The following is a 111,365-nucleotide window of genomic DNA, read 5'->3' as shown; positions in this document are numbered from 1 at the left end:
GCCATAGACACTAGGGAGCCACGGGAGTTTATTGAGTAGGGGAATGTCCATGTGGTCATATCTGCACCTAAACAGGACTGCTTTGACCGCTCTGATCCCATGACCTGCTGTGGTCACAAAACTTGTAAACGGTTGGCCTGGAACTTGAGTCCAGCTTTCTCTCCCTACTATTGGGACATGGCACATTCACCCCATCCCTTCTGGATCGAGGACTGCAGTGTCATGGTCTGTGTTTGTATCAGAACAGAGGTGTCCTCAGGAAACACCAAATGCTTAGCTCAGAAGGCAGACTCTTGGCCATTAGTAGGATCAGCCTGTGGCTAGTAACAATAATGTCCTTTGTGAGAAGGCACTGGGGCCTTGGGTGGATCTGGCCTCAGTGGGTGTGTATTAACTGGGACTGCTTCCTGAAGCAAATGTAAGCTCCTAACAGCATGAGGGTGGCTGGGCCTGTGCTATTTGGGCTGCATGGTTATCAGGAATGGCATCAGGAGAACAGCTGGGCAATACTGTGGATTTAGATGGGGGTGTAGTTGTTAAAACTGTTTCCAGAAAGAGAACATCCTTCCAAATGAAGGTCTGCCTCCTTGAGGTATTCCTATTGGAATTCAAATAGAGACTGAATAACTTTGATCAAATGAGATAATATATAATATGAAGAGTGGACCTGGGGTCAGGAACTGAGTTCAAATCCAGCCTCAGTCATTTACTAGTGGTATGACCCTGGGAAAATCTGCCTCAGTTTCCTTACCCATAAAATGGAGATGTGAATAATTGAGCCTGTGAAGATCAAATGAGATAATATTTTAAAGTGCTTCACAATGTAGAAATGCTAACTTAATAATATTATTGTCAGGATAGTAAGGGGGGGGGATTCATTCCTTAGAGAGGGGTTTGAATTAAATATCTTCTGAGGTTCCTTCCAAATCTGAGATTCTAGAATTCTACTCCCTGAGTAGGTGGTCCTGGCCACCCACCCTCCTGTTCTCCTCCTCAGTTGTCCCTGGGCAGACAAGTCCAAGCTTCAACCCCCCACACCCTCCTGCCTGCAGTCCTGGCTCCCACATGGTTTGGGTCAAACAGCTGTTGGGATGAATGTTGGCCTTTGTGAGATGTGCTTCTGAGAAATATGAAAGAGGTTTGTGTTGGGCCCACTGAATTTCCGACTGGCCAGTGTGATTGGGAAAGACACCAGGGCTATAAAAATCCAGGGGGATACAGGCCCCCACCGCTGGAAAGCCTCTGTTGCAAGCTGGTGCTTCTCTTACAAAAGGATCCAGTGATGGTGAAATTCAGCCTTGCTCCCTGGCCCCACCAGTCTCTCTGGTAGTATCCACCCCTGAGCTGAACCTAACATCATCCTGGATGCTAAGCAGGCAGCAAATGTCTTGCAAGAAGGTAGAGACGAATGATTTACACCGTCATTTTGCTAGTGTCTTCTCACAGGTCCCCCGACTGACCACTGCCCCTCCCTAGGGCTGCCTGGGTCTTGTGTTGAAAAGAAATTTGAGGAGAACTCGCCAGAGAGCACCTCTCTTGTTACTGTTGAGTACTAAGCCCATCAGATGGGGACCTGAGGCGCTTTGGAACAGACTGGGGGTGAGCCAGGGGCAGGGAGGGCCAGGCTGGGGGAAAAGCCCTTTCTACAACACTCCCCTCATCCCTGAAAAACCAACCAGAATAAAGAAACTGGAAAGACTGGGAAGGGGCCACTCACGAATGCCACTCAGCAGCTTAGGCTACAGCCAAGTCCCCTGCTGAGACCCAGGGGCGAGGGGGAGGCAGCCTGGTCAGAGTGAGAGCCATCCTGGGCATTAAAGAGAGTGGCCCCATTCATTCAGCAAATATTTATTTCATAGCCACAATGTGCCAGGTGCTGAGAAACAAGACTAGCAACACTCCTTTCCCTCAGAAACCCTACATTCTCTTTGGAGAGGGATACCATAGATACTTTGTTGTTGTTTAGTCATTTCAGTTGTTGAGTCTGACTCTTCATAACCCCATTTGGGGTTTTCTTGGCAGAGATACTGGAGTGGTTTGCCACTTCCTTCTCCAGATCATTTTACCAATGAAGAAACTGAGGCAGATGGGGTTAAGTGATTTGCCCAGGGTCACCCAGCTATTAAGTGTCTGAGTTCAGATTCCTGACTCCAGCCAAGCACTGAGCCACCTAGCTGCCCGCCACCTTTACAGATCACTATAATAGAGGTCGAATGTAAGGTCTTTGAGGGCAAAAACTGTCTCTTTTATGTCAGTCAAACATTTTTTAAAGTGCCTACTATGTGCCAGGCACTGTGCTAAGCGCTGAGGCTACAAATACAAATAAAAACAAAGACAGCCCCTGCCCACAGAAAGCTTACAATCTAGTAGGGGAAGACAACACACAAAGGGATGCTGGAAAAGGGGGGAGGGTTACCCATCGAGGGGTCATTATGGAGAATTCCAAAGATGTGGGGTGCTGAGCCCCCTCTTTAAAGAGAGGCCCTGGTGCCCATGGCCCTGCTCTTCCAGTCAAAGGGTATGATCAGAGGGTCCTGATGAGATGTGAGAACCAGACAAATCCAATCTTTTTTTTTTTCAGGGCAATGAAGGTTAAGTGACTTGCCCAGGGTCACACAGTAAGTATCAAGTATCTGAGGCCAAATTTGAACTCAGATCCTTCTGAATCCAGGGCTGATGCTTCATCCACTTTGATGGGTAAATTCAATCTTGCCAAATAATGACATTTCCCAAAGATGAGTTTCCCGGGGAAGTAGGGTGATGGAGAGTTCCAAAGAATTTTTGTCTTTATATCAGCAATGACTAGCGCAGCACTTGGTGGATAGTAGACATTAAGCAGTTCGTGTTGAATTGCAGGGATAGAGGGAGATGGGAAGCTCTCTGGGAAAAACCGAGGGGAGAGAACACTTGTTCTCGTCATGTATATGATCTTTCATTTCCCTGGCCCTGGGTGAGTCTGGTCTACGCTCAGATCCTAACCTGAGTTCAAATCTGGCCTCAGACACTTGACACTTACTAGCTGTGTGACCCTGGGCAAGTCACTTAACCCCCATTGCCCCACAAAACAAAAACAAAAGAAAATGAGGAAGAAGGATGTTTCTGGAACCACCCTAATAGGAGCATGGAGAACTTAGAGAGAACACAGGATTGGGAATCTCTGTGGCTCCCTGTGGGACCCTGGGCCAACCACATCACTTTTCTGGGAATCCATTTGCTCTTCCCTGACATGAGGGGTCTGGATTGGGTGGCCAAGACCCCTTCCAACCTTCGGTCTGTGAGAAATGAGGAGGTAGAGTAGGTTGGCCATCATATCAAGTGGAGAAATGAAGTGAGGAAGTGGGAAGATCTGGAAATCATTTTAATGGGAGTAATAAGGGAGCTGACCCCGAGTTTCTTCCTATTGGTGAGCATTCATGCTACTAAGCTAAAAACCTGTCTCTTCTTCTAGTCTCTTCCCTTTTCTCCTCTCTCCATCTTTTCTCTCCTCTTTTCCTCCCCTCCCCTTCGCTCCTTCCCTTCCCAACCCTTTGTTCCCCTACGCTTTCCAACTTTGGCTCAGAAAATAATAATCAAATCAATACAACCCAAACGTGTTATCTTCCCCGATTAGAATGTAAACCCCTGGAGGGCAGGAACTGTCTTGCTTACTTGCATTTCTATCCGAAGTGCTTTAGTAGAGTTAGCTGGCACTTAGCACTTAATCTTTTCTTCATTCAAGTGGGATGTCTTGGTCATCATTTCTTGGTCCTTTCAACTGGAGAAATGAGGAAGTAGGATGGGCTCATGTAAGCAGATCCTTTTAGACCACTAGAAGAGGTGGGCTGGTTTTGAACTCTGTAAAATGAGCTGGCCGCCCATCTGTCTTTTCCCAGTCACAGCCCTAACAAAACCTTCAGTTCCCATCATTGCTGGGCTCACAGATCAGTTCCCATCCTGGTCCCTCGTCCTAACTCCTTCATCTCTAGTTCATCTGGAAGACAAGAAAGGAAAACAAGCCAGGTTTGCCCAGGGCAAGAATGGCTAGGCAGGCCCCCCTTTCAACGCTTTGAATTTGGAGGCTGGATCTGGGGAGAACTCTCATGCCCAAAAGGCTGTAAGTGGGAAATCCAGAGGAGGGAGATGGGACTGGATGAGAGCAGTATGGAATAGTGTAAAGAGCTGTGGACTTGGGAGTCAGGAACTGGGGTTCAAATGCTGACTTTGCACATCACTTGACTTTTTGGGGGAGGCAGAATGGCACTGAGGTAGCCTCCTAGTGTATGCTAGAGGGGAGTGGGGCAGAGGCAGAGAGGTGATGGCATCTCTGGGACCCCTCTTTGGCTCAAATCCCCCAAGGGAAGTCTGGGCCACTGGAGTCCCATCCTTGAAACCAACCCTTCAAGGCAAAATGGCCCCAGGAAAGGGGAAGGGAGCTGCCTTGTTTATTGTAGCTTCTCTGCTTTTTTCCTGCCTCTGTCTTCCTCCCGGGTCAGAAGGGGCCAGATGGGTGGGATGGTCTTTCAGAGGCTGAAGGACCCCCTGGGATGGTTGGTTCTGAACCCGGAGCTGTCCAGGAAGACAGGAGCCAAGGGTCCTGCCATCCTCCTCATCGAGGGTCATCTAGTGTATTCATTTCCCACCCCATGTAGGAATGCATTGGGCCGCATTCCCTGACAGGTGTCCGGGAAGGGGTGGTGGTGGTTAGCCCAGTTATCCAGTCCCTGCCTGGTCCCTTCAAAGAGGAGGGGATAACCTCCGAGGCTACCAACTTCATTGTCGGACTGCTCTGATGGCCATAGAGATGAGACTGCAGCCCCCTTTCCGGTGTGTCGGACAGGAGTGAGGAAAGAGAGGGTCGCCGCTCTTAAGACATTTCGGCTGGTTTGGGACTCGGGGGTCCCGGATTTTAGTCACTGTGTGACTTGGACCACTAGTCACTTGGGCCAAGCACTTGCCCTTCTCTTGACCCCAGTTTCCCGGTCTGGAAAGGGGGAACCGGGTTTCCAATGGTAGTGGTGGTAGCCAGTGTCTACGGGTCGCCCCCGGTAAAGACCGCCCCCCACTTTGGGGAACGTTCAGGCGGGGCAGGGAGGCGGGTCCAGGGGGCGGAGCCTGCGCCTCCCCTCCTCCTCCTCCCACAGCTGCTCTTCTCCTGGCTGCCCACCCTCCTCCTCTTCCTCCTCCTCCTCCTCCCCCCGCCCCCCGCCCCGGCGGCCTGCGGGGCGCCTCCCCCTCCCTTTCCAGCAGCTCTTCCCTCTGGTGCAGCCCACCCCCCTACCCCCCGCCCCCAGACAGCCGGCGGGGCGCCTCCCCTCCTCCTCCTCCTCCTGCTCCCCCTCCCCGCCGCGGCGGGTGACGTGCGCGCCAGGCAAGCGGACAGGCGGGCGGGCAGGCGGGCAGCAGTCGGGCGAGGGTCCCCCGCGAACCCGGCGGCGGGGGCAGCGGGCAGGCATGGCGCCGGGGCCGGAGCCCATGCCGGGCTACGCGCAGCTGCTGCAGCGGAGCTACCGGAGCCTGCTGGACGCGGCGCGGGGCTGTGCCGACTGTGGCTGGGAGCGGAGCCGCCGGAGCTGGGCCCAGCACGCGCACCTGGCCGCCGCCGAGCTGCTGCTGCTGCTGCTGGCCGGCCTCGCCTGGACCGCGCTGCGCCAAGCCGCCGCCGCCGGCCTCTTTCGGGTCAGTGGTGCCCGCCCGCCGGGCCGGGCCGCGGGGTAGGGCACGGGAGGGGAGGGGGCACAGGCCTGGCCACAGGAAAAGGAGGGGAGGGGGCGCGGGCCGGGCCGCGGGGAGGTCAGAGGATGGGAGGGGGCGCCGGCCGGGCCGGGCCGCGGGGGAGGCAGGGCACGGGAGGGAAGGGGGCGCGAGCCGGCCCGCAGGAAAGGGAGGAGAGGGGGCGCGGGCCGGGCCGTGGGGCAGCAGGGGCGGGGAGGGCACTGCCGTGGGGAGGGGGCGTAGGCCAGGCCCAGGATGGGGGTAAAGCCGGCGGGGGTGGGGGCCGGGAAGGGCCTGCCCCAGAAAGGGGGCTTAGACGCGGGCTGGGAGCTCCGGCCGGGTGGGGAGGGGGCTGCTGGGGCCGAGGGGTGCGGCCCTGGTCGGGCAGAGGAGGGGGCTGCCGTGGCGTGAGGGGCGGGGCCCAGGCCGAGACGGGAGGGGGCTGCCGGGGAGGAGGCTGCTGTGTGCGCAGGTGCAGGCACCCCCGAGGTGGGGGTGGAAGGAGGACGGACGCGGGGGGAGAGGGCGACTCAGGGACGGACCGAGAAGTCCTGAGCTTGTGGCGCCGGGCGTGCTCAGAGAGGAGGGGAGGGTCATGTGACCTGGGTTGGGGGGGACGCCTGGCCAGACTGGGCTGTGCTGCGGCCCAGAATGGGGACCCTGGTCGGGCCTGGGCCGGTCTGTCTGGGAAGCGCCCGAGGGAAGAAGGAGAGGCGTAGGGATGGGGCCAGGCTGGAGAATAGTGTCCAGGCGAGTGGGGGCCCCCTCGCCCTGCATCGCCCTTTAAAGGTGACTGCGGGAGCCCCGGCCGATGGCCGGCAGCCGGCATCGCGTGCTTCGCCGGGGTCAGCCCCAGGACAGAGGCCGCCAGCCCTCCCTTGCTTTCTGTGCAGGTCCCCTTACCCCTGCAACTTGGACCTGTCACCCACCCCTCTGGTGCTGTGAGAGGGAGGGAGGCTGGGCTTCCTTTCCCCTAGGTCTGCAGGAGAAGGGTGTACGGGTCAGGCAGGCGCCTTCCTGGGGCAGACTCCAGGCCCTGAACAGCCCCGCAGCCCCCTTGGTCTTGGCCCTTAGTCTAGAGAGAGATTTGCACCCCTCTACCCTCCCTCCCCGCTACTGTCTAGGGTTTGGCAGGAACCAGCCTGGGAACCAGCAGAGGGGGAGGTGCTAGGGGATCCAGTGACCCTAACAATGAGGCCTTTCTCCACCAGGGAAGAAACTGCCCCTTGTATTCCCAGGACATGGGACATAGTGTCAGCTTGCTAGGAGGACCCCCTGGTAAGGGGTCCTTGTTCTGACTCCATCGGCCCTGGGTCGGACCCCATTCTCCTCTTCTTAGCTTGAGTCTGGCTGCAGCCTTCTGTTTTAGCTCCACACATACCTATGCTCGGGCTGAGAAAACTAGAAATTAGGGCTACCAAGACCACTTTCTCCCCCTTCCTGAATAGGAATCTCCCCTCTGCCACTACTCATCCAGATTCTGCTTGGAAGCCTTCATTGATGGGGAACTCCCTAGGGCAGCCCCCATATATTTGGGGGAAGCTTTGAGTGTTGGGAGTGTTTCTGTTTGCAGCTTATAACTCATCGGTCACCTGTGTGGCTGTGAAGAACAGGTCCATTCCACTCCCTTGATGTTAGTAGTTCATAACCTGAGGACTATAGACTTTAAAAAAAATATTTTGATGATTGCATGTTAATAGAATCAGTTTCCCTTTGTGATCCTATGCCTTTCATCTTTTTGCATTTAAAAACATGATTTACCTCTGCCCTGAGTCTTTTCTTCTCCTGGCTAAATAGCCTTACTTCCTTCACCAATCCAGAGGGCCCCCATCTTTCTGGTTGCCTCTCATCTGGACAGACTTCCGCTTACCGGGGTCCTTCCTGACATGTGCTATTCAGAACTGAACCCAAGCCTCCACATGGGTCCTTTGTCCAGAGCAAGAGATGGAGGATCTGTCCCTGTCCCCTTTCCCCTCCCGCCTCTCCCCCATCCCCTTAAAGACACTGCTTATTAATGAAACCTAAGGTTGAATGAGCATTTTTGGCTGCCGTTCACATCTTTGACTCATCTCAAGATTGTAGGCATCGTGACATCTGGCAGACTCCCCTCAGGCTGGGGGCAGGGGAGGAACTGGCAGCCATAGCCTGGATCATTGAGATCCCAAGATGATGCCTAGTCCTTGCTCTGGTCAACATGGCAGACCCTTCCTTGACTAGCCCTGACCCACAGCAACTGATACAGAAACTCCAGAATTGATTGGAATAATATTTTTTTTTCTCTCCGTTGTCCTCAGGGACCTAGCTCAGAATCTATAAGCCATGTTTCCTTGGGTTAGAAAGGGGCTGCCCCTGGGGCGGCTAGGTGGCGCAGTGGATAAACCACCGGCCCTGGACTCAGGAGTACCTGAGTTCAAATCTGGTCTCAGACACTTGACACTTACTAGCTGTGTGACCCTGGGCAAGTCACTTAACCCCCATTGCCCCGCCAAAAAAAAAAAAAAAAAAAGAAAGGGGCTGCCCTTCCCATGCCACCCTGACTTTCATTCAGAAAGGTCTGGACTCTCAGCCATCTCTAGAAGGGACCATCCATAACCTGGGGCCCTGTTACTGCCCACCTATGATGACAGACCAGTTTTGTTCTCCCATTTTATAGATTCGGAAAGCTGAGGCCTCAGGAGAACTGTGAGGGAATGAGATTTGGGAGCTGTGCCCTACCTAGGACCTGGGCTCTCCCCTGTACCTCCTCACCTATCACCTCTAGATTCTCAGATAGAAGGAGCTTTAAACATTTAGGTGGAACAGTGGGTGGAGTGCCTGGCCTGGGATCCAGAAGACCTGAGTTCAAATTTGGCCCTCAGATACTCTCTAGCTATGTGACTTCGGCCAAGTCACTGTACTTGTTTGCCTCAGTTTCCTCATCCGTCCAATAGGGATAACAACTGCACCTACTTTCCACAGTTGGTGTGAGGACCAAATGAGGTATTTGTGGGTGTTTTTGTTTGTTTCTGGGTTTTTCTTTTGTTTGTTTTTTTGCGGGGCAACGAGGGTTAAGTGACTTGCCCAAGGTCACACAGCTAGTAAGTGTCAAGTGTCTGAAGCCGGATTTGAACTCAGGTACTCCTGAATCCAGGGCTAGTGCTTTATCCACTGTGCCACCCAGCTGCCCCCCCCCCAAAATGAGGTATTTGTAAAGCATTCAGCACAGTGCCTGGCATATAGCAAGTGCTATATAAATGCTAACTGTTAGAGGGGGGAGTAGAGGAGGCTGGGATTGGAATGGGGCATAATCTGATCCAATCTGTATCTGAATGGGAAACCAGTGGTCACCCAGCCTTTGCTTGAAGACCTTTGGGGACTGAGCTCTCTGTAGCAGTTATTCTCCTCTGAGGCAGCTGTGAATGTTTTGAAATTCTTCCTTAGATGCCCAGCCTAGATCTGCCCTTCGGGTAACTACCCTCCTCCCCCACTGACCCTCATTCTGTTCTCTGGGGCCAAGGAGAACAAAGCCAATCCCTCCATATTACAGCCAGGCCAACGCTTGAACTCAGGGACCATGTTTCTCCCCCCAGCCCCCAGACTCCTCTTGCTCCCAGTCAATCATGCCCAGTTTTGTCACCCTCTTTTCTATCCCCCTCCTCAAACTGATGGTCCTCCTCAGAATAGGGTCTAACTGGCCTGTGCTTATTTAGAAAATCGGTGACCCTTCCCTCCAGGGGCAGCCCTGGTTTGTTAACATCCATCCTAAAATGCGGGACCCAGAACAGAAGACCGTGGGACCTTGCACAGCAGAGGGAAGGGTGGCTGGGTCTGAAAGAGGCATGGAATGGTGGTGGGAGGCACAGGAGTTGGACAGGCCCCTCCAGTACCAACCTGGAGTGTATGAGTCGGGGAAGGGAGCTAGACTGACAGCACTTCCCTCCAGGAACCAGCTTGGGAGGGGCTCCCCCAGCCTTGTTGCCAGTGGAAACGAGAGTCCTTCACCTGTCACCGTGGCAACATCTCCCCACTCTAGCACCCCCTTCCACTGGCAAGGAAATGTGGGGGTGGGAGTGGAGGGCTGGGGCAAGGGTTACTTCGGGAGCCCAAAGGAGCTGTGGTCCTGATTGCAGGCTGCCCCGAAGCCTGGGGACACCTCCCTCTGGAAGGCTTGACTTGGATCTGGGCTTAGTACCCATGGGAAGAAATCACAGGCCCGCCCCAGCCCCTGTCCTCACAATCCAGCATTGTCCATTCCTCCTCTCTCGATTACCCATCTCCATCTCCCTCTCACACACTTTTCCTGCCCCTCCCATTCTTCCCTTGGGTCCCCATCCCCTCATTCATCCTCACAATCCCCATCCTCCACTCCTCCCCACCCCCATGTCCTTTCTTCTTCCAATCCCTTCTGCCTCTTCTCTTACCTACATCCAGACAGCTGGGGCCTAAGTTTAGCTGAGAGTGTGGGTTGGAGCAAGGAGGGAGGGAGAGAGGGAGGAGGAGGAAGGCTGGGGATTGTGGGGTAGAGCCTCAGCTCTGTTACGGCCCCAGGGTCAGCTGGTAAGAGCTGGGAGCAGGAATCGGGGTGACCAAGACTTCTTGCTGTCCCAGCTGTCTCCGGGACCGTGGGCACATTGCCCTTCTCTCCCACTCTCTAACTCCCTTAAACTAGTTGGCTAGCCCTGTTGGGGAAGGGGTTAATTAGCAACAGCCTTTCCCCAAGCAGGCCCAGAGGAACCTATGCCAAGGAGCCAGAAGGGAGCCCCACCGTCTGTCTGGGCATTGAGGGCCCGTGTCCAGTGGCTCATAGGCCAAGCAGGCCTCAGGGCCTTTTGAGCTCATAGGGTTCAGAGCTAGGGAGACCCTAGAAATTACCTAGTTTATTTCCCCTATGTTTCCACATGAGGAAAGTCAGACTCAGGCACAGGAAGTGAGACTTGCCTATAGTAATTCAAAAGGCAGGTCTAATTTGCGCAGGTTTTATTATTCCCATTTTATGGATAGGGAAACTGAGGCCTCCAGAGGGGAAGACCCGTGTCCTGGGTTGTATCAGATAACAGAACTAGGATTCTTATTCTTTTTCTTTCTTTCTTTTTTTTTTTTTTAGTGAGGCAATTGGGGTTAAGTGACTTGCCCAGGGTCACACAGCTAGTAAGTGTTAAGTGTCTGAGGCCAGATTTGAACTCAGATACTCCTGACTCCAGGGCCGGTGCTCTATCCACTGTGCCACCTAGCTGCCCGATTCTTATTCTTAAAATGACCTAATCTAGTGTTCTTTCTGTGCTAGCCCTGGCCCTGGGCAATGCTGCTGTCTGAGTCTGTGGGATGCCTTTCAACCTTGCCCTCTTTTCCTCCACAGCCGCTGGCCAGATGGTGCCAACTGCAACCCAGGGATGCTGCCAAGATGCCTGAGAGTGCCTGGAAATTCCTTTTCTACTCCACAGCCTGGGGTTACAGTGCTTACCTGCTCTTTGGCACCAACTACCCCTTCTTCCATGACCCACCTTCTGTCTTCTACGGTAGGGCCAGAGACTGTTTCCTCTTCCCTCTAGGAACCTAAGGTCATCACCCCTCTCAGCCATTCAGTGGCACCACCCGCCCCCACATGTACATCCCCACACCCCCACATTGGCATGTGTGTGTGCACACATACTGAACTGAGTGAGTATATCAAAAGAGAAAGAAGGAAAGATGGTGCTCTCCTTGGGGGGAAGCCCTAATCTGAGGGGATTACCTGCCTGGGGGAGCCCTTGATCTAAGGGGGCAGGGCAGCTTCTGTTCTAGGGGATCCCCCAGGGGCCTGAGGTGGGAAATAGGAAACACAGCAGTAACAAGTGTTCAGAGGATGCAACTTGGAACAGATGTTGCACATGGGGTAGCTGGGGAGTTTGCTGCCTGCAAGAAGGATCCTAAGCAGGGCTGGGGGAAACAGGGAACAGGGAACTTCTGGTCTTGGAGACTATTCGGGTCCCTGCTTGTATGTCTTGGGTAGGAGGGGGAATGGGGACACTTGCAACTTGTAACTAGAAGTCATGAGTTGGGTTCTAGCTTCTGTTCTGACCCTGACTTTCAGCATGACCTTCTGTTCTGTGTCCTGAGGAAACTAAGCAAAATGGGGCGGATCCTGCCTGCTGAGCAGTTTTACTGAGACTTTGGGACTGAAAGGGCTTTGGGGAATGATGTCTGAGGGGTGACTCTTCCTTTACTAGACTGGAAGCCAGGCATGGAGGTGCCCAGGGACATTGCTGTGGCCTATCTGCTGCAGGGCAGCTTCTACGGGCATTCCATCTATGCCACCCTCTACATGGATGCCTGGCGAAAGGACTCCGTGGTGATGCTCTTGCACCATGTTGTCACCCTTATACTGATAGTCTTCTCCTATGCCTTCAGGTCAGTGTCACTCTCTTCCCTGTGCCACCAACCTCTGCCCTCACAGGGGTCTCTGGTGCCCTCACATGTCAGTCTCCTGGCCTCTGGGTTCAGGTTCTAGCTTGGCCGCTGACTGTGTGTGTTACCTTTGACACTTAGTCTCATTGATCCTAAATTTGCCCCTCTGGGAAGTGGGTGAGGTGGTACAATTTGAGCAGATGGCTTTTCAAGGCCTAATTCTGACCTTCTCTGTTCTAGGGGCCTTGATATTTCACATTCCAAGGTCCCTCTCAACCCTGACATTCTGTCCTCTAAGGGCCCTCCCAGCCCTGGTGTTCTGAGTTCTAAGGGCTCTGACATTCCCTGTTCTAAGAGCCCTCCCACCTCTGACCTTTTCTGTTCTGAGGTCCCTCCCAACCCTGATATTCTGTGTTCTAAGGGCCCTCCCAGCTCTGATATCCCTTACCTTCCCCTACCTCACCAGGTACCACAACGTGGGAATCCTTGTTCTCTTCCTCCATGACATCAATGACGTCCAGCTGGAATTCACTAAGCTCAACGTCTACTTCAAGTTCCGAGGGGGCGTCTATCACCGGCTCAATGATCTCATCTCCGACGTGGGTTGTGTCAGCTTCAGCGTCAGCTGGTGAGTGAGGCCCAAGGCTGCTGCTTCCCTGTCCCCTCCCCCCAAAACAGTTCTCCTGCCTGGTCACCCCCCCCCCCAGATGGTGCCAGGACTTGTCTGAGCACTTTCTCAGTCCCGGTGCCCACTTGTTGTTCCGGCTGCCTGGGTTCCCTGACCCTCCCCCTCTGTGCTCTTGCCTTCTCCCCAAGGTTCTGGTTCCGGCTCTATTGGTTTCCCCTCAAAGTGCTGTATGCCACGTGCCACTGCAGCCTGCTCGCTGTCCCCGACATCCCCTTCTACTTCTTCTTCAATGCCCTGCTGCTCGTCCTCTTGCTCATGAATATCTACTGGTTTCTGGTGAGCCCTGGGGGAGGTGGAGTCCAGCTCCAACTGGGGCTGCTTTGCTGGAGCTGGAGCTGGGGCCCAGGGGAGGAGAAGTGGTGGTGGGGGGCAGGGGGGCCATCTTCAGGGGACCAAGGGGAGGCAGAGATGGGGTCAGTGATGACATATATTTATAAGCTAGAGAATCAGTTCATGGATGATCATATATAGAGAATGATACATGAAATTATATATGTAAAACGTAAGTGCTATTACAGAATGTCCATCTAAAATTCTAGCTATTTATAGTGTTGAAATATTAGATATCTACTATATATAATTGATATAGTGTTTTACACAGACTAGGCACTATATAAATGTTAGCTATTCTCATTATCTCATTTGATTCTCTTATTATCTCCATTTTACAAATGAGGAAGTAGAGGCAGGCAGATGTTAAGTGACTTGACCAGGGTCATACCACTAAGAAATGTCCAAGGAAGAATTTGAATTCAGTTCTTCTTCTTCTTTTTTTTTTCAGTGAGGCAATTGGGGTTAAGTGACTTGCCCAGGGTCACATAGCTAGTAAGTGTTAAGTGTCTGAGGCCGGATTTGAACTCAGGTACTCCTGACTCCAGGGCCGGTGCTCTATCCACTGCACCACCTAGCTGCCCCTGAATTCAGTTCTTCTTGACTCCAGACCCAGCACTCTCTACGCTACACCAACTGGCTGCCTGTCTCTTTCTAACAATAATAGCATTGAGAGGTAAAAGGGAGGGGTGGTGAAGGGGGAGAGTGCTGAACTGAAGACCTGAGTTCAAATCCCATCTTTGAAGATAGCTACCACTTAGAAACTTTCTAAGCCTCAGTTTCCTTATCTGTGAAATGGAAATAAAAATAGCACCCATCCCAAAGTAGGAGGATCCAGCAGGTATTCTGTAAACCTTTTAAGCACCTGTGTCAGTCATTATGATTACTCTCCAGTCCAGGGTCACATAGCTAATAATAACAATATCTAACATTTATATAGTGCTCACTATGTGCTAAACATTTTACAATTATTCTCTCATTTGATCTTCACAGTAACCCTGGGAAGGAGGTGCTGTTATCCCCATTTTATAGATGAGGAAACTGAAGCAAACAGAGGTTAAGGGGTTTGCCCAAAGTCACAGCTAGTAAGTGCTGAGGCTGGATTTGAACTCAGGTCTTTCAGACTCCCAAGGTCACATTGCACATTTTCTCTTCTGTGCCTAAGATTCCAAGGACTATTTCCAATTTGATATGAATCCAATAAGCATTTATTAAGCACTGAGGGCTGGGATTACAGACAGAAATGAAGCAAGTTCTGCCCTCAAGGAGTTTCTATTCCTTGTATTGTAAACTATGAAAATCAGTCTTGGTCTGGGCAGCTAGGTGGTGAAGTGGATAAAGCACCGCCCTGGATTCAGGAGGACCTGAGTTCAAATCCGACCTCAGACATTTGACACTCACTAGCTGTGTGACCCTGGGCAAGTCACTTAACCTTCATTGCCCCACCAAAAAAAAAAAAAAAGTCTTGGAGGGGAATGCACCAGCACTCAGGAGGAGGAGGGCTGGGAAAGGCTCTGTATGCAGAAGGTAGACTTTGAACTGAGTCTTCAGGGAGCTAGGGAGTCCAGGAGGCAGAGGTGGTGGGAGAGCATTGCTCGCATGGGAGGCAGCCAGGAAAAATGCCTGGAGGTGGGGGATGGAAGTGGGAGATGGTGTATCTTACGTGGGGAACAGTCAGAAGGCTGGGGTCACTGGATCTCAGAGTAGTGGGGAGTAAAGAAGGCTGGGGGTGTAGAGGGGGAGGTTATACAGGGCTTTAGAAGCCAGAGGACTTACTTTTTGGTCCTGGAGGTAATAGGGAGACTATGCAGTTGATTGAGTAGCCAGTTAGGAGACTTTGGGCAGCTGAGTGGAAGAGGGACAAGAGACAGGCAGACCCCCTCCATCACACAGGCTGGTGCTGTAGACCTGTTGGGAGGTGATGAGGAGCCTGGGTGAGATGGTTTCCTCTGTTGGAGAAGATATTGTAACAATAGGACACATTGGAGTGATGATGCAGAGTGGCGGGTGGTGGATGATGGGTGCAGTGATGACAGAGAAGTTGAGAAGAGGGAAGGGTGTGTGTAGAAAGACACGCTGGCCTTAAGCTGTCCGTTGGACACGCAGTTCAAGACGCCCAATAGGTGGCTGGAGATGGTCTGAGCAGAGGTAGAATGAGAACTAGCAGGGGCCAGAGGGGACTGAGTATCAAGGAGTGACCCACAGCTTCAGAGACTACGGGTGGGGAAAAGACCACTGGGTTTGGCAGCCAAGGTCATCGATAGCTTTGGAGAGAGACCTTTCAGTGTGATGAGGAGGTAGGCAGCCAGACTGAAGATAGATGGAATGATGACTAGTGGAGATGGTTGGGCCAAATGGGAATTTTTTCAAGATAAGGGGATAGGAGGGGATGAGACGTGTTTGCCTCACAACTACTCCATGAGGGAAGAAGGTGAGGATTTTTTTTTTTTTTTGGCGGGGCAATGGGAATTAAGTGACTTGCCCAGGGTCACACAGCTAGTGTCAAGTGTCTGAGGCCGGATTTGAACTCAGGTCCTCCTGAATCCAGGGCCAGTGTTCTATCCATTTCACCACCTAGCTGCCCCCAGGTGAGGATTATTATTCCCATTTTACAGATGATGAAACTGAGGCTCCAAGAAGGGGAAATCACCCTCTGGGACTGGGTTCAGGGTTGCACTGTGAGCCACTCACAGCTCCCAGCTCTTAAATGAACACATCTTCCCTCTGTGTTACCCCTTTCTTGGCCCTGGAAGAGAGCTCCCTGGTCTGCCTGGGGACACCACAGTCCCCCACATTCTAGGAAGCCCCAGGATCTGGCCAAGAGGTGAAGCTGTGGAGGACCTGGGGCTGGATTTGCAGTGTGACCTTGGGTGACTCTCTTCCTCTTCCTGTCTTACCTGCAAGATGAGGGTCTTCGGGAAAACTGATCCTATGGGGTCCTTGGGAGGCTCAAGTGAGACGGTTTGCTTTTCATACATAAAAGATGGACATTTAGGGGCATCTAGATGGCGCAGTGGTAAAGCACCGGCCCTGGATTCAGGAGGACCTGAGTTCAAATCTGACCTCAGACACTTGACACTTACTAGCTGTGTGACCCTGGGCAAGTCACTTAACCCTCATTGCCCTGCAAAAAAACCCCAAAAAACAAAACAAAACAAACAAACAAACAAAAAGATGGACATTTACATACATAGCTATAAAACCACCAGGTACCACCACCATCACCATCATAGTCGTCATCATAGATCAGGGCAGACTCAGGGTGATCAAGGAAGTTTTAGAAACCCCTGGGCTTGAGAACTGGGAGGGACTTTAGGGATCATTTTTTCAACATCCTTGTTTTACAGATAGAGAAACTGAGGCTGTGAGGGGGAAAGAGGTCTTGTTTCAGTCATACAGCTAGTAACTGATATTCCAGATTAGAACTTGGGCCCTACCTCTAAATGTAGCTACTCTTAATTGTAAAGGATGGGCAAGAATGGGGGGGGGGGCGGCCACTCCACGCTTATGCAAAATGTTGACTCCATCTGGGCTTGCAGAGGGATAAAGAAGACTATAGGAGGGGCAGGAATTGTAGAATGACAAGAGTTGGAAGAGATCTCAGAGGGCATCTGCCCAAAGCTGAGCTGTAACAGGAGTCACCTTCTCTACCACAGCCCCAGTCAGGCACCATCTGGCCCTTCTTGAACGCCTCTGCTGACAGGGAACTCACTACCTATCAAGACAGCTCATTTTATTTTTGAACAGACCAAAATTAGTTTCTGTAAATCACCTGTGTCAACCTCAGTTTTCCCATTACTTCTATTTCTACCCCAGGACAAATCCAATCCCTTTTTGGGCCACTAGGTGGCGCAGTGGATTGAGTGTTGGATCAGGAGCCAGGAAGACCCGAGTTAAACTCCTGCCTCAGTTTACTGTGTGATCCTGGGCAAGTCACTTAACTCTGCCTCTGTTTCCTCATCGGTAAGATGAGCTGGAGATAGAAATGGCATATCATTCCAGTATCTTTGCCAATAAAACCCCAAATGAGGTCACAGAGAGTCTGAAACGGCTGAACAGTTGGTGGGTCTTGAGCATCACAGGAGTCATTGACGGCTCTCCAGGGAGAGAGTGACCAATTTTAGGAAGACAATAGTCGGGCTCCCCTTTATTACCTATCACCTATGGGCTGCTTGTGAATGGGATATCAAGAAGGGTCAAGGGACTAGAGGAAGGAAAGAAGCATTTATATAATGCCTACGGTATGCCAGGCTAATATCGTGAATACACATATCATGTAAATATTTAATTATATTTGCTAAGTGCTTTACAAATATTACCTCATTGGTTCTGTGCAACAGGTGAGAAAAATGAGGCAAACAAGTGACTTTCAGGGTCACACAGCTACTAAGTGTCCGTAGTTACATTTGAACTCGGGTTTGTCTGACTCCTGGCCCGGAAGATTTCCCAGACATCTAGCTTGTGTAACCCTGGGCCAGCTCCAAGACTAGAGTTACAGTTTCTTCAGCGGGATTTCCCCACCCCCTGAAATCCCAGATTCCGCCTCCCCACCCCCATGATGAGGGAGGCCCGGGGGATGCAGGAGGGATTCGGGTGTCGGATTCAACTCTGCCCTCTTGTCTGTCTGCCCTCCCCTAGTACATAGTGGTGTTCGCAGCCAAGGTGCTGACGGGCCAGGTCCGGGAGGTGAGCGATGTGCGGGAGTATGACGAGGCCGGCGAGGGCCCCAGGGCCCTGCCCCCTGGGAAAGACGGCAACCCCCCGCTCCCAAAGCCCTGGAAAGAAGAGTGAGTGCTACTGGCCCCCTCGGACTGGGGCAGGGCTGGGGGAGGGCCAGGGCGGGAACAGGGGGAGGGGGAGGCCTGTCTGATCTCTCTCCGCCTTTGTCCCCTCCAGGAAGCCTTTGAGGAATGGGCTGGTGAAAGACAAGCGCTTCTGAGGGGCTGCAGATCCCTGGGGACCCCTCCTCCCTCCAGTTCCCATCTAGTGCCCCCTTCTCCCTATCCGGCCCCTCCCCACTCCAACCCCCGAGAGCCCAGTGTCCCACCCCCTCCTCCCCGTCTTGTCCCCGGGCACTTTGGGGATGTGAACTCTACTTTGGGGACTGGACCAATTGAAGGGGAGGGAAGATTCTCTCCCACCCCCGGGAAGTCATGAGGGGGCATCCGCTGGCGGCTTTGAGGGCAGGAAGGTCCCCTGGAGTGTGTAACTGGGAGCAAAGAGACGGTGCCCCCTTTCCCCGCCCCCCCCTCATCCTTCTGGGCAGGGAAGCGTTAAGGGGCGAGGCGCTCTCACACCTCCCTGCCCAATGGTGGGCCGAGCCCCTCCCGCCTTCGCCCCGGGGGCGCCCCGGGCTATAAGGCCGCCCGGAGCAGGAGCTTGGACAGCGGCAGACCTCCGTCCCCTGGCGTCGAGGAAGATGCGGTCTCTGCAGCTTCTTTCCCCTCTGCCCTGGCTCCTGCTCCTTCCCCTTCTCCTGCCCCTACCCGGCTGGACCCAGCCCCAGCCGGGGCCCCTTTCCCCCCAAGCCAGTGCCCTGCTCCGGACCCTGGGGCTGAGCCCGCCCCCGGGGCCCCCTCCCACCCGCCCCGTCCCCCCAGTCATGTGGCGGCTCTTCCGAAGGGGCCCAGAGAGCCGAGGGTTTGAGAGCGCAGGGCCAGAAAAGCCCCAGGAGCCCCAGCCCCTGCCCTGCCACGTGGAGGAGCTGGGCGTCCCCGGGAACATCGTGCGGCACGTCCTCGATGGCGGTAAATCAGGGGGCATGCGGGCCACGCTTCTACCGCCCCAGGCCCGGGCAGGGAGGGAGGGCAGCTCCACGTTAGGGAGTAGGGAGTTGGGCTTCCTCGAGTCCCTCATCCATTAAGGGGAGGGGGACTCGATCTGTTCTTCCCCCTCGGGCGGGGACGGGACCTGGCTTCACTGCCCCTCCCTAGGCACAGGACAGGAGGGCCCGGCCTCCTTTTCCGCGAGGGAGCCAGGATCCCAAGGACAGCACTGTCTTTGGGTCGGCATCTGCTGCCCTTGGGATCCTGGGTGGCCTCTCTCCCTTCCCAGCAAGGAAGAGAGGGAGGCAGGAAGCAATTCTGCTGGGAAGCGCCGGGCACAGCTTGAATCGAGGCCTTCCTGCCCTGTTTGCACCACAAGGCAACTGCCCCAGAGAGAAATGGAACACAAAGTCGCTTCCCTGTAACCTGAGCCCTTGATACTTTTTCTGACCTTTGGGGCCATTCCAGATAAGAGGCTCCTCCTCAGATCAGTCCAAGGTCACGGGGCTACTAAGTGGAGCCAGAACTTGAACCCATTTCTTGCAACTGTTGTTTATGTGAAGTGGGCCCAGCTTCCTAGGATGGGGGAGGTGGGGGAAGTGAGCTCTGCTGCAGATTGCCAGTCTCACCCAACCCTTTGGCCCCCAGGTGCCTCTGCCCCACCAGAGCCAGCCTTGGGCTCCCTCTGCCTGGAGAAGCCCCTTTTCTTCAACCTTTCGTTCCTAGACCCCAGGGAGCAGCTGACACTAGTCCGCCTGGAATTGAATTTTGGTGCCCCTGGAGACCTTGCCCCTGTCCAGGGTTGGGAGCTGAGCCTGTCCCATGCCCAGGGCCCCAGGCTGTGGGGCCAGTCCTCGCACTGGCACCACCACCGAGAAGTCCTGCTGAGCCGGACGGTGCCCTCGTTGCATGAGCCCCTCTACTTTGACATGCTCTCCTTGGGCTGGATGGGGAATTCCACCTTCCCCCAGAACCTGAGCCTGGTCTTCGAGATGTTGCCTGGTAAAGACAGTGACCTGCCTCGAGGCTTGTGTACCAAACTGGGCCATTCTCTTGAGGCCTCCCTGCTGGTGGTGACCCTTGACCCTCAGCTATGCCAGTCCACCTCCAGGAAGCGCCGGGCAGCCTACCCAGCTCCTATGGACAGCCCCGATCCTCCTTGTGAGGCCCGGCAGCTCTACATCAACTTCCGGGAAGTGGGCTGGCACAATTGGATCATCGCTCCCCGGGGCTTCATGGCCAATTACTGTCAGGGGCACTGCTTCTTCCCCAGTGCCACCAAGATCTCCAGTTTGAACCACGCCGTCATGCAGTCCCTGATGCACTCCGTGGCTCCAGCCACGACGCCCCCACCCTGCTGCGTCCCAGTGAAGCTCTCCCCCATCTCCGTGCTCTTCTATGACAACAGTGACAACGTCGTTCTTCGGCACTATGACGACATGGTGGTTGATGAGTGTGGGTGCCGATGACGGGCACCTGGGCCCCAAGGGCAAGGAAGAACACCTGGAGTGCTCCCTCCCAGCCACCAGGGACCCAGTGTGTTTGGGCCTGCCCCCGTGTGTATCTGACCTTAAAACCTGACTAATAAAAACTGCTGGGTTTGTTTTGGTTTGGTTTAGCCTGAAGGCTTTTTGGAGAAGGGAGCATTCCAACTCAGGAGCCGGGCTGCAGCACCAGGCCTGTGGGTCAGCTCCCTCCCAGGGTCCACGCTCCTCTCACTCCACTGCCTCCCTGGGGGGGGAGAAGGCTGGAGACCAAGGCAGACCCAGGCCAAACCTCTCACACAATCAGGTGAAGGCAAAAGGTTCTCACAATGTGGTTCTTGTTCTCCCCAGTGCCTGGAAGCCCCCTGGGGAAAAGTCTGCAGAGGCCAGATGGGAGGCTGTGGGAAACCTGAGGGTAGAGAAGAATCAACATTTGATTCCTGGACTCCTGAGGGCTGGAAAGGACCTCACAAGTCAGCCAAAGTAGCCCCCTCTACTCCTTGACCCAAAGACACACAGGCAACCTAAATGCTTGCCAAGCAGGGTTCCTAGCACCTGGGCTGGACTGCACGCCAAGGTGGCAGTTTTCCCATCCCAGACTCAACCGACACTTTTACTCGGTTTTCTGAGTTGTGTTTAGCTAGACAACAATAGGCTTTTTTTCCCTTTGAGGGCAGGAGACAAGAATTAAAATCCCAACCTGACCAAGAGACCCCGGACCACTCACTTAGCCTCTCAATTCTCTGATAACTAATACACAGAAGTTTCCGATACTAATGAAGTCACAAGTCCAGTCCCCATCCTATTTCTTAAAGGCAAGAATGATTTTTTTGCAGTTTTATGTGCAGGTCCTAATACCTATTAGGTGCTTAATGATGCTTGTCGGTTGATTCTACTGAGGGCAACAGATTTTCCAGTGTTTGCTAAGGCCTGTAATGAGCTCTTACCATGGGAAAACTTAATTGAATGTTTCTGATCTGCCCCTGGTCTACTTTGGAAAACCCATTTTTTAAAAGAAAAAAATTCTGTGGGTGATGATAATTTAGGGAATCAACAGCATATAAAGGCTGCTACTACTTGTAATCCATCACAAGTCAGTTACCCATTCTTAGAGCACCCCACCAGTCCCGATCCAGTAACATTCAGGAGTTGGGTATGTTCTGCTCCCAGAGATAGGAGAAGAAAACGAACCTTTGTCTGTGCTCCCCCTCCTGGTCAGACATGGTTTCTGATCGCTCTTAGGAGATAAAAGGTTTGGGTATGGTTGGGAGTGGTAAGATGGGAAGAGCAAGTCTGTGAAGCTGGGCCACAACAAAGCCTGCATTTCCTGCCTCCCCTTCCCGTTCATCTCAGGAGGAGTCCACAGGAAGTCGTTTTAAGCCCAATACCAAAAAGGAACCAGATTCTCTGCAGGGAGACAAACACTCCTTTTGAACAGTGGAGGGAAAGGAATCAAGCTTGGAAGCTTCTGCTCAATACTTAATGCTGAAATGGGCCTTAAGAGTACAGCTTGTTTTGCTGAGGCCCAGAGAAGGAAAGGAATTTGTCCAGGGTCACACAGGTCAGCAACAGTGCAGCATCTCCTGAGCCCCTGAATCAGTGCCCTTTCCAGGATGGCAGGGGAAACAAACAGCCCCGGGCACTTAACATGCTCAAAAGCTCAGGGATGTGGGGTGTGTGTGTGTGTGTGTGTGTGTGTGTGTGTGTGTGTGTGTGTGTGTGTGTGTGTGCCCGAGTGTGTGACATGTCCCTCTGACTGGGGCGACTACCTCACCGCCTTGGAGCCCTAAACAGTGGTCCTTGGGCACGAGGAGCTCTTCTACTTCCCTCTACCATGAATTCTAGCTCCAACTATAAATGCGAGAGTATTTTATTAATATTTTATTGATGGCAAACAGCTTAAAACAAACTGACCAAAAATCAAAATGACACCGTGCTGACACCGATGTTCACGGATTTATAAAACTCAGAGTAACTCGCTATAAAGAAAAAAAGAAAAGAAAAAAAAAAGAAGCCACAGAGCAGAGGCAAAAAGCATTCCAACCAGTGAAATGAGGAGGGGGCACATTACCCATGGATTGCATTGCAGAAAGGGTTACAGTTTAAACCTATTTCAAAACTCTAAGCACTCTGCAGCCTACCCAGAAGGAAGAAAACAAATTTAAAAGCCTTTCGGCAATGTTAATAAATAAGAAGTCCATCTCACAGGAAGGAAGGTGGCCCGCGTGTACCTGTTATCTGTACATTTTAGAAGTCTAAGCTCTGGAGGCTTTTTTTTTTAAGGATAGAATGGCCGATTTGCTTTTTAAAGAGTTGTATGGGGTGGGGGTGGGGTGAGGTGGGGTGGTGTACTGGGTGGACAGGGTGGGGGGAGAAGGGTTTTGTGGTGGTGGGTTTTTTTGCCATCTGTGTAAGCTTTGGGACAAAATGAAAACGGTGGTACTTCCTGGTGCCCTGGGTCTCACTCAGGTCACCAGCACTGTTGTCCAGAATGGGGTGGAAATCTAATGATACTTGATCACTGATCTCTGGAAGGACATGGGAGGGGGAATGTCTTGGAAAACTACAGACAAAGGCAAATTTGCTTAAGTGGTTGGCTAGAAAATCCTAAGGACAGAAATGGGAGGGGTTGACTTTCAAATAAAAAAACAAAAACGAACAAAAAAAAAAACTCTACTGAAGTTTATAGCATTTTAGTATACTGGCAGGAGGGGCCAATTTAGAACTTCTCTAAATGATAAGCGAAATAATTTGCCCCCATCTTTCAGGCCAGAAACCCTTCATGCCCCTTGATCATAAAGCTAACTTAATTCTGGAAGATTTTTTAAAAAAAAATTATCTACATTTAGTTAAGTCACACTCTGCCGACCCATGCCAATTAGGAGGTAGACTTCTTCCAAATTTAGAGTTTGACAGAACAGGAGGACAAGAAGTTGCATGTTCCCAGCACCCAGTGTTTCTAAAAAGGCTGCAAAGCCAAGTGCCGGCCCCAGCAGTCCTGTCTGGAGCAGCCCTAGGAGCTGGGTAGAGCTTAGAAAGACTGGCCGGGTCATTTTAAGTGTGCTCTCTGCTATGTCACGTGAGGATGCTGGATTGGTGTTCCCCACCTGGAGGGGTCGGTCTCCAGGGTTTCTTTCTTGGGCCTTGTTTGTGGTCGGTTTGTGTTTTTAAGGACTCTTCCAGCTACCTTTGGAAAGTAGGAAGTCACCAAAGAAGCCACCAGCTACTTAAAAGGCCACCTTCCAACAACTGCCTGTTTGCCCGTAACAGTTCCTTTCCTTTTTCAGCCCACTTCAGTAATGTCTTTGAGTCTTTACTTCAAAACCAATAGAATCCCCAGGAGCCCCTACTTTTCCCCTTCCTCAGTAGGAGTGAACAGGGCAGGCAGCCTAGCGTCTTCTCCTCCAGGGCCAGCGTGGCCTGGAGCCCCATCCCCTTGTTAAGCGCACGGTTCATCTTACAGAAAAGGCTGGTTTTCACAGAGTCGAGTCCAGACAATAGCCTAGAAAAAGCATAGAGAAAAACGTGAAAGCCTCCTCAGGCTGGACCCCATGGGGAATCAGGGCCTGGGCCCAGCTTCCCTCACTGACTGTGATCCCTTTTGTAGGAAGAGGCTCAAGAAGGAAACGTTAAAATTCTCTGAAAGTTCTCTTCGAGGTTGGTGATTCTAATTGAGATTTTAAAACATTTTCTGGTAAGCTTCTTTTATCTCCCAGGTCCACCGCTAAGATTTCAGAGACAAACTTAAAAAAAAAGAAAAGAAAAAAACCAAAAAACAAAACAAAACAAAAAACCCCAACAGTGCTCCTTTGAAAGAATCTCTTAAAAACAAACCAAAAATTTTCTTTTAAACCCTTTCAGAACACAGGCAACATGATGACACTGAGGTTTCAGAGCCAGTGTGAACAACAAACCCTGCATCTCAGAGTGGAGCTCTGGCCATCTGCTGTTGCCAAATGTGGCGGGTTCTGCCAACTGTAAGAAGGAATCTTGTCTCTGCTGCTAAAATGTGAACAGTTTGTTCTGCTAAAACAGTCCCCTTAAAAGAAAAAAAACAAAAAAACTCTGAGATGAGGGTTTGCCATCCCTCCTGCTCTGAACGTGCTGCCCTGTTCACAAACCAGAGTATGGAATGAAGTGAGCCTTGCTGAAGGCCCTTCTCTCTTAGCTGATTGGGCTGGGGGAGCAGGGACTCAGCTGACCATTCATTCGGTCAGGGCGAGCTTCGGGGGGAGCAGTCTGGCGGGCCGGGGGATGCTGAGACAGTCCCGCCTTCCCATCGCGGTGCAGCCAGTGCTCTGCTTCTCTCTCCTCTTCGGCCATTCTCCTCGTCTCAGTGTGCTAGCAGTGGTCTCTCTCTCTCTCTCTCTTGCTCCTTCCTCTCTTGTCTCCCCATTGGTTGGTTTCTCTCTCTCTTCTCTCTCCCCTGTTGCTCTCACACAGTGATGCTTCAGTTTTAGCAGTGGAAAACAGGTATCCATTTTATTTTATTTTTTTATTACCCAGAATAAGATGCTGATGGACTAAGCTCCACATAAGCTTAGCTCTTCTTTCTTGACCTGGGGGAGGGTAGAAAGTAGAAAGAGTCAGGGTCCTGACAACACTCTTAGATCAGATTTATACAACAGTTTCCATCAGATCTGAAAAGCCCATATTTTACTGCTGTCTTGTATCAGGACAGAAGTGACTTCTCTACAATTACAAGTGCACTGGGGGGCAGCTAGGTGGCGCAGTGGATAGAGCACTGGCCCTGGAGTCAGGAGGACCTGAGTTCAAATCTGGCCTCAGACACTTAACACTTACTGGCTGTGTGACCCTGGGCAAGTCATTTAACCCCAACTGCCTCACAAAAAAACAAACAAACAAACAACAACAACAACAACAACAACATCAGCACTGGACTTCTAATCAGCAGATCTTGGCTCAAGTCTTGGTCTTGATGCTATTTGTGAGAAGATGTGTAAATGAATCCGGCCTGGCTCCTGCTAGTACCCAAGGTGGCTGTGAAGGACCAGTGCTTCCTTAATAGAACCTACTATGTAAATGCGAGCTGTTAGTCGCTCCTCTACACTGCCATCCTTACTGTGGCCTCCGCGCCCAGGCACTTCATCCATGTGTCAAGCAGGGAGATCAGCACCTCCTTTTATAGGGGCAGTGAGGATCAGAGCTGGTCTGAGGCACGTGCATGAGGTGCCGCCATTCTATAAAGTGACAGGGCTGAGCTGCATGTGTCCTAGGATGTTACCACTATCTGCCTCACCTCCCTTCTGGAACTACAAACTACATCACTCTACCTGCCCCTGAAACAGAGCAAGGCCTTGCAATTAGTGGCAGGCAGGGCGAGTAGGGCTATTCCAGTTTTACAGATTAAAAAATGGGCTAAGACAAGCAAGCTGTCAAAAAAAATGCTAAGTGCTGGAACCAGGTCTTTCCTCATTCCAAGTGCTTTATCATTTTTTTAACCCCATGCTGTAGATTCTAAGACTAAAATTGTGTAATATGTAGAACACCACCAGTGAGGAGTTAAAGGGATTATTAAGCCAAGAACTAGAGAAATGTTGATATGGCAACTTGGAACCATCCCAGGCTACCTTCCCAACAGCCTCCTAGTGAAGGAGAACATAGGGATTAAAGAGGCAAGGAGAACCCTCACTCAAAATTCAAATCTGGCTTCAATAGTCATTGAGAGAGAAGAGGCCCACCCTCTAATTAGGGGCACAAATAATGCAGCATGATCCATTTTAACCAGCTCTAATTTGGTACTCAAAATGAAAATCTAGGGAGGGAAAATCCTCTTTTTGAAATGTTCCTTCTCTGCAGTTTTCCCTCTCTGTAGGCATTTATACCTCCAAGAAGTGAAGTGACTTTAGGTTTGTTAAAAAGCACTGGCTAGGGGCAGCTAGGTGGCACAGTGGATAAAGCACTGACCCTGGATTCAGGAGGACCTGAGTTCAAATCCAGCCTCAGACACTTAACTAGCTGTGTGACCCTGGGCAAGCCACTTTAACCCTCACTGCCCGGCAAAAAACAAACAAAAAAACCACTGGCTAACAAAAGTACCAAAAGCAGCCTCAGTGAGTAATGTGAGGAAGGCATGAATATGTTGCTCATCTGATTCCTTCTGTGAGGTATGCACCAGATCCTAGTGCAGACTCCAGCATCCTTCTCTTAGAGCCTCCTAAGGGACAGTGTCTCAAGAATAAAGACTTAAGGAGGCAGGAGTTGGAGGCTGAGGCCTGGCTGCAGCTCTCACCCTAACTAGCTTGGCAACTTGGGAAAAGTCACTGTGTTTCAGATCAATCCATGAAATGGGGTTGTTATCCTGTGGCTGTAATATGTTCTCATCTTCCTCTACATATTTTGGTTTTCCACTAGTGGTATCAGCATTTCTGTCTAGAAATTAGATGTTTCTATTTAGTCTACGATTTTTTTTTTTTTTTTTGGTGAGGCTATTGGGGTTAAGTGACTTGCCGAGGGTCACACGGCTGGTAAGTGTCAAGTGTCTGAGGCTGGATTTGAACTCAGGTACTCCTGAATCCAGGGCCGGTGCTTTATCCACTGCGCCATCTAGCTGCCCCTAGTCTACTATTTGTAAAGCAGAGTGAGAAATAAATGTTCTGTGGTTCAGGCCTGACTGGAGTGAGAAGATTCCTGTAAGACAACAGAGCAAGCCCAAAGCCAAAAAGCACACAGCTCCCTCAGCCCCTGCCCTCCAGCACCCAGAAGCAACACCTCCTCCTTCCCACCAGCACCCGCCTTACACTCTAATACTGTGACAACCCTGTCACTCCACCGTGTTGGTATGCCCGTTCTCCTTGGTACGTAGAGTCTTGTGACAGAGCCACATCAATCTGCGATTTAAACTCATCACCAAGGTAACTGTCCTGAGAAAGAAAATTTGTGGTGGGTTTTAAAAATCCAGCACTAAGACCATTCATCCCCTTCACAGAAGACAGGCTCCACCTTCCCATCTTGATTAACCTTTCCTAACAATCCCTCCAATCTCTCCCTCTTGGAGAGCTAAAATGTAAAATTCTCAGGGATGCAACAGATTCTAAAGAACTCAAGGCAAAAGAATCTTCAGGGAAGGTTTGTAAAAACACCCAGAAAAGAAACCCACCTGCAATCTGGTTCCCACTTTTTCTGTCTCTAGTACCTACCACCCTCTCTCCCTCTGATAAAGAGCAAGTTGAGCAAAGTTAAGTTTAAACAGCAAAGTTAAATGGGATTCTCACTTACCTGGGATAATTCTGGTTGGGAGAGCCCTGGCTGGCTCATCTGTGATGGCTGACTCATGGAAATATAGCCCTGAGTCAATGGACCCTGGGAGAAGGGCTGCGATACCACATCTTGACTGGCCTGACTGTTTGGAAGATTTGACTGGCTAGTTCCAGGGATCCCAAAGCGATTTTTTTGGCGTCCCCCACGGCCAGTCTTCCCTTTGGGCGTCCCACGGCCTAAAAAGAAATCGTCCCGTTTGAATTTTAGTCATGAGTACTGTCATTATTTACAAATGACTTATTTGTATTTAGGACTAGGAAGGACCTTTGAGGCCACAGCCAAAATACTCATTTTACAGAGGAGAAAACCAAAAGCCAGAGAAGGGAAGGGACTGCCCGGAATCAAACAAGCTCAAGTGGCCTTTGCCCAAGTCCTGACTCCAAAGTCGAATGCAGGAAATACAAGGTGAATTAAATCAACCTCCATTTCTTCTGCCAGATTGTGGCCAGGGGAGATCTCAAGTAGGGAATACCTGCAGCTGGTCCGTTGGCTTGGCCAAAATAGCCTGGTGGTGGCATCGGGGGCATCACAAGGTTGAAAGGAATAGGAATGTTCATAGCAGTGACGTGACTGGGTCCAGTGCTAATCATCCCAATCTGATCATGAGTCTGGAAATACATGTTCGATGGACGTCCTAGAAAATTAACACCTGTTAGGCTGTTTATCTACAAAAACAAAATACAGGCTGACACAGAGGAGATAATGCTGCCCGATGAAAAGGGCAGTTGTCAAGGCCAAGGTTTCATTCATGGCAACAAGCACTTCACGTTTCAGGAGGATAAATATCAAGAAACTAGGGTTCTTCCAGGGAATGAAACCAAGGTCTAGTCCAACAGAACAAAACAGAGTAGAAGTAGGCTAAAGGAGATGCAAAGTAAAAGTACACAATTATCTTTGAGGCTTCTTTTAAGTAACTCAACCTGTACATGGTAGGAATGCAAGAATCATGAGACTGATTTTAAAAACAAAACATTCCAGTCTCCTTTAAGTGTCACAGGGATGTCAGGGCTGGGAGGGGCTTCATTTTATAGAATGTTACTTGCCAACTACATATTACCTCCCATAAGGCTTTGGTAAAAAAAACATCTCTTGAATTCCTCCCTGGGAATTGCTTTTCAAGACAATTCAACAAGTCACAAGAAAAGGAGCCTTATTACTTTATAACCATACCTAGTTCTTTACTAGATGAAGATTTGTCACCATTAAATATATTTAAACAATAAAACTCTATCCCACCAATGGAAACAATGATTGGGAAGGCAAATTTTAGTTCAATTTCACTGAAGTGTTTCCTAATGTTCGGAGTGATCCAATAATAAACTGCACTTAATGAGGCAGGAACCTTCTCATCACTAGGGGATATTCAGACTAAGGTTGGGATGAACACTTGCTGGAATATTTTAGAATGAGTTCAGGCAGGGGTTTGACTAAATGACCCTAGGAAGTGATAATACAAAGTCTGACCCCCTTCCTGGGGCAAATAAGTTTGAAATATCAGGACCTTGAAAATAAACATATGGCCTCCCAGTTCCCTGAAGGGGACAACATCTATTTAGATCCTTAGTTTGGGGGTATTTTCTTTCTGTAACATTAAAGCACTGACTCATTTCACTTCAGGCCTACTGTGCAATCAACACTATGCTAGCAAAAACACAGAAGTACAAAGACATGGTCCTTGCCTTTCAAGAGTTTACAATTCAGTTGGAGAAAATAAACACAAAAGACTAGTGAACAGCACAAGAAAATGTCTAATAAAAATGGAAACAATAATGGCTGAAGTGATGTATTCCTTTAAGGTGTGCCCACTGTTTTACATCAAAGTGGCTGCCAGCACTAGCATGAGGGAAGTCCAGTAAAGGACCAGCTGATCACTGTTTTCTAGATAAAGAAGATGAGGCTGTGCATACCCTTTGACCCAGCAATGCCACTACTAGGTCTGTATCTCAGAGATCATAAAAAAAAAGGAAAAAAGACCCACATGTACAAAAATATTTCTAGCAGCTCTCTTTCTGGCGGCAAAGAACTGGAAATCGAGGGAATGCCCATCAAATGGGGAATGGCGGAACAAGCTGTGGTATATGAATGTAATGGGATACTACTGTGCTATAAAAAATGATGAGCAGGCAGATTTCAGAAAAACCCAGAAAGACTTAAGTAGACCGATGCTAGTGAAGTGAGCAGAACCAGGAGAACATTGTACACAGTAACAGCAATGTTGTGTGACGAACAACTATGATAGACTTAGCTCTTCTCAGCAATACAATGATCCAAGACAATACCAAAGGACTCATGATGGAAAATGTTCTCCACATCCAGAAAAAGAACTGGGGGAACTGAATGAAGATCGAACCATACTATTTCTACTTTTTGTGCTTTCTTTTTCTTTTTAGAGGTTTTCCCCTTTTGTTCTGATTTTTCTTTTACAACATGACCAATGCAGAAATTGTTTAATGTGATTGCTTTCTGTTTTGGGCAGGGGGGGGAAGGGAGAAAAGTTTGGAACTCAAAATCTTATAAAAAAGAATGTTGAAAACTATCTTTACATGTAACTGGAAAAAATAAAATAAAATACCACTAAAAAATGTGGCTAAAGAGGCTGGGCAACAGAAGGAACAAATGAAACACTGAGATAGTCCCTGTACCTCAGATATGCTGGGAACTCTGGTAAGGAAACAGGACTATAGTGAGCAGAGATGACGAGTTACCACATGGAGCTGTCTAGTCTATGTCTAACCTCAGAGAGAACAAAGGGTACAAGAATTTAGAGACACAAGTAACAGTCAGTGGGCAGAGAAGGGAAAAACCAAAGGAAACTGAGGCGTAACAGGAGGAGGTAGCCAACAGTATCAAATGCAAAAAAGCTAAAAGAGAATGAAAAGGGATAAAAGTCTCCTAGATTAGGCAATAAGGTAATCTGAGACCTCTAAGAGAAGACACGGGAAGTCGATGGGGATGGAAAGCTTGACGAACAGAGAAAAACAGAGGCAGTGGAGAGATTCCATCCTAGAGAAGCTGGCCATGAAAGGAAGGAGAGAAATACAAGGGTAACAGGGAAGGCAGGGCGAAGAGCTTTCTACTCACCTTGACTGCTCCGATCATAGACTGATCCTGGGATAATAGCTTCTCGTGCGTCATACATGGCAGTCGTCATGAACCGGGCTCCCTAGAAATAGAATTGTGGGTTGAAAGGCGAGGAAGAATGCACTGTACATCACATAGTAATATTTATCATTTATATAGAAATTATATGGTTTGCGAAGCACTTTACAAATGATCTATAGGATCCCTACAACAATCTTGGGAGGCTGGTGCTATCATTATTCCCATTTTACAGTTGAGGAAACAAAGGCAGACCAGTAGTTTTACTGACTTACATCACAGAGCAGGTAAAGTCTTCCTGACTCCAATCTAGCACTCTGCTTTGCCACCTACCTGCCTCTAGGTGTTACACGCTTGGGTTGGGCTTATTATGTGTTCTGATTATGCTAGCTAGGTTAGTTAAGTCAATGAAAGTACCAATAATATGAAAAGAAATCTTTCACATATTGTTTTGGAACTTTCTAAGTTCCAGGAGGAGGTGGTAGCAGACTTATATCAAAGATTACCAACTGCCACAAGTGACTTTAGCAGTGTGATAAATGAGAAAAGCCCCCAATTCCACAGAACACTTGGTTTATGACCAAAATAGCGAGTGGTACCTTCTCCTCTTAAAGAAAAACAAAACTGTGAGGCTTAACTGGGCAGAGGAAGAAAGACAGAGCTGTGTGGGGTGGGTACAGGCAAATATTGTAGTTTTCCTTCTGAAACACAAAATAAAATTGGCCATGGGAATTCAAAACTACTTCTATCACTACTCTCCCTGTTTTTTTTTTTTTTTAAAAAATAAACTATTTAGGGGCATCTAGGTGGTGCAGTGGATAGAGCACCAGCCTTGGAGTCAGGAGGACATGAGTTCAAATCCAGCCTCAGACACTTAACACTTACTAGCTGTGTGACCCTGGGCAAGTCACTTAACCCCAACTGTCTCACCAAAAAACCAAACCAACACAAAAATAAGCTATTTAAGTTTTGCCTGTTCAAGAAGGTACTTTAATATTCTTTCGTTTCAGACGGTTCCTAATTTTATACTTCCTAAACGATCAGTGCAGACTGACTTGACACTGAGCACACTAGGACATAGTAGAGAGTGACTTTACAGGCACAGCAAATCCATCCTGCTCATTTTACAGATGAGGAAATTAAAAACTAGGGAAGTGAAGTCACATTTCATCAGTAAGGAGCACAGCCAAGCTTTGAGCCTAAATCCTTTGACTCCCAATCCAGTTCCAATGTCACTGATATTGTTCCCGTGCTTCCTGCTTTGATCCACCCTCATTTTACTCAAATCAAACAGAGAATTTCTTACTGGGTTGATGGTATTGACGAGTTTGCGGGGCTTGCTGAATTGCATAAGGCTCTCCCGAAGGTTGTTTAGGGGTCCTTCTACCAGTACTTTCTGTTCCTTGTAGTAGTTCAATAGATGGTTCCAAAGTGGTTGCTTGGAGAGAGCTTTGGGGTTGCCAACAATAATTACTCCATATCTAAAAAACAGAAAAATCCATCGTTTAGGGCAGAAAATGGGGATATAAAAAGCTTTTTTAAAACCACATGCATTAATTATATCAATACAGAAATACCCATAAAACTGAGGTAGAGTGTACAGATTAAAATCCAAACCAATAGGGGAGTAATCTTATAGAAATTCAGAATTGAAAGGAACCATTTAGTCCAACCCCAATTCAAAAACATCTCCTGTATAACACATCCAAGTGATCATCCTGACTTTGGTTTGAGTCCTTAAATGAAGGCGTGAATGTACCATCTCCATTACACCCACGGGGAGATCTCAGCCAGCTTCTTTGACTTTCATCTCTAAGTCTGAGGAGTGGCTCTCTACCTCCCACCACTCCAGATCATCCCCCGTCCTGCTGTACGAGAGTCTTGGGCATTTCTGGGTCCCCTCTGTCCCCTTGATGGTGCTGCTCTGGAGGCTCTCTAGGTTAGGAAGCTCAGAACCCAGAATATTCCGCACAGGCTCTGGCCAAGACATCACACCACCGAGTTCTAGCAGACTCAGATGATCAGAACTAGAAGGAAGCTCAGCAGACCTAGTCCCACTCTCTACATTTCACTAACAAGACTAGAGAGGTCAAGTGTTTGCTCAAGGTGGCACAAGGAACTCCAATTCAGATTTTCCATCTTTTCCAATATGTCCTGACAGAACTTTCCAACCAAACTAATCCAACACGTACTCCAGTTAAACATCTTATTCTGGTAGCTCATCCCAAGGTCAGAGAAGTGGCTTATTTTTCCAGTGAAGCAGATTGTAACCCCAGAAGCCTAGAGGCATCAACAAATGCAAAGGGAACAGTTCTCATCCACAGCCACAACAAAAAGCATGCTCCTGAGGAGAGCCCAGGTCTGAGCCCAGGTCTGAGCCCAGGTCTGAGCCCATGGGTGTCTTACAAAAATGTGACATGTGCCCAGGTCCACTGTACCATTATTGCTTTATATGGACTCCAGGGAACCACATACCAGCCTCTCAACTGGGACTTTGGGCGTCATTCTCTTAGGGACAAGAGTAGTTCTGAAGAAAGCTTTTACTTGAATAACTGAAAGCAGTAAATGGGTTTGTTACTAGATAGCCAGACAGGCTGCTTGTCTGTGTGAACAGGGTTTTATCTCATGCCAATAAGAAATACTTTTGCGGAAAGAGCTAGTGGAAAACTAAGGAACAGAAAATGACCACATGAAACTAATAATCATGGTATTTCCTAGAAAGCAATGATGCAACTGGGAAGGAGGGCAGCAGGGGAGTGATACTGTGAGGTCTGACTAAATAAATTCAACTAGGGGCCTATACTCTGGGAATTCTTGCCATGAAAAGAAGACAAGAAAGATGTTTTCATAACTGAATACATGGAACTGCTGCCCAGAACTTTTCACTGCAACTATGATTATCCACAAGCAAAGCCCACACTAAATAAAAATGGATGTATATAATTGAAATCTATTATGTACCTTGCTCGGGTAAGAGCTACATTAAGACGCCTGGGATCATTTAAGAATCCAATGCCTTGGTGCTCATTGGCTCTCACACAGGAAAGGATGATGAAGTCCTTTTCTCGCCCCTGGAACGCATCGACACTAGCTATTTCCACTTCCTGAAAAGAGAGAACCAACATAAAATCATCAGCAGGTTGAGCTTTGGCTAAAAGCGTGGCTTTTAATTTCAATAATTAAAAAAATCACTGTAAACATGGAAACATCCTGTTAAGCTGCATCGACTAAAGCTACAAAAAAGTGCTGAATGGATTGAGTGTTGTCTTGTTTATAGGACACTTGTGACATTATCTATACCTAACAAGCCTTTATTAAACGGTGCTGAGGGCAAGGATCGAGTCTCATTCATGGTAATACACATAACATTTCTATGGTACCTTAGGGTTCATAAAACATTCTTCACAACATCTGTGAAGCAGGAAATGAAGCAATGAATTCTATTTTCTACATTTACTTAACCACCTTTAATACACCAATTACAGTGTTCAAAGGACTGTACTAAGCATGGAGACAGTTAAGTAAGACAAGCAGACTCAGCTGAGTCTGCTAGCTGAGTCCCTGGCCTCAAGGACAACCAGAGAACTGGACCTGATGATCCCTAAAGTTCCCCAAATGTTATCTGACTTGAATCCAGGTTACAGGATGTCAAATCCCTCATGCCTTTCAAGACAGCCCAGTTCCTGTCATACCCAGAGCTAGACACATTCAGCAAATAGGAGTGTGCTAACCCTTTCAGCCATTCTGCGTCAGAGCATATATCTTGTGCTCTAAGCCTTCATTTGTTTTTTAAGTGAGGCAACGGGGGCCAAGTGACCTGCCCAGGGTCACACAGCTAGCAAGTATGTGTTAAGTGTCTGAGGCTGGACCTGAACTCAGGTACTCCCGACCCCAGGGCCAGTGCTCCATCCACTGCGCCACCTAGCCGCCCCCTAAGCCTTCATTTGTAATACCTGCTGCTGCCCCGTGCTACTGACTGTGGCCTCTGGTACAAAGTTGGTTTACACTACTCAGGTGTCCTCTGATCTTTCCTCCTGTGACCAAGTTTTCAGACTGTGACCTACTCTGACCTCTTGCCACTTTGCCTAGACTAATGCTTCCCTGGGTACGCACAACCTCAAAGTTCTATCTAGGCTATAGGTCTTCCAGTCTGGCTCACTCTACCCCTGCCACTTGAACCCTTGTCATAATAAACCACATTTTCTTTCTTTTTTTTTTTTTGGTGAGGCAATTGGGGTCAAGTGACTTGCCCAGGGTCACACAGCTAGTAAGTGTTAAGTGTCTGAGGCTGGATTTGAACTCAGGTACTCCTGACTCCAGGGCCGGTGCTCTATCCACTGTGCCACCTAGCTGCCCCATAAACCACATTTTCTTTAGAAGACTAGACTTATAGATCCATAGTTATCATAGGGGTCTAGAGCCATCTGGTCCAACCCCCTTATTTTTACATAAGAAAATGAAGGCCCAGGGAAGCTGGGCAACTTGCTCACTGTTAGGTAAAAAGCATCAGAGGTAGGACAGGACTCCAAAGTAAGTCCATCCTGGCAGTGACTCCTCCCAGTTCACAGAACAAATCCAGCTGCAGACCTGGAAGTGAGCTTTGCCCTGCCTCTGGCACTCCTGGTGCCAATGGCCACCACCATGTGGAACTGGATATACTCTGTTCTTATCTGGACTTTTCTGTAGTGACCAGATTTTTTATTATTTTTTTCTACCCCAAACTTCTAATTTGCCCTCAATTAAATCTACCTGATCCATTCCACAACGTCATCACAACTGGAAAGATTCCAGAGATACAGTATAATACCTTTGAAACCTTTCTTAAACACCTATTATGTATAAACCACTTTGGCTTGCCCTGGACCTGGGTATACAAAGATCAAAACTGAAAACAAGCCCATGGCTCTTAAAAAACTTACAAACTACTGGTAGATACAACATGCTCATAAAAAGCCCAATACAGGGCAGGATGAGATCAGAACATTATGAAAAGGCTACACCTTCAATGGGATACCTGGTAAAGTTTTGTATGCAGGGAGCCGCTAAATTGCATGTATTGTACCAGATAAGATCGTTGACCTTCATAAGGTGTAATAATACCAATTTGATCTGGCTTGGCACCAGCTTTTAGGAGCTTTGTAGTTATCTTTTCTACATTTGCTGCTTCCGTTCTGGAAAAAAAAACACAAAACAACAAAATCCACAATTCTTTATTGGATTTTGCTCATTTTTACTAGATAGGTACTATATACATGTATGTACATATACCTACCTACACACACACCACCAATATATACAATAGTAACCTCTACTAAGCCCCCCCCCCCCCCCCGAAGGGCATGGATGGGATCCTGGATCCTTTAGGGCAATATTCTGGTAGGTCCTACCCAAACTAAAAAGGCTTTAAGAATAGGTCCAGTAACAGTCACCTGAGCACCAATGTAAGTTAACTTCAGAAAGAGAAATGCAATGGGGAACTGGTCTCACTCACTGCCAACGATGAAAAACAGCCTCCTCAAGGCCCGGTTTTGCTACCACAGGAAGATATTTTGGTCACAAACACATAGGAAATATATAACTAAGGAATAAAAGGGCTGTGATAGGCACTGGCAATGAGCGCATTTATGCACTGAAGCACAGATCTATATAGTGTAATAGATAGAAAAGATCACTAGGGATTGTTAAGAGACAAGGAATGAGGTATAGGGAGGTGTCTCACAGGAATTTCATCAGTTATAAATGAGATCTGAGAAACATTTTTAGAGTTATCCCTTCAAAGGTTACTAGATTCCTTAAAGGAAAAGACTTCTAGACTTATTTACCTGTTCAAATAAGAGGTTCCTGAACTGGCAATTTCTTCTTGGCCCTGGGTCACGTAAAAGAACATTGGTTTATCTGGCTGGGGCCACTGGAAATCAAATCCCTTTTTCACACGATCAGCTATAATTTGAAAAGAAAGAGCCACCTGTCATACATTACATTCCAAGTATGGAAGCCTATCATTGCTGAGGTCAGAGCTAAATAGGACGGGTTGCTTATGTACTACAAAATAGCACACTCTCCCCAAACCCTAGTGTCATACACAACTCTATTCAAGCAATCTATAAAGAAATCCTATACGAATACAGGGACTGTATACAAAAATGTAAAACTTGATAACTGCTAAAAGATTGTGGGGCGGGTTTCTCTGGGATAGAAGAAAAGATAGACATGAAATTTTATCTGATTGTAATAGATATCTTTCATTAGCTCCCTAGTCGTCTGGGAAGGTCCTTTACCTGCAGTGACACCATTCTGAAGGGAACCCTCATAGAAGATGTTTGATGGGAAAGCACTGAGGGCAGGGTGCATCCGATACTGGACTTGCAGGCGGATTGGACGGATCCCCAACACCACTAACCGCTCAAACAGCGACTGGGACAAGCCTGCTTTTGCAGCTTTCTTGCACATGACTACAGGACCCAGCTGGCAATGATCTCCTACAAGGATCAACTACACCGTGAAAAGAGAAAATGAACAACTTTTATTCACCTCAAAGAACATGCACAAGAAGAAGGCACACCACAACTGAAAAACAACAGTGCCCCAAAATTCAGCACTTAATCTGAGCACTTGACCAGAAAGTTAAAATCTTTTGGTTCACAAATATTCTGATTTACCTGTTTGGCTCCAAGAACAACTGGTACCATACACTCTGGTTCGGTAGCCTGTGTGCTTTCATCAATTAAGATGGATCGGAATTGCATCTTGGCAAGCCTTGGATCACCTGCTCCCACGCATGTGCAACAGATCACATCTGCATTCTAGATAACAAAATTATAACCATTTAAAAACTCCCATATCTCTATCATCTTGGTTAATAGCCGATCCCTTAGACAGTGACAACAACACACACACACACACACACAATAACATGAGTTCTAGAAATTTGCAAAGTATCACTTTTTATTTGTTAAAAAACAAAGACATGTGCCTTCTGCTTTATCTTCCATTTGTTGTGCCTTCTAACTCAAATTTATCACTATTTTATGTATGAAAATAAGCAATATTCTCTTAGGAACAAAATATATTCATTTCAAAATGAAATGAGAAGGGCAGCTAGGTGGCGCAGTGGATAAAGCACCGACTGTGGATTCAGGAGGACCTGAGTTCAAATCCAGCCTTAGACACTTGACACTTACTAGCTGTGTGACCCTGGGCAAGTCACTTAACCCCCATTGCCCCACCAAAAAAAAAAAAAAAAAGAAAGAAAGAAAGAAATGAGAAATGAATAGTGAAACTGCATTCTCAGATTTTATTTTTGTTTGTTTTTTTAGGCAATGAGGGCTAAATGACTTGTGCAAGGTCACATAGCTAGTGCGTGTCAAGTGTCTGACTTCAAGGTCCTCCTGGTGCTTTATACACTGCACCACCTACCTGCCCCATAGATTTTATTTTTAAAAGAGCTAGGTCACCTATGAGATGTCTAAGTCTCTCATGAAATTCTTTCATTCAACTGCCACAATTTTTAAGAAAGCAGATCATCCCCCACTATTGTTATTATTTTGTATACAGTACATTTCACTCTGTTTCAGTTCATGTAGGTCTTTCCATGTTTTCCTGATAGTATGCTGTTCATCATAACCTTTATATAGTACCTTAAGCTTGACAGAGAATAGCAGAGAAAGAACTGATAGTATCTGAAAACAGATGGAAACACATTAAAAATTGTTTTTTTCATTTCCTCTTTGACAATTCCTTAATCTGAAGTGTTTTTTTTTTAAGTGAGGCAATTGGGGTTAAGTGACTTGCCCAAAGTCACACAGCTAGTAAGTGTTAAGTGTCTGAGGCCGGATTTGAGCTCAGGTCCTCCCGACTCCAGGGCCCGTGCTCTATCCGCTGCGCCACCTAGCTACCCCAGTTTTGGTTTTTTTGACTGTTTTCTCTCACAACTAGCTAATATGGGAATTTTTCCACGACTACTCATGTATAGCTTATTTTGAATTGCTTGAGTTCTTGTGGGAAGGGAGGGGGGAAGGGAAGTTGGAACACAAAGTTTTTAAAAAATTGATGTTAAAATTTTGTTTTTACATATATTTTGGAAAATAAAATTCTATTCAGAATAATAAAAAAAAAGAAAGCGCTATACCTCACTTTCAGCATTTAAGGTACTCTACCCTAAGGATCTTCCTTAAATGGTCTTTCCCTGAACAGAAATGAAAAAAATGTAGTAATTGCACAACTTTGGTCAAGCAGTTTCTAGTGGTTTAGAGACTCAGATTTCAAGTGAACAATGCAAATCTAACACTAGGCAAAAGGCTTCACTTGTACAGTGAGCAGACAAACTCATCCCATGATGTCAAAGTTAGAAGGGACCTCAGATGACAAATAGCTCAAGCAATACCTGCAACACACTCCAAAAGTCATGTAGCTTTTGCCTGGAGCGAGAGTGCGAGAGTGCTCACACTCACAGGCCCCTTCCGAATAGTTCTAATTGTTACAAAGCTTAACTTCTGTTCCTTGTTCCTATTCTTCACACCTGGAAGTGTTTGTAGACAACTAGCTCATCTCTAGTTTTTATCTAAGTATCTCAGCTCTTATTCTTCACCTTACCTTAGAGCCACTCTTTATGGTTCCTTATTTTCTCTTTTCTGTTTAGAGGCCTTTTAATTAGGTTCCTAGGACAGCAGAGTATGTGCTCTCACTGGGTGTGCTTTCTCCTTGGCCAGGAGCCCATCCCTGATATGTGTTAAGCCACGGTCTAGAAATCCAGATTTTATCAAGAACCATATTTTTAGCGAGCTGTTCACTTCCTTAATCTGCCCCTCTTCTGAACCACATGCCTTGACTGGGCAGCAGATCCTTCTAATAGGTCTCACATCCACACCAGAACAGGCTCTTCTGGGGCAGAGGCTGTTTTCTGTATCCTCAATGCAAAGTATGGTCCCTGGCACAGTTGCTAAATTGAACCCGATAAACCACTTACCATGAGCAATTCTCGCTCAGCTGTGCGTTTCAATGCTCGATAACGTTTTTCATCAGCAGATGAAAGTTCGCCTGTTTCATCTTTCAGCTGTTGTAATTTCTGCAGTTCAGGCATACTGTAATGCAAAATGACAAGGACCTGAAGTAACTGTTTTTCCACATCTTTTTTTTTTTTTTTTGTGAGGCAATTGGGGTTAAGTGACTTGCCCAGGGTCAGAGGCCAAATTTGAACTCAAGTCCTCCTGAATCCAGGGCCAGTGCTCTATCCAATGCGCCACCTAGCTGCCCCTCTCCATATCTTTAAGTCCCTCTGATCCTTTATCAGATGAAGTGTTCCAGAGACTTTGGGTGCTCTCAAGAGCTTTGGGTCCCCAACTCTATCCAGTCTGTGCATGATTTCTTACCTATCCATATTCCTGATCTGGTTGTGCAGTGCCAAAAAAGATACAGGAGAATCAATTGCTTCCCGGCTTTTAGCGCAAAGACGAACAACCTTCAGTCCAGTCTGATGAATCTTCTCAGTCAACTGATCCACAGCTATGTTGCTTGGTGCGCAAACCAGCACAGGCCTTAAAAACAGAAAAGTCTCACTATTCAAAGAGGAAGTTTATAACTAGTAATCAACAGACAAGACTGTTCAGTTAAAAACAAACAAACAATAAAACCAACAGAATAATTTATCTTGTAATTTTTTTTTTAGAATGTGGAAATTCAGTACTAATGTACAATTCTAAACCTTTCAATGACTTAGTTAAATGACATGCCCAGTATAATACAGTCTGTGGCAGAGGCAGGATTTGAATCCACATCTGACACCAAAGCCCAGCATACCATTTCCTATTCCACTAAACCTCTATATCACATTATCACCTGGGAGAGGTGGGGAGAGGTGGATACGGGACCCAAGCAAACACTAACCATCAGAAATGTTAACAGAGGCACAGTATACACAAAGGATAATGTTGCCATTTTGGAATACCATTAATAAGTGTGAGATCATCCTAAGCCAATTTTTCAAGGTAGCTAAATGGCACAGTGGATTGAATACTGGACATGAAGTCAGTAAAACCTGAGTTCAAATTCTGCCTAAGATACTAGCTATATAACCTGTAGCAAGTCACTTACTCTGTCTGCCCCCGTTTTCTCATCTGTAAAATGGGCCTTCTCTATCATCAACATTATGTGTTGATCAACTGTGATAGACTAAATTCTTCTCACTAATACAACGGTACAAGAAAGTCCCATGGACTCATGATGGGAAAGGATCTCCAAATCCAGGAAAAAAAAAAAAAGAACTGGAGTATGCATGATGATTGAACCATATTATTTCTTTTGTTTTTGGTGCTGTTTTTTTTTTTTTGAGGATTTTCCTTTTTGCTCTAATTCTTCTCTTATAACATGACCAATGTAGAAGTATGTTTGATTTTATTTTATATATATATATATATATATATATATATATGTGTGTGTGTGTGTGTATGTATGTGTATATATAAAAATAAAGACCTATATCAGATTACCTGCTGTGGGGGGGGGGGGCAGCGGGGGGAGGAGGGAGGGAGAAAAATTTGAAATTGGAAATCTTATAAAAACAAATGTTGAAAACTATTTCTACATGTAACTGGAAAATAATAAAATACTTTTTATTTTTTTAAAATATGGGCCTTCTCAAGGTTGTTTTGATACCTATACAGCGCTTTGCAAATCTAAAAATGCTACATAAATGCTAGCTCTTATTACTTTCATTCATTTTTTTTTTTTTAGTGAGGCAATTGGGGTTAAGTGACTTGCCCAAGGTCACACAGCTAGTAAGTGTTAAGTGTCTGAGGCCAAATTTGAACTCAGGTACTCCTGACTCTAGGGCCAGTGCTCTATCCACTGCGCCATCTAGCTGCCCCCATATTCTTATTATTCTTAATTATTATTATCCCCAAAGCCTAGCACATAGTAGCTTACAGGTGCTTAAATCATGCTTATTGATTACTTTGCCATTCAACTTTATTCTTTTGGGGGGTGGGGCTATGGGGGATTAAATGACTTGCCCAGGGTCAAGTGTCTGAGGCCATATTTGAACTCAGGTACTCCTGAATCCAGGGTGCCACCTAGCTGCCCTCAACTTTATTCTATTAAATTACTATGGTTTCTGTTTGTACAGTCTATCTTAAAATAAACATACCCATTGCCTTGCCTCGCCAAATGGTAGACAATTGTAGCTGATGTTACAGTTTTCCCTGTACCAGGTGGTCCCTGGATGAGGCTCAAAGGTCGTTGCAAAACAGTCTTTACTGCATATACCTACAGGGGAGAAGCGGTTGTTCATTAAACCCAAGCAAAAGATTCTGTAGGTTTTTTAATTCCTGCTGAAACGCAGAGATATCAATAATTTAATGAGTTTGTTGAAAATGGAGACCTGAGAATGATTGAGGTCAGGGAGTCCTTGGGCTGTAAAACGCTTTGGCAGCTGGCATTTAATAATCACGTCCTCTACTTCATGACCCAACAGTTTGTGGTAAATGTAGCCAGATACTGAGGTTTCATCCACAGCAAATGTTTTTAATGCACTCTGCATTCTGAAAAGAAAGACACTCAAGTTAAGATAGAGGAAACTATAATCAGAAACATTTTTACCAGCTTCAAAAATCATTAAGTAGGACACTGAGACCATTAAACACATAGTGAAGGCATTCAGAGATAACGAATTTGCTCTAGTCAAACAACTAGACTTCTGGATGTCAGATTTTGGAAAAGAGACAGAAAACTTGGACTGTAGCCAGAGAAGGGGGACCAGGAAACCCAAGATAACTACCCGATATCATCAGATATCTGGGTTTTGCACTGCTGTTATGTGAAAGGAGGGGAGGTTTAATCCCAGAGTGAAAGAAAAAAATAGAAATTATGAAATTAGAGCAAGGCAGAATTTGTCTCAGTAAGAATATCCTAACAATAAGAAAGGAGTGCAAAACACAGTAAGCTCCCAGTCAGTGGTTTACGTGTCAGACCACGTTATAAATGGAATTCATTCTTTAGGGGCAGGTTAGACCAACTGGTCTTTGAGAGCCCTTCACACTTCTAAGAATATATGGATTAAAGCTTAAAAACAATGACTTTCAATGATCCTACACAGAATACATACCTGTCAAAGGAAGTGGACTTCCATACAAAATCCACTTGGAAGTTGTGAGTAACTTCTACAGGGGCTCCAACACTACTCCTCAATTCAATTGCAATTTCATCACCATAATCTGGACATCTGAGTTAAGTTGTCCTACTATAAAGTCACTGGACTCTACCCAGAAGCACAAGTTCTCAGAACCATGTGAACACTTCAAATGATTTCAGAGGGTTTACTATCCCGACTATCACAGTCCGTCTGAATCTACAACACATAACTTCTTCTTATGTATTTATGAAAGCGCTCTATCTACATGATCTCCTGGGATCCTAAGAAGCCTCTGGGTTAGGTAATGCAGGTATTGCACGACATTTTAAAGATGGGAAAACTGCAGCTCAGAGAAGTTAGAGGGTCATACGTTTGTAAGCCCCAGTGATGAGATTTGAAACCAAGTCTTTTTGGATGATAGCTCCAGTGCTAACTTTCCCTCCTAGGCCTGGTTCTCAACTTGCCTCCCACCAGCACTCTCTACTGGTTCAGGTACATCTAGGTACCTCAATCACCATGCCCCACAACGTTTCAGGCCTTGAGGAAATTACGTTTTGATAGGCAGTATAACTTGTAGGGATAGGACTCATTAAAAGACTGGCCCAGAGGGCAGCTGGGTGGCGGAGTGGATAAAGCACCGGCCCCGGATTCAGGAGGACCTGAGTTCAAATCTGGCCTCTAACACTTGACACTGACTAGCTGTGTGACCCTGGGCAAGTCACTTAATGCTCATTCTCTGCCGCACCCCCCCCCCCCCAAACCCCAAACAAACAAAGCAACTGTCCCAACTATCAGGTTTCCCATCCACCCAATCAAGTACCCTTGTTCTCAGGGCCTTGACCTCTCTCATTGCGATTTCCACCCCCCACTAAATCATTTCTTGCTGACTGCTAAAAGGATCCATTTTTCTTCTATAGATAAATCTAATGCTTCTTTATCAAAGAGGCCACATATCAAAAAAGGTTTTTCTCTTCCCTACTAGAACCTGGCTCTGTCTCATCTTTTCCACCTCTGATCTATAGTCCACTTCCTATAGGGGCACAATTAGTCCCTGCCCACTACGGGTTCGCTCACTTCATTGGTCTAGATCACCTCTCTCGGAGGTCTATGACCTGTAAGTCAAATCTCACCTCCTTTTGCTGACCAAGCCTACTTACTTAGTCACTCCCAGTGCCTTCCCTTAAGTCTGTCATACTCACAGTTTTGGCTACCCAGGTAAGGTAAGCTTCATTTCTGTATTAGTAGCTCCTAGCACAGGATGTGAAGGAAAGAGGAGTGAGTTCTACAGCTACAGAGCCATCTCTGTAGAGTCCAGAGAGCGACCTTTCCTAGTGCTTATCCATTCACACATATCAACAACACAGAGAAAAGCTCTATCCTACATCCTAGGGTGAAAAAATGACACTACTGATGCAGTCAGTATGCAGTCCACAGTAAGGACTCCCCAACACTAGGACAGAGTCAAACCATTGCTTCTGTACCACTGCTATTCATGTTTGAGAGAGCAGATCAGGAGAGAAAACATTTGTGGTGACAGAATAGAAGCATCCCATTCTGATGAAGTGAGATAATCCACAGTAAGCCCTAGACCTCTGGGTAACAGGAACAAATGAGCTTAGAAAGGTCAGTGACTTGCTCGGGATCACACAGTTAGCAGAGCATAGAGGCAGGATGGGAAACCGAGGTCTCTAGGCCTTGTGCTCATCCATTCCATTATACCAACACTGGCTCTAACACCTACATGAAGGAATCATCTTCTATTGCCGTCATGAGATATTTTCTGAAGGGTTAAAAAGGATACTGTCTGGTACTTTAATGACATGGCCGATTCCCTTCCACAGTGGAGCGAGGTCGCCTTTATAGCGAAGGCAGATTTCATCTCCTTGCATAAGACGCATATCTTCAAGGGAAAACAAGGAGGGAGGGGAAGAAATCAAAAGCAATTAATATCTCAACAAGACAGGTTGTTATCCCAGTTAAATTTTAGGTTACAGATGTTGAACTAGACTTTTCTCTACATATTATTTTACAGCTACTTACAGTCACAAAAATTTTAAAAACTCAAAATCACCTCTCAACCAAATTATGACTAAATCCTCATTACCAGAGTCAGTCTTGGGCAATGTGAAGTAAGCGATTCTCTTCTTGTTGAGGCCCAGGTCCCATCTGACTGTGATGTTATCTTGAGTCTAGTTATAAGAAAAACAAGATTCCTTATTCACTTTCAAAACCTGTGAATTGCTACTACAAACTCAGAGGCCCTGAGCTCTCTACCACATTCCACCATTCTGCTGTCATAATTCACCAAATTCGTAATTTCTTAAACAAATATTTGTTGAGCCAGGCACGGCGCTAAGCCCTTTACAATTATTATCTCACTGGATCCTCACAACCACCCTGGGAGGTGGGTGCTGTTAACATCCCCATTTTACAGATGAGGGGATGGAGGTACACAGAGGTAAAATGATTTGCCCAGCATTCTATCCAGTGTGCCACCTACCTGCCTCTAGGTCATTTGAATTAATTTTTAAAAGCCCCAAATGTAAAAAGTGAGGGAACTGGCACCAGACAAGCTGTCAAAGTCTTAAATTTCATAGATATCTAGAGGGAAAAAAACTGTTATAGGTATTATGTGAGAGTACAGTAAAGGGAAGCAAATTATAAGGAAAGGGAGTAAAGAAGCCAATGCAACTTAAGAGGATTTAAGTTCCCCAATTAATTCCTAGAAATACTACCTTATCTTACATGTCAAAAGCACTTTACTTTGAAGTGATTTGATCTTCAACAATCCTATGAGATAGGCAATATAAGTCCTATTATCTCTATTTTGCAGATGGAAAAACTGAGGTTCAGAACTGAGTTTGCCCAAGGTCACACAGCTAGCTAATAAAAAGAACAAAAACTAGCATCTTGGGCACTTGAACTTCAAGTCCAGGGTTCTTTCAGTTGCTCTCTAAAAGCCAATGACAACATGTGTTCTTATTCAATAGGCAAGGCCTTTAATAATTTGATGGCCAATGATGGGACACCTCTGGTCAAACCACCCTTGGGCTTCTTTGCAAGAATGCTTCCCCCAAGAGAAAATCCCTTCTTTTTCAAATGCTGATTCTGTAAAGAGCTGAAGAATATGGTCCCCAAAGCCTTTTCTCACCTGTCAGGCTGGTTCTGACTCAGCCTTGCCTTGAGTAGTGTGACCCTGAAAAGTTCTTGCTACTACTAAAGAGTAAGTTCGTTCAAATTAACTAAATTAAAAACCATAAATTCCAAATTACTTACAATTTATTTAAACATATCTATGTATATGTGTTTAACAAAAGAAATGTACTATTTGCTTCTGTGTTTCGCCTTTTCTAAAGATAAAAACCTGACCTACAACAAACCAAATACCATTAAGTCTATTTCAATAGCAGTCAATATTTCACACAAATTACCTGGGATTCTTTAAGTTTCTTATCATAATCTGCTTCCAGTTTGACAAGTGGGCCAAATATATTCTGATACTGGTAAGCATCCTCATAGCGCAGCAAGACATGCTGTGGTTCTTCATCAACACCTGGCTTTTCCAGATCTTCAAGAGTAGCTGAAGGATTTTCCTGGAAGGATAATTAATTCATCACCACATTTCTGTAGCTGCTCAGGTTTATTACAACATGGCTTCCTCCTAACAGCCCCGTGAAGATGCTTGTCTGTCTATATCATGCCAAGATGTGAAAACTCAGAGGTCCTGGAACTACTTGACCAGAATCATACAGCTAGCTAACAGGTGTTGGAGTCAGGATTCAAACCCATAGCTCTCCACCAGGTTCTGTTCTCTTTCCATCAGACCATATGGCACCTGCAATGCCCCTAGAATCAAACATAGGCATTTAGTGTCTTAGCTGAATGAACCACTGTATTGGCGGTGGAAACAAAATGCTTTCTCATATACACCTCAGCGTCATATCTGCAGATGGCTCCACAGAACAGAAAACTGGCAGGACAGTTTATTTAAAGAGAAGAATATGAAAGTTTCTGAGCCATTATGATGGTGTAAAAGCACTGGGTTTGAATGCGACCACTGATACATGTGGGAACTTAGGCAGGTCATTTTCTGTCCCTGGGCCTTGGTCTTCTCACTTGAATGGGAAGCTGAACTATTTCACAGATATAAGCAACATATCCTCTCTGACCTCTAGACAGCCCTAGAAGGGCTCATAGCACTAGAGGTGGAAGGAGCCTTAGGCCACAGACTGTCAGAGATAGATGACCACCCAGAGATTAGTGATTTTCTTCAGAATCCATTTTTACTTCGGTTACTTTCTCCAATTAGTTTCTCCGGTGTTAATGAAAGATCGATGTCATGAGTTACAAAGTTATCCCAGGCTATCTGGAACATGCTGCCTCCACCTTATAGCAACCATTCTCTCCTGTGACCATTTCCTTTTCTTTATGAATGTCAATAACTGGACTTTCTCCTATGGTTGACAGAAAAGCCATAAGTAGAAGCTATAAAAATGGACCAAGTTATCTTGTTGTGCTTTCATCTGCATCCAAATTAATTCAGCCTTGACAAGTTATCTAATTAGTACTCCAGGAAGCTTGATCTTCTATCAATCAAAAGCAATCAAACACAGACCCCCCTGACCCGAATCATTTCCAAGTAGTAGCTTGAACTCTGAAATCCAGGAGATCTTTGGCTCCAAGACTAACCTTGACAATGGTGAATTACACAGCATGGGCATCTGCCAACTAGGAATTACAAAGAATATAAATTCTTCCCATGAAAAGACACTAGCAACTGTCATGCAGCCTGAACCCTTGCATCATCAGTCAAGCAGCACTCTCCTTGTTACAAGAGAAAACCTTCCCAACTCTAAGGGTAATACATTCCAGGTGTAGAGGGAAATCATAATCAGATATAATCTATTTTTTTTTTTTGCAGGGCAATGAGGATTAAGTGACTTGCCCAGGGTCACATAGCTAGTAAGTGTCAAGTGTGTGGGGCAGGATTTGAACTCAGGTCCTCCTGAATACAGGGCTGGTTCTTTATTCACTGCACCTCCTAGCTGCCCCCATAAAATTGATTTTTAATAAAACCCCCTTCTGAGACTCCCTTGGTTAGAATTTTGAATTAGTATATCAAGTTATAAAATCTTAAATTTATGAGTATAATCGCAAATCAAGACTTCAAGATTTTTGGGGTGGTTTTTTAAGTGAGAGCAGAAATGAATGGCACATTGTCCAAAATAGTAAATTAATTACAGTGAGGGATGAATGCTGATAAAATAACCTTTTAGAGCTTTTTGACTGTGAATTGGAAATTAAAAGATTATGGGGGCAGTTAGGTGGAACAGTGGATAAAGCACTGGCCCTAGGTTCAGGAGGACCTGAGTTCAAATCTGGCCTCAGACACTTGACACCAGCTGTGTGACCCTGGGCATGTCACTTAACCCCCACTGCCTCCTCCGCCCCCAAATCAATTTTAGGCCAATACAGATCCATGACCTATTTCAACTGACTTACTAACAGTTCTGACCCTCAAGGATCTTACAGTTGTAAGGTGGGAAGACCTCACAGGTCTACTCCAACCTTCCTAATACATGAATCTTATGATCCCAATAATAAAATATACCACATAAGAAGTCACCCAGATGCTCTTAACTGAAAGTCCCCAATGATGAGGAAGAAGTCACTACTACTTGAAGCAAAGACTTCTTATTTGGATATGGAGAGAAACCACAAACATGAACAACAAAACGCCCCAAATGAGCACAACTTTTATAATAGGCTCCAGCAATGATCTAGGCCAGGGGTTCTTAATCAGGGTACAAGAACTGTGAGAAATTTAGCCTTTCCTTCTTCAGCATTATGGATGTAGGCAACATTTTGAAAATAGGTCCATTACACACAAAAAGGTTAGGAACTTTGGATTTAGTCCATTATTCCACCTGGAAAAATGATGCTAAGGAATAGTGTGCATGTTCAATGTCATTGCTCTCCATGTCAACTTCAAAAGGCTGGCACATACTTTAAAAAATATTCCCTGCTTTCCTTACTATCCCATGCCAACCCTCTCTTAAATACCATTATGCACAAGTCAACAAACATGATGTGCCTATCCATGCAAGGTGTTACAGACAAAAACAATCATTGTCCTCAAAGGATTCATACTCTCAAGATAAACTGTGCAGGTGGATAAGCACACTAGAAGGGACAAAGCTGGAGACAGCAGCACATAGGCTGTAGATTGTACAATACAGTTTGGTCAGAGCACCAAAAATGTGAAGGGAAATAGTGGAAGAAAATCAGAAAGGTGCTTTGTGAGAGGTTTTGGATGCTCCAAGGAATTTGTACTTTATTCATAAATGTTTCTAAGTAAGAAAGAGATATGAGCAGTACACATATAAAGACAACAACTTGGTCAGCAGCATGAAAAATGGAGAGGAGAATAAAGATAGAGAAAGGAAGTCCAGTTAAAAAAGTATTTATTTCAGACAAAAGGAAAGGCCTGAAATAGGATGATGCCAACAGAAAGATGATAAATTCAAGAGACCTTGAAGGAGGTAAAATCAATAGGATCTGGTGACTAGTTAGATATGGGAGTCAAAATTGACTGTGGCTTTGCATCTTTGCAAATATATATAAAGTTCCATTAAGTGGAACTTATTTCACACAAGTTACTCATTTCATATTTATTGATGATTTTCTCCTTCACCTTTTTAGAATTTTATTCAAAAAACTGGGGGAGCTGGAAAGATGGGAGAATGGAATGAGAGAGAAAGGTCAAGATTTATGCAGTGAAATTGGGTTCACTGCATAGGTACTGACTGCTGCCAAATAAGAGAAATTAGGCAGAAGAGAAAATAACCATAATCCCCCGCCCCCACCATCCTTAGTCTCCTCAGCTGCTAGTGCCTTTGTCCTCTGTACATATCTTGTACCTGCTTAAGTTGTCTTCCCCATTGGAATGTAAGTTCCTTGAGGGCAGGGCCTGTTTTTGCCTTTCTTTATACCCCAAGGCCGTAGCACAATGCTTGGCACAAGTACATGACTAACAAATGGTTCAGGACTACTAGGCTTCCTTGCACTAGGGATACTCCAAAGGAGCTCACCATTACAAGTTGCTATAAATTTGATATTCTATCCCAAGTTTGCGTCACTAAGAAATGTGTTAGAAGTAGAACTGCAAGAAATGGAGAGGTTATCTATCTTAGCCCCTCAGGCCCTGACCATTTACTAAAGCTCTGGGTAAGCCAACTTTGTGTCTGGTTTTCCCAAGTTCAAATGGAACCACTTAGCCTGTGGCTTGATCTTGCAAATAAAGTAAAATGGATGTTAAGAAAAAGTTAGATAGAATCACATCAAACAGAATAACTACAGGTATCCTATTTATAGTCCAACACACCTAAATGCTCAGTAAACAATAGAAAGGCTGAAATCCCTAGTTATTACCAACCTCCAACTGCGAATATTTAACTTCTCTTTTTTGGTCAAGACAATATATTGGAGTGAGACTCAGAGAATCTTAAGAATGAAAGAGGAATCATTGTGCAATATAGGTAGGTACATGAATTTCCTTTATAAACCTGTTAGGGATAAGTCACTCTATGCTGGAAAACCTTCCTTCGAAAGAATGCAACACCCCCTCCTCCCAGAGGTAGGCATTTCTCTTTTCTGGACAGCTCTATGAAGAATTTCTCTTCTTTTCTATTGTGATGAAATTTGCTTGTCTCTAATTTTTATTCCTTAGTCTGAGTTCTTTCTTTTGGGCCCAAGTAGATTTAGTTAGCTCCCTTAATTTCTAAGTACTTATTAAATGCCTATGTGGCAGGGACTGGGGATTCAAAGCCAAAAGTACCCTCATGGCACCTATAATTTAGCCAGGGGACATAACATGTACTCATATAATGTGTACAAGATAAATTCAAGATAATCTGGGGGGATGGCAGTAGCTTTTGGAGAATGGGAGATCAGGAATGGCTTTATGCAGAATGGGGCACCTGAAACACTTTCTTTTCCCCCCCCCTGCATTTCTCATTTTTACTCGACAGAAAAAGTTGCTCTCGCTGTACAGATTGAAAAAAAACAAAATGCCTTTAAGAAACGTGAAGAAAAGTTGGGGGGAGGGGCCCATGGCCAATTTGGGTGGGGGGGCAGCACATGGAACTAACCAACTCATTCCAATCTAACCCTGTCCCCCGGGAGCTTGCCTATAGTCGTCTCCACCCAAGTTCCAAACCATCAGCCCCTGGTAAACTCAGGAGTCTGAGAGGGGTAAGAGGGCAGCTCCCTCCTGTCATCATGAACTCAAGGTTGGGGAACCCCAAAACTGTACCTTTCCCTACTCATACTCTCCCCACCCCAAACCCCCCAAAACACATGAACCAGGAAAAGACTTACAGAGATCAACATAACACTTTCTTCTTGAAGGGATCAAGAGGATCAATTGACGGGGAAAGTCAACACACCAGTACAGAGTTGGGAAAGGGAGAATCATCTTTGAGGAAGAAAGAAGGGACCAGTTTGGTTAAATCTTAGTGTGTTAAAACTTACTAGCTGTGTGACCCTGGGCAAGTCACTTAACCCCAATTGCCTCACTTAAAAAAAAAAATCAGTGTGACAGGATGATTAATTTCCAATGAAGTTAGAAATGTGAATTGAGGCCAGGATGTGAAAAGCTTTAAAAGCTAAATATAGAAGATTCTATTTTGCCCTTAGACTAACAGGGAGACAAAGTAGTAGGGAAGTTCTATGGTCATACCTGCACTTCAGGAATTCACTCTGGCATTACTGTGTGGATGGAGGATGGCCTAGAGGGGGAAGAAACTTCTTCAGGGAGGAGGTCAAATAGGAAAAATCTATGCAAGAGTAATGAAGGCCTGAAGTAAGGTAGTGACTGTTGGGTAAGAGAGATGGTATGGAGGTAGAAATGGCAAGGTTTATTGACTGGAATCAATCATTTCATCAAAAATAATAACGACACAACATATCAAAATTTGTGGGATTCAGCCAAAATAGCACTTCAGGCAAAATTTATCTCTCTAAACACTTATATCAATAAAAGAGCAAATCAATGAATTGAGTATACAACTAAGAAACTAGAAAAGCAACTGAATACATGGGTTAAGAGGAAGAGTGAGGAGTCAAGCCTAGATTACAAACCTAGGAGATGGGAAGGACAGTGGTACTTTGGACAGAAACAGGGAAGTCTGGAAGTGGGGAGTACAGATGGATGGTCAAACAAGTGAATTCTGGTTTGGACAGGTTGAACTTATGATGTCTTTGAAATATGAAATTTCAAAAGTCTAAGAGGCAATTGGTGATACAGAACTGAAGCCTAGAGATGATGTGCAGCTGAAGCTTAGGGGAGAGACTGTAGCTAAGAGTCAATTCAAGAGACCATTATAGAGAGAGAAAAGGGCAGAGTGATACAGCCTTGAAGAACACCCCCAGTTAGGGAGTATGGCGTGGGATATAAGCCAGGGGAAAGGAGAGTCAGGAGTTGACTTGAGGAGATGTAGTAGGGTATAGTGAAGGGCTTTTAGGCTGGTTTGTTTCTTCAAGGATCTGTGTATGCACATGGGCATGTGTGTGCTTGTACACACATGTACACAAGTGTATACACACACACACACACACACATATATATGGAGAGAGAGAAGAGATGATTGAGGTTATAATGTGCTAAAGACAGAGAAGAATTGATTGGATGAAGGAAGGTTAAGGCTATCTGTGGAGACAGAAGTTGTTCTCTTCAAGAAGAGCTATCTTACTGCCGGAGATAGGAGGAAGAGAGTCAGGGCTCATCCACTGAATATTGAAATGAAGAGATGAGCAGAGGAGCTCATGTTGAATGGCCTTAATTTTCTCAGTGTAGAGGTAAGACCTTCAGGTAAGGTAAAGGGGAAGGGGGAAAAGTGGGAGATTTGAATTTGCAACTGATATTGTCCCATTTAAGCTGTTTGACTGGCACAAGATTGCTACAAAATTAAAGTAACAAAGACAAGGCACTAGTTTATCAAATGTCAGCAGTTTGAAGAGAGGAGGTTTGAAACTGTTTCTGTAAGAAGTCAGATGGGGAATCAGCTGGGAGAAATGAAAAGGATCGCCCTGATGCAGTGAGTCCACTGAAGCCAGATCATATGGATTTAGTCAGCATAGTTGTGCCACTTTCTCTGGCTCCATTCAGCACAGCAACCATTTCTTTCCTATAACAAAAATTCAAATATCCAAAGACAGCAATGATGTCACCTTAAATTTTACCTTCTCCAAGATGCATCCTCATTGCCTTCATACAATTTGCAAGAAAGTGTCACCTATTTCAATTGTAAAAGCCTTTTCTGAAATTATAGCACCCAGAACTGAATACTCCAAACATTGACTAACCAGGCTAGAAAACACATGGAATTCATGGAGAAATTCAACAGTGAACAAATAAACAGGAAGGGATTTATCCTTCAATGTGTGCCATTTTAGGACTTTTGACAAGATTGTACCTTCCAAAGTTCCTCTAGTTTGTTGATTTGTTGAGCTGTAATCTGCCGTGCTCTCAGCTGCTCCTGCTCAGAAGGAATCTTTACCAGCCAGGAAAGAAAGCAGCGATCTTGGATCAGAGGCTGCCACTGTGAGCTGTCCCAATTGATATCCTTTAAGCTGCTCTGACTGGCACAAGGTTGCCTACAAAATCCAAATTACAGAAAATGCACTAGTTTGTTAAATGCTAGTAGTTTATCAAACAGGTTAAAAATAGGTCCTTGCCCACCATCTTTGTGCTTTGATCAAAAGTTGCCCTTATCACTACCCAAAATCTACAGTAACTTTTAACAATTTGAGATTAAATTTCCTACCAAGCTGGGGTTTTAATTTTTCAAGTCATGAGGGGCCTTAAAATTTAACAGAAACATTTTTGAGATTGGCCAAGGAAGCCATTCTGCTCCTTCATAATGAAGGACTCAAAAAGGGAACTGAGGGGAGGAGTGAAAGATTCTCACAGATGAAGAGAAGACTCAGAGAAGAGAATTTCAATTCAAGCAAACTTTTACATAGAAAAAGAAAGTTCAACAAATTTATCAAATTCATCTATATCCAATGTACTATGCTGCTCAGCAGTGAGGGAGAGAAAAGGACAAACAAGGTGTAGTGCCTAGCCTCAAGAAGCTTATTGTGGTTGGATGGAGAGAAGACTAAACTATATTTTCTGAAGTATAAAACACATCTCTACAGTAACCATACCTGAACCTTACCACAGTGTCCCTTCCCACAAAACATGGCAAAGCTCATGATACAGGACTGAATTTCATTTGCTTGCCCTTAAGACAACTACTAAGCACCCACCCTGAGCTCTTCACCACTCACTGTCCCAGGCTGCTCTTTAAAACTAAGCTGTAGGGGGCAGCTAGATGGCGCAGTGGTTAAAGCACCGGCCCTGGACTCAGGAGTACCTGAGTTCAAATCCGACCTCAGACACTTGACATTTACTAGCTGTGTGACCATGGGCAAGTCACTTAACCCCCGTTGCCTAAAAAAAACCAAAAACCAAAAAAAACCCAACCAAACAAAAACTAAGCTGTAGGACGCTGGATGAACTGTGTCAATGGAAGGCATTTCCTTTACAGGTATAATCTTGCCCCCCATCCCCCAACTGTGACAGGTTAAGTACTAGAGGAGCTAAAAAGAATGAAACTATTTCCCATCCCTGTGAAGCTCACCATCTTACATAGGGAAAGAAAGGGGAGACATGGGATAAGTTATATAGATAGATCAAACTATAAAGTAGCTACACAGAAGAACAAAACATAACTACGCTGACTGAGGCAAAAAATGTGATGGGAAGTCTTAGGAATCAATGGGGAAGTAGGCATTAAGACAGGAGTTGCAGACTTTAGAAGGACTGGAGACCTTCTAATAAAGGCCTGCCAAAATCATTCTCTTACCTGCAGAGAAGTACCACTACTGAGTCAGCTTTGGCAGGTATGAAGCCAAGGAGAAACACATTCCGACACCCACAATTATAACACTCCAGGACTGTCTCCCCCAGGGGCCCATCCTTGTGGAGAGTAACCTCTTTGCATTTTGCTCTCACGAGGTGATTTACAATGTGGCTGAAATCAGGAAAGAATAAGGCATGGTTGAAAACCAAGAACAAACACAGGAATTGATCATTTCTAATTTTCCCACTTACAAATGAACTATTCATGGCCAATTAGCAGATATTCAAGTACATCTCATTCATCTTAGCATCACTGGAGAACCAGGTGTTCAACATAACAATTATCCAGATACCTGAAGCCTTCAAAAAGATTTTTTAAGAAATTAAAAAACCTTTCTAAAAATGTTATTTTACCTTAAATGCCTAATGAGAATATGCACACATATGTGAACATTACATACATATATATACACATAAAATTTCATACCCTTTTATAGCCTTCTTCTTCTATGAACATTATATTCTCAATGCCTTTAGGAACCAGTAATAATAATAATAACAATAACCAAGGAAGTTGGCTATTTGTCCTGATCTATGTGATCCCACAGCTGTACCTGCTTTTTTATAGTTAGTCTATCCCTAATTACTTCCTATGGTTGTGATGTTTGATCTTGGCAACATTGTTTTTAATTACTGGCTAAGGAATCAGATGACCAAACCTGTTAGAACTGGGTGTCAGCTAAGAGTCAAGAGGCTCTGAGTGAGAGCGTGTTTGGCTATTCCATGGTGAAAGGAAATTAAATTTAAAAGGATGTGGCCTTTTAAACACTCGCCTTGGCCACTCATGGGTCATTTTGGGGGCTTTTATCCATTTCTTCATTGTATTCCTAAGAGTGAAGGTTAACACAAAAGTGACTTGAAGAGAAATCTGGTGCATCACTATATTATTAGCTATTAATGGAGAAAGTAAGTACAGCAAAATTCTGGTTAGTTAAAAGGAATGGGATGCAGTGATTATTCTATTTTTCTGGTTAGTCAGACTACCCTTTTTCTTGAAAATTTTCCTAAAATGTTAGTTGTTTCTCTAGACTAGAGCCTGATCACATAGTAGTGTAGCTGCAGAAAATATAGAAGCCTGGACATGACGAACATATGTATACTTTTCCTAGGAATATGTGAGGTGGTAGGATTTTTGTGACAGCAAGTTTTTTTGTTCTCATTTGCCTCTTTCTCAAAAGGAACTGCAGAAGAACTATTTAGTTAATAGCTTAAATTCTGGCTACAGAAGGTTTAAGAGGGGAAACAAAGGGAATAAGCATTGATATAGAACCTACTATGTGCTGGGCACTTTACAAATATTGTCATCTTATCCTCATAACAACCCTGAGAGGCAGGTGCGATTATCATCTCCATTTTACAGTCGAGAAAACTGAAGCAGACAGAAGTTGTGACTTGTCCAGGGTCACACAATTAATCTGAGGGCAGATTGAATTCAAGTCTTCCCAGCAGCAGGGCCAGTGATCTCTACTTATTCAGCTGCTTTACCACGAAGGGCATCGTCATAGTGGAAAAAGCACTGATTTTCAAGTTGGAAGACCTGCGCTTAAGAAGTTTAATTTCCCTCTACTAGCTGAACATTAAGTAAAATTCACAGTCTAGTTCCACATTTTAAAAAAATCAGGATAATAAATTCTTGTATTATTTATTGCATTTGATGGATAAGAATAAAGCACACTGCAAAAGGTAAAGCCTGAGAAGCATTGAGATTATTATATACTCTTTGTAGAAGAAATCTAAAATGGACAAGTTTGGAATTTGATAGCACCTAAAATTTTAAGGTTACAGTCTATGTCTGCAAAACTCCAACAGAGTTTAAAGTACCAGAAAAGACTCTCATACCACTCCAAACAAAATAAGCAATCTAATCACACATAGTGTGTATGATGATAGCAAACTAAAATATAGTACTTTCTAGTGGATGTGATTTAATTTTTCTTTGACGGACCAGAATCTGGTCATAATGAAAATCAGAACTGCCCTGAGGAAAGCATGACTTCTCTTCTAAAAGGTTCAGACTGATATTTCAGTCATTATTTCCTCTGGGAGAACAATATTCTCTTAGTGTACTTTAATGTTAAAGGCAGAAACCTTAAGATTAAACTAGCATGCCAAGAACTCATCTTGTAAAAGCATAAATAAAACTAGGAAGAAAATTAAGCCAACCATAGATGCATAATAAAAATAAGCACAAAAAATCAATCAAGAGTAAATACATGAAGGCGTTCACACAGCACCATCTGTCTGAAGTTAAACCAGTCACAAGGAGAAAAAAAGGTCAGGTTTGTTAGCATGATTTCCCACTGTAGTCCACTTCAACATCTCCAACATTTCCATACAATTCTAAGCACAAGCTTGATTAAAGAGCCATGCTTTATCTGAGGAGCTACCTGCCAGAAGTGTTTCCACGTCCATTACAAAACCATTTCTTGCTAGTATTGCAGTAAACCACGCAAGCTGGGTCATGGATGCCGCAGTAACTAAAAAAAGGAAACACACCACAAAAGTTTAAAAAGTTGGAAGGTTTGTTATCTGTTTTTAATTTAGCATAATGTAAAAATCTTTATTTTTATATCCTTTAAAGTTTTTCACCAAGCAACTTCCAGTAAGATAATCCCAGGAACAAAATTAAATTCATTAACCACAGAGCCTTAAATCCTGAAAATTTAAGACAGAAATATTAGGAGGATTGTAAGGAATTACTCTGTAATGGGAAACAATTTGAGTTAAAACCACTTTTTACTGAGTTTGACAGAATTGTGGGTGGATGCCAGTTAAGCCATTACTGTGTCTTCTAAATTCACTTTGGCAAATAGATATCCCCCTCAATTCTAAGCAATGAAAGCCTAATATCCAAGGCTATAGTTATGATCATTTTTCTTTAAGTTTCACCCTTTATAACTTAGTAAATAGGTAACAAATCTTCAATTTGAAGAAGAGAGATAATACATTCTAGTACCGGCAGCATAACATAGGGACTGGCTCTATGATTTCACTGGCATAGGCAATGGAATGAGGTAAAATCCTCAATGATGAGAAAAATTCCACCACTGACATTGGCTCAGCACCTTCTATACAACTTTTAAGTCTCTGAGACCTTCCTTAGAACACTGAGTGGCTGACGACTTGCCAAGGGTTATGAAGCCAATACGTGGCAAAGGCAGTGCTTGCACTGAAGTATTCTTGGCTCCCAAGCCAGGTCTCCACGAAGCCTGTCCTTCAGAAATCAAATTGGACTGAGAAGACCGAGATTATTCTAGGCCCAATACTAAACAATGAGGTAGCTGCTTTGAGTAAGACCTGAGTTCAAACACACTGGGGAAGCAACTCTGCCTCTCTGTTCCTCAGTTTCCTCTCTAAAATAGTGATAACAATAGCACCTACTTCCTAAGGTTGCTGTGAGGATCAGATGAGATAACAAAGCATTCAGCAAACCAAACCTGTTTTTTTACTGTTAATAGACTGTGTATCTCTTATGTTGACTGAATAGGATGTCTCTCCCATTAGAATGTATGCTCTTTGAGGGGAGGGACTGTTTGGGGCTTTTTCTTTGTATTTCCAGGACTAGAACAGTTTGGTTTATGATAAGTCCTTAATAAGTGCTTGTTGGTGGGCTGATTTTAATTATGGCCCAGACAATGACTAGTTGCATGATCTTGGGTAGTTCACATTTCTGTGTCCTAATTTCTTGTAAAATTATAGGGTGGAACTACATAATCAAAAGCCCTCTTGTGGCTGACACTCTCAATTCTAAAGTCTCTTATAGATCTGACATGCTATGGCTTTTAAAAAATGCATATGCATATGCATGTTAATACAACTCAAAAGATTCTGAAAATTCATGTAAACCAAATCCCTCTTGAATCCATTAGGAAAGCTCATCATTTTCAACATTTTCTATGACAAGCCATTTAGGGAAAAAAAATCACCTCTGATTTTATCCATCAATCCAGATTTTCACAAGTGAAAGCAGGTTAAAATAAACATTAAAGGAAACCCTGATGGGGAAAAGAAGTCACAGAAAGGGCGGCCTAAGCTCTGTCTGGAAGTATGCAGGGATATTCCATCTCTTTATTGTATGAACATTCTCAGGCTGGTGTGAACTCCAGGCAGTTGGTAGCTAGTGGCAGTGTCTTTTCCTTCCACCTCCTTAATGTCTGAAGTACAAAGCCAATAAGCTTGCAAGTACCCTAGGGATGGGGCCATATATAACAGAAGCAATGTCACAGTCCAACGTTTTAATTCAGGGTCTGAACAGAAAGTAGCACCTGGGGAAACACCTCACCACAGTCTTCTCTTAAAATTAGGGGAAATGCCAATATTTGGTGGTGTCATTGCTACAGGGTCTGGAACAGAAGCTTTTTTACCTGCAAGCATGTACAGGGAGATCCTTTGTATAGTAAGTATCTTCTTCATCCTCTTCAAAATTCAATTCAGCCAACAGTTGGCTAGTTTTAGCGACACTGTCATCTACAGCTCCGTTCTGCAGGATACCTTCAGGTCCGTTAACCTAAGTCAAAAAATCAGTTGAAAAGTTATGACCAAAAGTTAATACACCTTATTCTAAAAGAGGTTTTTGAATAACTGCACAGTACATTGTCTTTCCAAAAGGAGGAAGAAAAGTCAGCTCAATTTCCATGTTAAGTTTTAGAACTATTTGGCCTTGAAAAAATACTACATTGTCAGTTTTCATATATTATTTTCAGTAGTAAGTCTATTGAACTTAATATTTATTACTCATTTTCCACATCTACTTCTATTTGGATATCATAATTATTTCCACAGCATATGACTGTTTCAAAGGAAAAAAAAAACTAAGGTTATGTGATTAAGAAGCAGAAATAAAATTGGCTTAAAAAAACCCACCCTACATTCTTGCAATTATCACTTGAGCATGTGGAAAAAGAACAGGGAAAATAATTGATTATTTTCCATAGATGCAGGTTGCTTTTCAAAATTTGGTTAGCCATTAAAATACAGGCATTTAAATGTTACATACTACAAATATGGGAAAAAAGATTTTACAACTGCATATTAGGTGAAGCCTCCCTCCATATCATTCTTTCAATCTGTTCTTGGTCTTATTTTTAAAGAACCTCAGCTAAAAAAGGTACAAAGACTTTGAGATGGATATACTTCTATTGCTAACCTTTCAATGATTTTCTGTTCTCTACCAAATAAAGTTCAAACTCCTTAGGCTGACAATAGAGGAGGTATCCTTGGCTTTGCCCTTCTTCATCCAAACTCAATTAACCACTCCATTTAAATCGTTTGCCCCAGTACACTTCCTACCTCTGTGCCTACTCACACACCCAGTCTTGGAATGTCTCCTTCACCCCTTTCTTTTGAAATACTAGTCACCCTTTGAGATGCTCTGTCTTCCATTAAACTTTCTCTAATTCCCCCAATTCAAACAATCCCAACTCTTTATACTTCTCTCATATATTTAATACAAACTAAAATGTACTATGTGGTGTTTGTATCAGATTGCCCTTTACACATTTTAGAGGGAAGGACCTTTTCTTACTCATTTTCTTCTCCCCAAGATCCTAAGCAAAGAGCACACTGCACAGAGCATACTCAAATTACCTCTCAAAAATCCATTAACATCAAGATGTTCTAAGTACACATAACCAGCTAAACAAATTACTAAGGATTAAGGACTAAGTTACATATTATCAGAGTACTTTACCTCAAGAACACCACAAAAGGCACTTTGATTTTGTTTCTTGAAACCATACTAATACTTGTATGTTATGTTACCAAGATCTTTTTTTTTGGGGGGGGGGGGCAGGGCAATGAGGGTTAAGTGACTTGCCCAGGGTCACACAGCTAGTTAAGTGTCAAGTGTCTGAGGCCAGATTTGAACTCAGGTACCCCTGAATCCAGGGCTGGTGCTATAGCCACTACAACACCTAGCTGCCCCTATGTTACCAACATCTTATGAAGCTGATTGTACAAACAAATCTATAAAGTTTCAAATGGCATTTACAATAAGATCAAGAATGAGAACAGCACTAATTAGATTGCATCACACAAGAACAGGAATATCTTTAATACATTCACCCCATGTTATGAATCATCTTATTAAAAATGCTCACCTCCACCCACCCTCTCTACCATGACTCTCAATCTTTCTTTATAACTAAATCAAAATCTCCAACTTAATTGAAACCAGCAATCTCTAATTATGTCTCCTCTCTTTGACACAAAGTTCACATTCTCTTCTGTAGTCAAGCAGCAACAGACTAAGACAGCATGGTGCAGCCAAAATGGTGGATCTGGTATCAAACTGGGCAGAGTCTACAGTTCTAGCCTCACCAAAACTTAAAGCACGTCAAACTTTCTGTGGCTCTACTTCCTCATTTATAAAACAGGAATTGAAAAATATTTGTCCCATCTACAGTGACTACTGGAACTTTCAACTCCAACAATAGATCTAGAGGCATTTTGAAAAATATGAAACACGATGATACTAAAGCACCTAACATTCATATAGTTCCGTTTATAGTTTACAAAGCACTTAATCATCTCATTTGATCCTTAAAACTCAGAGGCAAAGTATCAGTCTGGCTTTACAGATGGGGAACCTGAGCCCCCAAGGAGGGAGATCTAAGGTCCAAAGTCACAAAGATAGTGGCAGAGATAAGACTCAAACCTAGGTTTTCTGACTTCCAGCCTAGTGCTCTACTCTACCATGCTGATAATAAATGTTGAGGACAAATTAGAGTCTTACTCTGGGTACTTGTTCATAACTACTGTCTTCCCCCACTCTGACACCTGCTTATCTGATCCTAATCATTTAAGAACAGTGGGCCTGGGAATCTACTAGGCACTTAGAAATGCAAATGCAAGGGGACAAGTCGTTGTCTCCATATAACACAATTTTCCCAACAAAATTCATGGAACTGTCAGATTAGAACCCTTAGAAGTGTGTGGGAAACGTGCCCTTATGAAATTTATAATAATACAAGTCAAGAAGAACTGAATATGTTTTTCAGACTTTCTGTGGGAGCTAGCATATAAACTTCTTTCTTATCAAGTGAATTCCATTTTGATGTACGATATGAAGGAACAATTTAACTTGGACTTTTCCTGTGGTGCCTGCAGTTCTCAAAAGGAGGTCATGTATGTATGTGTGTGCATAAAGCATAGGAGAGTCATCTAGTCCAATATCCTTGTTCCACAAATAAGGAAACAAGGCCCAGACAGGTTAGGTGCTTTTCCAAGTCACAAAGCTAGTAAACTGAAGAGGCAGGATTTAAAACAGAAGTTGTCTTTACTCTAGATTTGGGGCTCTGTAACTGACAATTCAAGGGGCAGCCAGGTGGCTGGATAGAAATGCTGGGCCTGGAGTCAGGAAAACCAGAGTTCAAATGTGGTCTCAGATACCAGCTGTGTGACCCCGGCAAGTCACTTCACCTATAGTTTCCTCATCTGTAAAATGAGCCGGAGAAGGAAATGGCAAACCACTCTAGTATCTTTGCCAAGAAAACCCCAAATGGGGTCATGAAGAATTGGACACGAATGATACAACTCAACAAATTGTTTTGGGACAGCAAGGTGGCAAAGTGAATAGAGCGCCAAGCCTAGAGTCAGGAAGATCCGAGTTCAAATGGGGCCTCAGACCATTCGTGTGGTCCTGGGCAAGTGACGTAACCCCTATTTGCCTCAGTTCCTCATTTGTGTTAAGGGCTAAAATTCTAGCTAGTCTGTCTAAAACATCTAGCTTTAGCAAGAGTTAAGACTTTTTTTAAAAAGAGTTAGACTTTTAAGCATTTATTAAGGAGAATAAGAATTTGGTAAAGAGAGAAAGAAGGGCCTACATTCATCTATCTATTAAAGGGAGAGTGCATTTCTCACTCCACTCTCCGCTAGAGTCCCCAGGAAAAAGCCCCAGTCAGAGCACCAGGCTCCCCCCTTCTTCCTCCCACAAGCAAATGTCACTTCCTGACGCCAAAGAAAAGACTCCTGGTCTTGCCCTCAAAGACCTTCACTTCATGGTGGAGTTTTTCTACAGTAAGTCTCCAGCAGGTGGCGTCATTCCAAATCATGACATTTGTAAAACGAGGACACACTGAAGAAGGAAATGATAAACTGTCCAGTGTCTTTGCCCCAAAGTCCATAGAGTCATGCATGTAGTCAGACATGACTGAACAAAAACAACCTTACAAATTTTGCTGAAGCGTAATGAAGAGTGTCTTGTGCACAGCCCAAGTAGAAAAGGGAATTCCAGATCATCCTGTTCATGTATGACATTTTACTGACTGAAGTAAGTCCTACAACAATCCACTTGAACCAAGAGGCATGACCACTCAAGAAACTGATTTAACTATTCACATGGGAAAAACAAAATGTAAAAGGACCTACTGTCCATATTATGACACTACTCTGTTGATCCCTGAGTACTTCATACATTTGGCAGGTACCATAGACTAAATGATAAATGAAGGGAGTGGGAAATCGTGTAGCATTTTCAACAATCCCAAGTTCATCTCTAACACACTATTGTTCCAGAGATGCCATCATGCTGCAAATCATGGAACATATGCTTTAAAGAATCAAAATTATGACTGACTCACTGTAAGTAGAAGCAGGTTGTATACACACTGTCAATGATATTCAACTATGTGGTATAAAAGATAGCATTAAGAAAATTTAAGATTGCAAAAGGAGGCTGAGGTAATGTAATGAGAGCAAGAGAAAAGATGACACCTTGAATGGCACTGCCTGTTAAGATGTAGAAAAAGACCTCCGGAACACAATGTTGATGGTCTATAGAAGACTCCTGGGAAGATGAGGACAAGATTAATTAGGTTAAGAAGGCACAAAGGTGGGGCAGCTAGGTGGGGCAGTGGATAGAGCACCGGCCCTGGATTCAGGAGGACCTGAATTCAAATCCAGCCTCAGACCCTTTACCCTTACTAGCTGAGTGACCCCAGGCAAGTCACTTAACCCCAACTGCCTCACCAAAAAAAAAAGAAGGCACATAGGGGTTATGCTTTTCACCAATAGGAGTCCTGATATTGCAGAGACCACAGATTTATTTAATCATTGCTTTAGTTAACCATTCAAACCATGTGCAAAACCCTGCACCAAATACACCCTCCCTATTCTTTGCTTGAACATCCATAGCATATCCTTCATCTTCAACCAGATATTTACCCACCTCAAATGTATTAAGAGGCATAGCATAAAGAAAACCGATTGAATGCAAGAAAACCTTCCTCCACAACTCGCTAAAGGTTCATTCCTCACAGGACAGCCTCTGGATTTCCTTTACTATGCCCCAGCTCTTCATCCTGAAGCCTACACCAGCCCTAAAATTCACACACTGGGAGAACTTGCTGCTCCTCTGACCTTTCGCCCAAGATTGGATGGTCCCTCTCCCAGAACTTCCATTTAAGGAGAGCACTCAAGCCAGCGCTGGCTTAATTTCTCTGCAAGCCATGTTAGGTACCTCCATTTCTCCAATCCCCTTTCAGTTTTCTTCATGTGTTGGTTTTCCCTTTAGAATATAAGCTCTTTGAAGGCAAGATGTCTTTCTACTGGTATTTGCATTTCCAAAACTTAGCAAAGTGCCTGGCACATAGTATGTGTTTAATAAATGTTTGCTGATGGACTGACTTCCTTGGGCCAAATTACTTTAACTATGTCTCAGTTTCTCACCCTACTCAATACCACCATTCTCCCATTCACCTAAACTTTACATTTCTAGTCTTTGGATTTGGGTTGGGGGAAACAGAAGTGGGAAGAGTGGCCAAATCCTGTGAATTCTTCCTCCATAAAAGGGCTCACTCTGATTTAGGTCCTTTCCCTCTCCTTGCTGGGAACACTGGCCTCCATTCTCTCCCCTCTCCAAACAATCCCCCACACACAGTTGCCAAGATAATCTTCCTGGAGCACTGGTCTGATGAGATCTTGTTTCTGCCCCAACTCCCCCAAACCTTCAGGGGCTCTCACTACTTATAGAATACAATATAAACACATTACCCAGACATCTACAATCTAAGACCAACTTGACTGTCTACCTGTTTCCAACCCCTACCCCCTTCAGTTAAAATAGATGAACTAGATGAACAGTTTTCCAATCTCTTTCTGCATGTACTTTGTAGATACTGACATTTACATGCTGATTCTGCTAATAGAATGTAAACTCTTTAAGGGCAGGGACTACTTGATTTTTTCCCCCTCTTGTATTGTCAACACCTGTCAGTGCCTGGCACACAGTGTTTAATAATTGCTTACTGAGGCTCCTCTACTAACCACAGTTCATCTTCAATGACTTCTCATCTCCATCTACTGAAATTTTTTCCCTTATAGCCCCGATTCAGCTTCTACACTTTCTCACGAAGCCTTTCCTGATGATTCCAGCTGACAGTGACCTCTCCTTAGATTCATTTACATTCTACCTTATAGTGTATATACAGATTTTTGTACACATGCTCAGCTCCTCTCCCAGACTCCTGAAGATACATCATTTTTCATCTTCATATCTCCAGTTCCCAGCATAGTGCCAGGGATATATGAGCTAAAATATGATTACTGAATTAAACTACATATTAATAGCTAGCATTTCTCAAGATTACTGGGAAGACAAATGAAATGACCTGTGTAAAAGGTCCAGTCAGTTTTCAATTATCTGCATTAATGGAAGGAAGGCTAGGCTCAGATCCCTGAGTAATGATCAGTTTCTTAGAGACCCTCAGAATTTTTCATCTCCATTATCCAACATGATGCCCATGCTCCCTTCCCTCCTTGTTCTCCAATCCTATAAACATACACCTTCTACTAATGACCCCAACCTTCACCTCCCTCAGTCACACATAAAATGTGCTCGGAACCCAAATGTCACAGAGAAAGATTCTACCTGTTAAAGTTAGAGTTAAACAATGGAGGAAGACTATTACTATCTCTCTACTCCTGAATATAACTTTTAAAAAAAATTTATTTTTGTGGGGCAATGAGGGTTAAGTGCCTTGCCCAGGGTCACACAGCTAGTAAGTGTTAAGTGTCTGATGCCGGATTTGAACTTAGGTCCTTCTGAATCCAGGGCTAGTGCTCTATCCACTGTGTCACCTAGCTGTCCCCAGATCACATATTCTTAATGAATACTCTCTTCCCTGAGTTTTCATGTCCTGTCTCACTAACCCTTCTCAATCTCCTTTCCCAGCTCATCCTCCATGCACCAGGGGTACCTCAGGCCTCTGTCCTAGACACTCTCTCTTCTCTACACAGCTCTCATCATGTCCTATGGGCTCAATTATGACAGCTCCACAACCTACATTTGCAGCTTGCACATCACTCCTGGGCTCTCCTTCTGTAGCTCTAATTTGATATCCTATAGCCACCCCAAACTCCATGTGTTCAAAACTGAACCTTCCTTTCCTCTGAAAGCTTAATTCCTACATTTCTGTCAAGGACACTATACTATTCTTCCAATCCCCTCTTCCCTTCCCCCCTTCCTTGTATCTTGCATCTGTCCCCTTTTCTATCTCTAATTCAGGCAGATCCCAACTATCTCTCATGGGATCTACAGTAACAGCCTCCTAATTGGTTTCCCTGCCTCCATTAAGGAAAGGAAGGACTTTCCTTCGAAAAGTCACTCCCCAGTCAGTCAGTCAATAAACATTAATTACCTGCCACTTACTTCCAGGCACTGTGCTAAGCAAGCCTAGAGTTACACAGAAAAGTAAAAGACAGCCCCGTTATCAAGATGCTCACAGATAAATAGGGGAGATGACATGCAATTAAGTTATGAAGAGGAGAAACTGGAATAATCAACAATTGGAAGACACTAAAATTACAAGGAATGAGGAAAAGTTTCTTATAGAAGGTGAGATTTTAGTGAGGTTTGAGGGCAGCCAGAGAATCCAGGAGGCAGAGCATTCGAAGCATGGGAGACGGCCAGTAAAAACACCAAGAGTTGGGAGATACAGTGTCCTGGAACTACCCGGAGCCAACTAGGTGGCTCAGTGGCCAAAGCACTGAGACCTGAGTTCAAATCTAGACTGGAGACACTAGCTCAGTGTTCCTAGGCACACTCATAGCTGCTACTTGCCTCAGAGGTCAAGAAGGAGGACTGAGAAAAGGCCTTTAGATCTGGCAAATAAGAGATCATAGTAGAGGCAACTAGGTGGCGCAGTGGATAGAGCACCGGCCCTGGAGTCAGGAGGACCTGAGTTCAAATCCGGCCTCAGACACTTAACACTTACTAGCTGTGTGACCCTAGGCAAGTCACTTAACCCCAATTGCCTCATCAAAAAAAAAAAAAGAAAAGAAAAGAAAAAGAGATCATAGTAGGTAACTCTGAAGAGAGCAGTTTCTGTTGAATGATAAGGTCAGAAGGTAGACTTTTGAGTTAAGAGTAAAATGAGAGGAAAGGAAGTAAAGGCATCTATTGTAGGCTGCCTTCTCAAGGAGATTAGCCATAAAAGAGGGAGAAATAGGGGATGATAACCAGCAGGGATGGACAGATGAAGTGAGGGGTTTTGGGTTGTTTTGTTTTTTTTTAAAGCAAAACATCATTTTATTGAGCTCTCAACAATGAATTTGATACAAACCTAAAGTTCATTTTCAACAGAATTATCTAATTATCAAAAGACATAAACCAGAAGATTCTTTCAATTCTTACACTGAACATTTTGTAAATCATTGTCAGTGTCTGAGGGGCACCCCCATGTGACAGTATGGGGTCCCCAGTGAATAGCTCTGCCAGATTTGTAGTTTTCTGGAGGATCTGTATCTTCTAAAATCATAGCTCATGAGCCTCAACCAAAATGCTTACCAAAAAAATGTCCTCAACTGAGGGGCAAAATTAATTCAAAGTAAAGGGTTTAATGTGCCTTGCTCTGCCAGATATATAATTTCTTCCTAACACATGGTCTGAAGTAAAGGTTTTTTAATGAAGGATACACAGACATATTTGTAGGCACCAGGGAAGCAGTGAGTAGATAGGGAGAAACTCAAGAGTGGGAATGTTAGAAGAGGTTATTGGTTGCCAACCTATTATTACCAGGTCTGATCATATCATATCAAACCCCTACTCAAAAAGCTTCAGTGGCTCCCAAGGGCCTCTGGGATAAACTACCAACTCCTAGGAAAAAATAAAAACTCCATGATCTTTAGCCTTTCTACATCTTTCCAGGCTGATTATATATCGTTTCCCCTCGCACGCTAATTAGTCTTTCCAGAAGGTCTTTGTACAAGCACTTCTCTCCCTGTTCCTTGACTCAGCTTCTTGTCAAGCCTGGCTCCCCTTCAGGGTGTCATGGTTCAAATGCTGCCTCTTCAGCAGTGCCTTTCCTCATTCCCTTCAGGTTTTACCTAGTGTCTCCCATTCCTTTATTAAGATTGTATTTTACATTTATGTGTGGAGTAGTCTATTTGTACGTGAGTTTAATTAAAAACACATCAATAACACTTTCAAAAATTCCATTTTGGCCTGAAAAATGTTTATGCAACCCAGGGGTATATAGGTATATAAAATAGGTATACATAACCTTTCATTGCTGTCAAATTTTTTTCGACACCCACACTCAATTATGTGACCCCATATGGGGTCACAATCCACTGTTTAAGAAGCTTTGAACTAGAAGGTAGGGACAGTTTTGGTTTTATATTCCTGGTACCTGATACAGTATCTGGCGCAAAGTAGGCACTTTTATTTTATTACTCTTTAACTTTATGTGCTACTTGCACATTCCTGCCACCCAGAAGTCTAGCTTCTTAAAGGCAGGAGCTGGACATTATAATTGTGTCCCTCATGGTGCTCTGCAAATAGCATGCATTTAATATTACCTTTGATAACAATGCAAAACCTCCCTTCCTTACAAAGATAGGGGATTCCAGGTATGGAATACACTGCAGGTTGATGTGGTTAGTTTAGGTAAGCTGCTTTTTTTCCCTTTTTTGTTACAAGTAACGGCTTACTGGAAAGGGGAGGGATATATTCAGAAACGAAGGTGACCTGAAAACAAAATATAGGAATAAAAATTTCTATAATATTTAAAAAACAAATTAACACAAAAGCTGAAAACCAAAATCAGAATCCCAGAATTTCAAAACTGGAAGGGACTTCAGATGCCATCTAGTCCAGCCTAGAGGAAGAAAAGAATTCCCTTAGCAACATACCCATCAATACTCCCAAAGACTTTGCTTGAAGACCTATAGTAAAAGGAAACCTCTGGTCTGCTCATAGCATCCCATTTCACTCTTGGAAAGCTCTAATTGTTAGGAAGTCTTCCCTTATGTCAAGCCTAAATCTGTCCCTTTACAATGTCATGTATTTTTTCCCTAGTTCTGCTTTCTGGGGCCAAAGATTTTGAAGACCATTCTCTTGTATTCCCTGAGCTTTCTTTTCTGAGACAAACATTTCTCCCCCACCCCCACCCCCTTTTGGGGGGGACAATGAGGGTGACTTGCCCAGGGTCACACAGCTAGTAACAGTCAAGTGTCTGAAGTTGGATTTGAACTCAGGTCCTCCTGAATCCAGGGCTGGTGCTTAATCCATTGTGCCACTTAGCTGCCCTAAGCCAAACATTCTTGAGTTCCTTTAACCAACTCTTATATGCCATGAAGTCCAGACCTTTTTGACTAGTCTGGTTCCTCTCCTCTGGAAAAGTTTGACCGTAGAGACTAAGTATCTAGCATATCTCAAAGTATATTGCTTAAAATTTTAATAGAGCTCAACAGATTAAACAACAACCAAAATATGCAAATCTCCAAATAAAAATTTAAAATCCCAGCTATTTACATTTGATTTTAAAAATGAATCTGAGCAGGAAGCAGCACAGTACGTATACAGACACACACACACATACACACACATACACACACATACCCCGAGTATGGTGAATAGAGATTGCCTAGCAGTCAGAAATATATGGTTCAAACCTGTCTGATACATACTGACTTTTGGCAAATCACCAAGCAGCTTAATTCCCCCAGGCAATTCTCTAAGACAGTAAGTTTCAGAGGGAGAGAAGGAAGGGAGAGAGAAAATTTATTCAACACCTACTATGTGCTAAACACTTTAAAAATATTATGTCTTTTAATCTTCACAAAAGCCCTGGGAGGAAGGTGTTATCACCATCCCCATTTTACAGATGAGGGAAATGAGGCAGACAGAGGTTAAGTGACTTGCTAGAAAGTGTGTCCCAGGAGATCTGATCTCCACTTTCGACTGCCTAATTAAGAAAGCTTGGTTCTGTCTAACAAATCACATCCATCCAAAAAAAGCCCCAAATCTTTAACAAAGCAGTAATGACACGTTCTACCTCTTTTTCATTATGTTTCCATATGTACAGTTTTCCAGGGTTTTTCCCCAGCAAAGTACAAATTTAGAGCCTTCTTTGATTGTTATCACCCACCAAGGCTACAAAGCATTAGATTATCAGAGCTAAAGGGACCTCAAAGTTTAGCGCATGCCTGAGCAGCAACCACTAAAAGAGTGGAACAATTCTTCATCCAGGCTCAACCCAAAGGCCTCCAGTTAACACACTATGTTCTCAAACAAGCCCATTTCAGTATTAGCTCTAATAACATTTTCTCTTACATTAAAATATCTACTTCTCTGAAATTTCTACTCATTTCTTCATGTTTTGACCTCTAGGGCCAAGTAAAGAAAGACCGATCTTCTATACAACCTTCCAATGTAGCCATCAAGTCCAATCCGACCATCATAAGCGTTTATTAAGTCCCTACTATGTGCTAAGCACTGGAGATATGACCAAAAAAATGCTGATCTAAAGGTGCATTCTACCACAGGAAACAACAGAGAAACATAGAAAATACAAAATCAATAACAGGTAGTTTAAGGAAGGAGAACACTAGTAATTGGGGGGAGGGGGAGCCAGAAATGCTTTCTATAGAAGGTAGTGGTTAAATTACGTCTTAAAGAAATCAAGGTATTCTATAAAAGGGAATGAATTCCTGGCAGAGGGCACAGTCAGTGCAAAATCATAAAGGAGCCACATTATATGTGAGGACAGGAAGAAGACTCATGTGGCTAGACTAGTGCAGGAAGAACTTTAAGGCCATACACAGAAAGTTCTACTTATTCTAGAGGCAACAGGGACCTGATGTATGGTCAGACCTACTTAAGGAAAAATCAGTTGCAGCTGTGTGGAGGATGACTACGAGAGGGAGACACTTGAAGCAGGGAAGGTAATAAGAATTACATAGTTTCCACTACATGTCAGGCAGGCACTGTGCTAAGTGCTTTACATATATTGCATTTGATCCTCACAACATTCCTGGAGGGAGGTGCTGTTATTATCCCCATTTTACATTTGAGGAAACTGAGGCTAAAAGAGATTAAATGACTTGCCCAGAGTCACACAGCTATTAAGTGTGAGGTCAAATTTGAATTCAGGTCTTCCTTACTCCAGCCCCAGCCATCTATCCACGGTGCCATTTACCTATCTCTAATTAAAAACCATTTAGGAGACCATTATGAGAGCTATACTAAGGTAATGGATGTGTGAGTAATAAGAAGGGAATGGATGACAGAGATGCCATGGAGGTAGAATATATGTGAGGCACTGTGCTGGGGAGACAAAGCTAAAATGGAAAATAGTCCCTGTCCTCAAGAATCTTATAGGGAGGGGCAGCTAGGTGGCACAGTGGATAGAGCACAGGCCCTGGAGTCAGGAGTACCTGAGTTCAAATCAGACACTTAACACTTACTAGCTGTGTGACCCTGGGCAAGTCACTTAACCCCAATTGCCTCACTTAAAAAAAAAAAGAATCTTATAGGAGCGGGGAAAGGAATAGGATACAACATATAAACAGAGTATGCAAAGGATTACTTGAGGAAGGAGAAAGCATCAACAACTAGGGAGTTAAAGGAAAAGTTTTGCATTTAGAGAAGGAAGTCCATGAGACCTCCCAAGAGGTCAGGAAAAATAGATGTAGAGTTGAAAAAGGAATGTAATGCATGGGAGACAACCTGTATAAAGGCATGGTAAAGTAGAAAACAAAAAACTGAGTTTGGGGAACAGCAAGTAGGCCAGTTTGGCTTAAAAGGAATGTGAGGGGCAGCTAGGTGGTGCAGTGGATAAATCACCAGCCCTGGATTCAGGAGGACCTGAGTTCAAATCTGACCAAAGACACTTGATACTAGCTGTGTGACCCTGGGCAAGTCACTTAACCCTCACTGCTCCACCAAAAACAACAACAAAAGGAATGTGAAATAAGCCTAGAAAGTCAGATTAGGATGGATAAACTGTGGAGGGTAGAACTGACAAGAATCCTCAATCTTCCTAGAACCTTGGAGAGGTGTTATGACTATAACAGGAAGGAAGCACAGATGTATCCTCCAAATTATTTCTGGTCACCAATTCTTGTGATACTAAATTCTGGGGGGGGGAAAACCATCTGGGGGCCATCCTCTACTACGTGTCTTATCTAAGTCACTGCATGCTCCAACAATGTTTCTGACACCCATAGGGAGGATATGGGAAGATCATGGGAACTCCTCCTGGGCTCTAGTTTTTGTATCAGATATCAGGTAAAACATTCACAGTAACTCAACACTTCTTTTTTCCCTCTTTTTAAAACCCTACTGATAGAGTTGTACTAGGTAGTCTCTAAAGCTCCCCTACTGGCGTTCTATTTTCTAGTAATTAACTCACACTGTGCAATTGAGAAAAATATGATCACATTGGATACAACATGAGCCATAGCCCAAAGACACAAGCACTCATAGTACCCTTAAATTTTAAGTTTAAATTTATGACAAAGAAGTGCAGATATGTAATTGTGTTCAAAATAATCTGAATGGCTCTCATTTACACTGCAATTGAGTTTGTCAAGTCCTTTCCTTGGCCCTTGTTGTACTAGCAACTAAGATTTTACAAATAAGGAAAATCAAGAACTCAGACCGCTGAAGCAAAGTGCACAACATAACATGATTTATGGGTTGATACTATGATGTAGCTAGTAACACAGTGGAGAGAACATTGGAGCTGGAATCAGGAATACCTAAATTCAAATCTGGCCTCAGACATCCTGGACAAGTCACTTAACCCTGTTTACCTCAGTTTCCTCATTTGTAAAACAAGCTGAAGAAAGAAATAGCCAAACACTCCAGTACTTTTGCCAAGAAAAAAAATACTAAATGGGGGGGGGGGGCGCCATGGGTCTCACAGAAAATTGAATAGGACTGAAAAACAACTGAACAACAATAACCATGATGCAAACAAGGGGCGAGCTTAACTTGAAGTTAACTTCACCCTCAGGTGACCTGACCTGAAATTGGGGGATAGGACAGGCACCATTGGGCAAGGACCACTCTAAGAACTGAGCAAAAGGCAAATCAGTCCACTTTCCCCATGGCATGCTAAATGGATACTAAATAATATTTTAAATATGAATAACTGAAATTCACAGTGTTAAGTGTTTTACAATGTCATCTCATTTAAGCCTCACAACAACCCTGCAAGTACTACAGGTTTCATCTTTCCCATTTTACATATGAGAACATTCAAAATCATAAGAGTTAGACCATAGTTAGACAACTGACATCTAAGTGTCAGAGGCAGGATTTCAAACCAGTCTTCTGACTTAAGGTGCAGCACTGGGTTCTGATCAGCCTCTGACACTTAACAGTGGCATGACCTCAGAAACCATACTAAGAAAAGGAACATTACTAGTCATTTTAGCTTCTCTCATTCAAGCAGAAATCTAAAGGCAAACAATATAGTTTGGGCCCTTTATTCATTCCTGGTTAATAAATAATCGCATTGGTACAGTTCCCATAAAAACACCCTGACCCAGCAATACCACTATTGGGTATTCTGTATTCCAAAGAGAGCATTAAAAAAGGGAAAAGGACGCATATATACAAAAGTATTTATAGCAGTTCTTTTTGTGGTGACAAGGACTTGGACATTGAGGGGGTGCTAATCAACTGGGAAATGGCTGAACAAGCTGTGGTATATGAATGTAATGAAATACTGTTGTATGATGAGCAGGTGGATTTCAGAAAAACCTGGAAAGACTTACATGAACTGATGTTGGAAATTAGCAGAACCAAGAGAACATTGCACAAAGTAACAGCAATCTTACGTGATGATCAACTATGAATAACTTAGCTCTTCTCAGCAATACAATGATCCAAGACAATTCCAAAAGACTCATGATGGAAAATGCTCTCCACATCCAGAAGAACTATAGAGTCTGAATGCAGAATGAAGCATAATATTTTCACTTTTTTTCTTTCTTGTGGTTTTCCCCTTTAGTTCTGATTCTTCTTTCACATGACTAATGTGGAAATATGTTTAACATAATCGTACATATATAACCTATATCAGACTGTGATCTTCTTGGGGAGGAAGAGGGAAGGAAGGGAGGGAGAAAAATTCGGAACTCAAAATCTTACAAAAATGAATAGGGGCAGCTAGATGGTGCAGTGGATAGAGCACTGGCCCTGGAGTCAGGAGTACCTGAGTTCAAATCTGGCCTCAGACACTTAACACTTACTAGCTGTGGGACCCTGGGCAAGTCACTTAACCCCAATTGCCTCACTAAAAAAAAAAACACAACAAAAACAAAACAAAAAATGAATGAATGTTGAACTTACTAGCTGTGTGACCCTGGGCAAGTCACTTAACCCTCATCCCCGCCCTCCCCATTGTTGAAAACTTAAACAAAGGCACTCAAGTTCAGGATCAGAACAGTCCTAAAACTAAGCTGTTCCAGTGTTTATTAAGGGTCAGAATCAACAACTCTTTACTAAACTCACTAACCAGGAAGCAAGGAGAAAAAAGACTGATAATAAATGCACAACTAAGACAAATGGACAAAAGTTACAGGGTGGCATATATCAGCCAAAAGACAAAATTTCTAAAGACTAGAGCAATAAAACAGAACAGGCTGCATCCTGAACAGGGCAATTTCCCTATTCCTGGAAATCTTCAAGTAGACTCTCAACGACGATTCATTAGGAATATGTTCTTGTGTTAGGATTGATTTAGATCAGTTTCTTCCCAATGGCTGCTCTACAGACCAACGCCCAGCCACTGAAAATTAACAGTATATATGATACAAAACTTTTAGAGCCAAAAGGTCCTTGCTTATTAAATATTATAAAACTTAAACCAATTCACAGAGGCAAAAATCTGACAAGCATGTCACATAGTCTTTGATCCAAGTAATTAATAAAACTGATAAGCCAAGCAGAGAGCCCTACAACACTCTAATGGAAGACTCTGGGGCACTTGTTCAGTCATTTCAGCTGTGTCTAACTCTTCACCAGCCCATTTAGGGTTTTCTTGGCAAAGATACTTGACTGGTTTTCCATTTCCTTCTCCAGCTCATTTTACAGATGAAGAAACTGAGGCAAATAGGGTTATGTGACTTGCCCAGGATCACACAACTAGTGTCTAAGGTCACATTTGAACTCAGGTCTTTCTGACTCTAGATCCAGCGCTCCATCTACTGTACCATTAAGCCTTGGATGCTGGACATTCAACCAATTCTAAAACCACCTAAATGTACTGTCATCTAGATCTCATTTCTATCATGAACAGCATGAAAAACGTGGTCAAATCTTTGCTAAAGAACAGAAAACAAAACATTAGGTCCATTCTATCAACAGCATTTGCTTGTTCTACCAGAGCAATAACCATATCAATAAAGGAAGGCTAGTCTATCATGGTCTGTTCCTGATAAAGACATGCTGGCTTTTTGTGAGCACCACTTTCTTTTTGAGATGGTCACTAGCTATTCCTTTAAATAATATGTTCTAGACTTTTGCCAGGAACCAGTCAAGCTCACTAACCAATAGCGAGAAGCCTCCATTAGGACACTGTCCTTGCCCCATTCCTCTAGTACTTTTCCAATTCTACTGACTTTTAAGGAATGCTAATAGTGGCTCAGCAATGACACCTGTCATTGCCAGCTCAGGACCCTTGAATATATTTCATCTGACCACATGACTGGAACTCATCAAAGGCAGCTAGGTGCTCTTGTACTAGGCCCTTACTCATCTTGATTATCAAGTCATTTTATTCTCTCTTACCAGGCCATTCTATACCATTCTCCTTGGTATAAAAGACAATGGTAAAATAAGCACAGAGCAGCCTTTCCTCTCAGTAAACTGTTATCAACTAAAGCAGGTCTGCCCCACCCCCTTCCCCTTAATTCAACTCTTTTCAAAAGAGATAATAATTGTAAAGTGCTTAACACAATGTCTGGTACATAGAGTAAGCGCTGTATAAATGCTCAAGCTATTATTTTCCACAATATAACTTCAAACTCACTTTTTGTTGTCCATTTTCTTTGAGAGTCTCAGTTCCTTCTGAGCTTTAACACTCCTTACATTATTCATACAGTACCACACCATGCTTGTGTTTTATCTTGTCACCTGGCTTTGTTCTCATCTTTAGGACAAGCCATCTTAACACTTAAAGTCGGTCAGGGGAGTTTTCTGTGACTACAGTCTCACATAGCCACTTCCTCCTCTTCCTCCCTGGGTCCTATTCTCCTATCGGGAGCTTTCTTTCCTCACTCTCCTCAGCCCCAAATCCCCATTCCTCCCAGCACTCAGGCTACAGAGGGCAGAGGAGTTACCAAGTGTAGTTTGAGTTGGGGAGTAGACAACCTTCAAGGTTCCCTACCAACTCTAGGATTCTATGAAGGCTTAAATGCGTTTTTTAGGGAATTTCATCAATGTTTAAAATGTGCCTGGTATTCAAATAGAACTTAACAAGCTTGTGCCTAATGTGTGTTAGAAACTGTGATTAAGTGCTGTAGACAAAACCAAAAAAGTCCATACCCCCCCCCCATGGAAGCTGCAGTCTACCAAGATTTTAAACTCACTCCAAAGAGTCAATATGTCGATAGCCTATATATATATATATGGGGGGGGGGAGGGCAATGAGGGTTAAGTGACTTGCCCAGGGGTCACACAGCTAGTAAGTGTCAAGTGTCTGAATCCGGATTTGAACTCAGGTCCTCCTGAATCCAGGGCCGGTGTGCCACCTAGCTACCCCCGCCATTATGTTTTGATTGTGTTGCTAACTGTGTAAATATGCATTAGTGGTATAATTAGTTGATAAGCAAGAATGGTGCTGATTAGCTACTCACATTTTCCCCTTTTCTACAAAACTAAAAACCCCACCTTTCTGAAAGGTCCAGGTTGTTACCTTTCTCATGAAGTATTTCTGCTAAGCAGGAATTAACTCTGTTAGAAATGTGATAGTCTCAATTTCTGGAAGGCAATGCAGCCCAACCACTCAGCACTTAGCAACCTCAGGTAGCCTGACACACTCACAGGCATTATTAATACACTGGCATCTGGTTTTTGAGCTATCAAATTGATGTCATATTTAACACTGAGTGTTGAGAAAGAATTCTTATTATCTTATTTTTTCCCAAATGTAGGCTCCTCACAATATAATAAAGATGCCCCAATATTTCCAGTGATCACAACTTATTTCCTATAAAATTATCAATTAATGATACCATTATAAGATGTCCTTCCTAAAGGAGAAAAAACTACCTTATGCCAGTTGCCATTATTCACACGGAATTACTCTTTCTACACTTTGATGAGTCAACTTCTCTATTCCAATTTCTTTCCAACACAAGCTCCTTTCAAGCCCTCCATGATGCTAGTGCCACCCTATCTACTCAAGTTGATTCCTCTTGCCCAGTATGCACGTCCCATTCCAGTCATACCCCACTCTCATTGGTCCTCACACGTTTCTACCTCAACACCTCAGCATGTACTGTTCATTGTTCTTACTCAATTTTTATACACATTACTAGAATACTTTCCAAAATGTTTGCAGCAATCTGACAATATCATGAAAACTGATCCCTCTGACCCAGTGGTCTCACTGCTGGAACTGTATCCTAACAATATGATAAAAAGGAAAGAAGATCTCTGTACAAAAAAACCCTCAGTGATTTTATCTGAAATAAAAGCTGTTTCCAGTTCTCTTATGTCTACAGTTGGAAGACAGTAAATTGTGATGTTAATGTAATGTAATACTTCTGTACTCAAGAATTATAACAACAAATACAAAGAAATATGGAAATATGGTTGAAGTGATTTAAAAAGGTCAACAGAAGTACACACTGACCATACCATCTAAAAGGAGTAAAAAAAAAAAATTGAAGGCAAGAAAAACTTTTCTAGAAAAGCACCTCGAAGGGGAAGAAGGGTTTTTAAGAGAATGAATGACTGTGTAGAACAAAGCACTTGCCTGCCTCGTATAGCCCCATCAAATGGGTATACAAGGAGGGCTTCCAGTAGTACTGGACTGTTTCAACTCTGTATCCAAAGTAGCTCACACATAGGCACTTAATAAATGCATTCTGGGGCAGCTAGGTGGTGCAGTGGATAAAGCACTGGCTCTGGATTCAGGAGGACCTGAGTTCAAATCCAACCTCAGACACTTGACACTTACTAGCTGTATGACTCGGGCAAGTCACAACCCTTGTTGCCCAGATAAATTTAGATAAGACAGTTCTTACTCTACAGCAACTTGGGAGTTTAGTTGAGGACATAGGAGGTATGTGACCAACAAAATGTATTTTATATAAGCACCATAAAGCATGACAAGAAGTAGTTCTATGTAAGGTTCAAGGGTGAGTTACCTATCAAAGAAAAGTGAGTAATTTCATGAAAGAGAGAGAGCATCTGAAGTGTGTTTTACAGTAGAAACAAGCACGAGTGGAATCCACCAGGCAAAGAGAGGGAAGACCTTACAGGCATACTGAACCAGCACAAGCAAAAGCCGACTGTGCTTGTTTAGATGGCAGCAAATACTGTCTGTAGTGAAGTATACGTGGAAAAAAAAAAAGGATAAAAAAGACAATGAATGACTGGCTACACCAAATTATCAAGTCTTGAAAGTCATGGAATCTGAACCGGGAAAGCAAGTTCAAAAACCCATCTCTGAGGATGTGGCCAACAACAACATGACCTACAGTCAAGAAACATTCTGGTAGTAATAGGAAGGAATGGAGCAGAGCAGAGCAATAGGTTACTGCAAATGAGCCTAGGCGGATGGTAAAGAGCTTATATTGAGGGGTAAAAGTGGGAAGATGGGAATGGATTGGATGTTATGACATATTAGGGAAAGCTTATCAACAGAACTTGAGAAGTGAGGGAGATTGAGGCAGTCAGCCACCCAGGAGTTCCACTGTAATTGCAAGCACTAAGAAATAGGGTACAACCTTTTAGTGTATATGTACTCTCTTCACAGCTAAAATTCAACCAGCAGAGACTTTGTCTTATATGGCTCTGAACTGACCTAATTTTTTCACTGAGTTGTCTTTTAGCTGAAGTACAAGCTCTTTTCCAAGACTAGGTAGATAGTAGGCCCTAAAAAGTAGGTTTAACTGTGAAGAAACTGGACTGATTGTTACCAGGCACATTGGAAAATGTCTCAATACTTTTCTACTACAAGTATCTCTTTAATTTGCATTTCTATTATTAGTAATCTGGAGCAATCTTTCAAATGGTTGCCAAGGGCTTGCAAATCTTGTGAAAATGTTTCATATCTTCTAACAACCTATTCACTGGAAAACAGCTTTGGGGTGTTTTATAAATATTTGTGACATATCTTGGATATTAAACTCTTATCAGAGATAATATGATCCAGATTTTCCCCAATGAATATGCACTTAAATGCTTAACATGGCCTAATCACTGTGAACGCAAATAGAAGAGGAGGACAGCTCCTGTCTTTCAGACTCATGTCATAATGGGTGAGACAACACGTAGGGGAATGATGGCCAGGGAGGGGTGTTGTAGTTTGGGGAATCTGAGTAGTTGGCTGACCTGTCCTGTCTAGTTACATCGGCAGTATTGATTTGATTGTGGTGGTTTTGATTCCAAGAGGAAGAAATGGCAGTGGCTGGGGCTGGGTCTAACAATACACGGCAGAGAGGAATGAAAAAATGGTCAGAGTGGACAATGGCTAGGGACACTCAGCCCTGTAAGTCTAGCAACAGCTTCTTCTCTTATCTGAGTTGTGTTGATTTTGTTTAGAATTGTCTAATTTATCTTTTGTGATTGCCTTTATCCCTTGTTCATTTAAGAATTTCTTTCCTAACTACAGAATTGAAAGATCTGGTTCTCTAATATTTTTTTGGTGGTGGTGGTGAGGCAATTGGGGTTAAGTGACTTGCCCAGGGTCATGCGGCTAGTGTTAAGTGTCTGAGGTTGGATTTGAACTCAGGTCCTCCTGACTCCAGGGTCAGTGCTCTAGCTTTCATAATTTTTTAAACCACATAACTTTTAACATTCATGGTTCCCTACCCATTTTGGACTTGATGTGGTCCACAGTATGTTGATCTAAATTTAATTTCTACCAACTTTTCCAGTGTTCCACCTGTAACTTGTCTGAATAATTAATGAGGAGGGAAATAGTAAGATTAATTAGAAGAGAATCAATTATGAGGGAAATAAGGTTAGACAGAGTAGTGGCTAAAAAAGAAAAAAAGCGCTACATATTAGAGCCAAAAGGGACATTGCAGAGCATTTAGTTCAACCCCCTCATTTCACACCCAAAGAAACTGAGGCCCAGACTCAACAGATATTTGAATAAAAATTAAGTGCCTACCATTTTAAGCCTTGTAGTTTGTGCTGGGGATACAAAGAAAAGGAATTGTGACATAATGGAAGGCATGTGGGATTAAGAACCTCAGCATAGGTTCCATGGTGACTAGACAAGTCACCACCTTTGTGGATCTATATCTGTTAATTAGATGACCTCTGAAATCCCTTCCTACTCTAAGCATATTATCCTTTATTATTTATAATATCACAATCAAGAAAATAATGTTAGAATGGTCACAAAGCAGCTTATAGGAGCGACTGGTGTGGAAGTTTTCAAGAAGACCCGGGTTTGAATTCTAATTTTGCTATCTTTGTGACCTTGGGCAAGTCACAATCTCTACTACAAGTCCCAGTTTCCTTCTCTAAAACGAAGAGACTAAGGTCCATTCAATTCTAAAAACTATGACTCTGTTCTCATCCCCAATAGGGCTTGAGTTAATTGAGGGCATCACTTCCCCTTTAAACTTTTGATTTCCCCCCTTTTCCAGTTGGGTAACTAAACCGTGAAACAAATCCTGCTAGTTCAATAAACATTAGGGAGGAAAAGTGCTGCACACACTGGGTTAGGAAGGATAAAGTTACTGCAAGGCTAACATTTTGACTCTAGTTTTTAAAGAGGCAGCAAAGTGTAACAGAAAGATCATAAGACCTAGAGTTAGAACACTTGGACTTTGTCACTTACAGTACTGCTCTAAATATAAGCCACATTTTTCCAAACACTGGACTTGTGCTCAGATATAGACACAAAACACTATTATTATCAGCATTATTTTTTAATGTATGTCTACATATTTCCTACTTGGAAAGGAATTTCATTTGAGGAATGAGGCCTATATTTGGTCCAATACCAAGCTGGCTTCAACTTCTTCTGTAAATTTGCTATCTTGCAGGATAGTTCTGAGAATTAAAAATTATATGTGCATATAATGTATTGTGCAAGCACTATACAAATGTGAGGTGCTATCTGACCAATAACAAGTTTTGCAGCATGAATGAAGTAAATGCAGAGCCAAAATGAAAACAAAAAACAAAAACAAAACCATGTCGTTTTAAAATGTAAAAACCTACTTTTGGAACTAGTATAGATTCTATTAAAGTCATCTTCCCTAAATACAAAAACCAATTTATTACCAAATGAACTAAAACAATCTACAGAAGACCACTGCAATTGCTGCACCAATTTTCTTCAATGCACAAACTGCCACCAATACATGTTTTAAAAGTTAGATCTAAGATGAGGTAACTGGAAAGGAAAAGCCTTTTTTCTAACCTCAGGCTAGAAAACAGACAAGGACGTCTCTCACTAAACCACACACACACACACACACACACACACACACACACACACACACACACACACACACACTACTGCTACAAAAAAGGAAAGACACAAAAACCTCATACCCCATCACACCCTCATTTTAGTTCTTGCTTAATCAGGTTTGTAGAAGATCTTTGTCTTGTCTGAAATCTAGAAAAAGAAAACTGTGATACCTTGTGTATAAGGCTATCTTTTTCTTAGTGTGACATGCTAACAGCAACCGCACTAATAGGTACTAAAATGATTTTCATTTTATAGATAAGGAAACTAAGGTTTCAGATAGGCAAAGTTAACAAAACTTCAGGTAGAGCTAAAACAACTTTAAAACAGGCTCTGATTCCAAGTCTTATTCTCTTTCTACTATATTGTTTATGTTACATATAAACTCTTGACACTTAAAGATTATTTTAGCAATAATTCCAATAGTTCCAGGAAGGCACATCAATAACAAGAATAAACAAAACTGGACAAACCAAGTGGTTTGTAATATTTTGAATATGACAAATCTAGAAATTATGTTTCATTTGGGAAACAGAAAGATACTTTTTAAAAATAAAGGTCAATTTTAACATAGCATCCTTTTCCATTAGAGGTCCTAAAATGTTTTAACATATATCAGCCTTCTTTGATAAATAGAGGTCAATTTTACAAATATACAGCAACAGTGCCTAGAGCAGGTTTCCAGCTCCCATTCTTCTGTTCTAACCAGCCTACAACCCTCCATCCTTCAATTAGTGAAATTTGTCTTTAAAAAAGAAAACAAAAAAAAACAAACAAAAAAAAGGAAAACCCCCCCCCCACATGATAAAAACACTAGAGGTCTAGAGAAGTAAGTTTGACTCTCCCCTCACTCACTTACCCTCTCTGGGTCTGTTTCCCCATCTGTAAATGGAAGTTGGACTTTATGATCTAAAGATCATCTTCTAGTTCTTCAAAGGTCTTTTCTAGTTCTGACATTCAATGATTTGAATTGGCAAAGTCAAGGGTAATGTAAACAAAAACTACCCAGCACCTCAACTGATAAAGAATTTTATCATTTTTCTATTATTCAAAGATCATAAAAATCACACTCCCCCCCAATCATTTCTCATAAAAAAGCTCAATGGTTTTTAGTTTAGGATCTCCTTTCTTACAGTCGATTACATCACTAGCTCCTAAATTCAGGTAAGATAAATAGCTCCCAAGTGTTTTGAAGTACCTAGTGACATCAATTGCTATAAAAGACATTCCATTTCAGCATATTATCTCTAAATCAAGGTCCTCACCTCCCCAACAAAAACCTGAATTCTTCATCTTTTCTCCTTAAATAGGATCAGAAAACTGAAACAGAGGTACCTTTGCATTGTTAAAAAGAAGATTCTTTTAAAATTGTAGTTGAGATGCTGAGTGAGATGAGCAGAACCAGGAGGATATTGTACACAGTATCAACAACATTGTGTAATGATATCAACCGTGAAAGACTTGACTTTTCTCAGCAATACAATGGTCCAAGATAATACAAAGGATTCATGATGAAAAATGCTCTCCAAATCCAGAAAAAGTGGAATCTAGATGCAGATTGAACCATACTGTTTTCTACTTTTTTTGTTTTTCTTTATTGAGGTTTTCCCCTTTTGTTCTGATTCTTCTTTTACAGCATGACTAATGCAGAAATGTTTAATGTGATTGTACATATATAGCCTATATCAGATTGCTTGCTGTCTTGGGGAGGGGGGAGGGAGAAAAATTTGGAACTAGAAATCTTATAAAAACAAATGTTGAAAACTACCTCTACATGTAACTAGAAAATAATAAAATACTTTTATGATTAAAAAAATAAAATTGTAGTTGAGCAAATATTAACGCAGAAAAAAAATTCTGCTAACAATTACATCATTTTACTTCAATAGTCACCTTAACGACAAGTTCTGGTCATCAGAAATGTTAATGTTTATGAAAATATCCAATTATTTCAAAGGACAAACAATAGGAGCTAGCAAGGCATATCAGCAACAAAATCTATAAGCTGGACAACACTACCACCAGAAAAGTTACATAGACATACTGGCTGGGAACCACAGGCAGATTACTCATGTTACCCAAGAATACACTTCCATCAAGGTAATTTCCACAAATATCAGCTGCAATTTGTAATCTAAAATACTGTGTTTCTTAAGTAAAACATCTTAAGTACTTCTGAAGGACATAATGTCTGCAAATTACCATGTGAATTGTAAAGTACTACATAAGTAGACAAAATGCCACACTCCCCCAGCTCTTCTCAGTCTTCAACTCTCTACAAAGAGCATAACATCTAATTATAAATTAGGTGTTCATTCCTATTTTCACTGAGTACAATTTGACATACTTGATAAATGTAATACCTGAAATACACACACACACAAAATTATTGTTTTGGTTAATTTGCTCTACAGATATTATGTTTTACAGAGCACTAACACTGGCGTTAGAAATTTTTACCATCCTCCTTCAGTAGCTGCAAAAAGCCAGAACATGTTTGCACACCTGTTCACCCAGATGCCCCACCCAGCAACTTGCCACCTTTAAAGAAATAATGTTGTGAAGTATGATGTGATGAAAAGAGCACTGGCCTTGAATTAAGAAAGCTCTGAATCCAAAAGGTTCCACTACACTCAATCACAACAATATTATGAACACATCCCTTCATGTCTGAGCTCAAGTCCCTTGTCAAGCTTAAGAGAACTCCATTTTTGTTTAAAAAAAGGAATTTTTTAAAAAGCTCCCAGCTCTTACTCAAAGTGTTGAAAATATTTCTTATTTTTATAGCTTTCTTTACTAACATGCTCCAAAAGTAGGTCTAATATTACTTTCATTTTACAAATAAGTAAACTGAGGTTCACAGAGATTAACTTGCCTAGGGTCACACAGCTATTAGGAGTCAGGTAACAACCAACCAAGGACAGGACCAATCAGATAAGAACAGATGACTGTAGTCAGGAAGAAAAGGATCCAAATCCAGGTAGCAGGAAGTGTATCTGTTCCAAAGTATTCCATAAAAGTGAAAGTTACAATACCTGTTGCTTTCATAAAGGGTTAAAATTTTCAACAAGGTAAAGCCCAAAAGGAGAAAAACGACCCGCCATTAGTATATGCATTTGAACCTTGCTGAGACGATAAGAAATCCCTTTTTTAAGTTTTAAGTAAAAAGTTCCACATACATTAACAAAAATAGTATTTCTATGATTTGAGAGGGGGAAAAAATCCAGATTTGAACACCAAACTGTGTCCTTTACACATCCCAGGCCTGGCAAAATTTAGTTTCCTGAAAAAACACTAACAGGAGACCTGGCTCAGAGCAAAACATCATTTACTAGGTGAATATTTTCAAAGCGGAGCCAGAACAGGTGGGAAGAAGCAGGACAAGTCGGTGTGGTGCTAAGGAGGGGAGGGCAGGAAGCTATTGGAACACCCCGAGCCAGGCTGATTTTTCAGAAACAAGAGGAGCTTCTCTCGCCTCGGAGCAGGAAGGAAATCTCATGTCAACTGCACTTCCCCTGATGAGGGTGGCTGGCTTTGGAACCCTAGAAGAGGTGCCCCCACCCCAATCCCACCCAAACGACACCAGTTCTCGGAGGGGCACCCCCTCCCCCATAGCTCTTTTCCTTTCCGAGGAGTCTCCAAAGTGTATGTGGAGGAGGCCGGGGAAGGAGCGGGAGGATCCTCGCCTCCTCTTGCCCTCCAGACTCCCCAAAGGGCCAAAGCCTCCGCTCCAGGGGCCGGAGGGTGGACTTGGGAGCCAGGAGGAGCCCGGGCTTGGAACTGAGCGTCCTCCCTTCACTTCCTACCTACCCCCGGGCCAAGTCACTTCCTCCTTAACTAGAGCATTGGTAACCACCTAGCCCCCAGGGTGGGGATGGGGGGGGAGTTCTTGGCAAGCCCGGCTTGGGGAACCCCCCGGGAAAGGGGTGAGGGAGAGCACCCCCCACCCCAGCCGGGACGCTCGCGGGAGGGCAGGGGCCCGGCCCTCCTCACCTGCGCGTCGAGCTGGCCCGCGGCTCCCCCGACGCCCGCGGCTCCGGGCCCGCCCGCGCCGCTACCGCCGCCGCCGCCGCTGGGCCCCCCGGGGGGCGTCTGGGTCTGGCTAGGGAGGGTGAAGTCGGTGAACTCGAACTCGGAGCCCTGGGTGTCGGCGCCCAGCAGCTCGGCCTCCTCCGTGTCCAGGAAGGTGAGCGTCTGCGAGCTGGGCCCGTACGCCTCCACGCTCATGGCGCCGCCGCTGCCGCCGCCCGGGGCCTGGCCTGCTGCTGCTGCTGCTGCTGCTGCCGCTGCCGCTGCTGCCGCCGCCGCTCCGCCTCACCTCGCCTCGCCTCACCGGCTCCGGCCTGGTTTCGTACTCGAGGGCCCGGCTCCACCCGCGGCCTCGCGCCTGCCTCGGAACCCGCGCGCCCAAGGCCTGGCCGCGCCCGCCGCCCGAACCGAACCGACCTGCCGCGAGAGCGCGCGCGCCGCCGCCGCGACCCCGACCAGGGCCTCGCCTCAAAGCCTCCCTCCCGTGCCGCCTCCTCTTCCTATATAATCTACACGCTCAACCAGGAACCGCCGCTGCTGCTGCCGCTGCCGCCGCGCGCGTGCCCGACACTACCCTCACCAACCCCCACTTAAGCCGGGGCTCCTCCGCTCGCTCCCTTCAGTCCCCGCCTCCCTCAGAGAGGACGCCGAGAGCGTGCTGACGAGGCACGCAGGTCGCACGAGGCGCGGAGGGCGGGAGAAAGAGGGAGAGGGAGGCAAGAGGAGGCGGAGCCAACGCGTGGGCGGAGACCCGCCCCCCGGATCGCCCCGCCCCCAAGAGGGGGCGGAGGACCCAAGAGAAGACGTTGGGCGTCCAACGGCCGCCCAGCACGTGACTCTAGTCGCTCTCTTTCTCTTTCTCTCTCCCTCCCTCAACCCCCATCCCCCCCTCCCACCGCTTCCTGCTGCAATCCCTGTCGGGTCAGCGGGGCGTTGAACGTCTAAGGTCAGCTGGGCTCGTGCGCCTCCTCTTGGGCGGCGGGATTCAAAGGGGAGGCTGGCCGGGATCGTGGATTTCTACCCCCACCCCCCGAGAAAGTGGATTCCCGCCCATCGGCCCCAGCGCGTGCTCCATGCCTCCCTCCCGGCCCCGCCCTCCCAGAGCTCGCGACTCCGGCCCCCAGCTCCTAGACCAGTGGGAGGCTGCCCTCCACTTCCGTTTCTTTGTGATCCCCATTGTACAGATGGGGAAACTGAGACTCAGCCTAAAGTAGAAAACCTGGTTCTGCAGCCCGAGGTTGGTGGTCAGTGTCAGAACCCTTCTACCACCTGCCTCGTGCGGTGATTGCAAGCAAGGCACTGAAACACAACAGTGAAAACGACCTCGAACTTTTATTGGGCTGCACGGGGTGCCGGATGGGGTATGGTCTGCACATCCTGCGAATCCTCAGCCGTATAATACCAGGTGGTTGTGAAGCCCAGATGGGAGTGTGTGTACGCAGAGGGCGATGTGATCTCGGTAATCGTTTGGCGCCCGCTGTGTGCAGAGCCTGGGGATGGACCCTGGCAGTTCTCACCCAGACCCTCAGAATCTCCGCGCAGGAAAGGGACCTTGGAGAAGTGGCTAATTTTTCCTTTCTTTGAGCTATAAATAGCTTCTAGCATGTGTCGTCGAGTGGTCATCCAGCCTTCCTCTGAAAACTTCGGTGCAGGAATGGGCCCAGCTCACTTTGGGTCAGCCGTCATTCTAAAGGACTTTGGAAATGTGCTTCTCTGCAGCTCTTCCCTCCCCCTCTCCCCACATTGGAGACAGACAACAATCCTTCCGAAGGAGAGTCCCTCAGATACTTGCAGACGCATGTTCTTCCTAAGTCTTCTCCAGGCTAAACACCCCTCAAATCCTTCAACAGCTATTCTCTAGCCACCTTCCCTAGCCTGGTAGCCATCCTTTGGTTCTTTACAGTTTGGCCAGGCCTTTCCTAAAATATGTCCTCACACTGCAGATGGCATCTGATCACTGCAGAGAACAGTGAGACTCACCTCCGGGCAGGGAGTGCTAAGTCTGCTGTACATCAACAAACTGCAATAGACCATAATAGAACTTTCCCAAAATGAAACCTGTAGCCTACAAGGGTCATTTCCCAGAGTCTGCAAGGCATTCAAGCCAGTTGGACTAGATGACTGCTTTCAACATCAAGTTCCCTCATTGTAGATGATCAGTGCATCAGTCAGTGGTTACTGTTGTCTTGCACTTTAAAGTTTGTCCAGGTCCTGCTCTTCTCTTGCTGTCTCCTCTCCGTTTTTCACAGAATCACAGGGTCTCAGAGCTGGAATGGATTATTATGTTAAACCTATACTTGAACAAGACTCTTCTCTGCACCATGGTCAACAAGTGGCAATCCGGCCTCTGCCTGCCTATTCAACTTTGGGACAGTTCTTATGAGCAGGAAGTTTTTTCTTACATCTGGCTGAAATCTGCCTAGCAGGAACTTCATTCATTCATTCATTCACTCAAAGATTTGGGTAAGGTACCTACCATGTGCAAAACCCTGAACTGGATATTAGAAAGATAAATACTATTAAAAATGATGAGACCCTTCCCTTAGGGAGAATATTGTACTCAATAAAACATGGATATGCCTAGTTCTAATACAAATTAAGGCACAACTGAGGCAAAAGAAAAGATCCAATAAAAGTACTCTGAGAAAAATCTGAGAAGAAAGTATTTTCATCTGAAAAAGGGGATTAAGGAAAGGTTACTTAGAAGTGCTAGCACCTGAGGTAACCATTGAAGGAAGAGAAGAATTTGGAAGGCCAGATAATAATAGCAAGAGGTAGCATTTATATAGTGCTTTAAAGTTTACAAAACTTCACAAATATGATCTTATTTTATCTTTACAACACCTCTGGGAAATAATTATTATCCCCTAAATTATAACAGATGAGGAAACTGAGCCAGACAAAGGTTAAATGACTTACCAATGGTCTTGCAGCTAGTAAGTATCTGAGGACAGATTTGAACTCTGAACTTCCTGTCTGCAGGCCCATCCCACTCTCCACTGCACCTCATACAAATAGGATAACCAGGGAAACACTAGGTTTTGCTGTAATCTAGTTTAGCTATTGATGAAAAAGGAAATGGTAGACCCAGTATCTTTGCCAAGAAAACCCCATGGACAGTATGATCCACAGGGTCACAAAGAGTTGGTTGTGACTGACAGACTGAACACTTTAGCTATTGCATTGAATTCATGAAGGGGAGTAATGGGCAATAAGCCTAGAAAAGTAAAATGGAGCCAGATTACGGGGGAAATTATGGAGGAGTTTTTATTTTATCCTAGAGGCAATAGGGAGCCACTGAAGGAAGAATTCTGAGAAGGGAAATTGAGGGGAGAATTATTTTGGCAGCTGTGTAAAGGATGGAATGGAGGCAAGATAGACTAAAAGTAAGGAAATAAGGGGCAGCTAGGTGGCACAGTGGATAAAGCACCGACTCTGGATTCAGGAGTACCCGAGTTCAAATTCGGTCTCAGACACTTGACACTTACTAGCTGTATGACTCTGGGCAAGTCACTTAAACCCCATTGCCCTGCAAAATAATAATAATAATAACAATAATAATAATAAATTAAAAACAAAAAAGGAAATAAGATAGAGTTTTGGTGAGGGCCTGAATTAGAAGGACATTGGCCATTTGAGTACATAAAAAGGGTCCAATTTGAGAGATATAGTCAATTAAGCAAAGAAACAAGCATTTCTTTCTTTTTTAGAGGCAGTCAGGGTTAAGTGACTTGCCCAGGGTCATACAACTAGTCTGAGGCCAGAGTTGAATCAAGGTCCTTCAGGGCCAGTTCTCACTCCATTGCACCATCTAGCTGACCCCAAACAAGCCTTTATTAGTGCATAATGTGTGCCAAGCATCGAGGATAAAACCAAACAAATTAACACTGCCATCAGCAGCCTTCAACAGTTCCGATGTGAATTGAGGCAATGTGAATCTGCAGGATTCTGTTCAAAGTAGATAGAAGGTGATTTTAAGGAGAAGGCACTAGCCACTAGAGGGACAGGGAAAGGCCTCTTGGAAAAGCATTAGAGCTGAGTCTTGAAGGAGACCAGACAAACTCAGAGGTGGAGAGAGAGGAGGGAAATTGAAGGTAGAATGAACAGGACTTGGCAACTGGCTGGATATTGGGAGGGGGAGGGGAAAGGGGGGCAAAGGAGAGGGAAAAGCCCAAGATGATCCTGAAGCCCCCAGCCTGGACGCCCCAGGGCATGGTGGCACCTTCTGCACAAATAGGGAAGTTGAGCTGGTTTGTGGGAATGATAACTGCCCTGTGTATAGTGTCCTAGGGTTTGCCAAGGACTCTACAGACATCATGGTATAATAACAACATACTTACAGCTCTTTGAAGTTTCCAAAGCACTTCACATGGATCTTTTGCCAGTTGTGCCTCCCACCAGTCCTGTGAGATAGTCAGAGCTATTATCTCCATTTTAGAGATTAAGAAATGGAAGCTCAAAGAACAAAAGTAATTAGGTCGTGCTCACCAAGCAAGTAAGTGTCAGAGGCAAGATTCAAACATAGTCCTCCATTTACCTCTGCTATCAAACACAGAGAACTGGATCCAGAACACCCAATAGAAAGAGTCATTTACCCTGTCTGTTGACATATTTACATTATGAACCTCCAGTGCTGCAGTGTATAAAGCACCAGGCCTGGAGTCAGGAAGACTCATCTTCCTGAGTTCAAATCTGGCCTCAGACACTTACTAGCTGTGTGACCCCGGGCAAGTCACTTAACCCCATTTGCCTGAGTTTCCTCATCTATAAAATAAGCTGGAAAAGGAAATGGCAAACCACTCCAGTACCTTTGCCAAGAAAACCCCAAATAGAGTCACAAAGAGTCAGACACGACTGAAATGACTGAACAACAACAACAAAATGGTCTATTGCATTTTTATTTATTTTGTTAAATATTTCCCAAGTACATTTTAATCTAGTTCAGCTGCATCAGGGCCTCATGATAGATCCCTCTGGACTATACCATGTAGTACAGGAAGATGATTTCAGTTTTAAACATTAATTTTGAGGTATGGATGAAGTAATAATAAAATAAAAATAAAAATAACAGCTAATATTTAAAGTGCTTTAAGGTTTTCAAAGCACTTTATGTGTATTATTTCATTCCATCCTCACAACAACCCTATCAAGTATATACTACACCAGGGCTTCTTAAACTTTTTCCACTTGCAAAACCCTTCCCCCCCCCTTTTTTTTTGGTGGGGCAATGAGGGTTAAGTGACTTGCCCAGGGTCACACAGCTAGTAAGTGTCAAGTGTCTGAGGCCAGATTCGAACTCAGGTTCTCCTAAATCCAGGGTGGGTGCTTTATCCACTGCGCCACCTAGCTGCCCCCTATATCTATTATCTTTACATGTGTGTACACACACACACACACACACACACACACACACACACACACCTACCTACACCCATCTGGTAATCATCTGAATAAAGATGAAACTTGAATTTATAAGATCAAATAAGAGAATAGACATGAGAGAATAGAGAGAGTAGAGAAGAGGGCCCAGGACAGAGCCTTGGGCAGCATCCTTAGTGGTTGGGAGATGGTTTGCTCTATCAAGCAAAGAAGATGGAACAGTCATCAGACCAGAAACAGGAGACCAAGGAGAGAACAAGGGGAGGAGAGAATATCAAGTAGGAGGGGATGATCAGTATGATTCAACACAGCAGAAAGGTCAAAGAGGATGAACTTTGGATCAACATTTGATGTTACCAGTGACCTTTGAGAGGGAAGTTTAATAGATTATTTATTAGAAGATGAATTGCAAGTGGATGAGGAAATAAAGGCCAAAAATGGTATCAATGACTCTTTCTAGGAATTTAACAGTTAAAGGGAAGATAATTTTTTTTAAAGGATAGTTTGAGAAAAGGTCAGGTTTGAGGAAGTAAGGAAACAAGCATTTATTAAGCATTTACCCTTGTCCGGAGTCAGGAAGATTTAGCTCCCTGAGTTCAAATCTGACCTCAGACACTTATGAGCTGTGTGACCCTGGGCAAGTCTTTTCACCCCATTTGCCTCAGTGTCCTCATCTGTAAAATGAGTTAGAGAAGGAATGGCAAACCGCTCTAGTATCTTTGCCAAGAAAACCCCAAATGGGGTCATAAAGAGTCAGATAGCTATATAAGTCAGACCCGGGTATATAAGCTAACTTTTATATTGTTATTCTCATTTTGCCTTTATTGAGTACATGTTCAAATTTGACCTCAGACAACATCTGTGTGACCCTGAGTAAGTCACTTAACCCTGATTAGCCACCCCCACCCCCTCAACCCACACATACAAAAAGTATACCAGACTGCCTTGGAGGTGGTGGGTTCCCACAGGCATTCAAGCAGAGGCTGAATTGTAAGATAAGTTATGGTAGAGATTTCTTTGGGCTATGGGTTTCACAAAAGTTCTACTTCCTTCATCAAAACCCTTGATTTTCACTTCTCTAACAATAGCCTCCTATCATTCCATCTCTTCCCAATGCCCCAATCCAATCTAGTTTGTTTTTTTCCCACAGCCTCCCCAGGTCATTAGCTTTCTCCTGACTTCACTTTCATCTCTTCCCAATCTCTAACTGATTTCCTAACTCTCCTCTTACATCTCCTGCCCCTTATTCAAGAGCTCCACGGGCTCTGCAGATTATCCAACTGCATATTTTGTCTTGGGGAGGGAGGTGGGAAGGGAGGGAAGGAGAAAATTTTGGAACTAAAAATCTTATGAAAACAAATGTTGGAAACTACCTTTACATGCAACTGGAAAATAATAAAATACTTTTATGATAAATTTTTTTTTAATTTATCCAACTTCAAAGTGTTTCCTAGCTGCAGAAAGGCAAATTTTGGGTTAGCTTTAATTCCCCATCTCACTCCCTGAAGATGCCATTCTAAACCTCTTCTCACTTCAAGCCTTCCACACCTTGGCCCCACTCCCTCAGCTAGCTACCCTGTCTCTTTCTTTACTCAAAAAATGAGGCCCTTTGCCATGAACTCCCTCTTCCTTTCTGTTCTTCTCAAAGCCCCTTGACATCATTGCCCGCTCTCTCCTCTTTTTCTCCACTCTCTGACAAAGGGACCTCCCTTCTTCTTTTTTTTTTTTTTTAAATTTTTTTTTTAAGTGAGGCAATTGGGGTTAAGTGACTTGCCCAGGGTCACACAGCCAGTTAAGTGCCAAGTGTCTGAGGTCGGACCCGAACTCAGGTACTCCTGACTCCAGGGCCGGTGCTCCATCCACTGTGCCACCCAGCTGCCCCACCTCCCTTCTTCTTGCTGAAGCCAAGCTATTTACATAAGTGCCTTTGGTTCCATTATCTCTCATATTCTCCAATAGATTGCATTCTAAAAGATGCCATGGTGTATACTGTCTGATAGAACATATCCATATCTGTATCTATATATTTTGCAGGGCAATGAGGGTTAAATGACTTGCCCAGGGTCACACAGCTAGTAAGTGTCAAGTGTCTGAGGCCAGATTTGAACTCAGATCCTCCTGAATCCAAGGCCAGTGCTTTATTCACTGTGCCACCTAGCTGTTCCCCTAGAAAATATCTATGTTGTAATTTCTGAGGCCCATTTCAGCTCAGGTTCCTTAAATCTTTGACATTCTATCCTCTGTTCTCAAGTATCCTCCTTTCCTACTTGAGCATTCTTTGTTCCAAGTTCTAAGGTCAGTTTGCCCTCTTAACATTCTGTGTTCTATGTTCTAAGGTCCCTTCCAGCTCTGGCATGTTATGCTCTTAGTTCTAAGACCCTTAACAGTTCTGTGTTATACAGGTCCTTTCCATTTAGCATTCTGTGTTCTAGGGTCCACATTCCCTTTCAGCTATAACATTATATGTTTCATAACTGTGTATCTATGAAACTTTGATCTTTTTTGTAGGGGGCAGGAAAGTATTCCTGAGCTGCCCTTAAGAACCCCCAGTGGCCTGGAATGATTCGTATGAACTGATCTATAGCAAAGTGAGCAGAACCAAGAGAACATTGTGCACAGTGACAGCAATATTGTTTGATGAAGAACTGCAAATGACTTAACTATTCTCAGTAATACAATGATCCAAGACAATCCCAAAGGACTGATGAAGCAAACTACCCACCTCCAAAAAAAACCCCCCAGAACTGATATTGATGGAACACAGACCGAAGCAGGTTCTTTTAAACTTTCTTTCATTTTTTTCTTTTATTCAAGTTTCCTTGTACAAAATGACTAATATGGTCATGTTTTACATAATTGCACAAGTATAACCTATATCTGATTGCTCACTGCCTCAGGGAGAGAAAAGGGTAGGGGGGAAAGGAGGAATAAAAATTGGAACGCAAAACTTTGAATCAAAATGTTTATTATTTTAAAAAAACAAAAAAAATCCCCAGTGGAAGGTTAGTGATGATGAGGTGCAAAAGTAAATAGAGAGCTGGCCTGGAGTCAGGAAGACCTGAGTTCAAGTGTGACCTCAAGTCACTTACTCCCTAGACAAGTCCCTTTCCCTCTGTCTGCCTCAGTTTTCTCATCTGTAAAATGGGGATGATCATAGCCAACCTCTCAGGGTTGAGATAAGGGCTTAGCACAGTGCCTGGCATATAATATGTTATATTATTATTGTTGTTGTTGTTGTTGTTGTTGTTATTATTTTGGTGAGGCAATTGGGGTTAAGTGACTTGCCCAGGGTCACACAGCTAGTGTCAAGGGTCTGAGGCCAGATTTGAACTCAGGTCCTCCTGAATCCAGGGTTGGTGCTCTATCCACTGTGCCACCTAGCTGCCCCCTATATGTTATTATTAAGTATAATTATTAGGAGGCATCTTGATACAGGGAAAATCACTAGTCCTATAGTAAAAAGGGTTGAATTACCATTCTATGGCTCAGGTCAACTCCAGGATGTCCCAAAAGATTTAGTGCAATTTTAAGCAGTTAAAGCTTAAAATCTGCACTAAGACTTTTGGGACACCCTGGACAAGTCCCACTGAGATTCAGGTTCCCCACCTGTAAAGTGAGGGGGATTGGACTAGATGGTCTCTGAGGTTCCTTTCAGCTCTAGAGCTGCGATCCCATCATTTTGGCCAATATATGGTAATGCTGCCGCTTCTAAGATGATTTACAAAATACACTCATCTCCCAAGAACCCTGTGAGATAAACCATAGCCCAGGGAGTGCTCTTGGCAAAGTGTCAGAAACAAGTCCTTCCGAATCAGGAAAGACTTCCAACAAAAGAGAGGAGTAGTGTGGTGGGGCATGGAGGCTGTGACTCAAAGTAGCTTCTCTTCCGTCTCCCATCTCCCAGTTGGTGTGCTCAGAATACACACCTGGCACATGGCAACTGAAATGTCTCACCACTGATTCCTGAAAACTCAGCATCACAGCAAGTCCGGAGATTATCAGGCCCTTTCTTGCTCTTCTGGGTGCTGTTAGAAACTGGAGCTGGGTGGGGAGGTTCCTATCTGAACTAAGCAGAGACCCACTGTACAGAGATAGTCAATTAACAAGCATTTATTAAGCACCTGATCATTGACAAGCACAGTGTTAGACACTGGGCATACAAGTACAGAGAATAAAACAATCCCAACTTTCGAGGAGCTTTCTGGTCTAATTGGGTGGGAGTGTGTCAACAAGGACATGCATAAATCCATACCTACCCCTAAATACAGGGTGTCCCAAAAGTCTTAGTGTACTTTTAGGCTATTCAAGGTCTAAAATGCACTAAGACTTTTGGGACACTTCATATTTTATTTTAAAAAATATGCCAAGTAGTTAAATACAAGGTAAATTTTAGAAGGCAGGATCAAGAGAGACTTCATAGCAAAGGTAGTTCTGAACTATTTCTTTTTTGGGGGGGCAGGGCAATGAGGGTTAAGTGACCTGCCCAGGGTCACATAGCTAGTAAGTGTCAAATGTCTGAGGCTGGATTTGAACTCAGGTCCTCCTGAATCCAAGTCCAGTGCTTTATTCACTGCCCCACCTAGCTACCCCCTGAACTATTTCTTAAGGGAAGAGAGGGACTTTATGAGGCATACAGATCAGCAGAGAGTACATTTCAGGCATGTGGAATGGCCAGTGGCCAGTGTGAAGGGCAGATAAAACAAAAAGAAAGTTAATGCTGGGTAATTATAATGACCAAGCTTAGTGTGAAGAGAATATGAGAGCATGCACCTCTCTCCCTTCTTTATACAAGTGGAAGACTGGGTGAGGACCATTATATACACTGGCAGACTCTGATGATGTGTTGGCCAGCTTGGCTGAATACCGTTTTTTTCTTGTTTCTTATTCTTTGTTGTTTAGTCATTTCAGTTGTGTCTGACTCATCTTGACCCCATCTAGTGTTTTCTTGGTAAAGATACTGGAGTGGTTTGTCGTTTCCTTTTCCAGCCCATTTTGTAGATGAGTAAACTGAGGCAAACAGGGTTAAATTACTTGCCCAGGGTCACATAGCTAGTAAGTGTCTGAGGTTGGATTTGAACTCTGGTCCTCCTGACTCCAGGCACTGAGCTCTATTTACTGTACCACCTAGCTGTCCTATTCTTTGTTACTAGGAATCATCAGCATTCATGTAGGGAATGAAGAGGGATGGATCCCAAGCACGTCCTAATGTCTCAGATAAAGATGGCCTTGTCTGTACTTCCACTCCCTCAGGCTCCCAACCTCGGAGTCATCCTGGATTCCTCACTATCTCTCATCTCCCACATCCAAGTTGCTGCCAAAGCCTGTCAAGTTCACTTTCACAGCATCTCTCAAATCCGCCCCTTCTTTCCTCTCACACTGCCACCCCTCTGGTGCAGACCCTCACTCCTGAATTATTGCAATGACTTGCTGGGGGATCTGCTTGCCTCAAGTCTCTTCCCACTCCGGTCTATCCTCCACTCAGCCACCAAAGTGATTTTCCTAAACCACAGGCTGACTATGTCACTCCCCTGCCCAGTAAACTCCAATGACTCCCTATTGCCTCCATGAACAAATATAAAATGCAGGCATTCAAAGCCTTTCATATCCTAGCCCCCTCCTACCTTTCCAGCCTTCTTACACCTTACTCCCCAACACATACTCTTCTGTCCAGTGATCCTGGCTGTTCCCTGAACAAGTTCCTCCATCTCTTGGCTCTGGACATTTTCTGCAGCTATTGCCCATTCCTAAAAGACACTTTCCTACTGATCTCCCTACCTTCCTTTAAGTCCCAACTAAAATCCTTTCTTTTACTAGAAACCTTCCCAAACCCCTCTTAATTCTAGTGCCTTCCTCCTGTTAATTATCACCTATTTATCCTGTATATAGTTTGCAGGTTTTATTCCTGTTAGATTGTAAGCTTCTTGCTTGAGGGCAGGGATGGTCTTTTGCTTCTTTTTGCATCCCCTCTGCTTATCACAATGCCTGGCACATAATAATCCTTTAATAAATGTTTAATGAGTTGATTCATTATCAGCGTGCACAGCCGTGGAAAGGATACTGCCAAGGTAAGTGAACTTATCCACAGCACCCAAAACCTCTCCATTTACTGTCACTGATGGTTCTATGTATGGATGGATGGTGCGGTGTGGAGCACCTGTGTTTCCTTGGTATTAATTGTTAGACCGAAATGATCACAATCAGCACAGAATTGGTCCATATTTTGTTGCATCTCAGCTTCAGAGGCTGCATTGAGTATGCAATCATCTGCAAACCAAAAAATCACGCACAAACGTTCCTTTCATTTTAGTATTGGCTTGTAGCCTTTTCAAGTTGAAGAATTTACCATCGATATAGGAGCTGACCTTGTTGCTGTGTTCATCCTCGTTGAAGGCATTTAACAACATGGCTAAAAACATCATGCTATGTTGGCAAACTGGGACACTAATCCACTGTTGGTGGAGTTGTGAAAAGATTCAGCCGGGGGCAGCTAGATGGCGCAGTGGTTAAAGCATCGGCCCTGGATTCAGGAGTGCCTGAGTTCAAATGCGGCCTCAGACACTTGACACTTACTAGTTGTGTGACCGTGGGCAAGTCACTTAACCCCCATTACCTAAAAAAAGAAAAGATTCAGCCATTCTGGAGAGCAATTTGGAACTATGCCCAAGAATTGGAAAACAAAGGAATGCCCATCAATTGGGGAATGGCTAAACAAGTTGTGGTATATGATGGTGATGGAATATTATTGTGCTATAAGAAATGACAAGCAGGATGATTTCAGAAAGGCCTGGAAAGACTTGTTTGAACTTATGTATAGTGAAGTGAACAGAACCAAGAGAACATTGTGCACAGAGACAGCAATATTGTTTGATGAAGAACTGTGAATGACTTGACTGTTCTCAACAATACAATGATCCAAGACAATTCCGAAGGACTATTGATAAAACATACTATCCACCTTCAAAGAAAGAACTGATATTGATGGAACACAGACTGAAGCATGCTCTTTTTCACTTTCATTTTTTTTCTTTTATTCAAGTTTTCTTATACAAAATGACTAATATGGTAATGCTTTACATAATCGTACATGTATAACCTATATCTGATTGCTTGTTGCCTCAGGGAGGGGGAAGGAGAAGGAAGGAAGGAGGGATAAAAATTGGAACCCAAAACTATAAATAAAAATGTTTATTACTAAAAAAAAACCCCAACATCATGCTAAAAAGGATGAGAGGAAGCACACAGCCTTGCTTTACTCCATTGGTGACTGGGAAAGCAAGAGGGCATTGTCCATTATCCAGGACCAGGTAAGCATGCCATTATGAAATGAATGTACAATACTAATGAACTTCTCTGGGCAACCAAATTTTGACATGATTTTCCATAAGCCCCCATGACTGACAGTATCAGAGGCAGGTCTACAAATGTTGTGTACAGACCTCTGTCCTGCTCCTGGCATTTCTTCTGGAGTTGTCAGGCAGCAAACACCATATCAACCATTCCTCACATTTCTCCACACTGGCTCTCAGGTAGATAATCATTTTCTAGGTGAAGGATCAGCCTATTAAGGAGAATTCTGGCAAGAACCTTGCCAGCAGTGACTAAGAGAGAGAGAGACAGAGACAGAGACAGAGACAGAGACAGAGACAGAGACAGAGACAGAGACATTTCCCCTGCCCACCACCCTATGATTGTCATAGAATAATCAATTTCCTTTACCTTCATAGAGATGTACAATGGAGGTGTCCATGAACAACTCGGGGATAACCCCCACTTACCATATAAGCCAAAAAATTTCAGTCAACTTTTGTATGAGCAATACGTGGAACTATCAGTTACAGCAAATGGAGAAGTTTTGAATGCTGTGGATAAGTTCACTTACCTTGGCAGTATCCTTTACGGGCACGTACACATTGATAATGAGGTTGACACATTGCCAGATCTAGCTCAGAATTTGGGAGGCTCTAAAGGAAAGTGTGGGAAAGGAGGTATTAGACTGACCACCAAACTGAAGGTCTACAGAGCTGTTGTGCTGATCTCATTGTTGTATGACTGTGAAACCTGGACAATCTACCAGCACCATGCCAGGAAACTGAATTGCTTGCATTTGAATTGTCTTAGGAATATTCTGAAGACCACCTGGCAGGATAAGGTACCAGACACTGAGGTCCTTTCATGACCTATACTACCAAGCATTCAAACTCTGCTGCAGAGAACACAACTCTTTTTTTTTTTTTTTTTTGGTGAGGCAGTTGGGGTTAAGTGACTTGCCCAGGGTTACACAGCTAGTAAGTGTTATGTGTCTGAGGCTGTATTTGAACTCAGGTCCTCCTGAATCCAAGGCCGGTGCTCTATCCATTGTGCCACCTAGCTGCCCCAAGAGAACACAACTCTTAAGGGGTGGCCACATTGTTCAAGTGCCAAATGTATATTACCTAAGAGATTATTTTATGGAGAACTCACACAAGGCAGGCACTCACATGGTGGTCAGAAAAAGCGAAATAAGGACACCCACAAGGTCTCTCTTAAGAACTTTGGAATTGATTACATGACATGGGAGACACTGGCACAGGACCACTCAGCATGGCATACCCTCATCAGAGAAAGTGCTGTGCTCTATGAGCAAAATAGAATTGAAGTAGCTCAAACTTGAGATATGCAAATTTAAAGGCTCCAACCCAAATGTTCATATGGATTATTCATGCCCAACCTGTGGTCGAGCATTCTGAGCTTGTATTGTTCTGGTTGGCCACAGTCAGACACACTGTAATTTGACTCTAACATAATGATATCATTTTGGTCCTCTTTGAGAACAAAGGACAACAACCAACCAACCAATGAGTTGACATGAAAGAGGATATCATGTCATTAAATTAATAATTAATCAATAAGTATTTATTAAATACCTACTATGTGCCAGGGTAAGAGCTAGGGATACAAAGAAAAGAGAAAGACCGTGCCTGCCCTCAAGAGCTCTCATTCTAACCGGGGAGAAAACATGCAAACAACTATTTACAAACTATATACAGGATCAATGGGATATAACTGGAGAGGGAAAGCACTAGAATTAAAGAGTGGGAAAGACTTGTAGAAGCCTTAAGCTGAGACTTGAAGGCAGCCCTGGAGACCAGGAGAAGGAGATGCGGAAGGAGAACATTCAAGGCATTCAGTAGGTTATAGACCCTGGATTTTTCTCCTTCATTTTGAAGAGGACCAGTGACATCATGTGTGATGTCTTGACTTAGGTGTGAACTGGATTGAAGTGAGGCAGAGTCACACAAAGTTATCAGCCTCTCTCTTTCTTTCAGAGTCATGGAAGTCCAGTGTCAAGACAAAAGTCAGGATGACTGGTGATGGTCAGGGATGCAATGGATGACATTGGCGCCTTCCATGTCCGACCAAACTCTCAGCACTTCACAGCCTTTGTGGTGGCTGGAATAAACTATTCTCAGCTGCCCGTTTAGCTAGGGAAAATCTCACGTGCTTGATAGATTTGAGGCCTCTTGGTCACTCTCAACCTTGTTTAGCCCATCTGCCAAGATGGTTTTACTGGGTGTGGCTTCTGCACATACTACGGCTCCTTGGAGCCACAGGTGAGAGTTGGGTGAAGCAGGTGGACACCAAAGGTGGATGAGCAGCCCTGAAAAAGGCTCAGCAGGTCATCACAACAGAGGTGCTAGTCCTCCTCAAACACCCCATACACCTCAGTCAGGAGATGGAGTGCAAGGAACAGCCAGGAGACCAGTAGCATTGGATTGCCAAGTATATGAGGGATATGAGGTGTACAAAAACTGGAAAGGCAGGAAGAAGCCAGGTTAGTAAGGACTTTAAGCCAAATGGAGAATTATCTATTTGAAGCTGGAGGTAACAGGTGCCACTGGAGGTTATTGAAAAGGGATGACATGGGGGCAGCTGGATGGCGCAGTGGATAGAGCACAGGCCCTGGGTTCAGGAGGACCTGAGTTCAAATCCAGCCTCAGACACTTGACACTTACTAGCTGTGTGACCTTGGGCAAGTCACTTAACCCCAATTGCCCTGCAATTAAAAAAAAAAAAAGAAAACAGATGACATGGACAGATGTACTTTAAGATTATTTTGACAGCTGAGTGGAAGATGAACTGGATGGAGAAGGATCTGAGGCTGGGAGAGCAACTGACAGGCTCAGGTTGTGAGGTGATGAGGGCCTATAACCAGGAGGGTGGCCATGGCAGAGGAAAAAGGGGGGCATATACAGGAGTAAGATAGCCAGAACGGAGAGAACATTGTACATCGTATCAACAACATTGTGTGATGATCAACTGTGATACTTAGCTCTTCTCAGCTATACAACGATCCAAGACAATGCCAAAAGACTCATGATGGAAAATGCTCTCCACATCCCAAGAAAGAACTATGGAGTCTGAATGCAGATTGAGGCATGCTATTTTCTCTTTTGTTGTTGTTTTGTTGTCGTTTTTTTTTTCTTTCTTGTGTTTTCTCCCTTTTGTTCTGGTTCTTCTTTCACAATATGATGAATGTGGAAATATGTTTAACATGATTGTAATGTATAACCTCTATCAGATTGCTTGCTGGCTTCAGGAGAGGAGAGGGTGAGGAGGGAGGGAGAAAAATTTGGAACTCAAAATCTTAAAAAAATTAATGTTGAATAATTGGAAAAAATGCTATTTTAAAAAGATAGGGTGGGCAGAAATAGGATTAATGTTATTATGTGTATATATATATATGTGTGTGTATATATATATATCTATATGTATATGTATAGAGATATATAGATATAACCTATATCAGATTACCTGCTGTCTAGGGGAGGGGAGAGGGAGGGGAGGGAGGGAGAAAAATCTGAAATTGTAAAGCATGTATAAACAAAAGTTGAGAACTATCTTTACATGTAACGGAAAAAATAAAATACCTCATACATTAAAAAAAAAAAAGATAGGGTGGGGGGTGCAGCTAGGTGATGCAGTGGGTAGAGCAACGGCCCTGGATTCAGGAGGACTTGAGTTCAAATCCAGCCTCAGACACTTGACACTTAGTAGCTGTGTGACCCTGGGCAAGTCACTTAACCCCCATTGCCCCGCAAAAAAAAAAAAAAAAAAGATAGGGCGGGGCAACTAGGTGGCACAGTGGATAAAGCACCGGCCCTGGATTCAGGAGGACCTGAGTTCAAATCTGGTCTCAGACACTTGACACTTACTAGCTGTGTGACCCTGGGCAAGTCACTTAACCCCCAATTGCCTCACCCCCCCCCAAAAAGATAGGGCTCAGCAAGATTGGATATGGAGCAGACAGGGAGAAAGCAGAGTCAAGCGATGCTTAGATTGTGAGTCCAGGTGACTTAGGAGGATTACTAGGGAAGTTAGAATGAGAAGAGGGTAAGCTGATTTAAGATGTCTATGAGACATCAGTTTTGAGATGTCCAGTAGCCTGCTGGAGATAGGAGACAGATATAAGGTCAGCAAAGGACTTAGGGCCAGATAAGTAGATTTGAGAATCATTTGCATAGAAATGGTAAGTGAATCTCTGGGAGTTGATGAGATTACCAAGTGAAACAAAGAGGGAGAAGAAAAGAGGGTCCAGGACAAACCTTTGAGGGACACCTACACTTAGTGGGTTTGTTGTTGTTTGTCTTTCATTCTCAAAGAGGACCAGGACATCAAGGTGATGGCATGACTTGCAATGAATTGGATATAAGTGAGGGAGAGCAGTGGAAGATCACTAGCCTCACTCTCTCTTCCAGAACCATACAGGTACAGTGGCAAGATATAGATCAGAACGACTAGAGATGGCCCCAGATGTTTAAGGCAATTGGAGTTAAGTGACTTCCCCAGAGTCACACGGCTAGTAAGTGTCTGAGGTGAGATTTGAACTAAGATCCTCCCAACTTAAGGGCTAGTGCTCTATCTACTGCATGACATGGATACAGCAAAGGAGACTGAGAAAAAGCAGTCAGACAGGAATCCTGAGAGAGATCAGTCTTGAAAACCTAGAGAGAAGAGAATGTCGATGAGAAGGGGTTGATCAACAATGTCAAAGGCTGGGAGGAGGTCAAGAAAGGTGATATTGGAGAAATTTAGGGGTTTTTTCCATCTAATGTTGAATTAGGTATGAAGTTAAACAGGAGATTTTCTCATACTCCTCACGTTTAAAGGGTTTCTCCTTGTTCTACATTTCCTGATGTTGAACAAGGTATGCCTTCTGACTGAAGGCCTACCCCCATTCATAGGTTTTATCATTTGTTTGGATTTTTTATGTTTAATAAGGTGGCATTTTTTCTACCCTCATTATATTCATAAGGTTTCTTACTAATGTATTTGAAGAATTTGAAAAAAAAAAGCTTTCAGAGCTAAAATTTTTAAGGATTGAAGAATAATTAAAGGCTTCTCCTATTCAACAATGAAAACTTTTACTACACTGGCCATACTGATAGACTGTGACTCCAATATAGATCTTCTATTACTGACAAGATGTGAGCTAAAACTGAAGGATTTCACACATTCTTAGGGGTTTTCCCCAACATGGCTTCGCCTGTATTTACTAAGTGTAGAACACTGATGGAAGACTTCCTCACACTCAGATTCTTAGTAGTTTTCTCCAATGTGTGTGTGTGTGTGTATTATATATGTATATGTGTATATACATATATACACACACATATATATGTATTTTTAGCATGTTAAAATAGATTTATTCATTTATTCATTCATTTATTTATTTATTTGTTTTGGCAAATGGCAAAAATAAGCAGAAGAGAAAATAAATATTCCCTCCTACCCCAGGATTGCAGGAGGATGGCTAAGGAAAAAGTATTTAGGGGGCAGCTAGGTGGTGCAGTGGCTAGAGCACTAGCCCTGGATTCAGGAGGACCTGAGTTCAAATCTGGCCTCAGACACCTGACACATACTAGCTGTGTGACCCTGGGCAAGGTACTTAACCCCAATTGCCTCACCAAAAAAAAAAAAGTATTTGGTCAATTTTTCTCACCCGATTTCATAAATCTTCAGTTTATGTAATAATGATAATGAAACAATGAATAATGGATTTAAAGGCAGCTAGGTCGCATTATGGATAGGACAGTGCAACTAGAATCAGGAAGGTCTAATTTCAAATCCTGACTCAGACGTTTAATAGCTATGTGACTTTAGTTGTCACTTAATCTCCATTTCCATAATTTCCTTTACTATTAAAGCGCTAATAATAGCATGTATCTCACAGGGTTATTATGAGGACCAAATATGAGGTGATATTTGTAAAGTGCTTGGCATAATGCCTGGCACATTGTAATCATTATATAAATTCTAGTTATTTATATTATTACTCTTATTATATTACCTTTACACACCACTTTACAGTATTCAGTGTTTTCCTTACCACAACCCTTTAAGGAAGGTAGCATCTCTTTATTATTCATATTATAGAAGAGGAAACTAAGTATCAGAGAAATAGTGTGACTTCTCCCCTTCTGAAGTGGTAGAGATTTTTTTCCTGTCCCTTAGTTTAGGCTGTATGGGAATAGAGGATTGATGGTGAAACTTTTTTTTTTTCCACGTTGATTTTTTAAAAACTTTGTGTTCTCAATTTTCTTCCTCCCTCCCTCCTCAACCCTCCCTATTAAATCAAGCAATTCAATACAAGTCATACATGTGCAGTTATCTAAAACATCTTCACATTAGTCAGGTTGTGAAAGAAAATAGACAACTTTAGAAAGAGGAGCTAACAAATAATGATGGTATTCAGATACCATCAGTTCTTCCTCTGTTGATGGTTTGCATTTTTCATACGTCCTTCTGATATCATCCTGCTCACCAGTTCTTTCACAGTTACTATTGCTAACTGTATTATCCTCCATCTTACACCCTCCCCTTGATATTTACTCTATTTTCTATCTTCTTTCACCCTATCCCTCCTTAAAAGTGTTTTGCTTTTTACTGCCTCCTCCCCCAAAATGTCCTCCCTTCCTTTTCCTTTCCCCCCTTTATCTCCTTCCCTTCCCACTTTCCCTCAGGGCAAAATATTTTACTATATCCACTTGAGTGTGTATGTTATTCGCTCTTTGAACCAATTCTGATGAGAGTAAGGTTCACTCACTTCCCCACTCCTTTCCCATCTTCCCCTCCACTCCATAAGCTTTTTCTTGTTTCTTTTATGTGAGCTACTTTTCCCCAGTCCACCTCTCACTTTCCCTTTCTTCCAGTGCATTCCTCTTATCCCTTAACTTTATTTTAAAGATGTCATCATGGGTCAGATAGGTAACAGTGGGCAAAGCACCAGCCCTGGACCCAGGAAGCCCCGAGCCCAAATCCAGCTCCAGACATAAGCCATCCCACCTTGCTTGCCCCACAAAAACCAAGGATAAATAAAAAATAAATGCTTTACAGATATCATCCCTACATCTTCAATTCACACCTGTGCCCTCTGTCTAAGTATATTCCTTTCAGCTGCCCTAATACTGAGAAAGTTCTTATGAGTTACAAGTATTATCTTCCCATGTAGGAATGTAAAAAGTTTAACCTTTTAATATCCCTCATGATTTCTTTTTCCTGTTTACCTTTTTATGCTTCTCTAGGATCTCGTATTTGAAAGTCAAATTTTCTATTTAGTTCAGGTCTTTTTGTCACAAATGCCTGAAAGTTCTCTTTTCCATTGAAGTCTCATTTTTCCCTTGAAAGATTATACTCAGTTTTGCTGGGTAGGTGATTCTTGGTTCTAATCCCAGTTCCTCTGCCCTCTGGAATATCATATTCCATACCCTCCGGTACTTTAATGCTGCTAGATCTTGTGTTATCCTTACTGTAGCTCCACAGTATTTGAATTCCTTTTTTCTAGCTGCTTGCAATATTTTCTCCTTGACCTGGGATCTCTGGAATTTGGCTATAATATTCCTGGAATTTTTCCTTTTGGGATCTCTTTCAGGAGGTGATTGGTGGATTCTTTCAATTTCTATTTTATCTTCTGCTTCTAGAATACCAGGGCAATTTTCCCTGACAATTTCTTGGAAGATGATGTGTAAACTATTTTTGTTTTGGTCATGGTTTTCAGGTAGTTCAATGATTTTCAAATGATCTCTCCTGGATCTATTTTCCAGGTCAGCTGTTTTTCCAAGGAGATATTTCATATTGCCCTCTATTTTTTCATTCATTTGGATTTGCTTTACTGTGTCTTGGTTTCTCATACAGTCACTAGCTTCCATTTGTTCAATCCTAATTCTTAGACAATTATTTTCTTCAGAGAGCTTTTTTATCTCCTTTTCCATTTGGCTTTTCAAGCTGTTGACTTTTTTCTCATGGCTCTCCTGAATCACTCTCATTTCTCTTTCTATTCTTTCCTCCACCTTGCTAAATCTTCCTTCTATCTCTCCTACTTTCTCTTCAAAGTCCCTTTTGAGTGCTTCCATGGCCTGAGACCAATTCATATTTTTCTTGGAAGCTTTGGATGTTGGCCCTTTGACTTTGTTAGTATTTTTTCTGAGGGTATATTCTGGTCTACCTTTCCCCCAAAGAAACTTTCTATTGTCCGCTGCTTTCTCTGCTTACTCATCTTGACCCGGAAGTAGATGTCTGATTGATATCTGATTCTCTATGGTCAGAAGCTTGGCATGCCTGTGCCCCTCCCCCACTTGGCTGCCACCACTCGAGTCAGCCCACTGGTTCAGAACCTGGGTGCTTCGCCCCAACTCCAGCAAAGACCACAGTCATTCACCCTGGCCAGCCACTGGACTCCCTCACCAGTCTGCAAGCTGAGCCTCAGAAGAAGCCGCTGGTACCAAAGACTCTGAGGCCCTGGAGGTGCTGTTTGTCCCAGGCTGGGTCCGCACCGTATGCCGAGCTCCTTTCTTACCCTGAACAGCAGGTGATCCCAGTTGCCTAATTAAGCAGTCTTTGGCTGGAAAGCAGTCTCAGTCTGTTCTTATGTGGGTTAGGCTGCTCTGGGAGTTGTCTTATGCCATTATTTCTGGAATGTGTGGATGGGTTGGTTTGGGAGCTGGGGGAGTCACAGCCTTTCCTCCACCATATCAGCTCCACCCCTCCAATGTATATTAAAAAGGTCTTTAGAATTGGTGATCAAGAGATCTATGGTAATGTTGGTGAGTACCATTTCAGTTGAATGATGAAGTCAGAAGCCGGAGAGAGTTAATAAGACAGTGAGTTTTGTGGTATTGATGATTCCGTTATGCTTAAGTAGTATAGTTAAATTTAGCTAGGTTTAAGTTTGTGTTTTTATGTATGAAAACAACATCCTTTATGATTGAATATTCAATAAATGTTTGCCTTTAGAAATAAATCATATTCCCTGGGTGCACCCCTTAATGAAGTGCACTGTGCACACCTATGCAAGGGTTGGCTCTATGGAGAGAAGAGGTAGTGAGGGACATCTGTAAATGGAGAGAATATTAAAAGCAAAAAAAATAATATAAATTAAAATTTTAAAAAAGAAATGAAAATTGGAAGGGAAGTGAGAGATCACCCAATCTAGCTCTCTTACAGGGGACCACAGTCTTTGTATGCTTGTGGCTGGTACTTTCATAGTTCCTGTTTCATGTATGTAGAAATTCCAGGGTCCAGGAAGTCATCTACAGAGACCAATGGAGCAGAATTTGTGAAGCACTAACAGAAATGCAACTGTCCTGATCTTTTCTAGGACTAAGAAAGGGCAGTGGAAGCTGTCTTGCTCTCAGTGTTTTTGGACAGGACATCACGTGGTAGAGGGGTGTGATGTGAGTTGTACACTGGAGTGTTCACAGTCAGTTTTGTTTTCCTTCCATAGATCATGTGATTCTGGGCTTCTTGAGGAAAGTGGGGGACAAGTAGCCAGTGGAGAGCCACAGAGAACATGACCAGAACTATCCAGAGGCATAATGCCATGAAAGCAATATAACTAGTCATTGGTGCAGCCAGTCAAGATTGCCAGGTATTTTGAGGCTTGTTGTTCTAGTGAGCTAGGAAATAGATTTTGTTCACCACTACTTTTGCTGCTTTCCCTTGTGTCTAATCTATGATGCTGAGATGCAGAGTGGACACCCCTTTTTCCCTTATTCTTTTATCATGAGCTAAAGATGAATGTGGTTGGGATTATGCTAAAAGGGCAACTAAGTTTTTGCATATAATTAGGGGAAAATAAAATATTAAATCTTTTTTTAAGGGCAACTAGGAGGAGGTTTAGGAGATATCTGTAAGCCAGTTCTTTTTCACTTTATTCTATGTACAGTAAATTATGTAATTACAGTGTGCTAAATCTCTGAAGTTGGGAATTCGGTGAGCAATGAACTGAGAGAGAGGAGCTCAGATAGGGTAGGGGTTCAAAGGCTAAGTACAGATAAGTGATAGAATATTTTGCATATGTTTTAATCCATAATTTAATACCTATTTTAAACGTTGAACACTATTCCATTTCATCCCCTAGATCAAGAGTTTTTTGATTGATTGATTTTGATTAAGAGAGCAACCTTTTTTGAGTTCTGGACCCCTTGAGCAAGCAGTCTGGTGAAGTCTATGGACCCCTTTTTAATGCATAAAATAAAGTACATGGGATTATGAAGAAAACCATAACTTTTTTTCCTATCCAAGTTTTCAGACTCCTGATCCCAGGTTAAGAATCCTGAGATTAATTTCAGATCACTACTGACTAAGCCAAGCTGTTTAGTGTCAACCCTTGAGGTTTATAGGTAGGAGGAGCAATATAAGTGTTTGCAGGCTAACTCCCCTCTGGTGGCCATTAAGGAAATTGGCAGCTAGGCTATGACAACCAAACCCTGGAGAGAAATGGACAAGTTTGGAGGCTCGAGCATAGCACCACCTGGTGGGCAATTCAGATATTGTATTCCCTAGCTGGATATTTAATGTAGCAATACACTACCTTTCTATAGGTTTGTGGGAGGCCATCCTAGCTCCTCACTGTTGCTGTGACCATAAGTCCTAACACTTGACTTAGTTACTAGATCGATATTCTTTTCTTCTCATCTTATTTGCATGCTCTTTGCATTTTGAAGCTATCACTCTCCCATTCTGGATATTTTTTTCTCCCTGAATTTTTATGACATTGTTCATTCTATCCTGGTTCTCCTCCTACCTATCTGACCACTCCTTTTCAGTTTCCTTGTTGGATCATCATCCATATCTTAGCCCCTTAGTTTGAGTATTGCTGCTCAGTTGCTACCTGCTGCAAAAGATCGTCCTATACTTATTCTATGAGTTATTAGTGCCTTTGTCCCCTAGAAATTGCTTTTTATTTACACACACACATTTCTATGGTTGGTTGTTGTTGTTTATCCTTCATTTTCAAAGAGGACCAATGACATCACAGGGTGATGTCTAGATTTGTGCTCATGATTTGGATTTAAGTGAGGCACAAAGTGAGTTGCACAAAGTCATTGAAGTCCAATGACAAAACAAAAGTCAAGATGGCCTTGGATGCAGTAGATGACCTTGGTGTCTGACCAAGCTCTAAGCTATCCACACTGCCTGCTTCAACTGCATTCATGATCATTGGAAAAAATTGTTCTCATTTGTGAGATTTAAGATTGGGTATAAGAGCATTAAACTCCCCTTTAACCTTTCCCTTATATATCTCCCACACCAGGAAGAGAAAGAAGCCTCTAATTAGCCAACAAACAAGGTGATGCTGATTAGAGAAATAGGAAAGTAGAAATACAAATAAATAGTCTTAGATCTAAGCTTAGTCTATATTCCTTATAAAACTCACCAAATCCCAAGGTCACCTCTGAGGCTGAGAACCGCGTCAAGCACGTGCTGCTACCGAGGACCAGGACGATCACCAGAGCACGCTGTCAAACCTGAGTCAGCGTGTGTGTGTGCAGAGCGAGAGGGAGCGAGCAAGAGAGAGAGACCACTTCTGTTCAATTCCCCAGTTTATACATCACTGGTGGGAGGTGATACTTCTGTTGCCTCCTATATACAGGAATTACAGACTAGGCTACGTGAACTCCATGAGGCAGGAGCTATGGTCCAGGCAGGACCCTTAGACTTTTCTTTGCATAACTTCAATCCAGGAGATAAAATATATGTAAAGAATTTTCAGAGAAGCAGTGGAACCCAGCCCGCTTGGGAGGGACCTTTTCAGGTATTATTGACAACTCCTACTGCCATTAAAATTGGTGAAAAAGACTCATGGATTCATTGCTCTCATGTAAAGCCGGCACCATTCATAGGTAAAGAGATTTCAGATAAACCTGAGGTAGATGCTAAAGAGCAAAAACCCCTAACAATAGCAACTGTTAAAGAGCAAAGAGAGCCCAGAGGAAATAGGCAGTTCCCAGTTGGATAGTCCCACTGATCAGTTAAATGCTTTGTGACTCAGTCTTCATAAAGTATTGGGAGATGGAAATTGCCTTTTTAGGGTTTTAGCAGACCAGCTAGAAGGTCACTGTAGGAATCATCTCAGACACAGACAAGAATCTGCTTCTTATATGATTAACCATAGACAAGAGTTTGAGTCTTTTAGAATAAATGACTCCCCTTTTGAAGAATATATTGACAAATTAAAGAAATTTGGAAAGTGGGGAGGAAATGATACAATTGTAGCTTTTGCTAGACAGCATCAGCTGAATGTGGTTGTTCATCAGTTGAATCAGCCCCTATTGAAAATCAGTGGCACAGACAAAACTGATACTAGAGAACTCCACATTTTCTACCATAAAAAAACATTATGACAGCATTAGAAAAATCAATGACAATTCAGAAACCCCTGCCACTTTGGCATGCAGAGAATTGGGGAACCAGTTAAAACAATGTGGCATACCCCAAATTCTAGCAGCTTAAATACCTTAAAATTTAACAAGCATTTCCTTCTACAGTCAAACCACTGAAGCACATGGCCTGGTTTTCTGGCCCACCTCAATCTCCCCCACCCTTTCCCTATCCTATACCTATTTTTTTAAAATGCTTTTTGGTGGGTTTTTTTTTGTCGTTTTTTTTGTTTTGTTTTGACTTTTGAAAGCAAATCTTTTGCTTTTAATTTTTGTTTTTGGGTTTGCTTTGTTTTTTGACTTTTGTTTCTTTTGCTTTTCTTTAAAACTCAATTTTGTAAACTAAGTGACTTTTCAAAGACATTTTAAGTATATGCTGTGGGTGAGGCCATCAGACCTCAGAAACTACCAGAATTCTTTTTTTTTACTCTTTCTTTTTGAGAGAACCATGAGTTTCTAATGAGTTTTTTTTTCTCTTTTCTCTTTTATGGTATTCTGTTTTAAAAAAAGAGGGTTATTGAACCCTATTGCTTGATACCTCACTGAAAACATTGAATATTGAATCTTGCT

General features: G+C 43.8%; 3 protein-coding genes across 4 annotated transcripts; 2 read left to right on the top strand and 1 right to left on the bottom strand.

Annotated features, from left to right (window-relative positions):
• Window positions 1-5,266: 5,266 nt before the first annotated feature.
• On the top strand, window positions 5,267-18,111 carry CERS1 (ceramide synthase 1). Its single transcript, XM_043976504.1, has 7 exons — window positions 5,267-5,655; window positions 11,027-11,186; window positions 11,877-12,057; window positions 12,521-12,682; window positions 12,871-13,018; window positions 17,711-17,859; window positions 17,969-18,111. The coding sequence occupies exons 1-7, from the start codon at window positions 5,431-5,433 to the stop codon at window positions 18,009-18,011; spliced, it is 1,068 nt and encodes a 355-aa protein (XP_043832439.1). The 5' UTR covers window positions 5,267-5,430; the 3' UTR covers window positions 18,012-18,111.
• A 269-nt stretch (window positions 18,112-18,380) lies between these two features.
• Window positions 18,381-20,446, top strand: GDF1 (growth differentiation factor 1). The gene is made up of 2 exons (XM_043976493.1): window positions 18,381-18,819; window positions 19,486-20,446. Exons 1-2 carry the CDS (start codon window positions 18,381-18,383, stop codon window positions 20,304-20,306), a joined length of 1,260 nt encoding a protein of 419 aa, XP_043832428.1. The 3' UTR covers window positions 20,307-20,446.
• A 1,741-nt stretch (window positions 20,447-22,187) lies between these two features.
• Window positions 22,188-86,238, bottom strand: UPF1 (UPF1 RNA helicase and ATPase). 2 transcript variants are annotated; one of them, XM_043976474.1, is made up of 24 exons: window positions 85,684-86,238; window positions 59,158-59,300; window positions 57,181-57,270; window positions 54,738-54,905; window positions 53,301-53,481; window positions 46,257-46,418; window positions 44,930-45,014; window positions 44,627-44,725; window positions 42,799-42,907; window positions 42,076-42,235; window positions 41,842-41,960; window positions 40,070-40,234; window positions 39,667-39,781; window positions 37,361-37,504; window positions 36,980-37,193; window positions 36,524-36,641; window positions 35,716-35,872; window positions 33,663-33,805; window positions 32,008-32,182; window positions 30,684-30,765; window positions 28,075-28,236; window positions 27,561-27,778; window positions 27,083-27,205; window positions 22,188-24,880 (listed from the first exon to the last, which is right to left on the bottom strand). In XM_043976474.1, exons 1-23 carry the CDS (start codon window positions 85,915-85,917, stop codon window positions 27,086-27,088), a joined length of 3,363 nt encoding a protein of 1,120 aa, XP_043832409.1. In that variant the 5' UTR covers window positions 85,918-86,238; the 3' UTR covers window positions 22,188-24,880; window positions 27,083-27,085. The 2 variants fall into 2 exon arrangements, with proteins under 2 accessions (XP_043832409.1, XP_043832416.1); XM_043976481.1 differs by lacking the exon at window positions 27,083-27,205.
• Between the last annotated feature and the right edge of the window lie 25,127 nt (window positions 86,239-111,365).

The sequence above is a fragment of the Dromiciops gliroides genome, chromosome 1, assembly GCF_019393635.1.
Source record: "Dromiciops gliroides isolate mDroGli1 chromosome 1, mDroGli1.pri, whole genome shotgun sequence".
Taxonomy (NCBI): Eukaryota; Metazoa; Chordata; class Mammalia; order Microbiotheria; family Microbiotheriidae; genus Dromiciops; species Dromiciops gliroides.
This window is presented reverse-complemented; position numbering and strand designations above follow the sequence as displayed.

Bases quoted from the DNA above. Each gene is read 5' to 3' on its own strand.
- CERS1 (XM_043976504.1), top strand. From the start codon at position 5,431: ATGGCGCCGGGGCCGGAGCCCATGCCGGGCTACGCGCAGCTGCTGCAG. The intron at 5,656-11,026 runs GTCAGTGGTGCC...TTTCCTCCACAG, and splicing joins CCGCCGCCGGCCTCTTTCGG to CCGCTGGCCAGATGGTGCCA. The intron at 17,860-17,968 runs GTGAGTGCTACT...TGTCCCCTCCAG, and splicing joins CCAAAGCCCTGGAAAGAAGA to GAAGCCTTTGAGGAATGGGC.
- GDF1 (XM_043976493.1), top strand. From the start codon at position 18,381: ATGGTGGGCCGAGCCCCTCCCGCCTTCGCCCCGGGGGCGCCCCGGGCT. The intron at 18,820-19,485 runs GTAAATCAGGGG...TTTGGCCCCCAG, and splicing joins GCGGCACGTCCTCGATGGCG to GTGCCTCTGCCCCACCAGAG.
- UPF1 (XM_043976474.1), bottom strand. From the start codon at position 85,917: ATGAGCGTGGAGGCGTACGGGCCCAGCTCGCAGACGCTCACCTTCCTG. The intron at 46,419-53,300 runs GTACAATCTTGT...TTATCCTTCCAG, and splicing joins AACTAGAGGAACTTTGGAAG to GAAAATCCTTCAGCTACTCT. The intron at 42,236-42,798 runs GTATGTATTCTG...CTTTCTTTTCAG, and splicing joins AAGTCCACTTCCTTTGACAG to AATGCAGAGTGCATTAAAAA.